This window comes from Osmerus mordax, chromosome 4 (genome assembly GCF_038355195.1).
Source record: "Osmerus mordax isolate fOsmMor3 chromosome 4, fOsmMor3.pri, whole genome shotgun sequence".
Taxonomy (NCBI): domain Eukaryota; kingdom Metazoa; phylum Chordata; class Actinopteri; order Osmeriformes; family Osmeridae; genus Osmerus; species Osmerus mordax.
The window spans coordinates 11157454-11289663 of record NC_090053.1 but is presented as its reverse complement, the minus strand read 5'-3'; the positions used below and the strand labels follow the sequence as shown (position 1 = coordinate 11289663).

At 46.1% G+C, this 132210-nt stretch overlaps 5 protein-coding genes and 1 pseudogene across 5 annotated transcripts; 2 read left to right on the top strand and 4 right to left on the bottom strand.

Annotated features, from left to right (window-relative positions):
• The first annotated feature begins 20104 nt into the window (after positions 1-20104).
• Positions 20105-28848, top strand: ttc23 (tetratricopeptide repeat domain 23). Its single transcript, XM_067234481.1, has 10 exons — positions 20105-20329; positions 20780-20903; positions 21003-21159; positions 21507-21632; positions 24870-25041; positions 25146-25248; positions 25624-25751; positions 25975-26124; positions 28180-28262; positions 28378-28848. The coding sequence occupies exons 1-10, from the start codon at positions 20162-20164 to the stop codon at positions 28463-28465; spliced, it is 1299 nt and encodes a 432-aa protein (XP_067090582.1). The 5' UTR covers positions 20105-20161; the 3' UTR covers positions 28466-28848.
• On the bottom strand, positions 28836-37894 carry synm (synemin, intermediate filament protein). Its single transcript, XM_067234480.1, has 4 exons — positions 37013-37894; positions 35050-35174; positions 33281-33360; positions 28836-33082 (listed from the first exon to the last, which is right to left on the bottom strand). The coding sequence occupies exons 1-4, from the start codon at positions 37802-37804 to the stop codon at positions 30987-30989; spliced, it is 3093 nt and encodes a 1030-aa protein (XP_067090581.1). The 5' UTR covers positions 37805-37894; the 3' UTR covers positions 28836-30986.
• A 207-nt stretch (positions 37895-38101) lies between these two features.
• Positions 38102-40048, top strand: pgpep1l (pyroglutamyl-peptidase I like). Its single transcript, XM_067235030.1, has 5 exons — positions 38102-38842; positions 38970-39022; positions 39121-39237; positions 39393-39619; positions 39726-40048. Exons 1-5 carry the CDS (start codon positions 38809-38811, stop codon positions 40006-40008), a joined length of 714 nt encoding a protein of 237 aa, XP_067091131.1. The 5' UTR covers positions 38102-38808; the 3' UTR covers positions 40009-40048.
• Positions 40049-42531: 2483 nt separating this feature from the next.
• On the bottom strand, positions 42532-111574 carry igf1ra (insulin-like growth factor 1a receptor). The gene is made up of 21 exons (XM_067233883.1): positions 110645-111574; positions 102730-103293; positions 62883-63186; positions 61864-62000; positions 61385-61529; positions 58425-58633; positions 58154-58280; positions 57828-58063; positions 57516-57683; positions 57093-57300; positions 52586-52863; positions 52310-52452; positions 52044-52206; positions 51845-51947; positions 51634-51704; positions 51286-51515; positions 50663-50767; positions 49531-49690; positions 49172-49301; positions 47846-47980; positions 42532-45790 (listed from the first exon to the last, which is right to left on the bottom strand). Exons 1-21 carry the CDS (start codon positions 110736-110738, stop codon positions 45262-45264), a joined length of 4239 nt encoding a protein of 1412 aa, XP_067089984.1. The 5' UTR covers positions 110739-111574; the 3' UTR covers positions 42532-45261.
• A 3644-nt stretch (positions 111575-115218) lies between these two features.
• On the bottom strand, positions 115219-118331 carry cfap161 (cilia and flagella associated protein 161). The gene is made up of 8 exons (XM_067235394.1): positions 118148-118331; positions 117756-117845; positions 117446-117663; positions 117236-117317; positions 117074-117109; positions 116009-116131; positions 115636-115709; positions 115219-115532 (listed from the first exon to the last, which is right to left on the bottom strand). The coding sequence occupies exons 1-8, from the start codon at positions 118217-118219 to the stop codon at positions 115343-115345; spliced, it is 885 nt and encodes a 294-aa protein (XP_067091495.1). The 5' UTR covers positions 118220-118331; the 3' UTR covers positions 115219-115342.
• A 4640-nt stretch (positions 118332-122971) lies between these two features.
• Positions 122972-131265, bottom strand: LOC136941701 (piggyBac transposable element-derived protein 4-like; annotated as a pseudogene).
• Positions 131266-132210: the final 945 nt, after the last annotated feature.

Below are 132210 nucleotides of genomic sequence, written 5' to 3'. Positions count from 1 at the left end.
GGAGAGGGTAGTATATAGTGGAGTATAGGACAGGAGAGGGTAGTATATAGTGGAGTATAGGACAGGAGAGAGTAGTATACAGTGGATTATAGGACAGGACTGGGTCGTATATAGTGGATTATAGGACACGAGAGGGTAGTATATAGTGGATTATAAGACAGGAGAGGGTAGTATATAGTGGATTATAGCACAGGAGAGGGTAGTATATAGTGGAGTATAGGACAGGAGAGGGTAGTATATAGTGGAGTCTAGCACAGGAGAAGGTTGTATAGGACAGGAGAGGGTAGTATATAGTGAAGCATAGCACAGGAGAAGGTAGTATAGGACAGGAGAGGGTAGTATATAGTGGAGTCTAGCACAGGAGAAGGTTGTATAGGACAGGAGAGGGTAGTATATAGTGAAGCATAGCACAGGAGAAGGTAGTATAGGACAGGAGAGGGTAGTATATAGTGGAGTCTAGCACAGGAGAAGGTTGTATAGGACAGGAGAGGGTAGTATATAGTGAAGCATAGCACAGGAGAAGGTAGTATAGGACAGGAGAGGGTAGTATATAGTGGAGTATAGGACAGGAGATTGCGTCCTCTCTTCACAGATGAGCAGCACGGGGCCCTTTTGGTGAGCACCAGCAGTTGTCAGCGGAGACAAACTGCAGCTCTTGGGAGTGCCCTAGTTCTGACAAAATCCTCCCCCTCCATCAGTCACTTCATCTGACTCAGTGAAGGAGTCTGTGCCCTGCTCGAGGTCACACTAACCAGGAGACACAATCTGTTCTTCTCCAGGTGTTCATTAATGCACTTGTCCTTGATGCCTCCACAGCAACACAACACAAAGACAACACATCCCTGCCTGCCGTGTTCTAATTACACATCGGAGGATATGCATCATGCTTTTCGCTAACAGACTTGTAAATGTCAAACAATGGCAGGCGCGCCCGTTAGATAGTTTGTTGTTGCTGCTGCCGCTCGGGCGCCTCGTCCTACTAGGACAAACACGAGCGTTGTCGTGGAGCAGACTGGGACGGTGGCAGGATGGTCGGAGTCTTTGATGTGGGAACGTTGGGGACAGCTGATGGGGAAAGCCAGGGCTGGGCTTCTGAACACAGCGCTGGAGGAATTCATCAAACCTCCTCCTGCATTAGCATATGGGACTCATTATCATATGAAACCGATCCTCCATAAAACGGCTTCCCAGCCTTCTCCCCATCCTTCTGCCCTATCTCCTCCCCAACTCAGGCGGCAGGGGCAGAGGGACGACCCTGGACCAGCTCACAGACTCCTGGAGGCCCACTCGGGTTTCCATTAGCCGGCAAAGCTACACGGCTAATTATCCAGGGGCGTCCAGCGTCTTTACAGCCTTTGATAATGACATGCATTACCGGGGCAGAGAATGGAGAGAGCATGCCCAGGGCGGGGAAGGGGGAGGGGTGGGGGGGGGGGGGCAAAGGCAATTTTTCAAAAATATGGGAATGCAATTAGATGCACCATACCTACCAAGGATGACTATTGTCACTGAGGATGTAGCTGCTCTCCTGCGTGCAGGAGCAGAGTCCTAACACTGTGGAAGGTCCTATCAAAAGGTCCTTTCACCTGAACTCTTAAAGTATGCCTCATGTCCAGATCCATTCGATCTAGGGACAAGATTGAGGTGGCCACGGTGCTTTAGATGAAAGAATCCTGCCATGTCGATCCAGACAAGGGAAATAAACCTTCTAGTGACCAACTGAACTGACAATGTGTGGTAATGTCTAGTCATCCCATTTCCCAGCCCAAACAGCCAGTGTGATCCTCCACATCTGTCCCAGGGGGAGGACAGGCTGCTATTACTTAATGGCTGAGGGAAGCTGTCCATCTGTGAGGTAGCACAGCCCCACAAAGACTCTTTTCATGTGGCCACTGTCAAGAACCTGGCACACGTCTGAATTGTTTCTATTTTCCCTTATTGCCTCACAACCCAACCCCCCCTCCCAACCCCCACCACCCCTTCACCACCTTCTAGATCAAAGCCATAGCTTGGGGGGGGGGGGATGACCAAGAGCTACCGGTCCACACAAATAAGCATTCCACACGGCTCCTTTACATCATGATGTTAGCATATGCCATCCACATGGCTGGCATGGAACAAAACGTACAGTGTCCACTGGCTATTGTTTGAAGAAGGTTCAAAGCGAGACCGTGTGGAGACGGACTGCAGCGTGGAAGCAACCCATTAACGTCTCTCATACCTCTCTAAAAACTTGACTGTGTCAGCCAATATCTTCAGGCTGTCTACCCCCCATACTGTACACACACACACACACACACACACACAGAGACATGCACAGAATCACACATCTCTGGATGATGATTTAACAGAACATTGTGGCCCTTCACTAAATGAAGAATACACAAACTATACTATACCAAAGAGGGTTGAGAAGAAACTGGGTGAAATGCTACTGGACGTTTTCCTCTCCAGTCAGAAGTAGACTTTGTAAGACTGTAGCGTGGCTTCTTTTTATCTAAAACACAAACTGGTTCTCAGTAGAGCCATTCTTTTGTACTGTTTAGCCCAAAAGAATGGAGAGGAATAGACATTTTAGCAGTGAGAAACCATGCAGTGAAATGTTGTACAATAGAATGCAATTTTCATTCAAGACAAATGGAAAATTATCCCATGATAGCACAGAAACACATTCAATTTGGAATTATATACATAATACCATATAGGCTTTATGTGTGACGTGTATCACAATTTGGGGTTAAGGCTGTGATTATACCCTCTTACACAACATTTTATGCGTATGGTGCAGGACATGTAGCTAAAGATACTTGGGTTAGCACCTATGGCACTTACTAGCAAAAGTTGTGTTTGTTATTTGTGTGTTGCGTTTGTCTGCTAAACGAACATCATCCGGCCTAGAACTTTCCTTCCTGAAGGGAAAGAGGACTTCTGTGATGACAGCGTTCGGATTCCACTACCTTTTGTTAAAATCCCATAATCTCAACGTTTTAGGATTTTTCTCATCCCCCTTCCCTCTTTCTGACTACGCTGCTGAGGGGCGATCGCTCACCTGATGACTCCAAAACGTGCACTCTTTTATTATCTTTCTCTCCCTTTCCTTAAGCCTCTCGACAAGGCTATCCAACAGCAGCATAGGCAAATGTGCACGGGGGCCCCTCAAAAACCCTAGCAAATCAATCAGGGCGGGTTTGCCCTTCTGGAGCAACAAGCTCCCATCCCAAACAGTCATCCGTCATGTCTTGCTTCTGGTTGTCCTCTCGCCTGTTTTCACACCATTTCTCTCACTCCCCAGCTAACGTGGTGACTTATTATGTTTTCCACCAACTTGATTCCCCTTGTTGTTTGCACTCTCACTCGCATGCCTGTGAGTTACGATTCTCCTTCCCCGATTTTCCATCTCGATAGCTGGAGAATTAGCTCCAAATGTCTGGCAGAGAGTCAGTTGCAAGCTTGGAAAACGTAGACAGAGAGAGAGAGAGAGAGAGAGAGAGAGAGAGAGAGAGAGAGAGAGAGAGAGAGAGAGAGAGAGAGAGAGAGAGAGAGAGAGAGAGAGAGAGAGAGAGAGAGAGAGAGAGAGAGAGAGAGAGAGAGAGAGAGAGAGAGAGAGAGAGAGAGAGAGAGAGAGAGAGAGAGAGAGAGAGAGAGAGAGAGAGAGAGAGAGAGAGAGAGAGAGAGAGAGAGAGAGAGAGAGAAAAAGATAGAGAGGACTAGAACTACTTTTGGTCTTTTGATCCCTGTATTCTTTCAGTAGGTGTCTGCCAGTTATTTTCGTTGTGACTCAGGAACATCTGTCCTATTGAAACGGAGGGGGTGCTGGCTGCACGCAGAGCGCCTGTTCTCATATTAACATGGAAGAACATTGTGCAGTTCTCACACCAGCTCTGTAGAAGACGTGCAGTACAGGGTGAAATTAAAACAGCTTCTTAGTCTGTGTGGGGCTAGATGGTCCCCAGACTTGTCATCATCCTATGTATCTGCAAATGACCCAGTCTAACCCTGCTCCTGCATTCATGTCTGGACAAACTAAACACAACAACCCATAAGTCACTACAGCAGAAAGACAATCCAGGATCATGTCCTTGCATCAGATCTTGTGTCATACACCAGACACACACCAGTTTAGCATGGACTAAACCAAACCAAACACTAAAATTTGTCAATGTATCGATCAGAAAACCGAAAGCAGCTGTAAATACAATCTCAATCATGAACAAAACATGTGACAGAGTCTGATGAAAGGTGAATATGCTATACAAGGACAACCACAAAAAGACCCTGTAAAACAGTAAGTGACGAGTACCCTCTTGTGCAAATCATATTGATGGTGTCTCTATTGGAGGGAAATCTTTGTCCCAGGAAATGAAATATCTCATATTCTATTATAAAAATGAAACTAAAGTCAAAGCTTTTCCCAAAAGGGTGATATAGTACATACAGTATGGCTGTGCAACCCCTGCTGTTCACCTTACAGGCTTTCACAAGGTCACCTTAGAGGATGTGGCGCCTTCAGTAACACTATCAGGACTGGCAATACAACGTGCTTGAAAGTGTCTGTTCCTATCTGCTCACTTCTTAGAAGCTTTAGTATGAAGTACTGAAAGCATAGTTCAAGCAGAGTGCTTTGACGTCCTCCATCACAAATGGGTTTTCGGACGACTTCAGATGATTTATTTGATATTTTCAAGGATTCCAACTTGAGTTTCACTGAATAGACCAAGCTCAACTGAACGAGTGGAGACAACAGAGCACAAGGTGCCAATATTTGAGCCTTTTATTTCCAGTAGGGTAGATATGCTGATATTCCCTCACCTGCAGGCTGGGACAGTGGACAAACATGGCCTACTGTGTGAACATAAACTCCAACAGAAGTGATGGATGACCTGTGTGTCAGGGTGTTGCTATGTGATGCTACCTAGGAGACATCCCACTGTGTCCGACACACATCCAGACCCTCTGTCTCCCCTGTCATCACACACACACAGCTCTCCATGGTCAAACTACCACATGCACACCACAGATGGTCGTGGTTGGCTGGAATGTGGTGCAGTTTGGTGTCGCTACATGCAGACTGAACAGAGGGATCCTCCAGCACAAGGAGTCCAGTGTGATCCTCAGCAAGTAGCCCCAAACAATGTCACACCACTCCTGCCTCCCGTCTCCATGGTAAACAGGTTGGAGGGGAACTAACGGGGAGTGAGAGAAGGAGAGAGCGATCAAGCATCTTTCCAGGAAGGGCCTAACAGGGCCGGGGGCCCTGAAAAACAAGGCTAATTTGAAGGTCGTTTAAAGAGCGCCAGGCGATGCAGCTCAGGGGGGGGGGGCTGTGAGTGGGGCGCAGGGGGAGCGGTAGGGGGAGCGCAGCGCTGAGGCAGGCGCTCCGGTGCTCTCCCCGGTGCTCTTCATCAATCTCCCCGGTCCGCCGAGAGCCTCCTCTGACCCACATAGCAGCCTGCGGTGAAGGGGGGGCTTTCTTCCATTATTGATACCCCTGCATCACACACCCCCCACTTACCTCCACCAGCACAGCAGAGGAGCCCCAAAGGTCAAAGAACCACAGGCAGACATTTAGCCTCTCACTCACCATCACAAAGTAGGTGACAAAAGTCCCCCTTTGAGATCGCTATTGTATACAAAGCATAGTTCCCAGTAACTCAAACAGTGGCAGCCTACTAACAGCAAGGGAAATATGTGCATTTATGATGTGAGCAAACTTCACAAATACTGCAGCATCTCAGCAGTTCATTCAAGGTCAGAGCAACAGGCAAGAGGGAATATGAACAACAGCTGTTTTTCTTCCATGTCTTCAAAGTGCATCGATTATGCTACGTGAAAACACACTTGTGAGTTTTCTCAAAAGAGTCTCTGTCTAGGCGATGGGCAAATTCTTATTTCCTTGGTAACATCCCCTGCAGCCCTGCAGCTTGTGAGACATCAGAGGTCCAGTGTACCGCTCATGTTGTTATGTAAACAGGTTGAGAAACTGTCAGGGAAGAACAAAACGAGAGAAACTGATATAATATTTGCCAAAGAGGATTCTTTTTTCCCCCACTTGGTCAGGCTCCACACATTTGCACAACTGTGTTTATACAAACAGGTAAAATGTGTGTATGGTGTTGATGCTGGATGCCTCAGTGGTATTAACACAATAAACTGTGAATTCCAGCTCTCTGAGTGAGCGAAAGAGCATTTCACACATTTCCTGGTGGTTAACACCGAGTTGAGAGGCTGGGCTAAAGCAGAGGGCTCCAGACCCGAATGAGAACTAGATCTAGCTTAACTTGGATACTGTGAGTGTGTGTATGTGTGTGAATGCAGTTTTATAAATGGGGGGGGGGTGCTGTGGGGTCCTTGAGTCTCCAGAAATCTATTGGGTCATCCCACATTTTGTTTTTTCTTGGGGGGGATCCTACTTTTTTACATGTGACATGTTAGTACGGCTTGACATTTTCAGGAGTGAATGTCAGGTAGGCAAATCATACGTTATTATAACTTACGTTCAAATTCCAAAGATACGATTTCAAAACATTAAAAAGTGGAAAAGATATGCTTAAGAAATAGTCTTTCTAAACCGCTTTCTAGACCCTCCAAGAGTCATAGGTCACTAAGAATGCTGTGTATGTGTGTACTGTGTGTGTGTGTGTGTGTGTGTGTGTGTGTGTGTGTGTGTGTGTGTGTGTGTGTGTGTGTGTGTGTGTGTGTGTGTGTGTGTGTGTGTGTGTGTGTCAGACTGACACACTATCACACATCGTGCTATGGCTGTTGCTACTGAACAGCCTCTGACAGAGCTAAGCTTAGAAACACTGCCATTGCTTGCTCTCAAACACATATCTCTCTGTCACAACGCAGATACAACTGAATTTACAAAGCATTTACACACTGTCTGCGAATAAAACATGGTTATTGGTTTACTGTACCATTGTCTGAACAAAAACAGACAATATCACCTCCGAAGCTTTCCATAATCTTAGATTTTAACACTGAATAGGAGTATGAAGGAAGGCTTCAGCTCCGAAACAATGGGCTGTTTGTTCTTTGCATACGCTTCAAATTTAGGCCAAGGTTTGAAGAGGATAAAGACTAGTTTAAGCCACTCTAAGACTTGGCCATTGCAGAGAACAATTCACATTTGAATGAAGCAAAAAATGCAGGAATTATATGATGTTCTGAGGGCTGGAAAGGGAGCTTATCTCAACTATCATGTCATTACATATCCTACCCTTGGACAGCATGGCTTCATTCAAGATAGTGGCGCCTGGTGTTGGGCTTTGTCTCTTGTTCTGTTCTACTGGGTTACTTGCATAAACACTTTGATTAAAGTGCTGGGACAATTGACTTACTTCAGTATAGCAGCCTTTATCTGAACAGAGGCAGCAGTGAAGTATTAGCATACTTGCTGCGAGTCACTAGAAACACCTTTGTTGATGTGGTAAACCACTTATACAATCCTAAACCCAAAAACCCAATTCTCCAAGGTGTGGTTTCAGTACATTACAAAAAATATATATATGGACTTGTGCTCAGACATACGGTATGGTAAAAGCCATGGGACAATACATATGAATGCTGGAAATCTTTCCTCAAGCCGTGCCTCAATCAGTGACATTTTGTTCCACCTGAACATCATTTTAATTTTAGATTAAGATTAATTTAGCTATCATTTGAAAGGCGATCTTGATCGCAGAGCTGCGTGGCCATACAGTCCTGCTATCAATTCAATGTTTCTGCAATACAGAGGCAAAGTTAGACATGGACAACACTTGAACATGAATTCATATCGAATATCAGTCAAGTAGTGCATGTGCCTGTTTGACTAAAGCTCATGTATGGAATGACTACCCTGAACCCATGTGTTGTGGTTTAGAATAGGGCCCAGTGTGAAGGTCTGAAGGCTCACGTTTGTGGGTAAACTAACACAGGAAGTGGGGACAGCTGCAAAACTGAAAGTGAGGTGACATGTTTGTGGTTCATAGTGTGTCAACTGTGACCTGCATGGAAAAATGACAGAAATTTCATGATACTCACTCAATGTTATACATCAGGCCAAATAACAAGAAGCATACGCAAAGTTGGGCCCTAGTTTAATTAGTAGTCTGGCGAACAATAAACTCCATGTCTAAATTACAGATGAAATTGCTCCCGTTGGAGCTTGTTTCTATGATGGGTTGTTTATTACAAAATTCTAGATGATATATTAGAGCAGTGAGATAATTATGTGAAGAAACCTGGAGGAAATCAAAAACAAATAATCATCAGTGATGATATTAAAGGTGATCTAATCTATACAGGATGCATTGCAATTAATTTCATGAGAAAATAAAACATGATGATTTGTTTAGAAGCGCTTTTCATTTCAGAGTCAGACCAATAAAAATACATTGGTTGTCAAGCTGTTTGTGACTGTGACTCATACTGGAAGGGAGTTTTTTGAGTCTGTGTTAAGTCTGGTGGCCTGTAACCCTGATGTATGTGTGGCTGCAGAGTTCAGAGCACGACCACCACACCACGTGAGAGGTGTGAGTAGTTGATGAGAAGCAGATAAGAGGGTTTTTTTCAAGAACACATAGGCACACACACAAACACACACCCAAGCTTATAGAAATGTTTTTTAATTGTATTAGTTGTCAAGATGGATAGGGTGAGTTTTATTTTGTTTTGAATGTTTTTTTCCGGAGGTCCTTCGATTTCATTTTTATCTTACTCACAGTAGTTAAAGTTTATTGGCTTTGTAAACATATTTTGTACAAATTTAACAAATGTATTAAATGGACTGAGACATTTGATTACTTTTGAAGGCCAAAACACACGTCTGTGTTATTTTTTGCAGCTGGGTGATGGGCAATGAAGTTGGCAGTTCTGTCATGTACTATAAGCAGAAAGGATAAGTGCTTGAAGGGAGTTTGTCATTGCAGGGTGTCTCAAAGGACCTAGTTTATACACTAAGCATATTGGAGCTTTAATTTCACTGTATTACAAACTACACTACAATCAGCAATAAGTTAAAATTAACATTTGCATTTCTATTCATTTATTCTGTTATCTAAGGCAATGCACAGATAGTTCACATCAAAAGTACAGTAGAAGATCGAAGATAAAAAGTGCTAAACAATAAAAAGGAATTTACAGAGCTTGTGATCCATGAGATGATGCCTCTGCGGCCCAGAGTGCAGCCCTTGCAACACCTACCATATGAGGAGACACGTCAAGGCTCTGGGGGTTACACAGCTCTGCAGATCATTCTCGCACACTACACCAAGATCTAACTCTGGCCTGGAGAACAAATTCACTGCAGACTCCCTTCTCCCTGCACACATTGTAATGTACATGGAGCTCAGCTGCCATTAGGTTTGCACCTCGTCAGTGGTAAACTAACAAAGTGACACACACACACGCGCACACACACACACGCGCACACACACACACGAGAGGACTGTTTCATTGCTACACTCCTCTGTCACTGCCTGCTGTGAAAACAACCACTTCTCTCCCCTCCTCCCCCCATTCCCTTCTCCCATTCCCTCTCCCTCTCTCTCCCTTGGACGCCAGCCTGACATACCAGACCTTGTTCGTTAGCGCATATTTTTACCCGCCGTTACTAAATTAGGAAGCCAGAAAGAGCAAACGGAGGGTGGCTGCCAAGGCAGCAGAAGAAGGGTCTGCTTAGGCCTGGCTTTGCTGAGGGCCTATGCCAGCCCTGCCAGCTTCATTAAGAGCCACTTGGGTTTCAGAAATAGAAGGCCATCGGGGACCGGGCCAAACAGGACCCTGAAAGCCAGGCCAAAAACTCATGTGGGACAAACAAACAAACAAGCTTGCTGTCTCATGCACTGCCAGAATCAACCGGCAGTGGCCACCCTGAGGAGCTATCTTAAGTTTCCTGGGGCAGTCCTGTAAACAAGGTGTGCGCTGCCACAAGTTTCAAATGGGTGACAGGGCCAAAACTATCAACCTGGTAGGAATTAATTAACCTACAGACTCTCCAGAGACCAATTTCTTAATGTGACCACAGGGACTTAACTTTTTGCTATTTGGCATTAATTGTAGGCTACGCACCAGGGTCGGACTGGCCGTCGGAAGAGTCAGGAGATTTCCCGAACGGGAAAACGGCCGCGGCATAATGCAAAGAATGATGTGTCCCGGGCCGTTTTAGAGTCCAAGACCTGCTACGCACTGATGTGAAATAGGATATTTATACAATATTAGTTACATTTCCTCTTCCCTCATTTCAAAACATAAGCAAACTGGCAAGGATATTTTTTCGCATGCCACGGTACAGGGATCAGTGGCCCATGCTGGAGCAGTTGATCAGTCATTCTCTGTACTGTCTCACCTGGACATGATAAGACAAGACAATTTGTCCTCAAACTTGGGATATGCTGAATTGTAGGTTACCAAAACCTCCATGATATCTGGAAAAGAGTGAGAGCCTAAAGAATTTAATGGCGTGTGAGATGTCACCAATATTTTGGCGTTTGTTTGTCCTGATTGTGACCAGCTGCGAAGCCACAACGTTTTTAAGGCAGCCTTAGTGAAAGTGATGTCTTGGATTATACTGACATCTGCTGGACAAAGGGATGCACGGCTCGAGCTCCGGTCCTGCAGTATTGGCCGGAGCATAAAAAACAAGATTTGGCATACCAAAATACCAGAATTACTATCCCTCCATATCCTGTTGTAAAAAGTGCTTAGTGCTAAATCATAAATCTTAGAGTGGAAGTTGATGCTCAAGTTTTCCAGTTGAAAACATGGCAATGGTGCAGAACCAAACTGCATGTCACTAGAGGCACTTTAAAACTGATACAAATGAAATCTTGTTCAAGGGATGTAGATTAGCATTGCACCCGAAACATACCGACACACATAGGATACACACACACACACACACCAAAATACACACTGGAGCGAACAATGATGAATAGGGAATAAAGGACGTACACTATATGGACAAATGTATTGGTACACCTCACCTACACATTACACCTACAGGACCTTTTATGATATTGTATTCTAAATCCATAGGCAATAATATGGAGTCCCCATGAACCCCGCCATCTGACCCCCCATTCATGGGGGGTCAGATGAGCGGGCGGTTAGGGAATTGCGGTTAGGGAATTGGGCTATTAATAAGAAGGTTGCCGGTTCGATTTCCTGCCATGCAATTGACGTTGTGTCCTTGGGCAAGGCACTTCACCCTACTTGACTCGGGGGAATGTCCCTGTACTTACTGTAAGTCGTTCTGGATAAAAGCGTCTGCTAAATGACTAAAATGTAAATGTAATGTAACTAATAACAGCTGCCTCTCTACTGGAAAGGCTGTCAATGATATTTTGGAGTGTGTCTGTGGGACTTAGTGCCCATTCAGCAACAAGAGCAGGGAGTTTGGGCACTGTTATTGGGTGATTACACCTGGCTTGCAGATGGCTTTAGAAATGGTCCCAAATGTGTTTGATGGTGTTTAGGTCAGGGATCTGTGCAGGCCAATCAAGTTTTTTTAACACCAAACTCAACAAAACATTTCTGTACAGACCTCACTTTGTTCATTGAGTTCAAATCAAGCCACATGGAGGCAGTTTTTGTGGTTTTGGGAGACTTAGTTCTACTGATGAATTTATTCATGTTGACGCATAAAATGTTACTTGAGACAATTTTGTGCTTCAAACGTTGTGGCCACATTTTCGGGAAGGCCCTTTCCTGTTTTGGCTTGATTATGCTCATATACACAAAGCGAGGTCCATAAAGAAACGTTTTGTTGAGATTGGTGTGAAAAAACTTGACTCTTGTATTCCTCTAACTGGATTTTCACTGGGCTGGAGCAAGCTTCGATTGAATGGAAAATGATTGTCCTTCCCGTGTGGGACCACAGCAAGGTGATCTTATATCCTCACAGTCCAAGATAATAGTCCATAAAACAATAAACCATTTATAAATCAGTCACATTAGAAGCCAGCAAACCAATATACCCCTTTCCCAAGTGCTCTTGAATGATCCTATCCAAATGAGGGATTATATGAGCTGTTGACTCATACGATGAAACCAGAAGATATACAGTTTATCTCAATGCTAGGAACTTCTCTGTGTGTGTGTGTGTGTGGGGGGGGGGGGGGGGGTATTAGTATTTGTCTGTATTTAATTGAATGGGCTTTTAGGGCAGCAAGTTTCCCATGATTGGGATGGTGCTTGGGACCCACTGTCCCGCATGTTTTAGATGTTCCCTGATCCAACACACCTGATTGAAATGAATGTTTGTTATCAGGCTTCTCCTGAGCTTCATAACGACCCAGGAATCAGATGTGTTGGAGCAGGGAAACAGGCAGGAGAGTGGGTCCCGAGAACCAGGGTTGAGAAATACTGACTTAGAGTCTGTTCTTGTTACAGCAGGGAAGTAAAATAGTAATTTCTAGTGTTTTCTGTATAATTTGTTTATTTTTGTATTCAGCTTTTTTATTTAAATGATTACGGGTGGGGCTCTCCAAGTTCACAAGGGGTTTTGTACAGACACACATCAGCTATTTTGACGCCACAACCATCAATGTTTAACATTTATAGTGACTCCTATCAGCTGTTATCATTCCGGTTGACAGGTTCACTGTGTTTACTGCTGAGAGATTTAGGCAAAACAGCTTGAAATTAGTAGTAGTAGTATTGGTCATTATTATATCGTACAATTGGACCATTGATTGACAGTTTCAGTGAGAAGGATTTCTGTTTCTTCCTCCTGCCCAGAGCTATGGCTCTGCTCTTGCCTATGTTTGATGATGTCACAATGGGGGTCCATGATGACATCATCATAGCAGATAGCTTGGGTTACAGTTGAATGTTTGTGCATGACTTTTATAGATTTCTACCGCGATCTGTACTGACACATTTACAAGCAGAAGACTGCTATCCTGAATCTGTAAGTACCTTTTTCATGTGCTCTTGTTATTTATGCCACAGATATTTAGGAGTTGTGCTCAAAAATCGATTAATTGTTGATTCGATATTTAAAATAAGTTCCACAAGTGGAAATCATCCTTCGGTAAGTGTCTTAGTTTTTGTAATTTGCGTTACTCTACTGATTCGAAGGAGCGATAGGCCTTCTTGTCAGACAACTTTTCTGATAATAATTCAGCAACGTTTCAACTTTTCCGTTATCTGCTTTAAAGGGTTGCTTTGGTTTTAGATTATTGCTAATTAGGCCGAGCCTTTTTTTATCAAGCTTTAGGTGACAATTAACGAGAAAATTATGCATGTCGGCAATAAATTGTAGAAAATTACTATTTACACAGTTATTTTGCTTTAGAGAATATTGTGCTGTTTATTACTATCAACTCACACCCTGAAAAGCCCAAGTAAAAATGAAAGACCTTTTCAGAAGTCCAGTGTAAAAAAGTTTCAGTCAATTTTTGGGGCACTTCAGGACATGCCGTAAACCAGATACATGCGCCGTGTTTTTGCCATGAAATATTTTATGTTAGAAAAACATAGGAGAATGAAATGTCCAGCGGGCGAGTCAGAATTTTGTCACAATGTAGCTATGATGTCACAAAGCAATGGTCATTTCTAATGTGTCATATCTGTTGGTCATAATGAGTAAAATAACTATAAAAGTCTATGTCAACACTGCAGTCACTTTCTTTTCCAACAGAACAGAGAACATGAGCGGATTTCCAGAAAAGAAGCGGATGGAGAAGAAAAAGAAAGAACGGACACCAGCGGTAAAAAGTGGGCCACAGATACTGGCAGAACAGAGATGGGCCCGGAAGATGCAGGCAGCACAGAAGGATGCTGAAACGAGGCTTATAATTAAAAGGTGGGTCGACCTAAAAAATACCTTACAGAAGCCACGTGAAAAGAGGCTGGCAGAGCTTAGGGAGGCAGAGAAAAGGCTGGCAGAAGACAGTCGGGACATGCAGAGGCAGGAGAGGTGGAGAGAGTGGAGGCAGAAGGAGCGAGAGCTGTGGGAGGCAGAGCAGAGACAGAAAGAGCAGGAGCTCAACTCTAAGACAAAACGTGAAATTCTACAGGAGACCAAGACACCTCACACACAGGTGCTTAAGTCTCCTACCATCTTGGAGGAGTTGAAGATACTGGATGAACTGCTTGAGGAGGTAAGACTATATGCCAACATGTCATTTGTTTTTTCTTCAGAAAAGTGTCCTTTGTGTTGGGTTTTCCATTACAGTGCTAACAATTTTCTTGTCTCCAACACAGACAGCAGATATCAAACTGCCATCAATGTCCCCCGTCCATCAGCCAGTCTCCCCAACCCCCACACCCCTCCCACTGGGTAAAGATGGAGCATACTTGGGCCTCACCACCACCAAACCCCTGGAAGCTCAGGTCAGGCAGCCCCACGGGGTCAAGCATTCCACCTGCACACCTCTTCCTGAGAACACTCAAATCTACACCCACCCCTTGGCCAACCAGGAGGAAGGATTAGAGAGTGGACTGGCAAAGATGCAAGTACACGAGGCATCTGTTGCGGAGAGTTCCAACAGTGACATGATGAAAATTGAGAATGAGATAAAGACTGAGGAGGGTAAAGCAGCAAAGAAAGAGAGGGAGTTCATAGAAAAGCAGAAGAAAGCAGAAAAGCTGGCGCAGGAGAAGATGGAGAAGAAACAGAGGAAGCAGCTGGAGCAGGCAGAAAAAAGAAACATGGAGATTGAAACAAAGCTGGAGAATGAGAGATGCAAAATGAAAGCTCTAGAAAGGAAAGAGATGCAAAGGTTAGCAGAACAGCAAAGAAAGGAAATGAAGAAGAAAGAAAAGGAAGAGAAAAAGGCAGATAAAGGACAATTGGAAATGGGGTCTTTGCCAAAACGTGGCTTCTTTGAGAAGATAAAGAGGGCCTTTCATTTCCACTGATAAGAGAGGCTTTCCATGTACTGTAACACCAACCTTGACAAACATCAGGGACTGCCCTCTTTTCTGTCATCACCATGTAAGCAAGTGTTTTTGTGCTGCTGACCCTTCCAAACAAGAAAAGTTAAATACCTTTGCTCAGTCATTTGGATCACTGGCACACTCACCAACTTTAAAACAACAAGATCCTTGAGGAACATTTGGAGGTTCTTCAATTTGAAACTGTGGAGGAACCTCTTATGGTGCTTTGAGGAACCTTCAAGAAAAGGTTCTTCATAAGGTCACTTGAAGAACCTTTTGAAGCTCTGTGAAGAACCTTTATAGAAGTTTTGTAGTATAGTAGTAGTAATAGTAGTAATAGTAGTAATAGTATTAGTAGTGGTATTATTAGTAGTAGTAGTAATAGTAGTAGTAGTAGTAGTAGTAGTAGTAGTATTAGTTGTAGTAGTAGTAGTAGTAATAGTATTAGTAGTAGTAGTAACAATAAAAACAATAAAAATGGTGAAACAGCAGTTTTCAAGCATGTTTTTATTTACATATCAGACTTTTGAAAAGTATACAACAATAATGATTCTGGGTTGATCATTTCTAATTTGCAAAAATAAATAAATAGAAATCTCAATTAATACAAAATATTACATTATACATTTAGAGCAAGACATTTGCCATTTTAATTACCCCTATTGGTACTTCATTTGACTTGATACCAACCATGCACTGCATAAAAATTAGTCTTCTTTACATTCTCTGCATATTTAACTTCAAAGATGAAACAGATCCCCAGTAGGGCACCAACTCCCATTGAGATGTCCTCTACCTTCGCAATGTCCTTTCCATCCATGTGAAGACAAATTTCACATTCAGCACTGAAAGGGTTCCCACTCACGAGCAGCACAGGAAGAGCCTTTGCCATCTATGAAAAGCCAACAACAAATACAATATCTTACATTAATACATTACATTTACAATGTGGTTTTCAAGCACTCTGATTGGAAAATTATCTGAAAATAAATTATATTATTCACCCAATTATTTGCAATAAAAAATACATCTCTTATACTATGTGAAATAATGTATTTGCAAGACTTTTAAGCAAAAGAAAATCCCACAAAATCCACCAGGCATGATGGGAGTGGGATGTATTTCTGTACTCAGCCTATCAATATGAACCACACCAAAGGAGTAATACACTCCAGATTTCTATTAAAACAAACAAAACACGACAGGCATACAAGAGCCCTATACCTATTAATGACTGAATGACTGGTGATGCTCTTACCTTGTCAATTACATAGAGCCTGTCTGGATTTTCATGGAACAGGTAGGGGAGCAGGAGTATTGCAGCATAGACGATGTGTCCTAAAAGGAAAAAACACAACGTAATCAGTTTTATAGCAATTATGGCATAATATATTTGAAGAACATCAAATAACGTTCTAAATACCTTTGTGTGTCTCCTCAAACTCCTGACTGAGTGCTCTCTGATACTGGAGAAGAATCTCCTTGCCAAGGCTCCTCCATTTGGACTCTGCAACAATTTTGTCTGCTACTTTCCCAAAGCCTTCCAGCAACCTCTTATCCACATCCATTTTATAGATGTGCTCAATTTCATCGAAAATCTAAAAGAGTATTTATATACATAAAAAAATGTGTTTGGAAGAGAAATCTTATTACAAATTGTACATTAACTCCATGCAGGGTTTGAACTCACAATGCTTATATGCTGTAAAGCTGGGAACTCCTGAAGAATGTCACTTGTGGAGTGGCTTTGAATGAAGCGGACTCTCTCAGCAAAGGTCCTCTTCATTTTCTCCTTCAGGATGTCCAGGTTTGGATGGGCTTTTTTGCAGTCCTCTTTCATTCTCGAGACATGCTTCTCAACACTATAGCTGTCTTCAGTTCCCTGTAAAATATATTAGACATACCGGTATTTAATATAGAGGAAAAGGTAGGATTTGTTTCAAACCAAAATGTGATTATACATAATTTGAAACTTTACATTGGAGTTGAAAGAAATAACATCATGGCCAAGAGCATCTCCATCCTTGCCAGCAGGTGTCGAGACAGAAAACATTTGATCATTAAATTAGCTAAACAAGGGATGTCAATAATGACCTGATTCACCATCAATAAGAATTTTGACCGATTAATACTACTATTAGCTGTTTTTATACATTTCTAACACACACTAACCACTGCGAATTAGCTACTTTTTATCTGAGCTGGTCGACCAGCTCGGCTTCACTAACCGATACAACATAACGTTAGCTTCTCTCAGAGGCTGACTCAACTGCCCGAATTGATAGCCTACAAAATAGATAAAACATTCACAAAAGTATTCACCGCCCAGCTCTCACGTTAGCATACTTATGTATTGATTAAATAGGCCTAGTAATGTTTTCAGACGGAATTAAAACCAAACTCAACTTCAACAATATGAAGTTGTACGTCTTTAGCTAATATATTGTTATGCACTCACCTTTGTTTCCAACTGATGAGGGAGCGCTGCTCTTCTCAGAGATTCATGCGCGCGGAGAGTAGGGCCTATACGAGGAACTTCATGTAAAAAAACAGCTTTCCTTGCTTATTTTTCTTTTCTTAGCATTCGTTCTAGTGCTCCAGTGTTTAATAGCTATTTATCAGTTTCTATACTCATCGGAGAATGGCCATTTGTAGGCCACAAGCATCTGTTTCTTGAAAAGAGAATTTTTTATGGAGGCCTATACGGAATCTCACTTGTTCCACTTATGATTAATTGAAACATAAAGAAGCACACAATCCACAAAAATAACAAATGATAGTACAAAAATCAATCAGCCTTTATTATATTTTATAGACATGGGAGAAAGCCTTTAGCCTGGTCCTAACCAGAATCTCGTACATTGCCTTTGTACATAGAGTCTGGGCTCGATCCATTGACAAGCGTTAAAGATCCTGTAAAGTGGAATTGAAAACGAGTTTTAAGTTCACCACACCACAGAAGAATGTGTTATACCCATCCAAATTCAAATTAAAAAAAACAGACAAGTATGTTAAATTAGGCTTTGAAATTGTGAGAAAATCATCAGTCTTCTCTTCTCACACGCCCCCCCCTTGAGACTGGGGGGGGGGGGGGGGGGGCGTGTCGCCTGAAGGAGTTGAAGCTCTGCCCCCTCGCTGGAAGGCGCCGCCTCTCTCAAGTAGACCTACCTACGACCCAGATAATGGACGCTACGTCAAGCCGAACAAAACAGTATAGAATTAGAATGTATTTGTTCAATGAGTGAAACAGATACATATAAATGAAGCTTGTTCCCCTGAGCTGTGACACAGGAGTAAAAATGGACACCAGAAACAGCAGACAGTGAGCTCTCCAACTACTTCTAGCACATTAGATAGGCTTACCATTTCACCAAAATACCATCATTCTACACCGAGTATCCTAATATTAAGTTGCAGTTTGCACTAACTCATAACAGAGATACCTCTGGAAAAGTTATTGAGTATAATTATAACAAGCACACAGAACTGAGTGATGAACTGCTGGCGGCGGTGGATGGTACGGCGGAGGAGGAACAGCCGGGAGGGCGATGCTCGGTACGGCTCCGCGTTGCAAGAGAAGCCGTGTGTCCGTGAATCCCGTCTGTCTCTGGTCTATGTTAAAACTATCCGCCGTGAAATGGTCACTGCAGAGGCGGCTGTTGGAGTTTATCCGAAGCTTTCAATCAGCGTGGCTCTTCACAAAATCAATCCACCTATTTTTCCTTTCCTCATCAATATGGAAATTAAATAGCGTTGCAGTGCAGCTGAAGTTCTTGCATCCAGGGAAGATGCAGTTGCGGGTGGAGGGAGACATCCTGAATCTATCTAGCCAGCTGATGTAGGCTACAATACCAGTACAGCAGGAGGAGCCATTCAGTGATCTGACGTAGATCGGTCAAAGTGAAGTAGATCGGTCATTTTTTGTCTCTGCCTGATCTGAAAATGGAAGAGAAACTGGTCTACGGTCTAACTCCACATTTCAGTGCGACAAAGTTTTCGCGCTTTGCACATGCTTTCAGGAACTCATTTCACACGTATATAATGTACTGAGAAGCAAATCATAGAATTTGCTTTACAGGATCTTTAACTTCCTTGAAGGCGGGTACTCTGTTGAAGTTTAAAACTATTTGACCTGCCCAGAGCCACTCTGGATCTGGCATAACCAATTGCTAGCGTTCGCCTTAGCCAACTCCTTCACCACTAACGGAGCTAGCTGGAAAAAAAATACGAAATCCGTCGGGATCAAACATTGTTCTTGATCCGGCTTTAACTTCTGGATATTCGGCAGCGTTGCCACAACGGACCGAATGGCTTCGCTCGCATCTTTCTCCGCCGCCATTACGGAACTACAACACAAACTAGCGCACAACATCATCATCATTGTTCTCAGCCACTCCCTCTGTTAGCTGATTGGACAGGTAGAAAATTAACCGGAGACATCTGACTTACTTACCTCATGCCCAGACCTAGTACAGAAGCTAAATCAAAATTGAGCGGAAGTACGTAGGAGGGCAGAGCCAGGCTAGACCTACATGTCAATCAACTATTATGAGTAACATTGAACAACACCACAATAAGCAGGCTTCTGTAGAGCTGGATAACGACCCATTCATTTGAATGAATTTTAAATAAGTATATACTTTTTTTTTTTATATACAGAAAGATCAGTTGTAAAATGTCTGTAATAAAACGGACACATCTGCCAGCGACGCAAGTAGCCTACACCTCACAATTTACCCTGAAATTGTACCCTCTCTAGTTGATAGTTCTATTGACCGATGTGATGTTTGAAGCATTTCAAGCATGTATTGTATTCTTTTAAGAGTTTGTTTTGTAAGACATTTTACAATCGCGTGATAACCACAACTCTCTTCGCATAAGATGATTGCTTGAAACGTTGGATATTGCTGATCTTGAACGCTCCCCCTACGGAGGTTTGCATGCTACAACCACGTGACATGCAGCTAGAACGCTAAAAAACAATACGCTACAAAATAACTAGTTGCTTGCCTTTCTCAATGACAAGTTTAAGTAAACTAACAAAATAAACGACCCCAGACACGATAGGGATAAAAGCTTATGTTATGGCATGGCTGTTACAGTCAACCTGTGTGCAGTTAAGTGGTGTATCCACGGCGACAAGCGAGGAAAATGACAACAAACGTAAAACGGGTGATTCATGAAAGCTTCTGCGGGGACAGAATCAGAAGCGCTGAAGGATGATGATGGTGCTAATGATTTTCTAAGAAAGCCCTGCTCTGTTTTATATGTTATTTGTTAATGACGTATAAGGTTCATGAGAATGGAGAGCACCTACGGTAGTCTTGGTGACTTCTCATTTGATAAAGAAGTGACAGTATCTCGAGCAGGAACGAGCAGCACGGTGGACTCTGTCATGATCACTCCTCAGGAAAAACTATATCGCTTTGAAAGTCGAGCCCAATCCCTTGCTGATGCACAACAGGTAAGTACCCTGCATTCAGTCTGGTGGCATGCACAATGGCTGAAGATTACACATGGATATAATAATAAATAATAATAAGACTTGATACACATTTCATACAAGAATTGCAGCTCAAGGTGCTTTACATAAAATCAATAAAAACAATAATATACAAGCAATAAAAGTAATAAAACCCTTCTGAACACAGGCCGCAGTCTTTGCGGTATCTCGAGCCACAGTCTTTGCGGTATCTCGAGCCACAGTCTTTGAGGTATCTCGAGCCACAATCTTTGTGGTTTCCCAATATAAATAAAAATGCAACTCAACAAAATACAAGCTGCAGTCTTTGCGGGAATTCAAAAAAAACAAGCCGCAGTCTTTGCGGTATCTCAAGTATATACAGTATCTTACTGAGCAGGTGGGATCTATGTAGAAGAAACATGGAACATTTGTAATGCCTCTTTTCCACAGTATGATGCTTGCATCCAGGACCTAGTTCGCTGTGTGGCCCTGACAAGACTTGTTTATGGAGATGGGCATCTGAAACTAGTCCAGGCCCATGCCAGACTGGCAAAGGCATACCTTCAGTTTAAAGGTAATGAGACAAACATGGCACACACAGAGCATTATAAAATCTTAGCAAAGGTGTTGGCAATTTAGGGCATACTTTGAAAAATAAATGTCTCTGATCCAGGTTGGGGAGCACAGGCCCAGGAGCATGCAGCCAGAGCCAGTGATTTACTGCCTCTCTCCAGCCCCAGCTCCACCAGCCCAGAGGAGAGGCTCCAAGTGCACTCCTGTCTACTCAGCATCTACCAAACACAAGGGGGCGCTGCTCTGATACTGGACAGATATCCATTACTGTCCCTAGTGGGTGCTGACTCTGGGAGTTAAGGCAGTGCTCTGCATCTCTGGTCCTCAGGGCCCACTGTCCTGTAGGTTTTAGATGTTTCCCTGCTCCAACACACCTGATTAAAATCAATGGGTTATTATAATCGAGCTCTGCAGAAGCCTGATTGATTGGAATCAGGTGTGTTGGAGCAGGGAAACATCTAAAGCATACAGTACATGAGCCCTAAGAACCAGAGATGAAGACCACTGATCTAAGCGAGCATCAGCATAACAATAGTGCATGTTTTCTTAGCAATATGTGCAATATGTGTCATATGGACCAATGTAGCTCCTTAACCATTCCAACTGTTAAGGAGGCAGAGTCCAGCTATAAAAAGGCCAAAAGAATTGTGGAGGAGCTCAGTCAGTTAAGTGGCATGAGCAAGGAGGAGATAATGGAGGCTGACCTGGAGATATCCACTTCTCTGTCCAGGTAATGGTATTATATTTCAACCAAATAGGTTAATAGTAACCTCTGGGTTACTTGCTTGTTACAAATTGTCTGACAGTCATTTGTTAAAACCTTTTAATTTGTGTGACTGGGTTATGTTTTGACCACAGGGTAGAGACAATGTCTCACAAATCTATTTTACAAAAACAATATAAATAATTTTCAGTCTCAATTTTATATTTAGCCTTTAGTCTACATTAAGCCAGTGATGTGAGTAAAAGTTTCAAAACCCTACCATCACATCCAAGGTGCTTAATGCAGCTTACTTTTTTAATATGCTGTCTGATCTCAAGTCGTCAGAAAGAAACTGTGGGTGTGATGGGTGTGTGTGCTTTCATGTGTGTGCACACTGTATGTGAGGAACAGGGCCATGGAGAAAAAGCATTCAGCCCTTTCATAAATGATTGATGATTATTTTCCCCATCTTCAGCCTCAGTGTTATAATCTGAACCGTTTTCTGAGTTCTGAGGTATCTTTTTAGATACAGCCAAATTGATTACCGACCACACATTTTGTAGAAGATCTGGAGGAGAGTATAGACCTATTTTAAGATGAAAGAAAACAATGATTGTTAGAGGGACACATACAATAGCAACCACAAACTGCCAGATCATTTGAGATGTCATTCTACTGTATTGACCTCATATAGATAGGTTATAATGGGTATTTGTCCAACATCAAATATGTTTGTGTAAAGGTATACAGTAAACTCTACAGTGTGTGTTGTAACAGTGTCTTAAGCCCAGGTCAATAGTATGTAATGCATTATGTATATGATATTCCACAGCCATAAACGTTGACTGGTTGGAGTATTTGCAGCATTGCAAATAGATTAACTTGCAAAAGTGAAAAGATACAAAGAATTCCTGGATTATGTCAGTCTTTGAGGCTTGTTTGAGTGAGGAGTTTGTTTACTTGATTTGTGTAATTGGAAAAATGTGCCGACTCTGCCTGGAGGGTAAGCTTGCTAAAGCTCTTTTGTTAGAGGATGACTCTGAACTTGGCTCGGCCTTTGTAGAGCCCTCAGTCCAGAGACTGTTTTGGACCAGTGTTCCATGTGTTCATCAAACAACCTGGCTCAGCACAGGTTTTGGTTGTTTTGGCCAATTCAGTTATACCAGAGGCTGCAATGAGCCCATTGGGAAATGGTGCACATTGTATCTCACCAAGGGAGCGGACTGCAAAACGATTGAGACCGTCTGATCATCATGCTTCTGTTGCACTGGGTTTCAAATCTCAAGATCAATCCAGTTTACGGTGCTTGTTAGCCTCGCTCACTGACAGTTTACATTCCATCGGTCTGTACGTCATGCACACACATCCAGGTGATGTCATTGTCTATTTACCTGAAGCACACTTACAGCGAAAGGACAAAGAACAGTGCTGTATTTGTTCTACTATAACACCAGCTGCCCAATACAGCGCTATAGTCAAGCTGACAGGAAACCTCCTTTACTACTCCCTTTTCAGTATTTCCTTTCTTGGCTTTACTTGACTGTACAATATTTTCCTGTAAAAGACCCAACACTGAGTGCCCAACTTGCGTCAACACTGGTCTGGTAGTGATTTCTAAACAGAGGGCTATGTGGGCTGCCTTGGCAGTACTGTAAACAACTCTCAATATATAACTCCTCTTCTCAGGGGGAAGCTGAATTAGATTTCAGCTGCAGAGGACATATGTCCCCTCTGTCAGGAAGTCTGTGAGCATGTGAGCTTATCATAGATGTCATCTATGTGTAATCTTTGTTCTTAGTACTTATATGTTATGTTATGCTAGGTTGCTTGCGTTGTCTTGTCCCAAGAATTTCAGTGCCCAGTCTGACCTTGTGTTGTTCTGTGCACCTGACAATAAAACTTGAAACTGAATTGAAACAGCAAGGCTGTTGGATAAGAGGGTGCTGCGGAATCGCTTGCAGGTCTTTTTATCCAGGCAAGAAGGGAGGGTGCACTAGGTACAGCCTCAGTGCCAGCTCTGTCAGCTCTTGTCCAGCTTCCGTAAAAGGCTCTGTCTGTCCCTGGAACCTGGGAGCACACGAGCAGTCCTGAAGCCAATGGGAGGAGCTGTCTCCACAGCCAACTCCAATCACGGCATGTTTTCATAATCTGGAATCCATGGGAAAACTCAGAGAGAAAAGTGCTTGCTGCTGCTCCTTCAGCCCTGGCATTTCCCTGTCCACATATGTCAATGGGGTCTTGGTCTCAGTTCTGTATTGGAGTACGATATGACTCCAACATTGTTAACTTTGGTTAAACCACACCAGCCAGTACAGTGGCTGAGGATGTGGAGAGATTGATATTCTGGAGATGTTCTTTTATTTATTTTTGCTGCTTCCCAGGATAGTACTGCACAGCGTAGTGATGTGAATATTGACGTGCCCTCTGAGAAACACCACTCCCTGAAGGCGAAATCGAATTGAGAGTCCATTAGAGCGTTTCAGTCCTGGAGGGAGCCAAGGCTGTTAGCAGAATGGATGGATGGAGTCTGTCTTTTGGCTGAGGAGTTATGCCCATGTGTCGTCACTGCAGGCCCCTGCTCCTGTAGCACTCCCCACCACCCTGGTGAAGCTGTGGAGAAGCCATCCTGATAAAGTGGATTAAAAGCCGTAGTTGAATGGCGAAAAAATATGCCTGCACAACAAACATGCGGACTTGTTAGTGTGGCTGTTTTCTGACCAACGTTGTGGCACAGTGGTGTTGCCTTTCTTTGTGACGGGTGTTGCTCTGGCATCGTTCTTGGGTGGTGCTGCTGGGTGGACATTGTATCTGTACTACAAGGATGGACAGACCTCATTTAGTCATCGTGGATGGGGGGGAGCAGAGACCTTTTGTAGCTGAATGACTTCAGGGATAGTACTACACACTTTGCTGTTCTAAGAGCACACCATTAGACACCAGTGAAAGAGCACAGCCAGAGATGGTAAATAGTGCTTTGTATATATTTCCCTATTATAGTCTGGGCCTGTACAGCTACTGTAGAGCCAACCTTCCAGCGTCTTCCAACCATCCCTACTCCCCACCTACTCCCCCCCCCCCCCCCCCCCCCAAACAATACAGCCATACAGTCCCCTTCCTTCTATAGCTATAGCTGGCCATACAGTCTCCTCTGTCTAGCTACAGCCCCATAGTGCATGTTTGGCCCAACAAGTTCTAACATACCGTGCCTACAGTGCTGTAGCCTTTAGCAACACAGTCTAATTATTGGACCTGCTGGGCCTCCAGGGTGTTCCAGCGCCAGGGGAGACCTGACGAGGCTCTGCAGCAGTGTGAGAGCTCCCTGGAGCAGCTGGAGGGCTGGGAGCGGCCAGGCCAAGTCTGCTCCATCTACAAGGACATGGCTGCCATCGAACAGGCCCAGGGACGCCTGGACAGAGCCATAGAGCACCTCTCCAAGGTGACCAAAACCACACCTTTTAGAACGCACAGATTTTGCGGTGCTATGCCGTCGTTAATGAGAGTTTGCAGCTGTGATCTGTCTTGATGTGTTTTTCCTCGTAGGCTCATGCCATAGCTGTGAGTCAGAGTCCGGGGGACCTGGAGGGGGCTCACGTCGCTCACAGCCTGGCGCTGGCTCTCTCCACTGCACAGCCCCACCACAATGGTCAGTCTATTCACGGCCTGGCCCAGCCTGGGCTAGAAGGAGATCTGTTGGAAGGAGCAGGAGACATGAATCTTGCACTGTTTCTGTGTGTGACTTTTACTTCATATTTCAGAAGGCAGGCTTATAATAGTCTTCTGGAACCTTCTGGGAAAGTAGGTTACATAAGTGTAAAGGGTTATGATTGTGTTATCCCCCCAGCTCCTGTGATAAGGGGTCCTTATCATAGCCAGGAATGGTCCCAGGAATTTACAGTTGAATGAAGAAGAAGTTGTAATCAGTGGGACAGTTGCACCAGTGCTCCTGAGTGCAGGGCAAAAACAACAGACAAGCAAGTAGGATATGCTTCAGCTGTTTTTTGTCTCATTTGTGTTGTAGACTCAGCCACCAAGTACTTTTTGGAAAGTCTGACTGCCTACAGGAGCTTGTTGGGTCCTCAAGATGCTGTGACCCTATCTGTGCAAGATGACTACTGTCGCTTCCTCCTCCTCACAGGCCAGCAACAGGTTAGGCACTCACACACTTACACACACATTAACACACCTCACCCCAGGCCAGTGTTGGCTGATTTAGATTTCATGGAAATATTTGCACCTGCTGCTGAAGCTCTGGGTTGGTTCATAGTAGACCGTAATAAAACCACATTGAATCTCACATGCAATAAGCACATGACAATGGTTAAGTGATGGTTTGGCTGATCAGTGTTGATGCTGTTCTGCACCGCTGCAGTCGTGTGGGGAGCTCCAGAGGGCGTCCCTGCCCCTGAAGAGGGCAGCGTTCGGTGACCTGAGTCCTGAGGTGGCCGGCACCCTGCAGCTGATAGGAGGCGTGGAGATGACCCAGGGTCAGGTCCGACAGGCCCACAGGAGCATGAGGAAGGTAAAACATGGCGGTGGACACACTTGCTGCACAGTGGACCACGCTTTTTCACATCTAAACATGATCCCACCACCAGATAATAGATTGAACTGACATGGAACAGATCAGAAAGGAAGTATTTTATATATTCCTTAGTTTTACAATACTTTGTTTCTGGAAATTTAGGACTGGGTTACTTTGTGGCTAGCTTTGTTAATGTGATACTGTTTCTTCCCAACCACGTATGTGCTGTATTGACCTTTCTTCCTGCCAAGATATGTGGTCGGGCTCCACTAAAAGGCCAGGAGTCAGGGGATGTGGCTATCATTATATCAATACCCCAATGAGAATGTGAGCAAAGCTCACTGAAATATATATATTTATACACACAATGCTTCTGAGTTATAGAGGGATGAGCTATTTCCACCATGGTCTCCGAGGCACAGGGACTTCAGAGTAATAAGCTAATCTTGGCAGTGAGCACAGCCACTCTCCTCAGTGTAAAATGTCACAGAATGACATTGTGCTTTCTGTTTTTGGAAGTAGACAAGACCGAAGGATTGCGATAGTTGGAAGGGTGGAACCTTACTGATTGCTGTCAACTAAAGAAACACTGACCCCTGGTTATTCTGACGCACCGTGATGTCCTTCTAAGGCAAAAGGGGAAAGTCTTCAGTCTGTCTCAGGATTGTCAGAAGCATTCCTTCAGCTAGAAAACCAGTCAGTAGGCTATCCAACACCCTCGTCTCAACAGTTCTCCTTTCATCCATTCACACTCTATGGTCAAAATACCTTTTCTGGTCTTTCCATTCCTCCTTGGTATATTACATAACAAGTGTGAGTCACACACTCCCAGACATGGTTTCTACCCTCTGGTCCTCCCACCTCAAGAATAGGCCAGAATGGTGGGTAATGGGGGGGTTTTCTCAGCAGAGCTTGTATCAACATGACTGTAAGCAAAGGAGGTGGTTGCTATGTTGCTTTGTTATTGTATCTCAAGTGCAGAGGGTAGGGGGGGGAGAGTCCAAGTATCCTGGTGTGAATCAGAGCTCCCTCCCCCCCCATATCAACCTTCTAACCTTTCTGAAATACCCCTGACAAGACAACGCCCACGCAAGATCATATTCTTTCTGCCGTAGCCATGCAAACAGCTGCACTCTGGTGTAACCCTGTTCAGTATATCTGGTCCATAAAGATGTCCCAGAGGGAGATGGGGGGGGGGGGGGGGGGGGGGGAAGGCATACTTAAATGTAGGTGATGAGAGATGTGCTCTGATCGGATAGGTTGTGTTTTCCCTGGGAGGCTGTGAAGGAAGCCTGTTCGGGGGATGCGTCACCCACAGTCAAAGAGAGACAGAAACAATGGCTCACACACGTTTCCCTCTGCCTTCCTATTGCTGTAGTCCTTCCATTACATCAACCTTAGCAGCAGCAGCAGGGAAAACATCCATCAGGCCAGATGGCTCCGCTCCAAACCTTTCCTCATGTCTTTCACCATCCTGCCTGTAGGAAAACATAGCTCTTTCTCCTGTTCGACCAACTTCTGTTGACATTTTGTAGTTTGTGGTGGTTGTGGAACCATGACATCGTCTTTGTCGTTACTGCTGCATCTTGGCTGCGTGCGTGCAGTAGTGATTTAATTTGTTTCTATGGTTACATTACGTTTAGTCAACAAGCTGAGATGGCTGCTGTCCATTAATTTTCTCATTGATCAGAGTCAGCTCATTTTGATTCAAAAAGGTCTTTATACCAGTGCAGATGAAAGGGGTGTGGGTGTGTGGTCCTAGAAATCCACCCAGAGAACCCCCACCTTGGTGAGACTGTTCTCAGTGGTTATCGGAACCCGGGAGCAGAGCAGGACATGGGCTATTTATGGAGCTTATTTCAGAGGTGGCCATTAAGTGTTCAGATTCCCCTCAACCAGTGGGGCTTAGGTTTTCCTGTCTGTTTACCAGAACAATCTACCGGTTTCGTCTGCATGTATGAATAAAACGTATATTGCTTTTTTTTCTCATCAACAGCCTCTGTCTTAACCCCACCCTCTCACCAGTTTGAACTGTACCTGTCTTTGTTGAAGTGTCTAGAGATCCAGAATGTTCTGTATGGCTCTCATCATAAGACGACAAGAGCTACCCAGAAAACGGTGGACATGCTGGCCCAGTAAGTCTGACGGTTTATCTCAGTGAGCCCACCATCACTCAGTCTGTAAAGTTGTGTGGAGTGTGTAGCGTTAACATTTTACTGTAGGTCCCATTATCATGTGTGTGTTTTGCAGGGCTCCAGAGGTTGCTGGGAGACAGAGAACTGATGGCGAAGGGAAAACAAGGCCTCCATTCTGTGCAGTTCTTCCCCCATCAAGCTGAGGAAGCTCCAGCATGTCACTCTTAACAAACTGCAAAACCTGAGCTCCCACGACGAGCCTTGGCTCGCTTTGAAAATAGAGACTTCTTTTGTCGTCTCTAGAAGTTACATTATTTCCAAGTGGCCCAAGAGGGATCCCAGACAGGTCTGCATCATGATTTCTTTTATTTGAGAAACGAATGTTGGGCTGTTTGTTGGCAAGACTACGCAGACTGCAGTGTTCAGTATGAAGAGGATATGGGGTTCTACTGGAGGAGCTGAAGAACAGGACACACTGTCCCTACAAACACCCTGGATTATAACACCTGATTATGTCAAACATTTACAGCTCATTTAGCTAAATATGAGTAATTAATAAAGATTCAGACTCAGTTAACACACTCTAGTAATTCTTTTATTGTTTTTGTAATAGGAACAGTTGTCAAAACACTGATTGGTAAACTAAATCATGAAAGGAACTGACATTACTTACTTTAGTTTTGACAGGACACAAAAATGGCAAACAGCAACTATTGGATCACAGGGGTCAGTCACCCTTTGAATAATCATCTCTGAGGCAATTCTGATCTTATGTACCTCATCAGTTGTGTGGTAAAACACGGCACATTTGATTATAAAAATAATATTTTGCCTTTTTTGCACCCCATAGAAACCTTTAGTGCGAAGTGCTTCAATACAGTGAGTGTTAAAAATTAAGCTAAAAGTAATGTTGAGGAAACATGAAGGCAAAAACCTGCTAACTATGTATATGGGCACTTCAGTCCAACAAACCATTTCAACAACTGAAAAACATGCATGACACAAGTGCGATACGGTTTACAGTAAAGTGTTTGCATTCATCTTTGTTACAATTAAAGGTTTTCTACTTTGTAAATATAGTATATTAGCAAATGAACCAGGTTGCAGTAAATCTACAGGGATTGTGAAACTAGTTTGTGTCAAAGTATGTCCTTCCCTTGTGTGATGAGGGTTAATATTGCACAGACCAGCCACTGTTTCAAATGAGCACTAAAATGTTCATTTCACAAACCAGATAAAACCAAGCTTTATATAGATGACAGAATAAGATATCATATATTGTCCCTTTGAATAACAGTCCATGACATTTCCACCCTTTTTTAACATAGAATTTAAATCTATGTCTATTTTGAATGGCATGTGTTAACTGTATGCAGTGTAGAAAGACTAAAGCAGCTTATGGGATACATGGGCCTGTGTGGTGAGGCCATATTGGAGCACTTCTACTCAGAGTACACAGGCGCGCGCACACACACACACACACACACACAGGCAGTGCAACTAAGCTGGTGCTCTGAAACTAAAATAGCCATGGAGGTTATGGACACAGTCGTCTCAGAGCCAGGGGGAATCTTATCTGTCCAACATTGTGATCAAAGACACAAACGACTTGCACAAAGGAAATTCTGGTGGAGTTCTGACACTAGATGTATGAATGCCACACTAGACATTTAAGTCGACTCACATTTTTCTTCACTCCTCAAAGTCCCTCCATCTTCTCAATCAGTCTCCGTCTGTCGTCATACTTCCAAAGCAGAAAAACATTCTCCAAGGAATTCTAAATGCCTGGATTACAGCCCCCTCTGAAGCCATTTACAGATTAAAAGATCATGGTAAGGACTCTAGAAGGTCAAAAGAGACAGTACAGTACAGAGTCCCATTTGCTCTTGTACCAAATGTGAATACATCTAAATCAACTCCTGTCTCCCTCTAGACAAAGATGATATTGTGATCCAAAGGCATCTGGACTTATGTGTCTGGGCCTAGTCTAACCCCAACCCTCCATCACTGAGTCCTGATGTCAAACCACATACAAATTGAACATACCATTTCTATTTCAATATTGGGGTTCATTGAAACTATTTTGATTCCATGGCATGTAAAAGATCAATGTCCTCTTTGAAGCAAATTAGAACACAGCTCAGTAAATAAGATAATGTACAAGACTGACATTTAATATGAACAGTTCATGATATTTAATGTTCCACAATGATAACTACAGTCAGATATTCATCAATATCACTGCATCTTTCCTTCCAGAATCCTTATGCAAAAACAACTTCCTTTCAACCTTCCACAACATGCGAAAAGGTTTTCCTCTCCATGTAGCTACATACCTATACATGAACACTTAAGACTGTAACATTACCATAAGATCAGAGCATAGATATTAGTATTCTTTTTGGTAGTAGTATCTCAGGCAGAATGCAAGATAAAAACTGTAGTCAGTACAAAAATATATAGATCTTGGGAATAGATCAGAGGTATTAGTTACTCGTAAAGGGATAAACCCAAGTGGGAAAATAAAGAAGCACTTCTATTAAACCATCAAGTTATTATGACAAATATATATGTAGAAGATCCTCTTACCATGATTGAAGGTATATAAAGTGAAGATATCAATCACAACCAGTAGTGTTACTTCATACTTGGTATACTTTAATAGATTGGTATGTGGATTAACAACGGGAGTAATGTAATTGAAAATTTGCATTAGCGAGTGAACTACTCATCATTTGAGCTTTCAAGGTAGACCGTTGCTATCCTTTTCTCATGAATGACTTTCAGTGGAGGATCCATCATTTGAGGTTGCAGCACTTGGCCATACTCTGCAGTCTCTGTGCTGAAAGGTTGACCATCAGCTCTGCTGTTGCCCTGAGCCTGGGTGTTGTTGACATCCATCTGGAAAGTAAAGGATTTTTCAGATGGCCCCAGCTTAATATGCTTCTCTGTGACTTCAGTCATCAACTCTCCAGTATTATCTGGATCTCTGGAGACTCTAAAGGAATATCCTCCCTCTGCTCCTCTTTGGAATTCCTTCTGGAGCCCGGGATTGGAGGATCGCAGAGCCTCCATGATTTCCTCCTCCGACAGGTCATCTCCCTGCTCACCCAACAGCCCAGAATCCTCCAGAGTCTGAGAAACATTCATCTCTGCCACAATGGTCGTGGTTCCGTTATCTGATGACTGCTGCACTTTTTTGACAGACAGGTTCTGAGGACTGTCGCTTCCGGCTCTGGTGAGGAGGGCCAACTCCTCTTTCAGGGAGCCTGACACAGAGCCGTGCAGCTGCTCCAGGGCTCCCCTCAGCTGCTCTGTGGGAGTCAGAGACTCCTCTCGCAGGAACCCGAGCATTGAGTCCTGCACTGTGGGCGAGACGTGAACCTCTTCTTCGATGATACATTCAGGGAAGCCCTCTTTGACAAACGAGTGATCGCACGTCATAAACTTGTAAAGGTCACTTTCGTCATCTTCCTCCAACATTTTGCTGGGCGCCAGAGCTCCCTCCTGGTAGTACCTCTCATCTGATAGGTCATCCACAACTCCATAATGTCCATATGAAGCAAAACCACCACTGTCTTCAGGCTCCGACATGTTATCATCAGGTGTGGAGACAAAATACTCTTGAGACTCTTGGTCATGGCTGAAATAAGGAGAATCGGGATCTCTGAACTCTTCTTGGACACGTACAGACCCATTTTTACCGTCTTCTTTCTTAGGGGTCTTCGCATGAACTTCACTCTCAAGGTGTTTGCTGGCATGTGGGACATTCTCGAGCTCCTCAATCTGAAAGAACATCGAGGAGGGCTGCTTGAACTTCGGTATGAATTGCTCGTCTGTCTCATCTTCCTCCCCTTCGCTTAGAGACTCCACAGGTTCCTCGATGATCTCCACATTGACAGATTTGTTTGTCATATCTCCTCCCATCAAGCCCAGACTCAGGAGGTTTTGAATCATGCTTTCAGTCGGGGTTCCTTTGATGTCCTCCATGGAAATGTTCTTCACTCCCTTTTTGAAGAGATCCTCCAGGGCAGAGTCTTGGGACATATCCACCTCTTCCTCTACTTTGGACTCAAAGATGATCTGTGTCTTGGTTGATCCATCCTCCTGCTCTTTTTTCTCCACGTGATAAGTGATCTTTGAATCGCCAGAGGAGCTCACCTTCGCATCCAGACCTGCTGGCCTCATGACCTTCTCAATGATCTCCTCCACAGACACAGAGTCCAACACTTTCTTCTCACTACTATTAGACGCGTATGCGTTTCCTCTGTCCTTTTGATCCACTTCCTCTTTGCTTATCTTGTACGTACCTCTTTCATCTCTCTTTTTAGCATCCGCATCTCTCCCTTCTTTCATACTGTCCTCTGTGTTCTCGTTCAGACTCATCATCGTTGGCGACACCACTTTCACTGATTTGGCTCCATCCGCGTGGGAAGCGATCGGCCTGAATTGATCTTTCTCTGAGTGTCGGCTAACCTCTTTGATTCTCACACTCCTCTCTTCGACCACATTGCGGCTTTGTTTGCCTGCACTCTGGACCACAGGTTTACTGGTGCTGGCGGAGGCTGTAGCTGCAGCCTGTGAAGCTTTACTAAATGCCACCATGTCCCTTCTGGCGGCTGGGCTCTGGTGGGCAGCTCTGCCTGTGACAGAGATAGGGATGACTCTGGAAGGACTGGTGGAACCATAATGAGCAGACACAGGAGATCTTCTCAAGCTGGAAGTTGACTCCATATTTCTGACATCCAAATGTGTCCTTAGATCTTGTCTGGTTGAGGTGGATGCTCTTGGAGTGTAGGGTTGGGAGGGCATCTTGATATCTGGTGAAGACAGAGACAGATAATAAGACATCACATTCTATAAACAGACATGTCTTGGCACTGTCATTATATGTTTAATTAATGTTCATGTAAGTCAATCTAATACAAAATAAGCATGTATTGCCAATCACACTAGTAGTATAAGAAATTAAAACATGTAAATGTAAAATCTAGTACTATGGAAATACTGTACAGTACCTATTATTCTTTCTCTTTGGTGATGGTTTGCTCTCATGTTTGCCTCATTTGAATCCATCCTCCCTCCTTCCAGAAGTGCCCTGTAGAGAAACATATAGAAATCACAATGTTGAATAACATTCAATTATTTATCAAAGATTGTGTTTAATGATAAATCATTTATGTTTTTATTCTAATTTCATTGTTGTGTCACGTTCAAGATCGCTGTTCTATACCAAGCATAATCACCTCACAATAGAATGCAGATCAGAATGCAGAATGCAGATAGGGAGTCAGGTGGCAGAGCGGTTAGGGAAGCGGGCTTGCAATCAGAAGGTTGCCAGTTCGATTCCCGGCTGTGCCAGATAATGTTGTGTCCTTGGGCAAGGCACTTCACCCTACTTGCCTCGGGGGAATGTCCCTGTACTTACTGTAAGTCGCTCTGGATAAGAGCGTCTGCTAAATGACTAAATGTAAATGTAGATCACCCTGTTCTGCCATCTGAGACCTCTAGTTAACATACAAATCAGTCTACCAGATTACTACATACAGTAGTCCATGGACCTGGCCATTAACAGAAAAGAGCAGAGGTTAAAAATAGTACCTCACCACAATAAACTGAGGTAAATTTAAGCAAAATCACCAGAGGGTAACCCAGCTTACCTATCGCTCAACAAAAGAAGGCTACGGGACAACCAACGAGAGCTTGTGTCGGAGTGCTCTCCAAAGCTACAGTACACAACCTCCATGAAAGTCCCAGAATGCTTCCCGACAGACCAGCCTAAAAATAACCCCTACAATGCAGTTCAGCCTGTAGTCTACTCTGCTAGGTATCCCCGTTTGGATGGAAGCATGTGGCATGGAAAAAGAGAAACAAGCCAGCTCTCCCACCATCTCTAAGGCAGACGTCCCATTAATTCTAGATTTTCTAAACAAAGCGCTAGTGGAGCGCTCCATACACAGACAAGCCTGTAAAAATAGCCCCAAAATAGGCCACAACGCGGAAGGGGAAACAGGGGACCTGGGAACTCAATCCACAGGGTGTTTGCATGGCTGGACATATTGCAAAGATATTGCGAGTGTTGTGAAAGGATTTAGATTACCAAGTTTCTCTTTGGATGCTCCATGTGAAATATATACTGTACATCTCACCTAGCTGCTTGATACAAATAACCATACAATGGGTATGTGTCTTATAATACCTTATATCATATGTAGCTTCTGTTGTTGTTGTAGTAGTAAGGTCCTTATGATTGCCATGACGAGATTGGCACAGTAAATATTCAAGAATACAAAACATTACTTCAAATAAATACTTCAAAAAGGTCAATACTAAAACAATATCAAGTTATATTGCATAGCAGTAAAACAGCATGTATAAACTGTGCATGACCATGTAGAAAGTGAACCAGAGTGTTCCACAGAGGAGAGTTCAGAGGAATTCTGAACGGCCCTGCCAACTGGACCTGTTGACAGCAGCTCTGCTTCTACAAATATGGATGAAATCGCTAGAAATACACTCTAAGGTCCACAATGCACCACAGACTACAGCCAATATAGTGACACTGTACCCAGGAGGCATGCTGTCCTTCTCCCGTTTCGTGTTTCACACCAGCTTGCTCCATCAATCCCAACATTAGCAACTCTTCACAAAGCTCCATAATCCACGAGAACTAGTTTGACGACGGTGAAGTGGTTACGGATCGTTACAATGGCGTCTGTTGAATGTGCAGATGAGAAAATGACCTCATAGATGCCTGGGTCCTGAGTCAGTGTGAGGGACATCTCACCTGTAAGCGGCCACCTCCATGCCCAGGTCCATCTTGACCTGCAGGAGCTCCTGGTGTTCTCTGACCCTCTCTGCCATGCTGCTGGCCAGCATCCTCCTCTCCTGCTCCAGCTGTTCCATGATCATCTGCAAGTAAACCCACACGGCCATGTTCCTGTGTTAGCTTGTGTCTCTCCTCGTGGGTCTCCTGCACTTCGCACTTCCCCCCTCGCTACAGTCCCATTTAAAATGTCGGGAATTATGATCACTGATTGTTGCTAATGTCACATACAAAATACAATCAGAGCTTTTTAGCCCCTATATCTATATATAGGTATTATAGCAGTGTTTATTAGCAATAACCTCTAACTGTGTGCACGTTTTTGTGTATGTGTGCACATGTGAGTACATTTTGCACACTTCTATTTCCGTGCACAGAATTGTCCCCACCCCTGAATTTCTTATTCAGTCGTAAAACAACATCTCTAGGAGTCAAGAAGGTGCTCTGGGGTAACAAGCCCTTCCCTTTTTGTCTGTAACCAGTCCATCAAGCCCCCTGCGGTGATTAGCCAGCTCCTGAGGTGCTGTTGAACGCTCTGTCACCTCTCGTTTACAAGATGGAGGCTGGCCTGTCTGTGCCTCTCCTCACGGAATCAGGAGCGATCCCTTAAACAGGTCCCATTAATCCAGATAAATAACTGTCTGTCCCTTTAAGTCTAGTCTCTTACTCAGAGTACTTGGCTATGACGTCTAGCTGTCCATTTCAGACAGACTGCGATTGTCTTGGTCAACCTCAAACAGTTGACCTGATAACTGTACCATTACTCTGTAAAGTGAGAAATCACTGCACTGCATTAGAGTCTGCAGCCCTTTGTGGACGTAATAGGATTTCCTATATGCTTATGTTAATCATGATCAGTAGAACTAGTCATTGCATTTGTATTTATGCTTGAATTTTACCCTTATACCCACTCACTATGTTTAGAGGCAGCATTCCCTCAAATTCGTTAAAGCCACTTGTATGTGACACAGAGGTAAAATGACTGACCTGCTTGGAGCTCCATCTTTAGTAGCTAAGGTAGGAAGGATTTGTCACAGTGACAGCTAATTGGTTTAAGTGGCTATGCAACTAACAGCCATAATATGTCCTGGCAGACATATCCATTTAGACATTCAACCCCTTCTAGTCTGAGGTGAAACATTGCTCTGGGGTAGTCTGCAATTTCCTTTATAGTTAAGAGATGTGTTGCTTGTCTGCCTCAGACACAGTGACTATTTTAATGCTGCATACAGATTGAAAGTGGATAATGTCAACAAGCATAGACTTGAAAATCATTAGCCCTGTGCTAATAATCATTGCCGTTTGTCTGAAGGCTGTGTGGGGTGAGGTGGGGTATCTACTACAGTATAACGCCCCTCCTCGGAAAAGTCCCAGAAGGCCTGTCAGAGAACAGGTGCTGGATGATCATTTAAATGCACTCGTTCACATTTAGAATCACAAAGTGATACAAGGGCCCTCCATGTTGGACAGTGATACGGTTAAACCACATGGAGGTGCGTTTCATGTAGCCATTCCCCAGTCTCTGCAGTAGCCTTTCAACTCTTTAGAGTATGAGGGAAAGTAATGGTGTCTTAATGGTGGTTGAAAATATTTTGAAAGCATCCGAATAATCATTGTAATATGTATTTTTTTCTTATTTGATTAGTTGGAAAAATAATTACATGATTATGACAAATTAAAATTAGGTAACTTGATATTGTAACCATTGTGGTTCTTCTGCTTGACTATTGCAGCAGCTGTGGGGTTAAGAGGCCTGTTTCCCTAGACGGTGGGTGTGGCACCTCAAGGAGCATGCTGGTGAGACTGGTGTTCTCATGTCAGAAAATACATCCTCACGCATCCCATATACAGTACAGTATAATCACAACAGTTTTGGAGGGAGTAGGGGGGGGGGGGTGGTCGGGTTTATTGCTAATGTTCTTACCTGATACTCGTTGACATCTTCGCGGTAGTTTTCCTGCATGTGTATGAGTTGTTCTTCTATCTGTATCTGAATCTGACTTTGATTTTCTGCTTCAGCGCGTAATTTTTTTAACTCGGAGATATAATGCATCTTTTCCCTTTGAAGATCGTCCAGTCTTGCCTGATCTGCCCTAACTGACTCCTCCATTTCGTCCACTCTCTTCTGATACATCTCAAAGGTGTCGATCCAACTCTCGGATACGCTACGGGCATACTCCTGAACTTCTTCCGTGGACACAGCAGGAGGTCCGAGGTACTTCTGAGTAACAACAACCCGCGAGTGCACCTGATTTCGAAGGTGGTCGATTTCTTGTCGGTGCGCATCTTCCATACATTGGCACTCATTCTCGAGTTGTAATAATCGTTCTTCAAGGGCCCCGTTTTTGTTGTGGGCAAGCTGAAGCTGTTTTTCGCACCCCTTGATGTCACCTCCAATATCTTTACATACCACTGTTTCCTCGCTACACATAGCTTGCACCATCTGAAACTCTCTCCATAGCCTCTCCCGCTCCATCTCCGCTTGAGACTTCTCGAAGGCCAACTGCCCAACCATTCTTCTCAATTCCCGCATCTCGGCCTTGTATTGGTGTTCCCATTCCAACGTTTTTTCCTGCTTTAACTTGTTAATTTCAGTGATGAGGCAGGCATTTTCTTGCTCCAGAATCTTCGTTCTTGAGAGATAATGACCAAGTCTGTTATTGAGTTCCTGTAATTGATGTTTTTCCGTTTCAAAGGTTCTCCTGAATTGTAACATTTTGTCAGATTTCAAATAGCGACGTTAATTAATATGAAATGAATATATTTTGGGGGGTTTTGGAGTAAATTCAAAGAAACTGTTCTGATCTCATCTGCGTGCGCGTCTATAAGCAGAGCTGTGAAGCGACTGTTTGCTCGGATATGAGGCTTGCTTCACTGGCTTGATTTAACAAGTGCTGAAGGTGGGCGGGGTCCAGATTATCTGTTCAAGCGGGACACTTTTTAATGTTGGAGACGGGAAGACATATGATATAGCTCCCCCTCCTGGGGAGCGATTAGTGATGCATGTTTGATAGCCTGGCTGCCAGCCCAACTTCGTCCCGCCCACAAAAAAATGTGGTCGGGAAGTTGGGTCTGGAGGGTCTCGTATTGGGAACAACTACAGAAAACCAGAATCTGGGCGGACCAATGAAATTGCCAGGGCGGGCTTTATACGATGATGGACAGATGATCAACAGTAACGTAATCACCCACTTCTCAAAAGAGCGCTTAAGTTGAATTCGTTTTGAACAAACATGGCTACCGCTGGAGATCTGGGATGTTATGATTCTGCCATCGAGTCTGTTTTAGAAGACATCGACAGCGCATTAATTTTGAAAGAGGAACAGAGAAACGCAATCAAGGCATTTGTCGATGGAAAATATGTTCTTGCCGTCCTTCCTACGGGATTCGGTCAAAGTTAACATACTACGTTGCTCTGATTGGTTGTAGATCTATCCAATTGAGCGAAGAGGCATTTGTTTTCCAGGTTCGTTTGAAACACGCCCCATAGTCACAGCCCAACGGAGAGTTCTCAGACTCATATTCTGACTAGAATTATGAGTATGACAACGTCAGGCTACATGTTTGATGGTGCCGGACACAAATAAGGCACCATACGGAGCTTGCAGATAGAGTTACGACATAAATAAGTAGGCAAATTGTTCATTTAACTTTCGGGGATTGAACGAATTGCCAAGACAAGACTGGGTTTACGTTTTGCCAACGTGCTTAGATGGAGTTATGGATACAGACGAAGCTGTGGTCGTTGTAACAGGTCGGTTCGCCAAAATAAGAAAACGGTTTGTCGTCAGTCAGGGTGTTTTTCAATCATTTCTAAATTCGGGACTGTTTTGGTATTATCTTCTACCATTAATTGCACATTAAATTAATGCATTGAACAGGGTTCGGACCTTTCAGACAGTACTTAGACAATCCAAGTTGGAAAGCTGCACAGGTAGGCCTACAGCCTCACTAGATCGATTATTCTCAAGGTCAGCCCTCAATGAAATTGAACAGCAATTACATGTGATTTTCGTTTTGAGTTTCTTCTAGGGCTTAAAGCTGGTTGGATTGGGAGAGGGTGTAAAGGTCGTCATCAGAGAGTTACCAGTGGCCTACAACAGAGCACATCAGGTCATAGTTGACTTATGGAAAACCCTAAATCCAAAGGTAGCTATACTATATGCTTAATTACTATTAGTAAACTATAGTATCCTAACAAAACATATTATATCACTCAACTATCCAAGTCTATGCTCTGCAGGCCTACATTATATTTTGGCAGCTGCTGTTATATTATCATAGCATCCTCTGTATGACTCTAGTTTGCCATACATCTTGGGATTGCCACTGGATGTAGAGGCATTTTACTGGAGCAGACTGGGAAGAACCATGGTTACAGTGATAGAGATGTGTGTGGCTCCTGTCCTGTGAATCAGAATTGCATTGATGGAGGACCAGCTAAACTGGACTCCATTGTTGACATGAGGGCCCTCTCAAAACAACTGAAAAAAGCAGGGAAGGATATAACTTACTCAAGAGATGCTGGGAGGTAGGTCTCCACCTCTTGTAATTGTGACAGTCAAACAGCTTTATATGATTTTGTCAAAGACCACATTCAAAGCTTTAGTTTGGGGCATTCTCCCTCTCTCTCTCAGGTACCTGTGTGATTACGTGTACTACTGCTCTTTGTTCCATGGTCGGGGAAGGGCAGTCTTCATCCATGTGCCTGCCTCTGGCAGCCTGAGCTCTCCTGACAGACTGGTGCCTCTGCTGCAGATCATTATCCAGACCCTGCTGCTCCAAAAGGTGGACAGATGCTCTCCTTCATACTCATTTCTCTCAACCTCCTCCAGCCCTTCTTCCGCCATTACTTTCTCATCCAGCTCCTCTTCCTTCTCCTCTCAGATCAATGAAAACACTGGTACTGTGCTGCAGTAACTCGCAGTGGATTAAAGAATCCCTAAGGCGTTGGCATGTATTTTTGTGTTTGTATTTCCTTTTAAAAAGATCAAAAGAAGATAGAAGAGTTACGTTGACAAGAAGGTGTAGCTCAATGGTAGAGCATTCGAATGCAGATTAAAAGGTCCCCTCTACATTGCTCTGAATACAAGTTTCTTGTAAATTACCGTAATACACTACATTACTCACTACATTACTTATAAAGCATTGGTCTACTTGAGAACCACAGAAGAGGAAACAGGCCAGTGGTAATGTGTTCAGTGCCATCTAGTCTGACATGATAAAAAGTCATATTTCTAATTTACTTTTTTCTTCCAAATTTAAGACAAAATGAAAATACAAGAGGTTTTCAGATACACATTAAGAGAATGGCATTTCAAAATTTCACCATTTCTATTGTACGTGTGAAAAACCAAGAGGCATCAGACATGGTCCTTGCATGAAGATAATAGTGTATCTAATAATATTAGATAATAATGATACCGATCAACCTCAAGCTCATTATTGCAATTTCAATGCTTCAATGCAGCCTCTAAAAACCTGAGGATGGTATATAGAACATTCTAAGAAAGTAACATTAACCATCAAAATTCAAATGAATCATCAGTTAACCTATATTGCAATCAAGCAAAAAAACTACCAGTTCTATTCATCTATGAATTCTAGGCATGTCATTCACTGCTTGCCATGACTTCCCATAATCTACTGGTCATTCCTATCATATTTTCCAGGTGTTGGAGTTGTGTTAGTCGGACTGGTGAAGAAGAAACCATGGTAGTGTTTCATGAAAACTAATATGGACTTCTCAACAGGCCAACACACTCTGTTCTGATGAGTGGCAGAATCAATATTTTATAATTACTGACAACAAAATAATACATACACATGTACAGTACATATTATTAGTATAAGTGTCTGCACTGCCTGTTTAATATCTGATTTTATCTGTTTATTTAGTTGTTTTGTGCCCAACCAGCCTTATAAAAGTTGTAATGTTTCAACATGTTTCCTGATAAAACTAGACAAACTTATTTGTCTCTTCTAATCAGATGGATAATACCATTATGAAAATCTGCAAGCTCTAAATGCTACTGTGTCACAATTGAGTTGACCACTGCCTAAACCTAGAGGTGTACACACTCGTTAAAACTGAATTACTGTCAGTAGCAGTATTGAGGGACAGAGAGAGAAAGATCAAATGATGGTGAGGATGGTGAAAATGTACAGAGTGTAGAAAAATATCCTTACTGAGGTGCAAATTGTACTGGTACCAAGAAGTGAATTGGTAATTCACTTATAGTGTGTGTGTGGACGCTGGATATATCATATGTTGTGGTGGTTCATAACAAGGGTGGTCACTAGGAGCAGAAAAATCCAGGATGGACACATTCACCGTAGAGAACAGAAATGGACACTCTTGGGCTGTAAGGAGGAGAGGTTGCAGGTGATGGCTGGCTACAGATTCAGTCTGCTGTTTGTTTGCACTGGGACATACACTGATTGTGTGTGTTGTCATGACCATTCATCTTTTTCCACACACTGCCTAAGAGGAGCCCCATTAAAACCACCCTCGTGTAGTTCTTCGAGTCCATATAGACCTGGCAACTGTCAAGCCCACATGAAACTCAAACCTTCATTTCCCATAGTTCCATAAAAAACAAGCTATTACTTGCTTGAGGCGTCTCATTTCCACTGAAAACTGTCTGTGCTGTGCTGTCGGTGTAGTGTGATGTTCTCTGGTGAAGCAAAGAGCAAACTGAGGTGATGTTTCCCATTACTATAGTATATGAGAGAGGGTTGCACTGAGACACATGCAGTTACTATATCCTCTGGGGCTGCTGCACCTTTGATGCAGGAAATCAAGATACCTTCCAGCTACAACAGTGCATCTCCTCCTTGTCAGCTGCACGATCTGAGGAATCTAGTGTTGTAGAGAGAGCGAGAGAGAGAGCAAACTTCAGTTTGCAGGGGTGTGGAGATGACGGAGTGACGATGCTGTGCCATGATGTCATGGGATGCATTGTAACCCCACCAAACAGCCTTGAGTTATTGTACTGCCAAACCTCCAATCAGTTGGTCTGTTGGCTTGTTGTACAGGAGGGTGTGTTGTTTCTGTAATCAGTGGCAGTACATCCCGATTATCTTCTTAGTAGTAAACATCTATTGCACCAAACCTGTCATGCGATGCCACATTATCCTTTAGCATCTGTTTTACTTTCTTACTACTTCCTTCATCTTGTCTGGATAACATCATTAAACAAGGGGCATACTGTAAGTCAATATGGATCTTAGAGCAGGATGTAATCTAAATACATCCCATATTCTCTCACTCCCAGGTTTGTGTGGTGACATACTGTACTTTAGTTGTGAGGTCTATCCAGCTCCATAGATTTGTGAGGTTAACTTATATAGATTGATCTTTTTTCTTTCTCAGATATAAAAATAGAGAGATAGATATTTGAAGAATAACAGAAAAGTACCCCAGTCAGACACCAAAGAAAATAGATAGAAAAAAACATCTTTATACCGAATCATGGGGCATTTATACAGTGATTTAAACTGATATCACCAAAGGAAAATAAAAAATAAATAACACTCCTACAGAAATAGCCTTCGAAGAAGGAAAAAGAAATAACCAAGCAACATTTTCAAAAGATGAGGAAAAAAATCCTTCAAGAACACTTCCTCTAATGAGCCCCCATGTAAGACCTTCTCCATTTACATTAAAAGATGACCACCTTCTGGATTTGAACCCATCATATTTGGTTTGCAGATGCAATGTTCTATGAGAAAACTACAGGACCAGGTTGCACTCAAAAAATGCATACCTCTACAGAAATGCAGAAGTTGCATCATATTGCGCATGAAAGCTTCAACACAAAATCGAACTATGATTTCAGATAAGTTTCATGTGCGAGGATGGAGAGTGGTGGGAATAATTAAGGCAAAAGAGAAAACCCAATTAGCCCTATAGATTGAGAGGCAGGAAAATGGATGGGTTAGAAAATCCAGATTCAGTAGAACTACGACAGCCTGGGTCACTAGCCCTAGCCCTACAGAATGAGGCACTGGGCCTCATATACTGAGCCAGGTATACTGTACATGTCTATATGGGTCTAGGGGGAAAGGGGGGGGGGTGATGATGGACTAGACAGAATAGAGAGGTAACAGGTGAAACAGAAGACAGTCATGAAGAAAACATATGGAGAAAGTCAAATCTTTACTTTAACCTGAGATTGAGTGGCACCTAGGGGCCAACACTAGGTGCAGTGCTAGACAACTACAGAAGGGTGCCAGAAAACACACTCACACTTAGAACTAAGGTGTCCATTCCAAATAATAATAATAACAATAAAAATATTAATATAGAAATCTACAAAAAACTGAATCAAGATGAAAACATTTGGTAAAAAAGTAAAAGGCAATGGACAATTTAGTTGTACAAACAACATTCTGGGGTAAAGAAAACATTATAATTTCAGATCTAATTGATCATTTTTGTTGCTAATAGTCTGAATCATTAGAAGTGGACTGTAGTGGAGATATTGTATACATACAGTATATACTGAATATATATATAATCCAAAACAGAAACAGAATGAAATAGCAGCTTTGTTCTGTACAGACATAGAGGCAAACATCTGAACCATAAAAAAGTTAGAAAAGTGTCAAACCAATGATGTGTGAAAATTTGTCTACGGTCTAACATACAACTGTAAGACCTTTATAATATATGAATCATAGAGAGAGTACACAATGCATCACCTGTCTTCAGCAGACATTATGTTCACGAGGAGTTCTGCCTCTGAATCAGGGCTGATCCAGTACCTTGGATCTGCATTGATGCGCCATGTCCTTTTCTTTTGTTTTGCTTTGAAAAGCAATGTCTCTGTTGGTAGTGTTTAGGTAGTGTTTATCTCTCAGATATAACACACGTTAAAAGACGACAAATAAGGGCTTTGATTTTAACATTAAACATAGAGGAAATAAATGCAAAATAGTTTACAATTTCATGGTGATTTTGAGGAGAAATACATTTTAAATTATTAGCAATAAGAAAATTATAATGTTTGACATACCCTCCATTTCCAATTGAGAGGACAAACTAAGCGCAAGAGAGAGATAGAGTAAAAGGTTTGATTTGGCAAAAGTTTGGCAAATACACAATATCCCCTTTTTTATTTCTAACCAATCCTAAGAGGATCTACCCCAAACCATAGGATATTGTCAGACAAATCAGCATTGAGGAGAGTCCAGAATTATTCAATGAGGAGTCTTTACATCTAGTCTGATGTGTGGAGGGGAATGAGACTGATGGAACATTTTGGAAAATAAGTTATCCCATAGGGTGAGAGAACCATGTGCATATATGGAAATACAGCCACACTTAAAGCTGCAATAGGTAAATTTATGAAATAAATTAAAAAATCAAAAACAGTGCCTCCAATTTTTGTCTGAAATTCCATGCTTTCCTTTGATTGACAGTGGTTTCACAAAATAAGCCAAGGTGGAAGGCCCGCTTCACTGCAGGCGATTGGCTGGAAAAGGTTTGCTGAAACATAATTGGCTGGAAAGTTGCGTGCCAATCCCCAAAAAATTAAATTGACACTGGCACTGAGCTGTCTGTGTTGCTAAATAACTCTCAGAGGGCCTCATTAGCTTTCACAACATGTTTTTAGGAGACAAAACATACCTTTTTTTTACAGAAAAAAACTTACCTATTGTACCTTTAAATATATAGTATATATTCTCTTAAAATTATTAAAAGTGCTCTTCTGTTGGATTTGCTGGCAGATATGCAAAAAGATATTTATTTAAGTCCTTGTCTTTAAGGAAATCTAGTGAGGCTGTATTGTTTTCCATCTAGAAGGATGTCTTAGAAAAGAAACCAACCATGCTAAATGCAGGTTTTGGACAAGGAGGTATCCTCAGATCTCCTCAGCATGGGGGCAAGCCACCAGACTGCGACTGTAATTAACCATCATCAACCAGCAATCTTCAGTCATCTCTTTGATAATACGATCATTAGGAAATGAGGACCATCTACTGCGGTGCAGTAGGAGAATGTCTGTAACTTAATCACTCATCCACCCATTCCCCACCCCCCCCACACACTAAAGCTCCAGGGGGAGGTGGGGGTTATACTACCCTGTTTGAGAAGTGGAGGGGAGGAGGGATTGGTGATCAGCCCCCCCCCCCACCCCATAATGAGGGGGAGGGGGGGGGTCAAGATCAGCAGGCCGATGACTGGGGCAGGGGCAGAGCCCGTTCATTCCTTCGCCCACCGTTCATGTGTGCGTAGGGCTGTGTCTCGTCAAAGTTGGGCCTCAGCATCACCACTGGTCCATTGGCCGACACCTGTCCTGAGGGCTTGTCCAAGGCTAGACCTGGGGGGGTCGAGGCTGATGCTGGAGAGGCTGGAGTGGGGGAGGAGGGGTGAGCGGCTGGTCCTAGCAGCGGGGTACTGGGGCCTTGCATGGGGGACAACTGCTGGGTGGAAGGGGGTGTTGTGGTTCCCTGGGCCGCCGGGGAGGCCACAGCAGAGGGTTGTCTGGTGGTGGCAGGATCCAGGGGAACGTTCTCCATGTTCTCCACCTCCATGTCCAGCTCTTCTGTGTCCGGGGGCTTGTTCTCCTCGCTGAAGAAGAAGCTCATCTCCCTGAACGGAGGATCCAGCTCATCCTTTAGGCTGTTGATGATCTCCAGGAAAGATGGACGCATCTTGGGGTTGTACTGCCAGCACATCCGCATCAACTCAAACCTATGAGGGACACACAGTTGTTAGACAGATATCACGACTTCCCCAATCCTCCAGATTTACAGAATTACGTTGAAATGGTCATCTCTTCACATATGCCAGGATTCTGGCATCTTCAGCCATCCCTGTGTGTCATGCATCCTGGTACCAGCAGGTGGCGGTGTGCGACAGTGTAATACTTGTTTACTGTCTCCATTTCCTTCAACGCCAATGGAGTTGGTGTGTATGGTGACACAGCAGCTTCAGACTGAGCATAACAACAACCTCATAATGAATCAGCTCCTTCAGCCTAGTGTAGATCCGTATGGTAAGAGGACAGTAAATCATAGATGAGAGCACGCTGTGCCAGGCCAACAGAGAGAGGGAAAAAGTCAGAAAAACATCGTAAAAGAGAAGAATTATTACAGCTTGGTGAAGCGCTACACCACACACCAAAGCTTCAATTATACACAAACAAGCTATGAATACCTCTAGGGCCTGGTGACATAAACACCTCCGCCATGTCTTTCTCACAGTCACTGTGGGCCTCCTCCCTCCCTGCCTGACTCCAGACAGGCCTCAACAGCAAACCAGCGTGGGTTTATAAACCAAGCATCTTGCTCTGCAATTCTTCCCAGCAGAAGGGATGTTGGTGGTTTGTTTTTCAGCCTGGCTGTGCGTGTGTGTGTGTGTGTGTGTGCGTCAAAGTAGGTTCTCCTTTCAGACTAGAGACTATAGGGATTATTCTGTGAAGGGACCTGATGTTATCGGTGTATCCGTCTATGTGAAGTGTAAGTCTCCCCACCCCTATCAACCTTCAGGGGCTGTTTCCTTCTTTCTTTATGAAACTCTAGTCAGAACATCAAGAAACGCGCTCCCTCAGTCAGTGCGACCTGACCGTGAGAAACGACAGAGACAGGAGGGCTGTTTCAGAGCTTTCCAAATGTGACTCATCCTTTTCCTCCAAGTATTCTCTCCTCGTCCTCTCCCCCTGTCCCTCCTCTCTCCAGCTACGGTAACTACAGCAGCGCTGACCTCTGTAGAAGTCTCCGGAACTCTCCGCTGACGCCATACAGGAGAGCAACCATCAGCGGGCGGCAGCCTAGCCTCCTTCCTCACATGCAGCTCAAAGCCCCTCAGAGCTCACTGTAACACAATCCAAACACTCCCGCAATCAGGGAACCACTGCTCAGCTGCCATAGAAACCAGGGGTTTGTGTCTGCATAACACTCTCCCTCTCTCTCCCTCCGTCCTTCTCTCTCCAGCTCTAAGGTGAGCTCAGCCATGGAGAGAAGAGAGAGAGACAGAATGCTTTCTCATTGAGGTCACAGAAAGAGAGAGAGAGAGAGAAAGAGTGAGAGGGAATAAAGAGGAGAGGAGAAAATCATGTACGCTTGCAGCACAGCAGGCCTCCTAACATGAGAGAGAGAGGCCGTTCTGTTGTACGTTCTCAGACAGGCTGACTGACTTCATTATTGGTAGAACCCCCCTCTGTCTCTCTCTTTCTCAATCTCTTGCACGCTCTTTCACCATACCTGTCTCTCTCTCTCGCTCTCTCTCTCTCTTTCTGTGGGAGAGGAGACAGTTCATTAAGAGGCTTGTGAACAGACAGACAGTGATATGCCCCCTTCGTGCCCTCTGTTCCAGGCCGGAATGAGGAGCATCTTTCACACACGGGACCACGGAATCCCTTCTATGGTCCTCAGTTTACTGCTGAAGAGGGAGCCCCGTGCCAGGCCAGCAGAGCGGGGGGGGGGGCTCATGATGTCACCGCACTCCATTTAATCCTTGACGTAAATGTCACCAGTCAAGCCCTGGCTCGGCTCACCACGAGCACACCGATCACATGACAGAATACGTACATTCAGCCTGGACTGGAAACAGAAGCCGAGGCAATGCTGGGGCTCTGCTCGTCACCATGACACCACGGCGATAGAGTAACGAACGCAAAAAAAAACAAAAACAACTTGAGCAAGCCTGAGGGAGGGAGTCGTGGAGGTGAAAGATACCCTCAAGTGTAGCCGGAGTAGTTTGGGTGAATGTGAAGGGTGAAGGATTCGGGCAGACAGCAGAACTTACAGCATGTCAGGGCAGTTGTCAGACTTGTCCAGGAGCCCTCCCTCCATGACGAAGCGCAGCACCTGCTCGTTGGACATGCCCTGATACGGCTGCTCTGCTAGGGTGGCGATCTCCCACAGAACCACCCCGAACGACCTGCAGGGAGAGACAGAGAGGCCCTGTTAAACACATGTATTTTGCGCGCCCAAACACACAGGTATGCACGCGCAAAGGCGTGCACACTCACTCGCATTTGAACTGTTGTCTCAGGACTGTGAAACTACACTCTGTACTGCTCGTAAATCCATGTTAAATCATACAGACCCTGAAGGGTGTAAAAGGAGACTCATGGCTTTGAACAAGTGTGCTGCCTTATGAGGGATTGCGTAATATCTGCCCCCCGAAGTAAATGATGCATGATGCCAAAGAACATAATGTTCATTTGATGGACTTTGCTGTCGCACTGCTTTGAGCGTGTGGCATTATTATACATGCCCTTTTGTAGTACAACATTGAGACCACCATGCAACCACACAAAAAAAAAAAAAAAACCTTGACGGCAAAAAAACTATGAGTGCAATGTTTAGAGTATTTGCAAGCTCTCTCTCGTAATATTTCTGCTGGCACAGCATCAAAGACAGCATTCAACCTGAAGAAATAACACCTCCCGAAAAAAGACAAATACAAGAATGACTAGTATCTCATAGTCCAGAAACGGGAATGTGTTGATGGACAAGGCCATATTGGAGTCAGGCAGCTTCTCTATTTAAACAAATACGAACACCTACTGCTCAGGATCACAGGAGCCCAGGATGGGTTCCCACAATGCTCGTGTTCATCTGGGGAACTTCAAAGAGGGAGATATGGAGTGTGGCGTGGAGGTGGGTTTCTGCTGGCAATCTAACCCCTCATTTGAAAACATCTGGAGCAGTTTAAGTGTGCTTGTAGGGACCGACCCGTGGGACACTTTCGATTGGGAAACAAAACTAGAGACCAAGTAAACGACTATGGTTCTCCGCTCCAGAACATTCCTGACACTTGGGGTGGAGCCTCGACATCCGGACACAATCTGTGTTCCTGTGAAGACGTTTTGCAAGAATAGGGCTTCTCTCGATCGCCCTACTGTATCTACAACATTATTATTGATTTCACTGATGCACATTTCCATTACATGCATACACACGCCGTCAAACTAATTGTACGTTTGTGTGCATGTGCCTACACACATTGTCAAACTGCGTGCGTGTTTGTGTCTACACGCGTTGTCAAACTGTGTGTGTGTCTGCCTTCACGCGTTGTCAAACTGTGTGCGGTGTGTGTTTGTGTGTGTATCAGATATCCTCTCACCAGACGTCAGAGTTTGTGGTGAACACGCCGTCTTTAAGCGACTCTGGGGACATCCAGCGGACTGGGAGGAGGCCCTTCCCTCCTTTCCTGTAGTAGTCTGTCTCGTAGATGTCTCTGGTCATGCCAAAGTCTGAAGACAAGACAAGAGGAGCAGGGCTTTAGGGGCAGACAACAGATCTCCTCTATACGAGGGAGACGGTCCCTGGAGGACTCTTCCATTCACTTCTCATCCATATCTGGACTCATCCATACCACCCTCCCAAAGCATCCAGCAATCTCCGAAGACTTGCTCTGGAGTTCCGCCGAGACAGCTTAGCATTAAACAGACAGGCTAAGAGGGTGTTTTTTAGATCTCTCACCTCCGATCTTGACGGTAAAGTCCTCCGCCACCATGCAGTTCCTGGCAGCCAGGTCTCTGTGGACAAACTTGTTGGCGTTGAGGTATGCCATGCCGTCCGCAATCTCCCCTGCCATCTGAATCATCTTCTTCAGCGGAGGCAAGACCTGACTCACAGAGTCCTGGTGTAAAGAGTGAGCACAGGCAGCCTATTCAGTCTGTGATTGCGTGTGTGTGTACGTACTGTAGGAGACCAGCAGCTCCATCTTGCTCTCTTTACTCCCACAGCTGTCAAAGAGTGAATGGTCCTGTCTTTTGATTCTTGCAGACCACCTCAGGCATTTGAGTAGGTGACAGGTTATTTTGAAGAGGGGTTGGGAAAAGTGTCATAAGCGTAGTAGCTAGCAAGCATTGTCTACACTGAATATTGTACCTTTTATATGTTTTTTCTTACTGGTAAATGTTTCAAATAACTTAGATTAGCATTGGACCTTTGCCAGATCAATCGGCTATCAGATCTGATTAGCCCTATGAAACAAACCAAATCAACACTACTCCAAAATAAGGTACTGCAATAAATTAGTGAGGCAGTGTTCGAAGTTGTATAATATTATAGACCACAAAGCTATGCCTTTAATATTAATACATTTTGTGGAGGAGAAATGATTCAATTAAATTATTTTTACTACAGTCTTAATGGGCATAAGCAAGGACAAAAAACATCTATATTTCATCATGTGCATGGATTATGATAAACATGCAGTAGGTCAACAAAAAAACTCACACTTGGCTTGTTTGATTTAGCAAAATAATGATTAGGCAGGTGGTTAGCACATCTTACCCAAATCATTAAGTTATTCCACCAATTGAATTTATTTTCGGCTTCCGGAACAATAGCAAATTTCTGTCCATTTAGCCAGTATCATTGATCACATGACAATAGCGTTCAGACAGCTCCATTTCTTCTGTGTTTCCAAAACACCAACTCAGGGTTCTCAAAGTGAGAGATGGACTGGGTGAGGAATGTGTGGTGGGTCAGTTCAGTGGGTGACCATGCTCTACAGTGTGTGTGAGGTAGAAAGAGAGTGATGGAGGGGACAGAGGGAGACTGAGAAAGAGAGCAGGAGGTGGCTGAACTGGGATGTGGCTCCTACCTCTTTCCGTAGTGAGCGCAGGTGGCTCTTGAGGTCTCCCCGGGTCATCAGCTCCATGATCACCAAGGTGGGTTGTCCCTGAGAGACCACGCCCAGCAACCTCACCTAGGACCAATCACAACACAGCGGAGACATAGTGTCAGGTGAGACTAGGATTTAATCATTTGATTTTCTAAAGTATTGCATTGCATCATTATGATCAGTCAAGACGTATGAGAGATAATATTCTCCTACTCACAAATCTAGTAGCATGACTAAAAACCTTTGAAGAAAGTAAGGAAAAAGTGAAACCTTCACCGATCCAACTGATTTCAAATTGAGCTCAATCGTTAAGTGTGGGCTTGTAAACATCCAGACAGGCTAATAGGTTGTAACAGCTTGTTTCTAAGGGTGTGTTTCCTTAACACTTGCATCTAGCAGTGTTAATGAGAGCTTGGCTATAAGTAAGATGAGGGCCCTCAGGATTATAAAGGGCACAGTATTTCACCTCTAACCTTTGAAATCCCCCTCTCGTCTCCGATCAAAACCTTCTGTTTCGCTACTTTCCTTTCTGCTCAGTGAGACCACAATCCTATGGTTTGACTGACACGGAGCCTAAGCCTTTAGGCATCTGTCTTTCTCACCACATGGTGACAGTTGAATTCCTTCATGACGGACGCCTCGTTGAGGAACTCGATGCGCTCCCTCACGCTGGCAGACTCGTTGACAGTCTTGATGGCCACGCGTGTTTCTGCCTCGTCCTTCACCACGCCCTTGGCCATGCCGTCATAGACCATGCCGAAAGAGCCCTGGCCCAGCTCCTTGTTCATGGTGATTTTCTCCCTGGCCACCTCCCACTCATCCGGCACATACACTGGAGGGGGGAGGAGGAGTCAGAGATACGGTGAGCCACATTGAAAAACTGGCTGGCTGGAGAGTCCATGACAGGATATAAAGGTGGAACAGTGGACAGGTGTGAAGCTCCTCCTTACTCTCAGCTGCGCTGAAGTACTCTGGGTTGACCGAAGCATAGAGAACACCGTTTCCTAGCCTGTCGCTGTTCCTGTTTACACAAAAACAACAAAAAACACAGGTCTGAGCCAACAAGTGTCAAGCAATGTCAATGACTACGATAGCTGTCTGGACAACAAAGGCACGACTGTCGAACGGTCACTGAGGAACAGATGTGTGACCAACACTAACCTCTTCTTGTTGACAAAGTACACGATGGTGATGAGGCTGGCGACCATGACTACCACTAGGATGGGAATGATTATGACCAGGTAGAACACACTGTCGTAGTCCACTGGAAGAGAACGAGAGGACAACCGATTAACCGAGGAGAAAAACATCACTCAGACGGTCATGTTCTTTGTACCAAATTCTTCTTTGCTCTCCTTACTCTTCGGTGGGGGTACATAAAAGAACACCGGCTCTGTCCAGGATCCGTTCCCTGCTAGCGAGGTGGCGCGCATACGGACAGAGTAATTCCCAGAAGCCAGATTGGTGAGGCGAGCTCCTTTAGTGCGGTAGTGCTGGCGCGACACGCATTCGTGTTTCTCAGGCTGGAAAAGACAGGCACCTCATGTCAGTCTGTTTGCCCAGGAGGGGTGAGGGGTAAAGGGGTTAGGCTCTACACGACTGCGGGGAGTTCTGTCCCACACTCACCTCGTTGCCCAACCGGTACTTTATCTCATACATCAGGATGAGGCCGTTGGGTCTGATTGGTTCTGGCCAGCGCAGCACCATCGATCCCGCCACCTTCTCATCCCTCTCCAGGAGCACGAGCCCGGGAATGTCATCCGCTTTTTCTACAGGGGAACACACACAGTCAAAGTGGGTTCTATGTGGGTTGCTTTTCTAAAGGTAGGGCTACATGGTTTCGTGTTAATTGAACCTAAAGGGGCTGTAACGTTTGAAGAAAACATGGACGTCAGGCCCCACCTGCAGGTTTGGTCCTGGAGAAGACAAAGGAAGCAGCGCTGCAGCTGCGCACTTCCTGGTTGCAGGCGTGGACGTCGATGCGGTAGACTGTGAAGGGCTGCAGGTTGGTGATCTCCATGGACTCCGTCCTGGTGCGGTCCTCCATGAAGGGGTACTCTTTCTCGGGGGGCTCCCTGTCCGTCGCGTTGCCTTCCAGGCCTGTGGTGTTGCCCGTCGCGCCGCGAGCCAGTGTTCCGTTGGCCACACCAAACAGCTCCCTGCGCCGGCGCTCTGGAGGTCTGAGAGGGAAGGAGGACAATGTCAGAGTGGTCCATCAGAAGATAGAACTGCTAGGCCAAAGACAGAAGCAAGACAATCCTAGGCCGATAGAAGGGGGATAGAGAGAGAAAGAGAGATACAGAGAGAGAGACACAGAGACAGAGAGAGAAAGACAGAGAAAGAAGGAAAGCTGATAAAGTTCTTGTTGAAGATACGACCGCAGAAGGAAGCAGCTACACAGTTACAATGCCAGCCACCCAAACGCAATGTGCCCTGCAAAATGTGTTACAACACGAAATACTGTATAAACATACCGCACAGCTATAGCCATCAAAACATCATCAACACCAACTGATGCTTATGCCTCCTTCAGAACCTGATTACTGTGTCAATAATACGTACATGTATACATTAATATACACAGTATATAGATAATACATGTACATGGTAGCAATTTTCAATGAGGCAAATATATTTCTTGTTGTAATTTTCCCCATGTACACAACAGTTGGGGAGAGGCAATGCAACGTATATTGAAATTACAGTATGTTGAACTGGGTTGTGTGTGTGTGTCCAGCTGCACTGTTCTTCTCTCTGTGGAGCTGTGTGGTGTGATGAGGTCAGAAGGGTGGGAAAGAGAGGTGGGAGGAGGACAGAGCGCAGAAACACCGTTAACACCCTGACTGGACACACACACAGTCCTACTGACACAGTTGTCCTACATATCCCAGTAGAAAAACGACCACTTGTTCGTCCAGTCAAAGGGCACGACACTTCAGGCAAAAAAAATCAAAAGCCAATTGATACGTGCGCTTTCCAGACATCAACATGACATCAAATGAAATGACATAGTGAAAAGTAATGAGGGCGAACACATAAAACGGAATCATGAGCGCCGGTGATGACTGCCAGTCATGATGTGCTGGGATGGGGAGGACCGGAGGTGAGAGCGATGATGGCGGTAGAGAGCTGGTGCCACGAGGGCCGACAGTAACTGGACCTGTACAGGAGGCAGCAGCAGCAACAGCAGCAGGTCACTGGACGCTACCAGACCAGTGAGACTCCACAACAACACGCCAGGCCACCAGAGCAGCCTGGACCAGCCAGTCCTGGCATACGAACCACCCCTTACCTAGAGTCCCTGCTAGCAGACGAGTAGCGACTGGCTCTCACATGGTCTCTGAAAGGATTCGACAGTGAACCCACAGTGCAGATTGGGAGTCTGACCGAGGCTGGGCTGTGTTGTCTGATGACTGAGTTAGGGGGAGAAGTGTTGACCCAAGGGATACTGCGATGATGTTTGTGGGCCCTGTGTGCTGGTTCAAGGCAATGTGTAAACACTCAGATACACTTTGATAACTAGAATAGAGAAACAGTCTAAATAAACCTGTAATATCATTCATTGTCTTGTGCCACATGTTTGTATAATTTTTTGAAACAAACTGAAATGATGAAAACATGTTTTAGTAGATCACCGTAATTATTCCACAACATAAGAGTATTTTGAGTGTCACAGGCATGGTTGTAGACAGGATAAATGTTGTTTTATAAACCCTTACAAAACAGTAACTGTTTTGACTGGACAGTTGTGACAAAACAGTAGCTGTTTTGTACAGCAACTACACCTAAAAACAACTTTAATTCCAGCGGTCTGTTGCTGTCTGCACGTTCAGAATCCTTCAGATATGAACTGGTGACAAAGAATCGACAGGAAAAAAAAAAATCACACAGGGAGTGGAAAAACACAGCCGACACACTCAGACCAGTGGGAAAGCCAGCAGCCATCGCACAGTCCTGTCAACATTCCATTCGCACCCTTTTAACCAGCCCAGTAGAACCCAAGAGCCAGCAATCCAAAACTATCAGTTAAAATGAACAATTTACAAAACAGACAGGAGGACCGGCCTCAAATGAAGGCACATTTTCAGGGACTGGACTGAGAGATGAACGAGCTTTACTCGTTGCAGACTGACATGAAAATGGGGTGATGGCGGGTGTCTAACAGGTACGCTGGGGTGCCCAGGGGGCAGTCTTACCCCGTGTGTGCCCCAAGGGCTCACACCCACGTCCTCAGCTGAACCACAGGCAACTGGAGCGTGACCTTCTAAGCAGGCACGGTCTACAGCTGGTGTCCTTCCCAAACCCCCTATAAAAAGACCTCCTGGTTTCTCACCTTTACGCTGCAGCAGTGGAGGGAGGAACCTGACTGCTGCCTCTGTCTGTGGTCGTAACACCATGATTTAACAGCTCTCTCAAACCACAGAGGTGGAACACTGCAGCCTCACATCCAGTACCAGGGAGAGAGGGCCATCCGAGACCGGTGTAGCCTGTGGTTCGGGCGAGGCGCTGCCACAGTTCAGTCAAGTGTCAAATATTCACAGAGTGACACAAGGTGGAGTGCGGAGAAATGAACGACGCATCCAGATCATGTTGCATTGTGTCGCTCGTCTTGTGTGTCGAGCACATACTGTACGTTGTCTGTCGGTCGGCCTGTCTGCATGCACGCCTGTCTGACTTCCTGTTGATCGGTCTGTCTGTCTGTATATCTGTCTGTCTGTCTTCCTGTCTACCTGTTTACCTGTCTGTCTGCATGCCTGTCTGTCTGCCTGTCGGCTTGCCTGACTGCCTGTCTATCTGTTAGTCTGCCTGTCTATCTGCCTATTTGTCGGGTCTAGTCTGCTCCTGCTTGTGCACACTGGCCAGCTCAATAGGGTTCTTCCCTTCCCCCCCCATTCATTTAGATTCCAGATGGCTTTGCTGTACATTTCCTGGCATCTACTCAATCCAAACCGCGACATAGACAAAGAGAGCATGTGAGAGAAGGAGGAGGAGAAAGAGCGGAGAGGAAAGGGGGGGGGGGGCGTCAGAATGGAAAACATTTCCTCATCTTTCTGTTCCTGTTTTCTCCTTCTCTCTTCCCCTCGACCCTACCCACTAAACCCCTGACCTTTGGAGAAAACCGCCTTGATTCAGAGTCCAGTCCCTGCAGTGGTGTGTGATAATGCTGGTTCTGTGACGGTGGAGAGGCTGTGCATACAACGGCCCCCAGCCAGAATACTGCCATGAGCCTGTTTCCTAGACAGCCCCGAGATAACAAATCAACAAAGTAAGAAAGGCGGGCGGGGTGGATGAACGACCAAAAGGAAGAACAAAAGGCTGCCTGTTTTATTGCTCCTTCATCTGAAGACATGTTGTTTCAATTCGACCAGAGCATCACACAGGGAAGGAGAAGGAGGAGAGTGAGTGTTGTGATGATTGACCTTGGTCCAGATAAGACAGGGAAGACAGTCCAACATGGAAACACTGCGCATGATCTAGTAAGCAAGTGCCTGAAGTGGAATCTCTGAGAAAAATAAACATTATATTCTATGGGGTTGAATTGGTTTGAAAGTGTATCTGTAAACGTTTATTTTGTTATTCTTGGGTTATACAGTGTAGAGTAAGTAGTGGATATTCTGCTCTAGAGTTTCACACAGTCCTATGCAATCCCAAGAAGACACTTATGGCCATCTGGTATGTGGAGACAAATGATCTGAGCTCCCTCTGAAAGGATCTCCCTTTCAAACTGCAATCAGGCTCTCGGTATGAGCAAATGCGTCTGTGTTTCAGTGCCCTACGTGTGTGTTATAATCCCGTAGCAAAGTGCATCCGCATGTGTCCACGGTATGGAATCAAAGTCTTGAAACTGCAAAAAACATCCGCAGCCACAAGCAAGGTAGAGAGCTCAACACAACCCAGATGTCAGTCCCCGTGGTGGGGAACAAAAGCCGTAAGTGGCTGGAAGTGTGCAGCGGGCCCCGTCCCTTCAGAAGCCCTAATCACATCTCTCTCCTGGGTTTGTTTGTGCTGTCTAAATGACTGCCCGCTAGGCCCTAATATCCCGCCACTGCTGTCGTCATGGCGATGGAAAAAGCCACGAGGGTTGTGAGTAGGGAGGGTTTGGATCCTGCTCAGCATGTCTCCCTTTAGAGCTCCCAACCAAGGCCTAGCCTCCCAGCAAGCACCCCCCCCCCCCTCCTCCTCTTCCCCCATCCCCGTGTTTAGATCCTGCCGGGCCTTGAGAGGAACAATTACGCCACTCTGAGCTATTAAAGTCAACAAGGGGCCAGACTGTGTGCCCAGCTCTGTGATAGTCATCTCTATCCACTGAGAGAAGTTCTGGGATCGTCCGGGGGCCAAACACTGGAGACAGATGTCTGCTGCCCCATCTGGGACTGGGCATGGAGGCTCCTCGCTGACTGGTACCTACCTGGGCGTGAAGATGGAGTTGTGCAAGACGTTCTCGAAGACTTTGCGGTAGGCCCGGTCGTCCTTCTCCTGCTGCTTCTCCTCCTTGGTCTTGGGGCAGCGGCAGCAGGAGCCCTTGTCTGGCCCGGATGAGTCCGGCTTGGTGGGCTTGGTGTCCTCCTCGGTGTCGGACAGGCCTGTGGCGGAGATCCGGATTGGGATCTTCAGCTCTGCAGGAGGGGGAACCACAATGTTTAACCCTGAAGGAACAGCTATGGACATTGAAAGCTGAAGAGCAGGGGTGCAGGTGCTACGTCTTTCCTTGAGGCAAAAAACTAAAACCAGTGAGGGAATGGACTTCGAAAAAAATTATCAGGGTCAGAGGAAGAAGTTGAGTATGATGATGGTGGTGGAGATAATGGTGTTGATGGTGATGAAGGCTGACCTTTGGAGCAGTAGTTGTGCTGGTAGAGCTCCTTGTCCTCGGGCTGCTGTTGCCAGCGGAGCAGGTAGAAGGTCAGGTTACCGTTGGGCGAGAGGGGAGGGGACCAGCGGACCACCAGCTTGGACGAGGAGTTAGCGTATGAGCGTGTGTCCTTCGGCATGGACGGCTCTGTAATGACAAGGCACAAAAAAACGTTTCTGTGTGTTACCTTTCAAAAACCTCTCACACCGCGACACTCGCTTACGACGCAAAACAATATGAGTCCTAAGAAAGTGTGTGTGTACGTGTGTGTGTGTGTGTGTGTTAGCTTACGCGACGGGCTGGTGCGGATGTACACCACGTCACTCTTGGCTCCTAGGATGTGTTTATCATCAACCTGCAGGGTGATGGCCTTGACGAAGATGGCATACTGGGTCCAGGGTTTGAGAGGCGACAGCAGGACACCAGGGTCAGAGTTCTTGTCCTCGGGAAGGTCGACATCCACCATGTTCCAACTGTCTGAGCCACAACCGTCCTGACCGTCGAACTCCGTAATGTTCTGGAACGGTCTGGAACGCGGGGAAAAGCATACTAGGGTTAGCGGACACAGAGACCCAAATGGGGATGTGACGCCGTGCCACGTCAACACAGGTACTCACGCCTCCTTGAAGTAGACAATGAAGCTGATGAGGTCCCTGTAGTCTGGAGGCCGGTAGCGCTCCCAGGTCAACTTAATCCTGTTGCTCATGGTGCTGTTGGACTTGAACTTCAGGATGTGGCTCTCACCTACACACATGCGGGCGAGCAAACACATCACGCATGATAACAGCAAGAAACTAAATCCCTTTTTGGTTTGATTTTAACAGCAAAACAGTAACGAGCGCCTCTTAATGCGTGCTGGCCGTGCCGCAGCATCGGCGCAAAACTCACAGCTCGCCCTGTCCCCGTTGTTGCGGACGTCGTCCGCCTCAAGCTTCTTGGTGACGCCTGTGTTCTCCCACATCTTGTGGATCTCCGACATGCAGAGTTTGGGGTTGAAGCGGAAAAAGAGACTTCCGGCTTTGACGGTGAGGTTGTGCTGACTCCAGTCCCACAGGTACTGCAGGTGCTGGTTGTCGATGGCAGAGAAGGCATACATCCTGGGAAAAGAGAGAGAGAAAGAGAACAGCTCATGAACGACGCAGATGTTCAGGTAGCCATGGCAACTCAAGAAAAGCTGGTGGCGGCCGGTAGGGGAGCTACTCCCGAAGCCCTCGATTTTCGATCTGAGCTTTGGCACTCCCAGCTCCACGCTGCACCTCAGAACGAGGAGAATGCCAGGCCTCCACAGAGGCATTCCGTGAGCTGAAACCCTAACCCTGGGAGAGATGACAACAAGAGGACTGAAAGGCTTTCCCACGACCTTTCTGGACATCTCCAGAAAAGCACTCTCTCTCTCTCTCTCTCTCTCTCTCTCTCTCTCTCTCTCTCTCTCCCTCCCTCCCTCCCTCCCTCCCTCCCTCCCTCCCTCCCTCTCCCTCTCTCTCTCTCTCTCTCTCTCTCTCTCTCTCTCTCTCTCTCTCTCTCTCTCTCTCTCTCTCTCTCTCTCCCTATCTGTCTCTCTCCCTATCTGTCTCTCAGAGTGGATAAGCTGGAGGTGACATCATGATATCGCCGGTATAGGCCCGGAATAGGCCGGGGGACCTGAGTTTGCATTTAGACAACTCATACAGGGACTGAGGGAGAGGCAAAGTGTTTTTGCATGTGTGAATTCTTCCGTGCTCTCAATCATCTGAGCAATCAAACCCGTTTAGGTGGTACAAGTAGCTAAGTATACAGTACATTTTTTCAGACATATCAGACATTCTTGTGTCGAGTGTATGGTATATGTGATGACCCCTTATTGGGTGTGCTCAAGCCTTCGGCGAGAGCACAACCTTTGTTCTCTCACATATATATTATTATTATTTTTTTTAAATTATTTTTTTGCCCCCCTAAAACTCAGTCAATATTTGGCCTACATAGACAACGTAGGTGTCAAAAGTTTCGTCTTGGTAGCGATTGAGTTGCTTCTATTGGAATTTACGTTCTGTTACATGGTTTAGGCTTAAGTTAAGTTTTTGTGGTGAAAAGTGAAGCTAACGGTGGCTAATTTGCTAGCCACAGTCACTGACGTTACTAACGTCACTGCGTCACTAACGTCACGAAAACACGCGTGACTACCTTTGGCAGAACATTCGTTTCGCATCTGTTAACTTGGGGGATAGCTAGGCTAACTATAGCTTTACTGCAAGGCAGCTGCAGAAACGCCACAAGAAAAGAGGCCAGGGTGATAACTATTTACTCATTTTACTTTGTGATATGACACACAATTGTGATGTGTAATGTACAATATAAGCTGATATTATTAAGGAAGTACATCTACTTTCGGAAACAGTAGTCTACTATTTCACTGAAGTATTAGCATCATGACATTAGCCTGTGTTGCCCGGGCAACACATACTACAGTGGTCTATAATGTAGCGTTATCTGTTTTCAATCGTTAAAATAAACATTCCTCACATATACATTTTCGTTGTAGGATTTATTCTGACATTAGTAAACGATTTGTTGGTGAAATTACCATTACCTGTGGTTTCAAACCAGTGTAGCTCACTGCAAGGCTGTAGCTTACGCGAGACACACTACAAAAACATCTACACTACACAGCTGTTTAGGAAGTCAAACGGCGACAGAACATGTTCGGCACTCCCCTTACTTACTATCTACTAACCTGAACTTCATTGCCACAGCCTAAACGTTGTCAATCTGTTCATGAAAATAATTAATTTCAGTTTAAACCGTACAACGGAACGTTAAATCCAATTCAACCAACGCAATCGCTACCAAGACGAACACAGCAGTAGTCTAGTACAGTACTGTACCGTAGTAGTACAATTTACCGGGGCAACTTCTCCACACAGGGCTATATCGCATTTTGCGTTGTTACTGACAATGATCGCTACCAGTGACCTTTTTATGAATTAACGATTTTCCACTAAATAAATGTCAAGCTTATTTACGTTTTTGGGGGCATATTTTCAGTTAGCAGATGGTACTGTTTGAATCGCGATTCCATCTTCTACTGCCGGGTAACGTCATAGAATAATCTTCAAAGGGGGTTCTTTATTATGAATGGATGCAATGAGTAGGCTAAATGCCTGAAAATATCACGAGAAGGGAAAAACTTTAAAGGACGTTTAAATCATAGAGATTAGGTCAATTTTTACACCGGTCTGCCAAATTTATTCGTTTTGATTCAACGATGAGGCTGCCTCTTGCAGGGGAAATGAGAAGATATCTATTTCATTCTACACTTCACTCGTATTTTCAGTTGTAAATGAGCAGCAAAAAAATGCTTTTAAATCTATGTAATCTTTATGAATAATAAGTATGCATTTTTATATAAAATATAGAGAAATATCAGTTGTAAAAATGTCATCCAAAAACGGACCCCTGTGCAACCGACGCAAGCAAGCACACCCTACAATTTCCCCAGAAATTGTACCCTCTCTAGTTGTATTTGTGAGGGAGACTAGGTGACTAGGTGCTAGGTACGGGCTCCCTACTTTAGACTCTGGTTCAAAGAGGACACGTCCCCTAATCCAAACACACAGCTCAACCCGGGGAGAGAAAGAAAGAGAGAGACAGAGAGAGAGAGAGAGAGAGAGAGAGAGAGAGAGAGAGAGAGAGAGCAAGAGAGAGAGAGAGAGAGAGAGAGAGAGGAGAACATAACAGAGGAGAGGCCGATAAATAAAAGAAAGAGAGAGCGAGAGAGAGAGAGAGAGAGAGAGAGAGGAGAGAAAGAAAGAAACAGAAAAATAAAAAGAGAGGTGGGGGAACAGAGAGTACGCCAGAGAGAGCAGCCCTACCCATCGAAGAGCTCCTCCCCATGAATGTAGCGCAGGCTCTTGAGGAAGGACAGAGAGCCCAGCGTGTGGGAGTGTCTTATCCTCACATAGCCCGTCACTGTCTGGATCAGGCCCATGAAGCTCTCCAGCTCTGACACAATGTTATCTAGAGAGAGGGAAAACACACGCACGAACACACACATAGACAGCATGTGAGAGCCATGTCACTGAACACATTAAACACACACTAACGTCACGCTCAATGCTCTGGAGGCCGTGTGCACGGAGTTGTAGGAATGTTATCGGACGCGAGAGATAACCCTCAAGTCTCTCTGTCAACACAGTCAATAAATAGCATAATGGCATGATGGCGATAACTGAGTTGTGGCTCAGGCAGCTGATGTCATGTTGACAGTGTTGGACCACAACACAGTAGTTCTGCCAGCACCCACTCTGTCCAGAGGGAGGGAGGTGTGTGTGTGTGTGTGGGGGGTACTTACTGCCACGGCGGATGTTGATTTGCAGGTTGCCTTTGATGACAGTGCAGCCCATGAGAGACTGAGCGGCGTCCACAGAATCGATGACCTTCGAGTCACAGATCTTATCGCACAGTCCGTCACAGGCGGTGCAAAACATGCTGTACCGGGGGGGAGAGGGGGACACGGGAAGGGAAGGGGGGAAGGAGAAAAAGAGAAAAAAAGAGAAGAGATGAGAGAGTTAAAGAACTACTGAGGGGACAACTTGGCCATAACAACCACAAACAAAAACACCATCTTGTAAACTCCCTAAAATTGCTAAAACACCCAGCAGTGAATTATGTTGGAGGTGAAAGGTAATCTCCTACGCCTTGTGATCTGTCCTGTGTTCTCATTGTGAACGCTAACTTTCCCAAGAGAGTGGCTTACTCTGTTGGCCTTTGAGACAAAACATGGCTAAAGTGTCCCAAAAATGGCTGGCAACAAAGACTCAACACAGAGCGTTTGCAACACGCCGAATCAAAACATTGAGTTAAGTTATGCCGAGTCACAACCAAGCAGGCATTCTCTTATCCTAAGTTAATGTCAAACAGCAGTAACGTGAATCTGTGATGAATCTCTTTTAAATGCCTGTTGGCTGTGTTCTTTCCTGGGAATCTACAAGTGTTTGATCTTGTGTATGGGATGCTGAATTCAGCAAATCCCCCCCCTCCTCCTCCCCCACCAACCAACCCACCCTAACCCCCCAAAGTGTTTCTGGAAAGTCAAGGGAAGTCCACCCCCGTCAATCATTTATGGCCTAATGTTGTTTTGCGCCTCAGGCCCTCCCATCTCCGAGCATGTCCTTACAGAGGGGTGAGCGAGTGTTCCACACACTGAGGGGGTGAGCTGCAGGGGAAGGTTCATTCGCAGGTGAAAGAATTGCGACAGAAATTCGCACACATGGCCACAAAGTTACACGGCAAAGGCCGCAGTGGTGGGAGACAGCGCGTCGCCAGCGAGAGTCGCGACTTCTCCGTCCGAAACACCTCCTGTCGTCTCACCTGTTGGTCTCGTTGCGGGTGAAACCCGACGGGCACTCGGGCATGCACTCCCCCGCGTGGATGACGAAGTCAAAGTCGCTGGGCAGGTGCACGCGGGCGCACAGGTCCATGGTGATACAGCGCCAGCCCTCAAACTTGTATGTGTCCGGGGGGCAGCTGGCCACACAGCGGTCCTCGTGGAAGTAGTTCTGGCAGGCCGCACACGCCATGTCGTTGTCTGGTTCCGTGCAGCTGCCCAGGCACTGGCTGTGGCAACACTCGCCCGAGTCGGTGCACACTCGCCGGTCGCATTTTGCTGGGCACTCTGGAATGGACAGAGAGAGAGAGAGAGAGAGAGAGAGAGAGGAGAGAGAGAGAGAGACAGAGACAGAGACAGAGACAGAGACAGAGAGACAGACAGACAGACAGACAGACAGACAGACAGACAGACAGGGGGTTAATAATCCACCTGATTCAGTGTATCTTTCGCTGCTTCTGCAGAATATTACTGTGAGTCTGTACCCCTGGTCACACTAATGCAGCTAACAGATAAAGTAAGGATCACTTAACGTTGCGACATGTTAATATAGTCTCAAAATCCAATGAATTATATTGCTTTTAGGTCTGCTATGTGGCTTTTAGACTGGAATACAATCATAAGTGTTTTTCTCTGGAGAGGAAAACCTGTTAAATGGGTGTACTATTATTAAACCTGTATCAAGTGGTACTGACTGAGGATAGCAAAGAGGGTTTGTAGGTAGGACGAGAGCCCTGCATTTAACCGTGTGTGTGTGTTTGTGTATGTGCACGATATGTGTGTGTATGCATCACTGCTCTGTAGGCATGTTTGAGGATGTGTTTGCAGTGAAACGGTCATGTCTGAGCAGAGCTGGGGAGGAGGATTGGGAAGCAGAGCAAGGGACCAAGTGCAGTTCCATCGGGTTCCTGAATGTCAACACAGGAGCCCTCTCCACCCTATACCAGCCTTGTGAGTGATCGACAGAGCTGGCCTCACTGCAGGCACATTTTCCGCCTCGGACCGTTAGGAGACAGGGTAAAAAAAACGGGAGGGTATAATGGAGTCTCTCTAGCAGATGGGCAGTTGTTGATTCCAGTAGCGGGGGAGGGAGAGAGGGGGGGGGAGAGAGGGGGGGGGGGGCTCAGAACCACAGGCTGCTGGGTCTAAACCACCACGGCAAGGGAGAAAAACCCAGTGCAGACTCTTGTGGCCTACTGGTAAACTCCTGGTCCAATGAATCGTTGCTCGTTATGCACCGTGGATTGCGATCCACACAGGACCTCCTTCTGCATGGCCTATTCAAGAAAGACAACAGCAGCTTCCCAGGGAGATGCTCCCCGTCTGTGGGGGCCGTGAGAAAATCGACCGTAAAACCGTTCTGTGGAGAAAACGCTGGCATGTTTCAAATTAAGCTTTTAGCAAACATGAATAACAGAATCCTCCCTGTGTTTGGTGAGGGCCACACGGCAATGTGGTATCAATAACAAACACATTCCACATGGCCGGCGCAGACAAAGACTTTTGCAGCACAGCAAAACAGAGTCCAACTGAACTCTATTGAAGATACTGCCATTCCTATAACTATTTGCATTTCCTTCAGCAGGCTCGTTTTGGGACCTAGTGTGACCTAAACATGACACGACTTGACTGTTACTGTTACGTAGCTTCCTGTAATAAGATCTAAAGATGTTAAGACCTAAGAGGTATTAATCCCAGTAATGACCACTTACAGACGGATAATCCTATATGTATTATGGTACATGGGATGGAGTCACTGGCAAGGAACACCAGAGATGATGGTGCTGTTCCATAGTTGTACCCCAAACGATCAGCATGCCCCGGAGCCGGGATGGAGTATGCAGTGAATGGATGTGGGGCAGGTTTGGGTGACCCAGAGTGTGTTTGCTTACTGCTGATTATCCCCCTGTCGAAATAGGAGGCCATCAGTAAAACACCCGCTCCAGGCGAGAGGGGCACACGGCCCTCCTGGTTCCTAAGCAACTGTCTCCTGGTGCAGATGTGGCAGGGAGAGGGGAGGATTCCACCACGAGCAGAGCTGCTCAGCACGGCTAGATGTGTCTAACCAGGCCTGGGGATCTGGGCTGGGGGGTGGGGGTGAGCCTAAATCCCGACATGTCGAATGATGCATATGCACTGTAGAAGACGGGTTCTGGATGTAGTAGTGGGTGGTTAGGCGGTAGAGAGGGATGATTGGAAGACAGGGCGGAATAGAAAGAGAGAAATAGAGAGAGACAGAGAGAGAGAGAAATAGAGAGAGAGAGAGAGAGAGAGAGAGAGAGAGGGAGACAGAGAGGGAGACAGAGAGGGAGGGAGACAGGGAGGGAGGGAGGGAGGGAGGGAGGGAGGGAGGGAGGGAGGGAGGGAGGGAGGGAGGGAGGGAGGGAGGGAGGGAGGGAGGGAGGGAGGGAGGGAGGGAGGGAGGGAGGACGGACATTGTGTGTTTTGGAATATGAATGGGGCCGCTGTCACGTGTCTGGTGCAGCGCTTTGTGAATCAGCATTGGAGAAAGAGCAGGTCTGCTGAGCTAATCTCTAGATTAATATTTTACGCTGCTTTCCTTCGTATCTCTGTACGTTAAGAATGTGTCGGCACAGTACAGCAATACCGCAGAACTAACCAGACCGAATCAGATTCCTTTCGCAGGGGAGCCGATTAATCCCACTCTTAACCATTTCTCAGATTCCTGAGATTCTTTCTCACATTCAATCAAATCAAACACTGTTCACGAGGTGAACTGACTCGACTGGAACATTCCTGCCAAGTTCCTACAAAATGGAGAGAAATGCTAACATTCTCAGCTATTTGCTCCAAAGAACACATGGGTTTGATCTAACTCAATTCTCAAGATGCCTTTAGCAGAGGGGGGGTTAACTATTACAGTATAGGGTTATGAGTATGGATGCTATTGCGGACTGGACTTCCTAAAATAGCCCTGTGGCTTGTTTATGAGCTACATCACTACCACCTGGTCCTCCTGCCATCTCGGTGCAGTCTCCATGTTTCATAAACACCAAAGCAACAAAGTCAAGCCAAAATGAAATACAATCATTCCTATGAAAATAATCCATGGTGCCCTTACAGTGCCTATTCATGCTAGACTAGGGGTGGTGGATCTAGGAATAGATCTCCTTACTGGTATGGTGCAGGAAGAGGGCCAACAGCTGCAGATTTTCAAAAGGGGAATGGAAAACCAAACAGGAAGCCATTCATTCTTTTTTTTCTTCTTCTGGAATTCCACCAAAAGGGGGCAGCCCAGGCAAACTAAAACAGGCCCCTTCTCAGATGGCGCTTTGCATCATTGTAACAGATTCCTCAATGGGGGAGACATTCCAAACATGCATACCTTCCTCTGGGAGGAAGGGTTGGGGAGTGGGGAGGGGGTTTGCGAGCTGCTATCTGACAATCCATATAAGTCGACCTGGTTTCCCTTTGTGGCCAAACACCCAGTGGTATCAAGGATACCATCTATATATATCAAGGCTCAGAGAGCAGGGCTATTTCCATAATGGCCTGCTCAGAGCACAGCTATGTCTCTGCATCATAGCTTTCCACTACTTCAAAGGAGAAGTGGACTACCTTAGTAGGACACCTTAGTAGGACCTTAGTAGGCCCCGGGGTCCCTTTAGGCATGTACAGCCTTCCTCTGCTGGTTCATGTACATGAATGACATTGCACTTTCAAGGAAAACCTTTTTGGTTTATCTTCGACCATTGTAGCTGTGCAAATCCGTTAAAGTAAAAGTGACTCCTACATTCATTCAATACGTTACTTATCTACCAATTTCTCACTTAAGTCTAAACGGTTCCGTCGGCCTTGCAGTGCTGACAGACAAATCAGACACAGGAGACAACAGTCCTGCTGCTCTCTAAAGCACTGCGACGTGATGAGTGGTACGGCCCAGCTCATCTGTAGAAAACTAACACACTGGGCTCCCCTCAGGCCGCTCAGTGGTACATTCCTACACACCCTTTACTAAATAAATAGGGGGTTACAATAGGCTGCAATACAAATAGAATGGAAAAGCGACCATGTGTAAAAGCCCACTGACTAAGTAGTTCTGCTAGGGAACTAAATCAGTGGGGTATGTAAGGAATCCACAGTATGTTCCAGAAATCAGATGAATCAATAGGTAGAATTGTAATCCGATTTCGTTCTGTGCCAACACAACAGCAACTCTGCATTGCAGGCTGTTGTGACCTAACTGACAGAGACGTACACAGTGAACCCTGGCCATGCAGGGAGCAGACACGCGAGACAGAGCTCCTCTGACTGCACGCCAGCGATGTCAACAGAGAAAAAGAGGGAGAGAGAAAAAGAGAGAGAGAGAGTGAATGGGAAAGAAGCAACGCAATAGGGGTTTAGCATCATGTGACCCCCCCCAAGCTCATCCAGACGCACCCCCCCCCCCACCCCTTCCCCCTCGTCTCCACCTTTCTGTTTCACCCCCCCCCCACACACACACACACACACACACACACACACACACAAAAAGGCAACACAGCTCCAAGCTGAAAAGGAGACTGCAGGGCAGTCAACTCCGCCGTTTGTTTTTGACATCGGAAACGAAGCCGCGCCACCGCCGTCAGTGTTCCCCTTCTGAAACCATCTCCAGAGATGAGGCCGTCGTGCAGCAAGCCCCCCTATTGAAATGCACGACGTGTTGGCTAGCCAGACTGCTTACGTAGACTACTACACTGTTTACATATGGGGCAGTAGTGACGCATTTACAGGCAGAACACAGCTGCTAGGCGCTATCCCAGTACTGCATACCGTTAGTCATGATGTGGATTACACTGGATCACGGATTAATCACAATCTGAGATGTTATATCATAATTCATACTGGTACAAACCACAACAACGGTGTATGCTTTTATAGTGATTTCTATCTTAATAATAACTAGAGAGGGTACAATTTCTGGGGAAATTGTAGGGTGTGCTTGCTTGCGTCGGTTGCACAGGGGTCCGTTTTTGAATGACATTTATTTTTAATTTTTTCAGGCATTTAGCCTACTCATTGCATTCATTCATTAATAAAGAACCCCCTTTGAAGATTATTCTACGACGTTACCCGGCAGTAGAAGATGGAATCGCGATTCAAACAGTACCATCTGCTAACTGAAAATATGCCCCCCAAAACGTAAATAAGCTTGACATTTATTTAGTGGAAAATCGCTCATTCATAAAAAGCTCACTGGTAGCGATCATTGTCAGTAACAACGCAAAATGCGACATAGCCCTGTGTGGAGAAGGTGCCCCGGTAAATTGTAGTACTACGGTACAGTACTAGACTACTGCTGTGTTCGTCTTGATAGCGATTGCGTTGGTTGAATTGGATTTAACGTTCCGTTGTACGGTTTAGGCTGAAATTAATTATTTTCATGAACACAGATTGACAACGTTTAGGCTGTGGCAATGAAGTTCAGGTTAGTAGTTAGATAGACTTTTGATTTAAGTAAGGGGAGTGCCGAACATGTTCTGTCGCCGTTTGACTTCCTAAACAGCTGTGTAGATGTTTGTGTAGTGTCTCGCGTAGGCTACAGCGTTGCAGTGAGCTACAGTACACTGGTTTGAAACCACAGGTAATGGTAATTTCACCAACAAATCGTTTACTAATGTCAGAATAAATCCTACAACGAAAATGTATATGTGAGGAATGTTTATTTTAACGATTGAAAACAGATAACGCTACATCATAGACCACTGTAGTATGTGTTGCCCGGGCAACACAGGCTAATGTCATGATGCTAATACTTCAGTGAAATAGTAGACTACTGTTTCCGAAAGTAGATGTACTTCCTTAATAATATCATCTTATATTGTACATTACACATCACAATTGTGTATCATATCTCAAAGTAAAATGAGTAAATAGTTATCACCCTGGCCTCTTTGCTTGTGGCGTTTCTGCAGCTGCCTTGCAGTAAAGCTATAGTTAGCCTAGCTATCCCCCAAGTTAACAGATGCGAAACGAATGTTCTGCCAAAGGTAGTCACGCATGTTTTCGTGACGTTAGTGACGTAGTGACGTTAGTAACATCAGTGACTGGCTAGCAAATTAGCCACCGTTAGCTTCACTTTTCGCCACAAAAACTTAACTTGAGCCTAAACCATGCAACGGAACGTAAATCCCAATAGAAGCAACTCAATCGCTACCAAGACGAAACTTTTGACACCTAGATTGTCTATGTAGGCCAAATATTGACTGAGTTTTAGGGGGGCGAAAATAAACAATAATAAATATATGTGAGAGAACAAAGGTTATGCTCTCGCCGAAGGCTTGAGCACACCCAATGATGACGAATCACATATTATTGCCATTTTGAAATGTCATAACCAAAATGATTTATGTGTTTGAACATGTAACAGTATGGTTTAGAAAAAATTGGAAATACAAACAATATGTCTAACATTGTAGTGTTCTTGCTCGTCCCATCTACTTGCACTGTGTCATGGAGGAGGAGAGAGATGGGAGACAGACTCTTATAGTAAGTCATTCATTATTCATGTCAGGGGGAAGGCTGGGGGAGGGACTTACAGGACGCTATTTCTCCTGGGCCAATAGCAAGCAAGAAGGGGGGTTCAAATCCAGATGACTGACATGTTATTGAGTCTGGAGCCGAGATGGTAAACAAGTCCTCCATGGCGTAGGGGTGGGGGGATGGGAGGGGGGAGCTGTAACCATAGCGATTAAACATGCCCTTCCAGTGGGGCTACCTACAGGGAAAACCTTGATGGATGTAGTCGATAAAAATAGGAGATAACATCACCCCTTGTAACAGTGGCTCCTCATCCACACTTTACCCCCAGAGCACCGCTGTGTTATGTTAGCGTGTCTGGGTGACATACAGTACTGCATCTGTTATTGTCATCCTAAGAGTTCTGGTGTAATCAGAATCACTCTGCTAGTCATCTTTAGAAAAACATTCCCGCATGAGTCGCTATGATCACGTCATTCAGGGATGTGTCGGCTTGTGAATCACCTGACCTGGAATAAATCTCTATTCAAATGTACCATATGTTTGATCAGTCTGGTTGCTGTGACCTACTAAAGTACGTCCTGTTATAGTGGGCCTGGCTGTGTCAGACACACACACGCACACACACAGCCACAGTAGCCACCTATTATCCCAGAGCGCAGAGTAGCCCCTAAGTGTGTGTATTCTGTTTCAGAACCTGGTGCTGGGACACCCAGGAGAGCTGCGATCAGGCAGCCTGCAGTAGCTAGGTAGCAGAGCAGCAGGAGCAGCAGGAATGTCTGCATCCCCCGGTCCTGTGCGAGAGCTCCAGTAGCCAGCCACAGTCTGACCCCCAGCTTCCAGGGCTCTATCAGGCCACATCCTCATCCGGCAACCCGATCGGCCCCTGGAGGCCCCCAGTGGAGAGCTCCAGACACTTGTTTAAACCACATCGTCACGTGGAGGGAGACAGGAGGCTACCTCCTCTGCGCTCGGCTCCACAAAGCCAGGGGCAGACCACAGCATCCTAGTCTACTGTTACAGAGGAACAGTAATGGACTGATTATATGTTTTTTTTTTTTTTTATGCATTTAGAAACACCCCTCTCTTGTGACTGGGTCATTCTAGTGGTGTGACTTTGTGCTGTTTTGCTTGAGCAGGTTTTCTCAATAAAGACAGCTGGCACAGGAGAGCCTGACATATCTCTTTTTTCTTCTTCTTTGTGTTGCATGAAGGTGCGTGTGAACTCGTTCCTCCCGGCCTAGTGTTTTTGGGTCTCTTCTCCCATGCCCACTATAGGCCAGCACTGTGTTTTTCACAGAGCTATGCGCTGGTCTGTATGTTCAGGCATGCATGGCATTTCCCCTCACCCCCGTTCACTCACAACAACACACGCCCCTTCCTTCCAGCCTCGGGCCACGGCCCACTGCACAGCTGCTGCTGCTGTTGTTGTTGTTCTGTTGTTAGGCATATGTCTAAACATAGGAAGGTACAGTACAGCATTTGGCTATGCTGTAGATAAACTGTTCTTTTTCGTTCTTTGTTTTTTTTTTCTTCGTCTGTATTTGAATCTGTATGTGAATCTACTACAATGTCTTCATAACTTGGAAGAAATTATGCAAGCCATCACGTGACGTCCGGTTGGTGCAGTGTTGGTGGTTAGGACTGGACAGACAGTTGTGGTGAATGAGACTGGGTTATAGTGGTTCTGTGAGGGTCAGAGGTGAGTTGAACAAAATTAAGCTCTGCTCCACCCCAGAGATCCAAGATGGCACCTCAAATGACTGCCTCGGTCGGTCGGTGCGCTGTGTTTGTTTTGATTCGTATATGTTCATCGTATGCACCTTCCCGCCACAGTAAATTCCTTGTTTGTGTGAACTTACATGGCGAATAAAGCTAATTCTGATTCAGATTCTGACAGAAATCACCCTCGGGACATCTGTACTCATCTCTTGAATTCGCGAAGCTCCTTCTATGACATCTTACGGAGAATGACTTTAGCTTCAGTAAGTGTTTCGTGCGCTCCTGAAAAACAGGCTGTGTTTACTGGTACGGAACATCTGAACGTGTCTTTTTCGACCTCTCTCTTCCTCCCGTCTCTTACTCTCTCGCTCGCTTTCCCTATCTCGCTATCTCTCTCGCGATCTCTCTCCCTCTCACCTGTCTCCGTCTCACCTGTTATCACTGATGGTGTGGGGACTCTAAACTGCCTACTCAGTCAACCCTCTGAATCATGACTCATGACGGTGTGTCATGTGATCCTCACTCGCGTTTCTAAGTCTAGCAGGATCCCTCAGCTGCCTGTTCTGTGACCTTCAGACCGCCAGCAAAACAAACTGGATCATGAAATGGCACAGGGCGAGAATATTATGAACGTTCATTTTTGCGGCTAACCTATTCACATGTCAAAAAAAGCTAAGCTGTGTTTCACTCTGTCAGCAGGGGGAAATCAAGGTTCCTGGCAGTTTTGTTCTGGCCACGAAAAAGATAATGACATTCATAGAGAACATCAACACAGGAAGCTCATGGGGTTAGAGCTGGCTAGGCTCGAGCATCCATGCTTAAATACACATCAGTATGGGAAAAGGCAAACTGCGAGAGACCTGAGAGGATTTTCTTAACAGATCCAAAAGTGTTTCCTCTCACTGTTAGCCCGAACTAAAAATATCTGAGTTCCCACATATGCTTCATTAAATACTGTGTATTTCCTGGCAGCCTCGTGTCGGTGAGCTGGCAGGCTGGCGAGAGGGGAGGCAGGCAGGCTAGCTGACTGGAGATGGAACTACCAGCCACATCCTTTCTACAGGTAAACCAGCAACAATCACCCCCAACCCCCAGCCATCTCACAACCAGGAGGAAAAACAATGTAGCCGAGAAAGCACCAACTGCAATGCCATTAGACATCTACAGACTGTATGTGGCCTGTCACAGAGTCACCACAACGCAAAACTCAAAGTTACATCTTAAAACAAGATGCCAGAGGAAGGACATCTCAGCTGACCACGCCTACTCTCCGTTCATTGGATGTCTGCCCACTCTGCATGAGAAGGACGGCAGTGTGCGCAAACCGAATTATATTGATTTTACAGTCCACCGTCAATGAGCCAATCAGAGCCTCTGGTTTCGGGGGGGGGGGGGGGGGGTGATGGCAAACCCTATTTTTGTGGACAGTCATGTGCAGCTTTGTGGCAGGCTGCAGCATGGCTGGCACGCAGCACTCACACTTCATCCTGGCCGGCACACACACACACTCTCGGCTGGCACAACATCTGGATTTCAAACAACACATCTGCATTCTGCATTTACTTCAAGGAGGACCTGATCCTGATTAAACAGGCAAACATTAGCATGAGTTCAAAAGTGGATGAATGTGTCGTTCATACTCACACTGAGCCTCCTAGCTGGGGTGTAATGGAAGTGCTTTACCAAAAGTGAGAGATCATTTGTGTATTGCTAATCTTTGGTGGAAGAAAAACCCTAAATTACTCTTAATATGCTTGGTATATTTAGTCATTTTAGCAGACACTCTTATCCAGAGCGATATATATGTAAGTGTGGATGTTTAGTTTGGATGTGTGTGTGTGTGTGTGTGTGTAAAACAAGCAGAGTAGAGCCTGCATTGCCAATGTCTTGAGCCACTATTTAACAGGTTGTCAGGGGCGATACATCTGGTTGCACTGTCTCAGTCATCTACAGTCTCTATGACTCTTCTCTCTCTATTTCTCACACTCCATCTCTCTTCTTTCTTCTGTCTCCCTCCCTCCCTTCCTCTCTCTCTCTCTCTCTCTCTCTCTCTCTCTCTCTCTCTCTCTCTCTCTCTCTCTCTCTCTCTCTCTCTCTCTCTCTCTCTCTCTCTCTCTCTCTCTCTCTCTCTCCTCTCTCTCTCTCTCTCTCTCTCTCTCTCTCTCTCTCTCTCTCTCTCTCTCATACCACGGTGGGCAGGAAGTTGGCACACCCAGACAAGCTTGTGGCGGGACAGAAATCGTTTTTGGGCTTGGCTTGTCCTCTTGTCTCTCTGGGATGCTAGCATGTGTGTGCCACCTCATCTGCTTGGTTTCAAGAGGACAACGGGTGTCCGCTTCAAATATGACATCTGGCCTCCAAATGTGTTTGGTACAGTATGACCACATTAGTTCTTTATAACGGACAAGCGGTGGGATGAAGCAGGGCAGCTGTGTCTGCTTAGGACTGGAGTTTTTGGCCTGTAAAATCCAACGGTCAGACACTGTGACAGTGTAGCACCAGGTAGAAAACAACCCCAGTAGATTGCCTCAACCTGAAAGCGCACGACACGCCTCGTGACAGCATTGTCACACACCAAAAAAAACCCTTCCATCCACCTTCTCTCGACCGAGCGGGTCTCAAGTGGATTCGTTCATGGGCACTCGAGCAGTGGCATAATAAAGAATAAAGCCACTTGCTGCTGAATGACTGCTGTGTTTACACACTGATAAGGTTAAAGAGGGCTTGTAGCAGGAGGGCTAACGGCCACTTGTGATGTTTACATCTGAGGAGCATTGGCTTCATTCTGTCCTCAAATGTTATTCATTTCATCCTGCTTTATCAGAGGGGTGTGCCGGAATCCAAACAACAGTGTAAAAGAGGAGCTACTTCTGTTCCTCTAGTCTCTTTCGACTGCCCTTATTGTCCAACAGGACAATACAACGCCCGGTGTCGGTTAACCCCGTGGAATAAAAGGCTTTGATTTAACTAAGATGCTATTCTACTGCCTCGAACAAAGAATTCATAATAGCAGGTCCTCATTAGGGATGGAAATAACAACACCAAATATGGCCGCGCAGTTACACATACGCACTGGAGTGTAAAAATCGTCACTGTTTTACAGTCTCCTGAACAAATTGTGTGTGTGTGTGTGTGTGTGTGGGGGGGGGGGGGGGGGTTACGTCATTTGAAGATTCACTCAAAGGCCCAATAGAGTGAGAGCCAAGGGCTTCGGCAAGAGATCTAACACCACCCTCCCACACACTCCTCCTGGTACCATACACTCTGATGCATGCACGCATACATATGTGTGTGTCACTTTTGGAGAAAGTGCAGACTGCTCTCAGCCTCATCTGCCCCCTAATCCTCATAGTTTTCTGACAGGGGTTAAGGGAAAGTGCTCTGATGAACTGAAAGCAAAGGGGTGGGGGGTTGGAGGGGGGGAGAGAGAGGATGAGAGTAGAGGCTGAGGGGCTAATGGGCCAGGGGACAGCCTTGGATGACAGCCTGGAGAGAGAGTCTGTCCTGTTCTGGCCTGGCCTGGCCCTGGCCCTGCCTGCTGTGTCCAGGTCAGCCCTCCAACAGCAGAAGTACAGCAGGCAACTGATGTTGATGGAGCGGGACAGCTGTCAGCCCTTAAACAGTCCCAAGCCCACACAGACGATTGGCTACCAATGACATCATAATTCCCCCTGTTTCACCTCCTTCTTTCCAGTGGGAGTTTTTGTATCCTCCTCCTCTCTTTCTCTCTCTCTCTCTCTCTGTTCTCTCTCTTTCTCCACCTTTTCCCCCTTTCAGGGACCTCAGCGTCTCACAGCCTTGTGTACGAGGAGGAAAAGAAAGAATCAGTGCAGAAGAAGTGGAAGAGAAGTCATACTGGTAAAGCCATTATTAGCATTACAGCTATAAAAGCCTGAATGCAGCAAGGCATAACTAAGCACCTCTCTTTGAACTTCCTGTTATTGTGATACCAGTGCATTTCAATGTTGCTGTTTGAGCAGAGCAGAGCAAGAGCTTGATGGTTAATGTTTGGGCAGACTGTGTGTGGTGTGTGTGTGGTGTGTGTGTGTGTGTGTGTGGTGTGTGTATGTGTGTGTGTGTGTGTGTGTGTGTGTGTGTGTGTGTGAGTGTGTGTGTGACACTCACAGGACATGGCATGCGTGCAGGGCTGTAGAGCCCACCCCCAGAGAACCCCCCCCACCCTCTCTGCCCACATCACACTCATTCACTGTTAATGTCCACCGTGTGGGCCTGGATGGGCCTGTGTGTGGTCCGCTGGGACACTGGGAACACACACACACAAGAGCCCCTCTCCTCTTCAGTTCTGGAACACAAACACGCTCGCCTCTCTGGACAAATTAAGCAAGGGCCCGGCCACAGGTCTTGCGTAAACCTGCACCCTTTAGGATGTGTTTAGTGAAGCTCAGGGCGTATGTCTAAACCTGCACATCTACTGTTTTCATCACCAGCTGGACAACACAAACAGGCTGGGAAGTCATGAGAGAGGAAGAGGGGACGAGTGTCTGTGTGTGTGTGGCGGGGGGGGGGGGGGATTATTGTTGTGTGTGTGTGGGGGGGGGACAACGCAAAAATAAAGACTGAATAAATAAAGTGAAAGAGCGAGATTGCGAGACATGGGACTGATCTCTGTGCGTCAGACTGTTTGGAAAGAGGAGGAGGGCAGGAGTTGACGGGAAGACCTAGAGGGAGGGAGGGAGGGAGGGAGGGAGGGAGGGAGGGAGGGAGGGAGGGAGGGAGGGAGGGAGGGAGGGAGGGAGGAGGGAGGGAGGGAGGGAGGGAGGGAGGGAGGGAGGGAGGGAGGGAGGGAGGGAGGAAGGGAGGGAGGGAGGGAGGGGGAGGGAGTTTTCCAGTCTGCCAGCCCCACTGATCTGAACCCCACAAACACACCCACGTACACACACACACACACCCTCCCCTGTGGACAGATTAGCCCTTAGTCGGATTAAGGAGGAGTCAGCTTTCCACGCAGGACAGGTGAAATGTCGTCAGAGCACCTCGGAGGAATCAAGGGGTCTGCGTCCGAGAGCCGGAGAGCAAGCAGGGGCTGGGCCTGGGCCAGATGGGTGGTGGCAACCACCAACACGACAACATGTCCTCGGCACGACACGCAGCTTGCCCCACGCAATGCCCTGAGCCCAGCCCCCTCCCCCCGCCCCCCAGACCGGCCACTCCCCCTCCCTCTGGTGCTCGGAGGATAATCTTACATGATGCTGATCCTGTGAGCTACACATCACAACACAGCCACTCACAGTCTGTTTACACTGCGTGTGCTGCTGATGGAGTGACTACGCAGCCTGGAGGAGGACAGGAGCCGAGGCTGAAGCCAGAGGGGAAGGCAAAGAAGAGGGGGAGGAGGAGGAGGGCAGAGCAGGGCAGGGAGGGAGGGAGGCAGAAAGGAGGAGCAGGGAGGGAGGAGAAAGAGGAGCCATTCAACAAGTCACAGAAAGCACAGAGCCTCCACCATGTCGACCCCAAGACTTCCACAGGAAACGGAATTCCCCCACGCTCTCTCCTGCCAAACAAACAATGGCCTCCATTGTTGGGAGTGTTGTGTCAACTCACAGCCAGGGGACACATATAAAGACACACTTTGAAAAAGCTGAGCTTTCAACACCCTCCCCCCCACCCCACCCCACCCCCACCCCCACCTTTCCCCTCAGCTCACTCCCCCGGCCCTCTTTTGCCCCAGATTTCCTCTCTCCTCTCTGGGACACTGACAGGATCAGGCAACACCACAGCCCACTCCAGGAACAAGCCCCTGCACTGAAAAATATGTCCTTTGTCTCACTGACGCCAGAGACCTCACACAGTCTAGTGGACACAAGCTGCAACACAGCCGTTCACCAGCAGGGGGCCCCAGCCAAGCCTAGAGGAGGAGAAATGCTGTTTACCTCATTTGGAGATGTTTTCTTTTTTGCGGAGATCTAACAAAAAACAATGTTTTTTTGGTGATACGTATCACCACTAACAAGTGTTGTACACACACAAAAACACTGCCTTGACCTAAGCTATGAGCAACATTGCTGAAGGCCCTTACACTCACAACTCGTGTGGGTCCACTGACATTTGTAACATCACTTTAGAACGTCGTCTTCATTGAAGCCACTTGTCAGCATTTTTAAGTCTGAATGCTTTCCACTTGAGACTTCTCATTCATCCTTCTCACTCCGCCTGCAGGCCTTTCCATATGGATCACTCCATGTTGCCTTCATTCAAAAGGACAGTATCCAGTTCCACAGGCTTGACTTCTGAAGAGTGAAGCTGCTGTTCCTACTGTAGGTACCGTAGCTAAACCTCCTTTGTGGAACACCCTCCCCTGTACGATTCATACTGGTAAATTCCCCAAATTGTCAAATATATCATTAATACACAATTAGTTAATTTATGTCAAGTGGGTGGCAAATTCACAACATATGTTCTTATACTAGCTCTGCTGCAGACTGTAAACTAGCTAGAGTCCAACACTTTAGCCTTTAGCCACTCAGCCTCCCAATGAGCGACAAATAATGTAGTTAGAATAACACCAACTTGTTAGACCAGGCCTCTGTAAACTCAAACTTCTTAAAAGTCGCTTATTTTATTTACTCTCCACATTTAAATGTACATTTAGTCATTTAGCAGACACTCTTATCCAGAGCGACTTACAGTAAGTACAGGGACATTCCCCCGAGGCACGTAGGACAAAGTGCCTTGCCCAACGACACAATGTCATGTTGGCACAGCCGGGAATCGAACTGGCAACCTTCAGATTACTAGCCCGATTCCCTAACCGCTCCGCCACCTGACTCTCGACAGTTGGTCACATATCAACACTAGCCGTTAGCGTAGCCTTCCATAGGTTCGTCTAGCACAGCGGAGAAGGGATACAGTACCTGCTCGATCAATACGTTCAGCTAAATCCCACTCACTGATATACACGACCCTACGATATTTATAAACACATCCTTACAACCACTCATGTCCTCCCCAAAATAGTGTACACACACACTCACTCCCCTAAATAGGTGGTGGTGGCCATGTAGAGAAGACATGCAATCAATCTGTCTGTCTGTCTGTCTGTCTGCCCGCCTGCCTATCTGTCTTTCTGACTGGTTGCCTGCCTGCCTGTTTGGCTGTCTGGCTGGCTGCACAGGGGACAGATAGTTGGCTCAGTAAGCGAAAGGGAGTTTAATCAATGAGCCATCAATCACACGCGCACACACATAGAGAGGGATAAAACCCAGGAAACCAGGGAACATATCCTTCAACTACCACTCAAAAAGGAAGCCATCAAAGAGCTGGCTGGGAGATCAGGCAGTTCCAGGGTTACGGATTGCTGTGGTGAATAGAGCCACTAGTGTTCTGACCTCTCCTATGGCTGAGATGGCTGTGCCCTCTGGCAGAGTATCTTAGCTACCTGTCATAGGTTGCCTACCTGCTTGGCCCTATCCTACTGTTATATAACACACCAGTGCTGCCACACAGCTCTGACTGGGCTTTCAGGATAGCGGGTCTTTGAGGGCAGGCTGGTAAAGGCGGACAACCCCAGAGGAGTGGAGTCTTCCAGGGGGAAAGCACACCGAACATGTCCCCCTGTGTATGTCCTGGAACATGGAACATGGATCCACCAGGATGTTCTCTGCTTTTCTGTTTCGCTCAGACTGCAACAACAGAGGACACCGGGCTCCACCTGGGAGGGAGGGAGGGAGGGAGGGAGGGAGGGAGGGAGGGAGGGGAGGGAGGGAGGGAGGGAGGGAGGGAGGGAGGAGGGAGGGAGGGAGGGAGGGAGGAGGGAGGAGGAGAGGGAGGGAGGGAGGGAGGGAGGGAGGGAGGGAGGAGGGAGGGGGCTTTACGGGACAACACAAAGGTCCTTGGTATTGGTTAGCTCGCTCATCTATGGCTTACCAGCTCTAGCAGTTGTCGGGGGACAAGAACCCATAAACCAATTCAAGTTTCCAGGAAATCTCTTAAGGTGGATAACAATCTGATCTGACTAACCAATGTATGTATACAACACCCCGGTATCCTTGGCTTTGGTTCATGAACTCAAAGCATTCCATGTGTCTTGCCTCTTCTTCTTTCTCATTAAGCTAGTTGGGGTTTTTTTAACTATCAAACAAGCTGCCAAAAAAAACTAAACAAACAAAACAAAAAAAATAGATAGGAAACAAAGAGGACATAAAACCAAATTAGCTCCAAGATTGGACAAGCTAAATAATGTCTCCCCAGAGTGGCTTGTTGTCGCCTGAGCAGAATGGCCTTCTGCCTTCATAAAAGTCCCGGTCTGGTTATTCAATAGCAAGCCTGAGTTATTTAGGAATGCTCCACGCAGCTCTGGGGCATAAACAGGGAGCGTGGAGGGTGCCCCTGGGCCCATCTTGCATCAAACTGTGGCTCACGCCACGTCGCCCTCCTCTGGGACGAGAGGGCGTCCACGCCAGCATTGTTGGAAGCATCAGGATGGATGCAGCCTGACTAGCAACGAGAACACAGATCAATAATTCTTGGCAGTTCAACACCTTCTGTCAGGGACATCCATGTAATAAACTGCCTTGAAAAGGAGAGCAAGGCTTAAACTTGCTGCGAACTCACAGTCGTGACGGTAAAATAAAAACACAAAAAGACGTGACAAACTTTGTTCCCTTGTGTGTGAACAACGAGTGTTCCAGAACCTTCTCAGACCTGTAAGGATTACTACCCCCCCCACACACACATACCACCACCACACACAAACACACACACACTTATTGATGGCCTCCTTCTGTGCAGTTTCTGCTGGTTGGAAGTGGACAGTAATCAATCAACACTAATGAACTCCACCTTTTACTCTGCAAAAACGAGAAAAACTCGACAAAGCAAATCTAAGCAGCTCGTATTTCTTCACTTTGCTAGAAACACACATAATCCATGAGGCAGAAAACCGTGATTCCCTGGTGGATGGGGAAAACGGCATGGAAGGAATACAGAGGAGAGCACAGGGAACACGCGGACACAGGCAAACATCGTCTGATCACAGGAAACTATCCCTGTCTCTTTATATTCATGTTTACAAATCTGACTTCAAGTTAATAAAAAGAGCACTTGGACTTTCCTCATTCAGCTCTGCCACTCTATTCAACTCTCCTCTGTGACCCTCCTCTGCTGTTTTCTATACTAAGTAAGAGGCAGGCAGGCAGAAGAACAGCCCAAAATAGTTTTGTTCGAGGAACTAAATAAAAACACACAAAGCATGCAGAGACATACAGTGTGTGGGCCCCTCAGGCTCCTGCTCAGCCAACACACACACACACACACATAGACAAGCAACTCCATCCAGGAGCACCTCGCTATGCCGAGTCACAAACCCCACCTGGCCAACTCCCCTTTCTAGTGACTCCCTCCCTCCTTCTCAACCCCATTCATAAAATGGCCGCTTCACAACTTCACAGCTGCTGGCGTGGGGTGTATGGAAGAGGGGCCAGAGGCAGTGGCAAGACATGAGGAGGATGGTTGGGCATCCTCTAGTCTCTTTGCCCCCTCTTTGTCTTCCTTTTCTTCAGTTACAACACATTTCTTGATTTGTTTGTTTAGTTTTTTTTGGCAGCTTGTTTGATAGTTAAAAAAACCCCAACTAGCTTAATGAGAAAGAAGAAGAGGCAAGACACATGGAATGCTTTGAGTTCATGAACCGAAGCCAAGGATACCGGGGTGTTGTATACATACATTGGTTAGTCAGATCAGATTGTTATCCACCTTAAGAGATTTCCTGGAAACTTGAATTGGTTTATGGGTTCTTGTCCCCCGACAACCTGCGAGAGCTGGTAAGCCATAGATGAACGAGCTAACCAATACCAAGGACCTTTGTGTTGTCCCGTAAAGCCCCCTCCCCCCCCCCCCCCCCCCCCCCCCCCCCCACACACACACACACACACACAATCCCCCCCTCCCCATCAATCCAAAACAAACTTGATACCCCCGTGGCCTGGCAGGGAAACTAAAGCCCTGTCTCAGTGGGAGGGAGGGGGAGTAGAGGCGGGAATGGAGGCAGGATCAGGAGGAGACGAGGAGTATGGGTAGGGGTGGAAGGGTTAAGAGCAGGGCTGGTGGAGGGGTGGAGGGGTTAAGATAATGGGCTGGTGTAGGAGTGGAGGGGGGTAAGAGAAGGGGCTGGGGTAGGGGTGGAGGGGGTAAGAGAAGGGGCTGGGGTAGGGGTGGAGGGGTTAAGAGAAGGGGCTGGGGTATGGGTGAAGGGGTTAAGAGCAGGGGTTTGGGTAGGGGTGGAGGGGGTAAGAGCAGGGGTTGGGGTAGGGGTGGAGGGGTAAGAGCAGGGGTTGGGGTAGGGGTGGAGGGGTAAGAGCAGGGGTTGGGGTAGGGGTGGAGGGGGTAAGAGCAGGGACTGGGGTAGGTGACTCCTCCTCAGAGGCCAGATAGAGGGAACAGAGATGTTCTCCGGTTCCACGCATGGAAACACAAGGTCAGTCCACACGCAAGACTACTCTGACTATCTGGCCAGTCATCCGATAACGTCTCTATTTGCCTGTTTGTTTGGAAATATCCCATGGTCAAGGGCTGACGTTGCGCAAAAGAGACTGAACAGTGTCCCTGAGACTTACAGTGAAATCCTCAAATCTGACACAAAGTTCTCTAAACAGGTCAGTCTCAAAGGTTGTTTCACTGGACAGCCATTCCAGAGCAGAGCAGTGCCAAAATTCCCCAGACAAAGCCACAGGGAGCAGGCAGCTTACATCAATGAGTGTGCGCGCGTGTGTGTGTGTGCACTGTACGTGTGCGCGCAGGTGTGTGTGAGTGTGTGTCCCGGGGGAATGAGTGCATGAGCGTTGCATGCACGTAACGCTGCTCTCCACCACACTACAGAGTGTCTTCTGCTGCGAGCGGACAAATTAAAACTCGCTCAAGCAAGAGGCTTGGCCGCTCCCGCCACACCTAACCCCCCCAACCCTCCCCCCCCCGACTCCAGCCCCCCAGCCCGCCCCGCCACTCCCTCCCTCTGTGGCAGGCCCCGGCTAGCAGACCAGGGCACCGGGGAGCAGGGAGGAGGGGGGGAGGTTGGGGGGGGGAGGGGGGCAACAGCCAAGCCAAGCGGACCCACCTCCTGCTTGAGCGGGTTTTAATTTGGGAGGGGTGGGACAGGGCCCCTGGGATAGGACATGCACGTGTGCCACACAAAAGGCCATGTGTATACAGAACATGACACACGCACGCACACATACACGCACGCACACACACATATACACAGAGTGACAGGGGCCAGTCTGAAGACGGTGGAGAAAAACAATCACTTCTCTCCACCCTTTTAACCCTTCCGCGCGCGCACGCACACACACTCAACACTCGTGCTTGAACAAAGAGGACCCAATACAGCGCCTCATTCCTGGGTCTTCATCCGGGTCTATGTCCTCAAATTGCAAACCATGCAGGACGAGTGAGCTCACCCCTACAGCACTCTGAACCGTTTCTTAGAGAAGCAGCGCGTTTAGTTGTTCAGCTATAACCAGGATATTACATTTCCCCTTCTCAGCCCACAGCCCACGCAGGCTACCTCCAGCCCACCCACTCACCACCCACCAGCCTGCCTTCCTTCCTTCCTTGCCTGTCGGCCTCCAAAACCTGGCCAGGCTCCACTCAAACTTTCCACAGATGGTCCAGAGGACTGCGTGAGGCAGCGCCGAGCGTGCATCCTGCCTCCGCCACACCGGTCGGGGCGGGGCCCTGGGGGGGGGGGGGGGGGGGGGTCGTCACGGCGACGTAAGCGACCATATCTGAAGGGGCCGACGGCAGAGGGCGGGGTCGTTTGCGCAGTGTGGTTACAGCAGCTCTGCTATTTATATGTGTCCCTCTACAGAGGAAACTGGGCCTATTGGATCCAGATGTGCCAGAAGCGAAGCTCTGTAGTGGCGGTAGCACTGTGCCCTCGCCAGTCCCAGCTCCTGCCTCTCACACACTGGAGGGAAGGAGGGAATTATTCAGTGACACCACACATACCCATGTGGGGGAATGTACTGCAGTTTGTCTGTCAAGCTAGACTACCATACACATTTAGACAGGACGACCAATACGGTGCACATTGATTTAGCATTTCAGCCTTTCCTTGCTATTCCATCTACACAAACATTTGAACTCATGCTCATACATTCACTGGGGCAGTGATGAATGATGGTGCTGTGTTGATGGATATGGTATGGCCTGAAAGCACACAGCCCTGTCATGTTTGTCCAAAACCCACCCCTTAGTGTAACATACAGGCAGAAGCATGCACTCACGCCCACACACAGACCTTGGCAAAGTCCCCGAAAAGTAGGTCAACTAAAGGGCAGGGATTTCCATGAACTTAAATATTTCATTGTCCTGGTCGAGTTCTGCTCTGAAGGCCTTTGGAACACTATATAGATCATACAGCCCATCACAGCCCATCCCAGTCCATCCCACCCCAGCCCCAGCCCCGCCCAGCCCAGTCCTCTTCCAATGCATAGCCATGGCACTTGAATGACAATGAGTGCTTGTGGGACAGGGCTAATGTGTTGTGACCACTGATGATGAATGATCAGTGGCCAGTCATCCTCTAGGTCACAAGCCCATTGATCCGCTGAAGACTCCAATGACACATCATCAATCCCTGGCCTCAGTTCCGGGAGGAGGCGGAGGAGGAGGCGGAGGAGGAGGAGGAGGAGGAGGAGGAGGAGGAGGAGGAGGGTGGGGGGCGTCTTCTTCTGAGAGAGGAACCTGTTTGTGTGCTCCAGCTCTGTCTGTCTCAGCCAGGCTGGTTGTCTCTGTGGACAGCTCTGTCTGTCTCAGCCAGGCTGGTTGTCTCTGTGGACAGCTCTGTCTGTCTCAGCCAGGCTGGTTGTCTCTGTGGACAGCTCTGTCTGTCTCAGCCAGGCTGGTTGTCTCTGTGGACAGCTCTGTCTGTCTCAGCCAGGCTGGTTGTCTCTGTGGACCGCTCTGTCTGTCTCAGCCAGGCTGGTTGTCTCTGTGGACAGCTCTGTCTGTCTCAGCCAGGCTGGTTGTCTCTGTGGACAGCTCTGTCTGTCTCAGCCAGGCTGGTTGTCTCTGTGGACCGCTCTGTCTGTCTCAGCCAGGCTGGTTGTCTCTGTGGACAGCTCTGTCTGTCTCAGCCAGGCTGGTTGTCTCTGTGGACCGCTCTGTCTGTCTCAGCCAGGCTGGTTGTCTCTGTGGACCGCTCTGTCTGTCTCAGCCAGGCTGGTTGTCTCTGTGGACAGCTCTGTCTGTCTCAGCCAGGCTGGTTGTCTCTGTGGACCTCTCTGTCTGTCTCAGCCAGGCTGGTTGTCTCTGTGGATCGCTCTGTCTGTCTCAGCCAGGCTGGTTGTCTCTGTAGACAGCTCTGTCTGTCTCAGCCAGGCTGGTTGTCTCTGTGGACCGCTCTGTCTGTCTCAGCCAGGCTGGTTGTCTCTGTGGACAGCTCTGTCTGTCTCAGCCAGGCTGGTTGTCTCTGTGGACCGCTCTGTCTGTCTCAGCCAGGCTGGTTGTCTCTGTGGACCGCTCTGTCTGTCTCAGCCAGGCTGGTTGTCTCTGTGGACAGCTCTGTCTGTCTCAGCCAGGCTGGTTGTCTCTGTGGACAGCTCTGTCTGTCTCAACCAGGCTGGTTGTCTCTGTGGACTGCTCTGTCTGTCTCAGCCAGGCTGGTTGTCTCTGTGGACAGCTCTGTGTCTGGCTCAGTGACGTTACTGGACTGGACTGGTTCTCGGGTAACCCCGTCTCTCTCCCCTCCATCTCCACACTGTGTGTACCAGTGTGTCCCCTGCACAGCGGGTGGCAGTGGCTGGTGTACTCAGACATGATGACATCCCCAACTCCCGTCAGTTGCAGCACGTTTGCACCAGTCTGTCAGGGAAGACAGCAGAGCACACACGCAGGCACAACAGGCGATGACTGCTCTGTCTCTCTCTCTCTCTCCCTCCCTCACACACACACACACACACACACACACACACAGGGCCTGTATGCGGTTGTGGGTCATGAGGTCTGAACCAGAATGATTGCGGACGGAGCTCCGAGCCACACTGAGGCCCCCTCCCTCCTCACAGAGGGCCGGAGGGGGGAACGCAGATGTCAGGCCGCAAGCAGCCGGTGTGACGTCAGCAGATGTGTGCTCTGACCAGCGGCCTGGTTTCAGACGGAGTGAGGGAGGAGGAGAGAGAGGGAGAGAGAGAGAGAGAGAGAGAGAGAGGGGGGGGGGGGGGGGGAGGAAGGAGGGAGAGAGGGAGGGAGGGAGAGAGAGAGAAGAAGGGAGAAAGGGAGGGAGAGAGGGAGAAAGGGAGAGAGGAGGACAGGGGGGACAGTCCAAACGTCACCCTGGCTCACTAAAACAGAAGAGTGAGATCAGGGTTGATTAGAGCTTCACAGTGAAAACCCAGTATTTCAACGAGCCTGTCAGTGTCAGTGTAATGGTATAATTATGTGTCGGCTCTTCTCTCAAATAACTCTGGGGGCATTCCTGGAGCCCACAGCAAGGTCTGCCGTCTGCCTTCAAATAAATAATACGGTCGGCATGACCTGGCCTCTGTTAACAGAGATGTGATATGGATGGCAACGTGTAGAGTAATAAAAGTACATTTTTGAACCAGAGAGAGATACATCAATGTCAACTCGTCTCGGATAAACAAGTCTTTTAATGTGAAATCCTGTTACTGTTGATATTCCGCACCAGCAGTGAAGTGTTCCAGCTCTGCCCAGGCAGGACTAACACAGGGTGACATGGCTAGTATTGTGTTACATTAGCTAATAAATGACATCCTGTTCCTTCTGAACTAACTGAGTTGTCTGTTTGACTGGGTTTGTAGCGCCATGACGTGCATCGCTGGGTCACACGTACACACACACTCACACTTTAGAGAGAATTCCATCCCACCCCCTGTCCCCCTGCACCCTCCTGGTACCCCTCTCAGTGGTCCCGCCCCCTGGGCCACCCGCCATGAGCAGGGCAGGCAGGGGGGTGACATTCCTGAAGGCTACGTGCACCACCACACACCAGCTTTGGGGCTGGGGGACTGGGTTTAGGGTTGCATGGGATTTAGGCTGGCCTGGGAATGGGACTGGGCCTAGGGCTGAGGCTTGAATGTGGTGCTGGGCCTGGCGACAGAGGATGAGGAACTGAGGACTAAGGCTGGGGGCAGTTACACTCACAAAACACCCCATGGCAGTAAAAGACAAAAGATCCAGAAAGAATGTGGCGACAAAATGTAAGACATACTGTAAGGTACGTTTTAAACTCTTACCAGAGTTTGCATTTTGCAATGCGAGTTCCTCATATCCACTGCCAATACTAAGAGGGTGAGGCTCCATATGGTCAAGGGCACAGACCTCTGCCCACAATCTAGACCAGGTTACCATCAAAACACTAGAGCCTGTTTGAACTGGCTCTTCTGACCAATAAGGAGCGTAGCATCGCTGGCTAATGGGCTTAGTTTGTGTCCAGACTGGCCAGTGCTCTCCTAAGCCTATTTGACCAGCTGTCTGTCTACCTTGCTCACGAAGGCTGACTTAGGGGAGAGCTAAACAGCCCAGGGTAGTCCTCAGCCCCTCCCATCTGCTCCACCAACCGCCGGCCTCTCCTCCACCACAACAAAAGACTGTGTTTACTCCTCTCATTAAGACCTCAAAGGATCAGCGGCCATCTTTGACCCTCCTGGAGGGAACAGGGAGGATAACGTGTAGCCGATGTGACTGAGGCCACACACACACACAGTCGCACAGACACCACACGCAGTCCGTCCCCGAGTGGGTTACACCAACATCCTGCAAGATTCATGCCTCTGCTGTTCAAACTGTCATTTAGAGCGGTACACCGCAGTATTATAGACAGAAGTCCTCAGTGTGTGTGCTTCCACACTCAGCAGTTGTGTCCTTCCACACTCATCTCATTAGAGCTCCGGGAGGTTCCGTCAGGGAGGAGAACAAGGCCAGAGTGATGGAGTCTGTCAGCGCTCTCTCATCAGCCAGATTCTGCCCTCCCCGGCCAACCGATCCTCCGCTGTTAACCTGCTAGCGCAGGGAGATGAACGACCACTTTAATTGTATGTGATAGCTCAGGGAGACCCGGGTGTGTGTGCGCGCGCGTGTGTGTGTCCCAGCCTCCCCTGGTTGGCCACAAGCATCACCCCTAATAGTCACCCACACTTCCCCTGTCCACTCCTCTGGATGCGACTCATAATGGAACATGGCAGCGGGGCGCTTAAGCCCACTTTGCGAGGAGGACACTTGGCGTGCATCCCTCGCCCCTCCAAGGTGCACCCTGTGCCCTCTTCTCCCTTTTCTCAGACAGCTGCAGGTGTCAGGGAGGCCCAGGCGCAAAGAGTCCTATTTACCCAGCACACCGAGGAGCCCCAGGGATTCCCTCTCTGTCTCACTCACTCTCTCACACACACACACACACACACAGCAGTCTCTCCCTCCACGGGACGCAAGCTATAGCTACGCAGGTATGAGAGACGACTGAGCTTATCGGGTGTCGCTTTTCTTGGCAGAGCACCCCAGTTCCCAACCGTGTACCTTGTGTCCCCCTACCAACAGGCTACATATCTGGGGCTTGTGTCAGCCCATAAGTCTCCGAAGAACCAATAACATGTGGCTTATAAGAGCAGAGCTTGAACGTGGGAGAGCTGAGAGGCATGGCTACTGAAGAATGCCTCGGTGCTCCGGGGCAGAGAGCGGCGCTGTATCATTATGGCACCTTTGTCTGGGGGAGCACCTCTAATCCAGTTACAGAATCAAACAAGGGAAATGAGTCCACGGCATCTTTCCCACTTATCCTCAGATCACACCGAGAACAAAATGAGCTTATCGTTGACCCCGCAGGGACTTCAAAGGTTTCCAACGTCTTAACATTTGTAGAAATGTGAGGACTCCTTAATTGCAGTGTCCCATGTGTGCATTCCAGCCCATTAGTCAAAGCCCCTGAAGAAAGAGACATGTCTGCTGTTTGAGCCAGGGTCTGTTTGCCAGTTAGAGATGTCTATATTGACTAATATTTACATTGGAGGGTCAACTGGGGGAGGAGGGGGGGGATGTGGGAGATCTGGGAGAGGGCGTGTGGGCTGAGGGGTGTTGCTGGTGGTCGCGGTCGTGTGAACCAGTTCATCCATCTCCGGGAAGTTGAAACACAACTATAAACCAACTTGCTCTAAAACCAAAGTAGCTTGTAGACAAGCCAACCACACAGACTGATAATTGTTCAATACTTATTGCTTTATCACACCGCAGAGCAACTGGACTGTGAAGGCACTTACTGGCTCAGAGGCAGAGGTTTTTTTTTACGAAAGAGAAAAACATTGTAATTCCTAGCTGGCAGTCATCATCCTCTTATGACGAAAATGGTTTCAAATGCCATAAGAAGGGTGGAATTTGCTATAAATACACAGATTTGTTAAGGTGTATGAGGCTAGGTGCCGCATGCTGGAGAAGCTGAGCTGAAAGGAAGGGAAGTTTCTGAGTCGCATTCCCGTGACTGTTTTAAACTGCTTTAATTCAGCCCACAGTAGTACTGGAGAGGCAGGCCTCCTGTACTACACAACAGAACTGCTGCCAAACCAGTGAAGAACAGCAGGTCTGAAGACAGTATCTTTCACTTACAGCCAGTGTTCTGGTGACTGTGATCAAAATTCAAGATGATCCCCTTGAAGAATCCTCCCATATTTTCCACTAGCTCACTCTGGACCGAATAAAACCGGGGCAAGTCTGGAGTTAACGTTGAACTATGGTTGTGCACGGTGTTTACTGTAATACTGATCCCACTAGCATTAAGGTTACAGACATGCTAGGCTTAGGAGTATTAGCTACCATAGGGCTGCACTGTGTCTGACTGACTGACTTGCTGACTGGCTGGCTGGCTGCCTGGCTGACTGGGTGGCTGGCTGGGTGGCTGGGTGGACTGAAGAGCAGGGTCCCAAGAGGACAAGGGTTGTGCCCTGTCTCTGCCTGTGTAATTACATAAAGCGCAACACTAGGCCCCTCCGTAACATTATGAATGCTCTGGAATAACAGCAGCCAGAGAGACAGAGAGAGTGGCATTTACGTAATCCTGTCTAGATCCTGGGCAGGCAGGCTACTAGTGCCCACAGGGTGGAGGAGGCCTCACAGCTCACCAGCTGTTCTCCCGCTGGACAGAAGAGAGGGAGGGAAAGAGGAAAACCAGGGGAAAGATGAGGAAGGGAGAAGGAGGACATGAAAAGGAGCGGAGAGGTGAGGGTAGAGGTGAACAACGCAGCTTTTTAGACCCGAGAAAGTCGACCCTGGAGTTCGTCAGACAACACAGGGCATAAGAAAACAACAGACATTCCTCAGTGGAGGGGCCAGCCGGTAAACAACCCCCCCCACCGCCACACCCCCCCCCCCCCCCCCCCAGCTGTGCCCTATAAAAGTAATAACAGTAAGAAACTGTCTCTTTACTCCAACGGTGAAACGGTGAAAAAAAGCATCCAAGCTCATTAGACAGACATGACATCATCTACTGAATAAAACCTAAGACCGAGTCACCTCTTTAGACACAAAGACCTTTAGTTTCTATCGAAGCTCACCCCCTCCTCTAAGAAACTCCCCATTGTCTGATAGGAAGACTGTTGCGCCTCCCTAATCACCAGCTCTCACTACCCCTCCATTCGCCCTTTCCCATCTCTCTCATTCAGTCCATCTCTCTCTCTCTATCTCTATTGTCTGTGGGCCCTTCTTATCTCCCTCTGAGACAAAGACATCCTCAGTGTTCAACAGGAATTCCCAGCAGGGGGTGTGGGCTGGCCAGGGCCAGGGGGGGAGGGCAGCCCTGGGGGAGCACCTCTAACCCAGGCATCAGGACTCCTCTGAGGGGGGTGGATAGGTACAGCCCAGGAGGTTGCCAGACATCAAACATTCCATCCCTCTTTTGGTGCAGATGACAGGGCATAACGAGCCAGTGTCCATACAAGGCCCTGCATACCTCCATAGTGCCAGAGAAGAAAATACCAGGAGAAAGAGAGGAGGGGAAACCAATGAAAACATGGGAGGGACTTTCTTTTTCAATAACAACTCTGCCTTCTTGTTTACTCCTGGACCAGGCTTTAGCTTTCATGGGTTTAACAGAGCGGCACATTCTTGAAAACTCAATTAGCAGATTTATGGTCTTCCGCCTCTAGTCACACTCAGGCAGGCAGGGAGACAGAGAGGAGGTGAGGAGGTCGGGGAGCAGGAGGGAGGAGAGGAGAGGAGGAAGGAGAAGAGGAGGGAGACTTTAGCAGGGAAATGGAGGTGAGTGTGTGTGTGTATGTATGAACTAGGGGGTCATGTACCTGGTCAAGTCAAGCAAATAATAAAAGCCTTGCAATACTGACTGAATACAAAAAGTAATGGGGAATTCATTACCTAAGCAACAACCTTATACAGTAGCTACAGAGTTACTATTTATAAGGAATCTCCAATGTGTATTAAGAAAACACAAGGAAGCTAGAACAGGCGCTAGAAAAAGGTCCTTTGCTGGACGAATGGGGTCCATATGTTGAGAACCCAATGTTAACACACAGCACTCTCCAGAAAAAAAGAATGACTGCATTCTTTCTGCAACACTGTTCATGATTTAACAGACTTAGATACAGACTCCAAACTAAACAATCAGACCATTAATTCTCAGTCGTAAGAGGCTGTTGGCACCCGGAGCCTGGTTCATTTCTGCTGAGTAACCACCTGGTTCACAACACAGGCCAGGGCGTTCGACAGGGCAGGATCCGTTCTTACTCCTGCTAGGACGAGTTTCGCAAAGCAGCAAGGACGGGCGAGAGAGAGATGAACAAAGAGAAAACAAGAGAGAGAGAGAGAGAGAGAGAGAGAAGAGAGGTTGTGTCTTCTCTGCGTGGGAGTCTTTCCCTCCATCCTGCTGGTAGCAGAAAGGTGACAGCACCACTTCTCCGGGGATTAACCCCAGGGAGAAGCTTCTCAGCTACAGGACGATGCCCACCGCAGCCCAACATGGAGACGGATGCCAGGCAATTAAATGGAAACTCACTGGTTCAACAGTCACGGTCTGGAACCGTTTTCATAAGCTGGAAACTATTTCCAAAATGGTTGACGGTTTTGATGCCGGCGAAAGACAAAGGCGTTCATTGTAAAAAGTGGATTTTTTATTTTTATTTTTTTCCATCGCTGATCAAGTTTACTGCCAAGACGCAGAGAAGCAGGCGACAGACCCCGAGAGCTGTCGTCTGTTGTTTCTTGTTGTTTCCCTCCCCTCCCCCCGTCGCCCCCCTCTCCCAGCACCACAAAAGGAGAGAGACAAGGCCTCCTCCATTGAACGAGAGAGTGGCTTATTGCCAATGTTTGAATCAATGATGATGGACCGATTCTGCCCCCCACCCTCTCCTCCACCACCCCCGAACCCAGTCTGAGAGGATGTAATTATGGGGAAACTTGAAGTCAGTCAACAACAACAAAAAACGGCGAGGGAGTCCCAGAATGGGTGTATCGGTAACGTCACAGGCAGATGCATGTCTGCTGTTCCGGTGCAGCAGGCTGGCAGGGACGAGAGAGAGAGAGAGCTGCTTTCATCTGCAGACCTCCACAGAGCTCTCTTGCTGCTCCTACGTGAGTCTGACGGGCTGAAGTGCCCCCCCCCCCCCCCCACTACATAGGAAAGCAAGGTAAGGTCGTTACCACACTTTCAGTGGCGTCCCCTGCGAGATCACTGGCCTCAGGTGGTGATTAGAGAAAGGAAGGATTTGGCCCGGCCTTGGATCACCTAAGAGAGGGGACCACCGGGACCTGGGACTGACAGGCTTGTTTGATCTAGACCTGAGCTTCCGGCTATGCCAGTGTGTGAGTGTGTGTGCATGTGCTTGTATATGTGTATGTGTGTGTGTGTGGTGTGTGGGCGTCCAAACTCGAAGCCCTTGGAGATGTGTATGGATACGCGAAATAGATCTCTCTCAAAATCTCTCTCTCTCTCATTCCCTCGTTCTCTCTCATCCCCTCCCTCCCCCCCTCCCACCCTCCCACCCTCCCCCTCTCCGTCCCTCCCTCCCTCCCTCTCTCCGCCCGTCCCTTCCTCCTGTTTCCCATCCGCCTCCAGTAGTCAGCCTCTCCAGCAAGACGCCACCCGCCCAGCTCACACTCACTCCATAAATCACCGCCATCTCCGCCGCACACTTGAAAGGCAGCTTGCAAGCGTTGCCTTTCTTCGCTCTTGCCCTGAGAGCACGCCTCCACCCCTACCCTACCCCCCTCCCCCCGGAGCTCTGGGCCGCTGGGAGCCAGGAGTTTAAACACATGCTTGTGTGCAGCGCTGCACCCGCAGGCACAACCTGACGCGTCAAGAGATGAGGTGTCTGTCTCCATGGCAGCACTGGGAGTACGTTGGCCAGAGCACGCACTTACATGCTGAGAAAAAGGGACTCCTTTCATATTGACATACACGTCGATCCAAAATCACAACGAGCTATTGCGTGCTGCCAAGTGGCTTAGGAAGAGAGGGGAGACTGGACTGGGAGAGAGGTGGTGCTCTCTCTGAGCCTAATGAGGGCTAACCTTCACACCACCATGGGCTAGTTTGTTCTTTTTTTATCTCAATATCTTTTGAGGTCACACTAGATTGCTTTAATCTACCTCAAGAAGTGACAAAACCACTCAAAATTAAGTGAGAATGTCCGTAAGTCCCTATTTGAAACGAAACTGATTAGGAAGAATTGAATTCCAAGAGCTCACATATTTAATCCTTGACGTGAGTGGTCAAGGGAGCAGTGACTGGTAAAAGGTCACGGTGTAACTCGAAAGCATCCCTGGTGGTCTGAAACGAATTCCTCCACGTAGGTCAGGGCTCTTCAACAGAGAAACTAGCACCTCACACTTTCAGTTCATTAAAACATGAGGTCGGGGTATCACATGGTGTGGAAACTTCGAGAGTCCCATGTCCCTCAAACATAGTAACCAGTTGCTGGGGAGGGCAATGGGGAAAAGGGAAGTCTTTTCACGATCAGGAAAGCTCTGGAGGCATGGCAGGCTGAAGTAACACACAGTAATGACGGAGACAGCGAGTGGGCACATGGTCTAGCCTGTGTGACGAAAAAGTCCCCTTTGCCAGTTATGCAAACTTTGTGGCTCTGACACATACAAAATATCTGTCATACCATGATTGCTACTACTGGGTACCAATAAAAATACACTGGAATACAGCTTCTGGTACAGTACGTCCTTGTCTGTTATAGTCCATGTTGCAACGAGCTCCCCTTGAATCCAGAGCCTTCAACGTCGCTCTTCAGCATGAGGATTCTCCAGAGTTCATGATGCTGTTAGACAATCCTCTCCACACCTGCATGATGAAATGAAGTCAGTCTGTGTCTCTGGCTGTTGCTCTCTCACCCAGACCAGATATTGGGCCTTCTCCTCACATGCTGTACAGTGAGTCAGAGATGCAGGGCCTGCCAAATGAGCGTCAATGGGACAGTGAACCCTCGTGTCACTGTAGTAGGTTCCTGGTGCTGGGAACATACAGGGACATGACCCCAACACCGGCCCCGCCCTGTCAGCCTGTTAGGGGGGAGGAGGGGATGGGGGGGTATTCAGCACAATCAACCCTCATCTGGGTAAACCACAGGAAGGACCAACAGTGATTTAACCTCAGCTATGCCTAGAGTGCTCATAGTCTCTTCTCGTCCCTTCGTGTGCCTGTGTGTAAATGCGCGTGGATGAGTATGTGTGCGCGTTTCTGTGTGCGTGTGTGTGTGGGGCCGTTTGAGATCTGCTCAGCCTCCACCACAGCCCCGGCAATGTTCACAGATCCTCTGGGGCTGCCAGCACATATTGGATTCCAATTTCTGGCCCATTATAAAACACACACAGAGGTGGCGGCACACAGTAAATAAATCTGCAGTTAACAGGCCCAGATGAAACACATGGGAGAAGAAGGTCAACGAAGTGCTTCATTTCCTCATCAACATTGACTACAATCGGCCATTTGTGTGGCATAATGCAACCGGTCTTCAGTGCTGGAGCCGCTCACTCGCTGGCGAGCTAATCGTGCTTTCTTAATGACTGTGATGTAAACAAAATTAGCCAGTCGCTTGAAAAACGTGTGGAGCAACAACAACAAAATAGGGGTGGGGCGGGCGGCAACCTCCACACGCATACATATGACCTGGAGGAAACAGAGATCCATGGTGCGGATGAATGACTTGCGTATGCAGAGTGAAAAACATGCAATGCTACAATCCCCTTGAACAAAGGACACTTTGTGTTCGAGCATGCTATGGGCATGCACACACACAATCACACACCCAGGCTCACGCACACGCGCATGCGCGCCAGCTCGCCAGGCTCAGTTCCACGTCTAAGAGACAGACATCTGGAGTTGGGCTTGGAGGTTTCAGGGCATATGTAAACTCACACATCCAAGTTCATCACAGACCCTCGCTAGCTGGTAACGAGCTAACCCCGCCTCTGAATGAGATCAATGCAATATGACTCTGTAATGAATCCTTAGCAGACAACGAGGTTAGCTAACCTCATCAGACCTGGCTGAAATTCTTGGGACTTTCCTCGGAACCAGCAGCTACATTACAACAACGGTAAGATAAACCATATAATATGCAGCCAACAGGTTGGAATGTAAAACAACCTCTTGGACAAGTGGGAACAGGTCTGACCTAGGTTGCTAAGTGCTGACGGCACTACAAAGAGAGGCCAAGAAGACATGGACCAGAGAGTAGGAGACAACAGCAGGCTTTGTAGTGTAAGAGAGAGGAGAGGGCCATTGTACTGTTGAATAACAATATCATTATGGTGCCCTTTTGATACAGTATATTAACTACATTCAACCAGTCCTGTCAAAACAAACCAAAATATCACTCTGAAAGGAGGAGAGAAAAAGAGAGGGACACAGACAGACGGAAAGAGAGAGAGGTAGAGAAAGGGAGAGCGAAGATCCTATAGCACACAAGTGCAAAACAAGCCTGCCTGCCTGTTTCCTGATTCTCCCTAATTGATGTTGTGTTGGGAGTGGCTGGCTGGCTGGAGAACGGGGCTGGCCCAGGAAGACTTCAAAGGTCTACTGGATGCTTATCACCAAGTGTGCTCTCATCAGTGCCTGGACAACAGGAGGATGAAAGGACCTCTAATGCGCCCACCCCTCCCTACCCCTCCCTCACTCCTTCACTGCCGTCTGTCTCCTCACAGCCACCCCCATGGTCCTCTCCCTGCAACCACTTCCCCAGTCGATGCGGTCAGGCCTGCGCCACAGAGAGGCTGGGCATCTCTGAGCACCAGAGGAGAGATGGAGGAGGAGCAGACACGGGGTACACCGGCCCGACAGTTCCAAGTTCAGTCGCGCTGCCACTGGGATCCACTTCTCCAACGCTATCCGCGTTCGAATGAATCATGGATACCATAGACAGGACATGATGCAGCATGCTAACTGTGTAGCACAGGCTTTTTATAATCCCTCATGCCCATTTGAGCCCATGATCCAAGAGGTAAATATCTCCAAAAAGGACACTCCTGATTAATCCTGTGAGGTCGGAGCCTAATCAGAAGCAGAGATGAGCGATGGTGCCAAGGTTTCAAGGTGACATGACCCTGCACACCCCTACCCCCCCCCCCCCCCCACCCCCACCCCCGCCCGACCGACCGAGAGCCTCCTGTCATTACGTCCACTAGGCCTCTATATTTATCTGACACGGTAACGCGGCGCTGTCTGCCGATGGAGAAGGAGGACAGCTGTTCCCTGACCCCAGCAAACACCCTGACTTCCCACCAGGAGCCACTGGAGCACTTGCCTGGGACGAGGCTGGCGATGACCTCATCCTCCTCCGGTCAGGAGCGTGGGCCGACCACAGTAAAACAGGACCGCTTAAGACCGGTGGTGACGTCCAGGGAAGTGACCTCTATTTTCAGTTGTCTCGCTTTCAGTTTTTGCAGGATCTCTCTCTCTCTCTATGTGGAAGCAACACGCCTCGCTGGGATCAGGGCAGGATGCCATAACTCATCCTTGGCCACCCCAGTGCTAACAATGCGCCAACTGGTGCTAACTGGAGTGCAGGAGTGGCCCATCGGGGCGCTGGGCCAAGGAGCGTGGGGCCTGCCATGAGAGGAAGGCTGGTCCAGGGCAGGGAAGCCTCAGACACCTGTGGTCATTAGGCAGAGTGCTGACAACGGGCCCCGGGCTCAGGGGATTCCATCCAAATAGGAAGAGGGACCACACTGAGGTACGGATGTACCACACTGCTCCAACACCGGGCCTAGGCCATCCTTCCATCAGTCACTGAGAGACAGACATCTGGTTTCCAGGTCCTCATATCGCTCTTGTGGAAGCTGGGGAGCCTCCGAAAGGGTTAAAGGGGAAGTGTGGTTGTCAGGGACATTTCAATTAGCTGAGTAACTCCATAAGGTTTCCTTTGTAATTTTATGGTGCCCTTTCATCTCCCCAGCACGTACAAACTAGCACATAGACAGACCTTAGTGCTGCTGGCAAGCTGCAGCCTGTTTACACACACACAGACACTAACGTGTGTGCATTTGGCTCCCAGGATGTGTCACAGAGTGAAGTGTTGTTTTAACATCTAAAAGTATATTTAAGTTAATAAAAAGCTCAAGAAAACATCCAACCCACTCATGCCTCATTGAGAAGAAAAAAGAAACAAGGGTTTAAGTCAAAACTTTGCCTGCCTGCCTGCCTGCATGGTTCAGATCTGCCTGTGCAAAGCCTCCTTACAGCCAGGATCTATGGCTCCTTCCATATGACACACACATCCCTAGACTAGACATTCCTATTCTAGCATTGCAGGATAATATCTCTTCTCTGTGGTATGTCTACTATATCCACCAATACCGCACACCACCTCACTTCTGCAGGACACATCTGGGAGCAGGAGGAATTCTATTCCCGCTGTGGAATTAACTTGTGCTCTCAGAGCTTACTTGCGGGCATGGCACATTATCTCCCTGGCAATGCCTAGCCTGCCCAGCAGTGAGTGGCTGGCCCATCGTGGAGAGAGAGACAGGCAGACAGACAGAAAGAGAGAGCAAAAGACAGAAAGCCAGAAAAAGAGAGCGAACACCAATGAAGATGTAGACAGAAGCATGGCGGGGGTATGTGCAGTTATCTCACCTCTGAGAGGAGTGACACAAACAAGCAGAGACAGCCTTCCTTCCTTCCTTCCTCCTCCTTCCGGAACCTACCGCTGAGCCCACACCTTCCCAATCCACCCCCCTCCCTCTGAGCTCTGAGAGGAAGTCATAGTATTCACACAGATTTATGAATGAGCGTTGAGAGCAAAGGATGAGTCACAGCTTCAGTAAAGCTCGGCCAAAAGGCAGCAGGCAGCCTATCACCAGAGGCACTGAGTGGCTCACATAGGCACCAGGCTGGCTTTGCACCACACACACACACTGGCCACTTACACACTGGGCACACGCAGAGGAAAAATTGTCAAGGTGGAGGGGGGGGGATGTCACGTGAGGCATGTGAGAGAAGGGATGGAATGTGTATGCTTGTGTGTGAATGTGCGAGTGACACCAGACACACAGGACCTATTTTGGTCAATCACGTCGGAGAGGAACCTTCCATGGCGAGAGACCCAAGTGTCAGGGTTCTCAGATGAGCTCTGCGTTACAAAGTCAGACAAATATCCCTCCTCGGGAACCTATCACCAGACACTGCAGATGGCGTTCGCAAAATGAGAATACCATATCGTCACATAACGAACATTGCATAAATGGAAACGGCAGCAATGGTTAAACTAGGCTTCCGTCGACACCACAAGCCGTAACCACCGTGTCAGGTTCGATTCCGGCTCGACTAGACCTCCACTGCAAACCACTAACGCAGTGAACCAGAAACATGCTAAAAATTTGCTTTTGGGGAGGTCTCAAAAAAGCATAATAACACTGAGGTCAAAGAATTCCTCTTAGACAAATCACCCAGGCCACTCAGACTCTTGGGCACGCTCAGTTCGAAAGAAACCTATAAAACCAATTGAGCAGAAGAAATATTTGTAACCAAACAGATTTTTCCCCTGCCGGTAGGAGCTCCAGGTTCCTTTGAGGATCGCGTACAGCGGCTCTACATATTAGGATCTCCTGCTCAGGTTTCTCAAGAATGACATTTATGCATGTGACCTAGATGGGGGGAGGAGATGTAGCAGGAGGCCAAGGCAGGGGGCGTAAAATGGGCCGGAATGCACGAACACGGAGCGCGCAGACAAATAGCGCCCACACGTCCTGCGTATGCAAACACGCCACGACCGCCTGTGAAGTGTCCCTGTTTTTCAGCGCTGATAAATCAAAAGATAAAAGCAGTCATTCTCCAGAGGTGCCAGTGGTGAAGCCTCCTTCTGACATGATAAGTATACAGTGGGCAGAAGAATCTCTCTCCCTCTCTCCTCGCGCGCACAACCCCCCCCCCCCCTTTTTTTTTACTGCCTGTTGTCAGTCAGTTTGCTTCCCCCCCACCCCACTTGCGACCACTTTATAAAGATGTAATCTTTGAAGAAAGCAAAGACGGGGGGCGGTGAGGGGGAGGGGGGGTTCTGAATGCAAGGCGACCGTGAAGGGGGCTTTGTCTACCCCCTCTTAATTTATTTATTTACAATGGCACCGTGGAGCAGCAACACAGGGGAAATCAATAGTCCCGCGTCCTCTGGGGGAAACGATGGAGACATGGACACGCTAGTAACACATACACACATACACACGGAGTTAACCCAACCAGACGCCTGTGTCCTCTGTGTTTGATTACATTGCTACTCTCACCCCCGTGAGCAGGGTGTGTGTGTGTGTACGTGTGTGTGTGTGTGTGTGTTAGTGTGTAAAAGACAGTGGGGAATGGGGTGGGCAGCACAACAAGGATCTTAGGGAAAGGTTCGGCATGCTGACAGAACACACAGACATATAGACAGACAGAGGGAGAAGTGGTGTGTGGGAGAAGGGGGGGGGGGAGGGGGGGTCACATCTGCTGATCTCCTGCTGATCCCCCGTACCACCACAATGAATCACCCAGGCACACCCAGGCTTGGGTATACCAAGTTCAGTATCAGTTACCAACTGAGTCACCAAAACACCTGTACCTCCCACCCCCTCTATCCCTCCCAGGCAGGTACTGGAGCCAGGCCCTTTGACAGGCCTCAGAGAAGACATTAAATATGGAACAGCTTCCCTGCATGTCCAGGCACCAGGCTGGGATTACCTTAGTTAAACAAACACAAGACAACCTATCATATGACATAGCCCACCTAGGCGCCCATCCGCCTACACCTAGACAGTGACACACCACACACTCACAAACACACACACGGAGAGAAAAGAGAGAAACAACACACTCAAAGATAAGACTCTAACTATCACTCTTATCATCATCATGTGTGTTCCCCAGTCTTTCAGCATACTAACATATTGCCTCAATGCAAACAGGCTGTGTTTTGTATTGTTTTCTTTTTACTCTCTCAGAGTTACAATGACTAAGCCAGCAAGAATGTGTACCTTATGTGTTCCCTTAAAGGCATACACACACAAGCCCTTTCCCCCCCTCTGTTCTAAACAGTCCATGCTGTTTGCCTTGGTAAAGTCCTCAAGCCAAACCCAGCATGAGCACAAGTTGATTTTCTATACAGTAGTACATGGTCCTCTCACCCAAACAAACCCAGGTAGGAAACCCTTTGAGTGAGCCCAGTCCTCTTAAACTACTTTCCCTGTTGGACTGGCCTTGCCGCTACAAAGATTCTAACGTTTAGAAATTTCTCCCAGGCAGGCAGGAGAGGAGGGGGTCGGGGGAGGGTTCAGTATAACACAGTACAGTACAGACAGACAGACCCCCCCCACACACACACAAACAAACAAACAGACAAACAAACAGAAACACCCACACACCCCCACAAAAACAAACAGACACACCCACACACACAAACAAACATACACACACACACACACACACACACAAACAGACAGACACACACAGACACACAGACAGACCGACTCGGGGCTAGCCACAACCGCTTATCAGTATATCCATGTGTTGTGTTGGACGTTTCACACGTCTGTCTGAAGCACGGCGAGCTGTCGCCTGAGGCTCCTCTTCTGAGCTTCCCGCGGAGCAGACACAAGATCTGCAAACACCAAACCCATCAACACACGGTATCACTAAGGCCATACTGCAGCCAACCAAGCAGGAGTAATCGGTCAGCCAGCGCTGTTAACAGCCTCTGATAAGGTCCAGAGAGGAGAGGGGGAGGCCAGAGAAGGGCGGATCCTATTCAGGGAAGGTTCATAAAAGCCCAGACTGGAAGGAAGGGTGGAATAGAGAGACAGAGAGGGATAAGCTGTGTGAGGGGAGCTATGCGTCCCAGCCTCCCAGAGCTCCCCTCCAGGGTCTTAGGGAGAGCTTGCTGTTGTGCTTGTACACTTGACATTTCTGTGACATTCCCCATCTCCCCGCCCCATCCCTCCGCTCCACACAGCGATGGATATCCCTCTGACAGGGCCTCGCCAGGCACCCCTGCCCCATCTCCACACAGACAAAAATACTGGCAGCCCCTGTACACACATCCAGGATGCAGGTAGGGTTTTACCGTTAACCGGTAACCTGGCTTACCCAGACCAGACTACTAAAAGCATCTGTAACTATCTACTCTGCCCAGATTCCATTCCACTGGTGGGTTGTGTGAGTCATAACCCATTCAGATACTCAGCCCACATGTACCAGCCTGATGTGGAAGCTTCTAGAAGGCATAGAGTACTGTGTTCGAGCACACAGTCTTTCCCCTTTCATTAATTGTAATTAAAGAAAAGGTTGGTCTGTATTACCATGCCGTGGTCGGCCCTGAAAGGAACATCTTGGCAAAAACAAGGCAATTATGTACACAGGAGGAAAGTGCAGGAGGGGAATAAGCCTCTTCTTTCGAGAAAGCAAGGAAGTCTCCCTTGTTTGTCAAAGTGAGCACCCGGAGCAATGTCAGGCTATCCTAGCTACTCATTGAGAGCCACTGAGCCACTACCACTAAGCCTGTATAAGTCACTATGCCGCCTCACATTAGCTCACTTCTTTTTACACGGTCTATCTCTCCGCCTTACCTTTATCTTCACCCTTAATACCGTAAGGCTCTCCCAGAGAACGCACGTACCTTGACCTCGACTCGGACCTCTGCAAGAGCCTGAGCTGCATATGAACTAGTCCTAAATGACCTCTCTCTGCATTTTCTTTAGTCCAATATTATGAAAACCAAAGATGTGGAGCTCTACAACGGGCTGGAAGTGTACACCAAAATCTGATAAAACACCAACCAATCTTGAGGCGAAGCTTTACGTTCCAACCGTCAACTCTGCATGGCCTTGCTTATGCAACACGTAGAGTAGGAAGCCACGCACAAAAGACGTTGCATTCGACGGAGCAGAGCAGGCATCTATGTACCTTTGATTGGTACCACTGAGACTATGCAGCAAAAGTCTTCAACATTTAGATAGAGAGAGAGAGGGAGAGATAGCGAGAGAGAGCAAGAGAGGGAGAGAGAGAAAGAGAGAGAGAAAGAGAGAGAAAGAGAGAGACTTCAGACTCCTAACATACACCCAGCCTCCCTCAAGCTCCACAGAGTGTAATCGTCTAGACAAAACAAACAAACAGGGGCGATAGGAGCCTATTTGGCGCTTGCTGTGCCACTGATGTCACCCTTTTAGCCAGTCATCAAGATGAAGAACATCCACAATGCTTTATATAACCAGAAACCCTGGACAAACAACAAACCAACAACAGTCTTGTTATTCACTGTCTGCACCAATAACCAACTCTGTTTATGTACCATCAGATGAATGAGATTACCTCAAACACAAGCCTCTGTCTCACTGGAACCAACTTTAAATTATACCGGTTACAACACAGGTATAACATGACACAAAATATGATAAATGTTATATTAGGGAGTCGGGTGGCTGAGTGGTGAGGGAAGCGGGCTAGTAATCAGAAGGTTGCCAGTTCGATTCCCGTCCGTGCCAAATGACCTTGTGTCCTTGGGCAAGGCACTTCACGGGGAGAATGTCCCTGTACTTACTGTAAGTCGCTCTGGATAAGAGCGTCTGCTAAATGACTAAATGTAAATATTAAACCCATTTAATCCCATGGACCATTTAATCTACCCATTGCGGTTAATTAAACTGTATTTGGCGGAGTAACTTGAACCTTACCTTAAGACCACATGGAACAGCATTATGCAAGTATCTTCAATCCCCCAAAACAGATTAGATCTAAAGGAAAGCTCGCTATGATAAACAGAAAGGAAATGTTTTCACTGGACTGTTGACAATCCTCAAGCATAATGGAAATGAAGGAAAAACACAGAAGGGATTCATGGGATTGATCCCTGGGACAAAAAAAAAGCATTATTGCAGTGTTTGAGGGTCTGCAACCCACCTCGCTGGGTCAAGAAACACAACTGACCATAAACTCACAGTAAAAATCCCCTTACACAAACACTTTCAAATACCCCAGTTATTAGATAATGAATCTACCCTGAAACCAAAGAAAAAACGACCACAAACCAATTTAATTTTCGAGCAGCCGATCAATGCGAACTGTGTAAAAACCCAGCAAACCTAAAGAGGGTAGTAGTATGCACTGCCCAAGTCTGTGTGAGGCTGATTCGTCTCTCATGACCTCCCCAACCGAGGTAGGGGGGAGCTAAGACACCCCCAGGCAGCTCTTACCTTTCTGACAGTGGTTGGAGGTCCAGCAGCGGTAGCTGTAGTTGTCGTTAAAGCTGGTCTGGGTGCACTGAGGGGAGTCCTCCATGATGCCTGGACACAGATCCCCACACTCCTTGGACTGCTTGTTCCCCGCAATGAAGTTGTTGAACTCGGCGTCCATGATGAGCGACCAGTCCACTGAGTCCAGGTAGCAGAGCTCGGGGTTCTTCTCGATCCTGATGGCTCCCCGGGTGATGTTCCTCAGGTTGTACAGGCCGATGTCCTTCAGGCTGGTCATCTCGAAGATCACCAGGGCGTAGTTGTAGAAGAGGGTGCGACCCCGGATGACGTTGAGGTTGGGGAAGAGGGTGCTGAGGCTGTCCAGGCCGGACACCCTGAACAGGAGCAGGTAGCCAGTGATGACCCGCAGCTTGGGGAAACTGAGCGTGCGGAAGTGCTCCTGGTTGAGGTTGTTGGTCTTGTCGGAGATGAGGAGGATCTGCAGGTAGCCCTCCACCACCGTGCAGTTATCCAGGCGCTTCAACTCGTTGATGTCATTCCGGATGTCAATACTCGGACCACAGACTGGAGGACAGGGAGAGATGCATTATTAACAGTGTTATCCCCTGCACATTTAACATGATCCCTATTGTCATATGTTATGGTGCCAAGGTATTCCATTTATCTGTTTGTATTGAATTTACATTTACATTTAGTCATTTAGCAGACGCTCTTATCCAGAGCGACTTACAGTAAGTACAGGGACATTCCCCCGAGGCAAGTAGGGTGAAGTGCCTTGCCCAAGGACACAACGTCAGTTGGCATGACCAGGAATCGAACTGGCAACCTTCGGATTACTAGCCCGATTCCCTCACCGCTCTGCCACCTGACTCCCTTCTACCATATCAATCGACTATTTTATGAAGGGATCAAGCTGTTCCAGACACAGTGTGGGAAACAATATAAGGAACACGAGGAACCAAGTCCAGCCCCATAAACAGGGCTGAATCTAATTTTGTTGAAGATCCTATCTAGACTCATTGCTTATAAAGGACTTCTTGTGTTATGCTCTACTATTGGGAAGATTGTTTGTTCTCTCCATATACAAAAGCTTATTGTTGCTTTTGTTCGTGGTTGTGACTATCACTCCCCACCAGCTTCCTTCTCTTCATGTCTTCTGGAATGATGGGTCAAAGTGACATGACAGAATGTGGCAGACATTCTTACTGTGTCAACAGAGAGACACAGACAGGCAGGGCCATCTAGGGTGAGTCAGCCTGTTCCACTGAACAGGCTGACTCAAAGGCATGGGCCCATTTTTTGAGACATTCTTAGGCCATACTGTTGGTGAGATCTTGTGGTCACAGGACCTGTCCATAAGTGTTACTTCACCATCTCAGATAACCCCTGTGTTTAAAAAGTACGTCCAAGACACTGAAATCAGCACCAGAGTATGGAACATCTTCACACACGAACACACACATACACATTTTGGATTTTACTGCGGGAGTATCATCTCTGCTCTTCATTGCAAAAGCACCACTGGAAATAAAAAGAAGCTGCAATGCAAGTCTATTCTGACTCATCTAATCAATGGCAAAGATGCCTCTATAAGTCTTTATGCAGTCATAGACTCTCAAATCGAGTTTACAATTCCATAATGAAAACTTTACTTTAGTAAATAAAGCAAATGGACATCCCACCAACATGCATTATATTAGTTTATAAAATCATACTAAAGAAATTCCGGCAGTGACACACTGCCACCAACCACCAAGAGGTTTGAAATGTACCTAGTAAAGATGGAGCAATGGAAAAATTGCTTGAGATATTGCTTGAGATATGAGGTCCTTTGGCTAAACCTGTTATGTTCTTACAGAAGCTTAGGTCACACTTGCAGTGAGATGCACTGTTATGGGGCTCGTCCAACCACAAAAACTACTGTAGCAGTTTGAGGTCCTCCACCTATGTCTGTAATCTGTCTCAAACAAAAGCTCAAGACAAACTGCTTAAAAAGATAATACACTGCTTTCAAACTGAGCATTTAGCTAAATTGGGCAACAACAAAAGCTTAAAATGACTTTGATTGGATCCAAATATTTTTTCGGTTGTGGAGGTAACGGTATCATTCTAAAAATACAATCCCTATTTTCCTAAGACTGTCATTCATGTGTCACATACACAAGCGCCCACTAGTTATCATCAAGGTGCTTCTGAGAGAAAGACTAAATGTCACCCCACTTTAAAAGCAAAGACCCTGCTTGAAGTTCTTTGTTAAAAATGGGAGCCCCAAAAAAGGAGCTTGTGGTTTCTGCATTTCATGAGCTCCTGTCAGACTGATGCACTCCTCTAAATTTAGAACGGAAATGATTACTCTTCTAGAAAATACTATTTGCTTTCCCCTATCGACATTAACGCCCCGGGGCTCCACTTGGGAGCCACGGAGCTGCATGTCCTCTTTGTTTCATTGAGAATTTTCTCCCAGCTCCTCCAGCAGCCAGTGAGAGGGAGGAGGGGTGAAGCAACTCACACACAAAGACTAATTTGTTTGTTAGTAAAGAGAAACTCTAGGCTTCACTTCCCGTTGGAAGCATTAATAAAATGAAGGGAGTCTGGCATGAGACGGGACACGAAAGGGGGGGGGGGGGGGGGTTGGGGGGTAAGGGTCAGTGTGGTAGTGGTGGGTGGGTAGGGGGGATGAGATAAGGTTTCTACCAACAGTGACTATGTGAAGCCTCACTATCGCTGTAAAACCTCTGGTGATAAAATTAAACAAAGCAACACATTGTGAGGTACTTCTCTTTGCTATTGATAAAATAAAAAACGAAAGTCAAAATAGCACACAAGGGAACTGAAATAAACAAAGGACAAAAAAACCCACTTCTATTGTTATTGTCTTCCTTCCTTCTAGTCAGTTGCCATATTAAATACTACTAATTTACTACATTTAATTTGAACTCGGCTAAGCCACCAGGTGTTCGATGGAGATGAAGACGGTTTGACTCTCCCTATTTTACAGTCTACCAATGATTTATCATCACATTTTGAAATTAGTTTGTAAAAAGAGAACACAACAAATCCTTTGTCACTCTAGATCAATGGGTGTATCTAAGCAGCTGTGTGAAGGCCCTGTCCACACAATGAGGCGGGCACACACTGAGGGCTCCAGGCCTGTCCCTCGGTGCTCTTCACACTGCTGCGTAAACACACATATCAGCAGGGCGTAATGGGATCCTGCATCTCATGTTTATGATTGATAAACCTTGCCCTGGCCCTCCACAGGAATGTCATCCCCATAAGCACATACACACACACACACAAAGAGACAAAAACACACACAAAGACAAATACACACACAGAGACAAATAGACACAAAAACACACACAAGGTACGAACCAGTGATCTTAATGACCCTGGCCAGGTGAAATCAAGCCATGAGGATTGCACAGCAAAACACTTCCCCACTACAAAGTAAGTGAAAGTGGTAAACAGTATTCATGAAATGCTAAATGCCCCTTGATCCCTTGGTAAAATATAAAAGCCAGATCGGTATCTCGAGTTGATTATTAGAGGTTACTGTTACAATTTAACAGTCAAGTTTGAGAGAGCATTCTGGGAAAGGGCATAATTGTATCATTTTCCGGACTTCCTGCTAACTCCAGGAAGGCTGTTATGGAAAGGAAGTCCCATCCTGCATCTCAAGTGTAATGTGATGGAGTGAAGCACTAACGCTGGTCCTGATTGGATTAAACAGCCCACTAGTTCCTGCGTATCAGAAAGCATTACAGCCGTCTCCTGTGTGCATAACGGAAATATACTATTAACACATAATCAAAAACCTATGTTTACTTTTCACATGGTTTATTGTTGCTGCGTACCATTTACAAGTTCTAGACAAGGGGGCAGGTGTCCCTTACAGCCTCTCACACCTGCCACCTCGACTGGACCTAATCCGTCACATGTTGGAAGTCATCTGACTAGTATTCTGGAGAACCACACTTCAGAGACATAGGCTCAGATATCATAGCCCAGTTACACCACACTCTCACCTTCCTTACCTTATATACTCACTCCCTCCTTCTCTCCCCCCCCCCCCCTCTCGCTCGCATGTGAACCTGTGCACAGTCAAATAGCTTGCGTACATCAAACCTCCTACACACTCTCTACCAATGATAAACACAAACAACCTGCTCACTATGACAGTTCATAGTCCAACTGGATGATTATAAACACAAGCGTAAACAAATGCAAGGACACATGGACTGGACCTCCAACAGACTAATAACATGTTCTAACAAGAGGGTTTCTCTCATGAAATCAATGAGTTTTCCTGTTCAATTTGGATTTGTCCGCTGGATAATGCACATCCTGTCATTGACACAGTGCATGTCATTTATTAGAAGAGCTAACATTTGCAGTTATCTTGCAAATTGTACAGCGTTCCATGGGTCATTAAAGCTTCAGCCTGTAATGATGTATGTGGGGCCGGCCAGAGCCTGCATATGAGCAAATGATCTGACAACCCACTTTAAATACGTGTTTAATTAAGCATTGTAAACCTCAGCTGGCAGCCCGGAGGAGCCCTAGGTTAACATTTGACTGCACTCTTGCAAACTAGCACAGTGACACACTTTCCTCTCAGAACATGGACCACGCCGGTGACTCAGGCAGCCACGTTGTGCCCCTGCTGCACTGCTAGCAAGGCAAAGGACACACACACACAGAACCTTACACACTCCCTTGCTTGGGGTTGACAGACGAGAAGACGCTGCACCCCCCACCCCCTCTTTTCTCCTCCTCGTGGATGGCTGGGGGATGGGCAGAGCGTGGCAAGACCACACACTCCTAGTCACGAGTCAGAGAGGGGGCCTTGCTGAGCCTCAGAGAGTCTGTGTGTGAGTCACTCGCCCCAGTCACAAGTAAGGCATGTGGGCCACAGAGCTCCCGTCTGGTGGATCCCAACCTGACCGTCTGTTTTACCCCCTCTTCTGTGTTAACCTGGCGACAGATCCTGCCGTAACGATTTGTAGGAGCAATGGATCTCATCATAAGGAAAACAGTCACATCAGTATGCCTGCTTTGAAAAAGGGTGGGGGCTAAACGAGCCAGTGATTCAGAGGTGGCTAGACAGGCCGTTCTAACCAGAGAAGCTAAATGGTAAACGATGATGAATAGAGATAGGAGAATAATAACTCATTTCAAGGCCAATATGCCTTTCAGACATGGATATGACATTAAAAACAATGTTTTCCTTTCTGAATCCCACACAAAGCTTTTTCTCTGCTCTGAGTTAGGTGAGTAGAAGTGTGAGTCATGCTTGCTAAAAGAGGTACTTCAGAGGCTGCTCTGGTGAGTGTATGTGTGTGTAAAGCCTCTGCTAGGCCTGGGATTTGATATGAGAATACATTTGCTGCCAGGCTGTCCAGAAACAGATCATGTGAACAGCACAGACCAATAAAAAAACGTTCCCAAACTCTCCACTATTCCAATCAACAAAACCATGTCTGTTTCTCTCATGAGTCTATAGAACATTATATTCCCAAACACACTCTCTTTCTCTCACTCTCTCTCTCTCTCTCACTGTGCATATGTAAGGGAGAGAGAATCATGGAGTCTTGTTTTCTCCTTGGGAGCAATGGAAACTTTACGGTGGTGAGAGTTAAAAGTGAACTTAATTATGTTTTATTACCAAGGACACATTTACAATTGCACTTGATGCAAAGTATACAAGAGCAACAGTCATAGAGCTAAGCTTGTTTTAAGAGAAATAACTGTTTGTACTCTATTAAGACTCACATTTGAAACCATTTATGTTATTTTCAATAAGTCATTGGGTCATGGTATCAACCTCTATTCCATAAAAAGGTTATTTTCAAGCTCTGAGGTTAATTGGGTTTTATTTACGTTTACATTTAGCAGACGCTCTTATCCAGAGCGACTTACAGTAAGTACATTCCCCCAAGGCAAGTAGGGTTAAGTGCCTTGCCCAAGGACACAACGTCATTTTGGCACAGCCGGGAATCAAACCAGCGGCCTTCTGATTACTAGCCCGATTCTTTAACCGCTCAGCCACCTGACTCACCTTATTGCTGAGTGATATGGTAAATACATTGCAAATAGATGTATATTTCACTAATAACATCTATCCTGCCTCTTTATTACTTCATCAGGGCTTCATGTCCAGTGAAGAGGTTGGTGGTGGTGAGATGAAAACCGCCACCTCAGACTGGAAAGTGTGGGTCAAAACCAGAACCCACACCCACGCCCCCTGCAGGGTCCCTCAAGCTCAGTGGGGGGGCTGAGAACGTCTCACCATGATTCATAGAGGGGGCTATACTGGTCTGACTACTAGTCAAAAGACATTAATTTAGTTTCACATGATAAAAGAGGTTGCCCTACCTCTTTCATTGGAAGACTACAAAAATATAAAAAGAACACAACAGCCATCCAAAAGAGAGATATTTCAACAGTAAAGTATGTAAAGTAAGCCTATACAATAGATCTCCCGCATGCTTAAATAGGCTGCATCTTTGCTTAGCCCAGTGGTTCTCTTTCACGTGTTGGAGCAGGGAAACGTCTAAAACATGCAGGTCAGGGAGGCCCGAGGACCTAAAATATTTTACTTTTTTTGGACAATAGACAGACTCCCCCTTAACATGCAATTCGGGTATCTATAGTTGATTCTTCAGGAGACATGATTCATTAACTGTTAGAGCTGTTCACCCCACCACAGGCGTTTAGCCTTGGAGATTCCACTAAGCAGATTAACAACAGTCAAATCAAACACGATCAAAATGAGCTGCTGAGTACATATTTCTAATGCCTGCAACTGGGTAGTCTACGCACTTCGAAAAGTGCCACGACAAGCTGCCAAACGTACAACACAATCAATACAGGAGAATTGGTTACTCGCATGCTCCTACAAAACTGGAACGACTCTACTGTTATGATAAACGCGTGGGCCTAAATGTTGCTGGATACCAATGACAATTTTAATACATTAATTGTAGGCCTATTGCAACACTGAGGAAAAAAAATACGACTAACACGAAAGAAATTCGTTACCACTGCATGTAGCCTACATTAGTCTATTTAACAATAATAATAATAGCCTGCTGTTTAAATGCAATCTAGGTAAGATACTAGGCTATAGGTGACGGTCCCCATACATTGTATTTCAGAGAAGGCTACTAAACATTAAGACTATCTTGCGACAGTAGCCAATACTTTCTGTTTGCCAATAGCTTACATTCGGAGCGTGAAATTGTTGCGACTGATCGTGCATCACTACCACTACGAAATGCAAAATGGCCACATGGTCGTAGTAACCTTCAACTATAGGCTACGGAATATCCCTGGTTCCGTTGCATGAAAGCACTATAATTGTTTCAATGCTACGGCAGTTAGGCTACTATTCCCAAGTATACGGCATACGGGCGCTTCCTGTTATCTAGGCTAGATTATTGAGGGTAAGAGGCACATCATATCAGAAACCTGATCAGATCACAATATAGCATAGGCTACCATTCGACACTTTATGTTAATAGGCTATATATTAACAATAGCCTATTATAAAAGCTATGTTTAACTACGTTATGACAAGTCTAAACATATTTTAAGATAGCATATCCTATAGTGCAGGCCTTTGTAAACCTACAAGAAAAAAAAACTTTTAAAGACTTTAATAGCCTGTCAGCATTTTATTGTGTGGTTCAAGTGCCTAATTGTTTTGGGACAATTAAAATAGGCCTATACCGTAGTTACTCTAAACTACATAGCTGTAACAAAAGTTGTAATCTAACTTCATATAAAATGTTATGTCTGTTCAGAGGTTGGAGAACGGTTCAATACATTGTAAACAAAATACAGATGAAAGTGAATGGAAAATTAAGAATAATCGAATAGCCTATTATTACTACATTACGATGTAACTTACTCTCTCCATTTCCAGACCATATGAAGAGCGTGGAGACAGACAGCATCAGACCCCAAAACAAGGTCGAACTATCCCTCTCTGTCCTAGATCTCATTCCTGTAAATTGTTCACTCCTCTAAAAATCAAAGAATTTGATTCCAGAATTCAAATGAGTGCGGAACAGAGAACTTGCCACCTGGCTCACAAAATGTTGGTAAGAACAAAAACATGAGGTCCGGTCAAATAGATTCGTTTAAAGGTCGACACATCGGTGTTTGGATGATTCCTCTTGTTTAAATCTTACAAATCAAGCAGTGTGTTATGTGCATTAAAACCTCACAGTCAATAAATTAAAACAGTTCGTTATTCTTGCCAAACACACAATGACTTTAGGATGGCTGGCAAGGCATTGGAGCCACAGATTTTACTCGAGAGATGATAGTAATCCGCATCCTCAGTCTCCATCTCTTGAAACATCAGTAATGATGCGTCCTTTTATGTCTGGCAAATAATGAAGCGATTATCCAAAATGTGGACCAAGATTATTTCCAGTCTAAATATTTTTTCTTTTGTGGTTGGTGTCCTTTTGAATAATATGAATCAAAAGGAGAAAATACGTCCACGGGGTGGTGGCTGGGATGAGAAATGAATGGGAATGTTACTCCATTCGCTCTCTCCAGGACGAAACCGGTAGGAAGAAACAGTTTCACCGATTTCACCCTATTTTCACCCGTAAATGCTGCCTATCTTAGCCGTTTGCGCAGCAGACGGGTCCGCAGCTAAAAAAGACTTGTGCCACGCAAGAGAAACGGATCTCGAGCTTGATGGGGCTTCGGTTGGGTGGAGTAGCCTACGGTTTACTCGTAACAAAATCCACCGGTGTGACATGTAAGACGTTTATCGGTTGTAAAGATGTATTTCTATCCTTTAGCCACGATGGCCCCAAAAGCGTTGCCTAAGCAGCAATCTTATCTTGCCCTCGTTCTCGGTCAACACTCCGTAGAATCACTGCTGTAAACAAGCCTTGGCTTCAGTCTCGCACTGAAACACACAGCGCTGTAACACGGTGGCGTAAGCCTGCTAGAAAAACTGGGATGGAGTAAACTCGTCCAGCCCATGCCGTGGGCAACACCGGGGTCGATTAGATGTTCTAAAAGTTGTAATCACCTCGGATAACAATGTAGGCCTATTGTAAAATTACCGTCGGGCTATTATTTGTTATTTTGCTTAATTTTATTTATTTATTGAAAATCAAATTTAAGCTTATCCCTGTAGCCAACCTATTCATTGATTAAGAATAGGTCTGCCTCCGAATACTTAACCCATGCCTGCAAAGTTTTCTATCGAAGCCTGCCCTAAAGTCAATAGCCTACTTCTATAGTCTGTCAGTTAGGCAGGTGTTCATAGGTTAATTGTTAAAAGCAATTTTAGATTGTGTTTCCTGTTTAGATGGATTATTATTTTAGACAATGCACATGATTTGGTAAGACAATGACTTGAATATCAATTTTTCCAATGTACAGTTGGCTCATGCCTAAGCAATCATATAGGCTACTGTAGGTTCAGCGTTTAACAGTATTTAGATGTTTGTTTTTTGTTTGTTTCGTTTTTTTAAGATTCTGTATTGTTCAAGTTGGTTTGGAATACTGGTAAAAGGAATTATTCCCGGGGATAGGCTGTAAGACTGTAACAAAAATAGTTTGATCAGCAGTAAGCAATTTTGAAACATTTCTCTGATCCCAAGGAGTTCACTCTGAACTGTTGGCTACATTGTAGACATTTTGACCGACACATGATCTCCATAAGAAAAACGTAAAATACGTCACAGAGTTTCATTCAAATGTACGGATTGGACTTGATTTGAACGTTAACTCCGCCATAGGCTTACTCAGAATGCTTCACAATTCACAATTAGCCTGTGCATGAATGATATTTACGTTATGAATTCGCCAACTAAAATGTAAGTAGCCTATTTTATGCAATGAGGTAAATAACTCTCTGTGTTTCAATCAGCTTTACCTTTTACATCAACCAAACGTTTTGCATCGAGGCCGACCAATTTTGTAGTTTAAATAAAATAAAATTAAGGAGTTTAAGTAAAATGTTTATAATCAGAGTCATAGTGTTGATTAGAGGTATATCATAGCCTATAATAATTCTGGCCATTCATTCCTACGTAAAATGTAATCCCACCAGAGGATGGATGTGGTCCCGCCAACGCAACTGCAATGCAGGTTTAAGCCACGTGGAGTACTGCTGCTGTCTTGTGGTAGCCTACAAAAATACAACTGATAACATCAACGAAAATCGTTATTAATAAAAAGTTCCACTTTTCAGAGGTGTCGTTTTAAAGTTTGGACTGGACATTTTTTTCATTGTTAAAACAGAACGTGTTTGTGTGTGCAAGCTTGCGTGTGCGTGCGTGTACCAGTGGAGACTGCAACTGCTCACTGAAGACAGAAAGGATTTCCAAGTGTGGCACGGTGACACGTGCTTTGTACTGCCACATCATAGCAAGACAGTTCTGATTCTCGCATGGGGCACTGCGGGCATGTTCGCCCCAGGCTTGTCGCTGCTCAGGTGGGCTTTCTCCTTGGGCCTTTCTGTGTGGGATTCCTCCAAAAAGAACCCCTATACAAAAGATAAATAAAATGCTGAACAGAAAAGATCGCTCCGCTACCCTGTTGCTGAACCAGACATGGGCACGAGCACTTGGAATTTGTCCCCCAGTGCTGCTGATATGGCTGCCCTGCGTTGGCTAACATGGATGGGAAAATGAAGGGAATTAAATGATTGCACGCTTGTGTCATACTGTGAAATAAATGTTTCTTTAAAAAAAGAGGACACTGCTCCAGCTGTAATAAAGCAGGTTACCTGAGAGGACAAGGCTGCAGAGAGGATATGCTGGTGTGTATAGTCTGGTGAGACAAGCCTCCGAATACCTGCAACGCACACAAACATATTCACTCCCTCTCACCCACACCATCCACACACACATACAGTACACCTACAAATATATACACAAGCACAATAATTTGTCATGAATTACCATGCATGTTAGTTGTCATTCTGTTGACAACAGCTACATTCATCATTAATACTCTGAGTATAGCGTTACAAGGTAAAATACCTCATTATGAAATCATGAGAGGGGGAAACCTGAAGCATAAACTCTCTCTCACACACACACACACACACAAACACACACACACACACACACACGGCAAGCAAATGTTTGCCTTTGTCTCTCTTCCTCTGATCTTTATTCATTTCAGACTTATATCAGAAATAAGTACAAGTGCATTAAGTGTTTGGTGAGAAAGTGTCTTGTGAAAACGATATAATGGACCCCAAATACCAAAATATTATAATTGAGTGGCTTTGTGCTAATCAGAAAGCCTAACACCCTGCTTTAGACACTCCACCCCCTACAAGCCTCACTGTGAACACTCATCTCGCTAAGTTCACAAACTTTATACAAAATATTTCAACATGACAGATTGACAGAAGTTGACCATGGGGTTTGATGGTTTACACAGCCTGTGGCTAGGAAGGATTGAGAAGCAGGAAGGGAACACAGAGAATAACAAGCAAAGTTCAGTGGTTGTCAGGTTTCGACTTTACACCTTTGTAGCTCTACAGTTTCTGAAAACGTAGGCGTCAGAAACTTCCATTAATTTACTTTCACCTTTCTCACTTTTATGGCTTCTTTACTATGTCTGTTTTTCTTTCTATTTAGAATATATATTTCTAATTTCTCTTGAATCTCTCTCCCTCCCTATGCCCCACCCCTTCTCTTACTGTGTCTCACCAGACTGCAGAAGACAAAGGACTGTTAGATGATGTCAGTGTCCCCCCCCAATGAGGGTGTAGAATACTAGATGATGGGCACAGCTGCAGAGAGGATGAAGCCGTTGTCATACTCATAATTCTAGTCAAAATATGAGTCTGATACTGCTCCATTGGGCTGTGATTATGGGGCGTGTTTCAACCGAACCCGGAAAAAAATGCCTCTTCGCTCAATTGGATAGACCTACAACCAATCAGGGCTGCGTTTCTAGATAACGATGGATCGTAGCAACGATCGAGCAAAAAACGAAACCATCAATTTCTTACATGCGTTTCCCAAACATGCTCGTAAGGAGTAGGCTAATCTATGCGCTTTCAAGAGCTACAAATTTTCAATAGACACTTTAGCTACAATGTCTTTGGGAATGGCCGTAAAACTAAGATTCGTTGTACGATCGATTCTACGATCAACTTAGGCATACAACGCTTTCGGGAAACGCAGCCCTGAGCAACGTGCAACCCTAGCAAGCGCTCTTTGGTGACGTGGTTGATTACGTTACTGTTGATCATCTGTCCATCATCGTATAAAGCCCGCCCTGACAATTTTATTGGTACGAACAGCTCTGGTGCAGGCATAGTTCCGCCCCAACGGAGCAATGCCAGACCGAACTTCCCGACCTCAAATGTTGTGGGCAGGGCTAAGTTCGGCTGGCACCCAGGCTAGAAGTAGGTAGAACACAGGTCTAAAATCACACCCATTGTCCATCCTGACACACACAGCACATGAACACCTACTCGTAGAATTTAAATACATTACTTTTAATGCACTTTCAACGCAGGTGGCTTTGAACAAAGACACACACAAAGCACATACAATATGCAAGAGAGGCATACTGAATTTAACACCTGTATGAGGTACTACACTTAGACCTAGTTTTGGGAGTGCTTATGAAACTTTGTCGGCTTGTTGCAGGTCTGTGTTTGTGGCCGCTCCAGAAGTGTTAGCCCCTCCCCTGCAGGGTCGGAGGTCACCAACAGCCAGTGGTTCACATCTCGCTCGGCCTTGTGGGAATCCAGGAATGTCTGGGCAGCCACCTCGTACTCCCGGCCATATGGAGTCCTAACAGAGATAGGAAGTCTATCACCTTGTGTACATCCAAACAACATCACACACCATCGGTTCTTGTTGTGACGTGAAACATAGAAAGGGCGCGCAGATGTACCACAGAATGTGATCCCCCAGGACTGCGAGGGCATGGTTGGTCTTACAGTGACTGATCATAACTTTAGCGTTTGCCTGTAGGACACAGAATGATATGATTAGAATGAGAGGGAGTAGAAAGCAACATGTGTGGGAAGAAGGGGGGGGGGGGGGGTGTACGTGCATGATTGTGAGATCAACAAACGTATCGTCTTCATATTAAGTTAAGAGGTATATAGTGGGGATTGGCGCTGCTCATGCGGCGACTCGCGGAAAGTGTTTGCAGTCGAGTGTGATTGCGTGAGGGTTTTTCTTGACTTAGTTTTTGTGGTTCTTACTGAACTTGCCATGACAGATGATTGAATAGGTGTGGAGAAAACCTGAAGTGGACTCACAGGTACAGGTAGGCCCTCATGCTCCAGCCTCTCCTGGGGGTCAAAGTGCACAATTTTCCACCAAGCCAGGAAGGAAGCCTGCTGATCTAGATTCACTTCCTGGAGGCGGGACATCTTTGCACACTTCCAATCAAACCAAACTTGTGTTAAGGTGTTAAAACATACTCAGTTAAGTACAGGCTTAATGAAATGCACAACAGCCTACATGTGACTATTCTAAATGGTTTGTGGCTGCAGGCAGAGGCGTTGTTAAACATAAAGCTCTAAGGGGGCACGGGCCCCTATTCACAGTAAACAGTTCAGGGACGCAAGTTTGATATCAGCTTTGGCCGGGACTTCAATAGTTAATGCGAGAGTGCAAATTTTTTTCGCATTCATTTAAGGGCAAATACTGTGCTGACTGTACTGAGCTTCATGTAATATTGTTTTTATGTTTTTGTCAAAATATGATGATCGGTAGGCCTATCATTTTGAAACTTTCTTTAGTTTTGTAATGTTTTCTTAGCCTACCTCAATTCTGACTTGTGTGCCAAGTCCGACACCTGGACTTCTGTGTGCGTGCTGCAGTGGCTATTTGGCAAGCTCAGAAGAGCGCACTGACATGGAATTCTGCAGGCATCGATTTTTGTTTTCGGTTAAACTGCTTAGACTTTTTTTTTTTAAGTATTGATTGGGATACTGCGTTTATTTTTTCTGGGATTATCAATCTAAATTAATGTACTGACTAATAAATTAAGTTGTTAAAACTCAAACTTTAGATTTTACTGGGGCACAGCAGATTTATACTGGGGCACGTGCCCCAGTAAAAAGGGTCTAACGACGCCCCTAGCTGCAGGTAAATGCCATTAGCTACATAAAAATAATAATTTACAATTATTCATATCTGATTAGCGTTCAATACAATCAACAGGCCTAATTCAGACATGCAGTCATCAGGTAGGTTATAAAAGAATAAGCATGTGGCTCACTGTGCTTAACATAGTCTTGGAATGCTGATAATTGAAAAATCATAACATTGGTTAAATGAAACCAGGTATGGCAAAAAAAATCTGAAATTATTGCTACCTTCTGGAATGTTTTGTGGTCACTGGTCAGATACAGCTGTAAAGAAGCAGACACAAATAGGACATTTTCTCATGTAATACTATCAGAAACAGATGCACACAATAACAATGAACTCCCAGTAACTGTTCCACAGTTAGGGACTGATCTCTGGGGCTCACTTACCCCTCCAGCAAAGCCGGTAGTTGTGCTCAAGGTGAAGCTCTGTTCATAATGCAGAGGCTCTCCCTCGGCACTGCCATCAACACTAAACACATAGAACAGCGTCAAACACCACTTGTGTGTGAGTTTATCTCTATTTTTATCTCTTTTTATCTCTCGAATTTATCTCTCTGTTTCTCGTTCTCTCTCTCTGTGTGTGTGTGCATACTGTACCTGTTTATAACGAAGGCAATGCGTGTACAGGGCTGCAGACTTTTCCCTCCACTGACTCCGCACGGTGAATGAATGGATGCGCTAGGCCCCTTCCCTAAACTCGTGATGTCTGCGTTGATGCTGATTGCACAGTGGTCTCTGTTAGACCCTCCAACATTCACCAGCATCACAACATCTCCAAAACTTACACTGCCGCCACGGCTTACAGACAGATTCACCTGCACAAACATAAACACACGTGTGGGTGTGTGCACACTACACACACTGTTATCAAAGGCTCGCTAGGATTTTTCTTGACATACAGTCGTACCTCTCTGAGTATGTTCTGTTTTAGGTAGCCTGTTTTCTGGACAGTGAGCTCACCCTTTTCCTTTCTCTCAAGGAAGTCTTTTAGGGTATCCTGGGGGCAGACACACGGCTGAGAACACTCGCACACATTCAGTATGCGTGTCTAAAAAGTCAGTAGGCTAAGCTAGCTAAAATACACAAAACACATCCAGCTGACATTCACAAAACTAAATGATTCGTCTGATTAGTTTTCAAGTCGGCAGGTTAACTGACTTTGCTTCTAGATGCTAGACTACAGTACTGTATTTTACTTTCTAGCAACACTAGCTGAAGCTTAGCTCTAACTAGCTCTACTGTAATGGTCTGTGTGCAATTAGATTGTGCGCTACTGTAATGGCACATTTTTTGACGAACCTCCTCTAAGGTGACATCTTCTCTCCAGTTTCCAACACGCACGCTTGTACCGTATGTCCTGACATTTGCCATGTCGCTTTTTAAAGGAGCAGTCTAAACTTTCGATGTTTCTATCAAAAAGCAAGACTCCAGTTATCAGCCGTAATAGGCATGATTTGTGTACTGTAATCGTTACCATAGTAACACTAAATCTGCACTCGGACTACCAACAGCTTCGGTAATGTAACGGTAGAGGGCGCTGTGACACTGAAAAATGAATATTCGGCTAGGTGCATCCCATCATAATTTTAACAACTTGCGGAAAGACAAGATGTAGGCTACATAGGCAGTGGATAATATCATACTGGTTTGATCTACTGTGGCTTTATGTATATGGCGTGAAATTAGTGCCAGGAGAGCGAGCTCTGTAAAAACGATTTGTAACTTGCAAAAAAGATTTGTGTCTCTGTAGAAAATGATTCGTGTACTTGCAAAAAAAAGTTGTGTGTCCGTAGAAGAAGGCAAGATTTGTGTACTTGCTAAAAAGATTTGTAACTTGCAAAAAAGATTCGTGTACTTGTAAAAAAAAGTTTTGTGTCTCCGTAGAAGAAAAAGATTCGTGTACTTGTAAAAAAAAGTTTTGTGTCTCCGTAGAAGAAGGCGGGAACACTGCTCCCAAAACCATCTAAGCCAATCAAATATAGCCATTTATGTGTCTAGTATCATTGGACATTTTCGTCTGTCTATCACACAAAGAACGTCAGCGAATAAGAACAAAACTAGAATGCTGATGATTTCAATGGCGAGTCATTTGGTAAGTAGTTCAAAATATCCATGGGCATGTACCTTTAATGCAACATTTAAGGTTTATTCGGTTAGCACACTCTTAACAGTATAAATTAATGGATAAGAGTCGTAGTAAGTTGAATTTTTAATGGATGACTGGTGATCGGAAGACAGTTCCGGTGTCTTAAAGGCAGCGGGGAAGACGGACGGGATCGGGATTGGGCGGAATCCGGATCGAGCGCGGCGATCCTAGCCAATCGCGGACAGCCAACTGCGGACAACGATAGGGAGGAGAAAAGAAAGAGAGGGGCAAACACAACAGGGCAGACCAACACTAACTGCAAGGCCCTACAGGCCGTAACACATGTTGGCATATACAGTACCAGTCAAAAGTCCAAACATTTGACTGGTACTGTAGTCTTACCTCCTCAAGCAGTTCATCCGACATCTTCAACTCCTCCAAGATGTTAGGAGACTTAAGCACCTGTGTGTGAGGTGTCTTGGTCTCCTGCAGATCTTTTTTCTTGGAGTTGAGCTCCTGCTCTTTCTGTCTCTGCTCTGCCTCCCACTGCTCTCCACCTCTCCTGCCTCTGCATGTCCTGACTGTCTTCTGCCAGCCTTTTCTCTGCCTCCCTTAGCTCTGCCAGCCTCTTTTCAGGTGGCTTCTGTAAGGTATTTTTCAGGTCTACCCATCTTTTAAATATAAGCCTAGTTTCAAATTACCTGTCTAAATTAAGGAGTCTGATACTGTTTCGACATTTAAAATTAGGTTAAAAACGTTATTGTTTAGTCAATTCTACGACTGTTAAAGGTAAGTATGTTACTAGTTGGAGGCAACGGGGAACGGGTTGTTTCCATCCTTATTCTATAAGTATAACTTATTTTAGAGTTCTCTTCCCCTGGAACAGATTTCATGTTCCAACCGAGGGGGGCTGTCGCTGTCTTTGTGTGTGGGGCTGCATCAAATACCCCTTTTTTGCTCTGTTAAATTGCTGCACCAGTCCACACTTGACCGGTGGGGATCTCATTCTATTATGACTGTAACTGTTAGCTGCTCCTGGCATTCTCTAATCCCTGCTCTCCTCTCTCTGTCCCCCCCCACACACATCCCTTGTGGTGTGGGGGGTTTGAGTTGTCAGCACCTGCCTGGTCGTCGGTCGGCCAACGCTGGACCTGGTCGCGAGTCTCCCGGTCCTGTCCTACATCTATAAAGTTGAACAATGGATTTTGGTGTTTCAAAACCCATCGACACTGTATGACTATGTTTAGCCTGTGTTCTGCTCCTCTCTCTCACCAACCGTCTCTGGAGGAGGGGATCCCTCTCTGAATTGCTCCTCCCAAGGTTTCTTCCATTTTTTCTCCTGTTGAGAGTTTTCCTGGGAGTTTTTCCTTGTCTTCCTTGAGGGTTTAGGTTGGTTGAGGGGCAGTTCTATGGGCATATGTGAAGCCCTCTGTGACATGCTTGCATGTAAAAAGGGCTATACAAATAAATTTGATTTGATTTTCAGCATCCTTCTGTACTGCCTGCATCTTCCGGGCCCATCTCTGTTCTGCCAGTATCTGTGGCCCGCTTTTTACCGCCGGTGTCCGTTCTTTCTTTTTCTTATCCACCCGCTTCTTTTCTGGAAACCCATTGAAACCCATGTTCTCTGTTCTGTTGGAAAATAAAGTGACTACGTCATCATCGAGACTCTGATTTTACGGCGATTCACGATATCAAGCTTCCAAATGTATACTTTTTAATACTTTTTTGTGTGGGATTTTTCACCTCAAACACCTTCAAATAACAAACAGCAATTATTATTTGCCACCAACACCAAGCAGCATTCATGTAAATAAAAATAAGAAAAAAGATACAGGCAATATAGGCTGTAAACAGGCCCGGTTCTTGCCAGCGATGGAAGGGCGGGCTGGCAGATATCCTGAGTGGGCAATTATGGGGATCAATTATGGAGATTGCCATAAAAAAATATATATATTATTTAACTCTGTATAACTCGAGACAACTATGCCAAAACCCAAACGGGAAATGCTATTAACTGTTTAATCCGCCACCATTTAATAACTTCTGTTAAACTTGAGGGTGTCACTCAGGAAATGCATGTCACCCTCTGTATATGGTTAATATTGCACGCTCACAGATTATTTACAACATATGAAATATATACTTGCTGTGCAACTACAAGATTGGCATGGGAAAATGCAATTGTCTCTGTGAGCCTGACTCTGGCTCATCCATGCACACAGGTCTTAATTTCGAGTTTTACATCGGACCATTCTCTTTTGTCTTAAGGCTGTGTGGTGTGGGTAAATGTAAATTAACAGTTGAATGAATTGTTAGGCAGATTAACTAATTAATTGAAAAACGGCAACAATACACAGGTTACAAGATTATTGATCTTAACTGAACAGATAGTTCAGGATGTTAGCACTACAACATCCCTGTGGCGTGGCACCACTGTAACATTTCTCATTACCAAGTTGGATATTTTGCTAGTAGCCTATTCCGTTTTATCCAGGAGTAAAAGAGAAGGAAACCAACCGGAGGAGAATCAACAATGGCTTCAGGTAAAGTCTTAATTTCAGTGTTTCAGTCCAAAAAACGTTACCACGAACAGGAAGTGTACCATGTTAGCATTTGAAACGCTATGAAAAAGATTAATTAAACTACCTACCTTTCTCTCTGTTTTCTCTTTTCTCTTTCTCCCTCTTTGTCTCTCTCTCTCGCCAATTCTCTGTGACAGGTGAATCACCTGTCATCTCTCAGAGCTAAGGATTGTGCTGCTGGGGGGGGGGGGGGGGGGAGAAAAGACAGACAGAGTTCATCAGGAAACACCATCCTGGGCAGAGAGGAGTTTGACCTGAGGACAACTGCTCAGTGTATGTAGAGACAGAGAGAAGTAGCAGGGAGGCAGGTCACTGTGGTCGACACTCCAGGATGGTGGAGACATGACCCTGTAGCGGACACTACTGAGCTGGTTAAACAGGAGATAGTATGCAGTGTGTCTCTGTGTCCTCCAGGACACAGAGACACACTATCCTCCTGGTTATGGACTTGGATGATGTGTTAACAGAGGAAGAGAGTCAGATCAGTAGAGGGACACCTCAATAATAAGAACAGGGGTGATGACACGGAGGAGGTCACTATGAGATGGACAGAGATATCCTCAAGAAGATAGAAGTACCCGCCACCTTTTCTTCTGACAAATGTCTGTTGGTCCACCTCTCAAGAGCACCCGCTCCCAGTCCAAGCTCTTCTTCTGTCTGGCCCCCCAATGGTGGAATCATCTCCCCACCTCCATCAGAGACACTGACTGTCTCTCCACCTTCAAGAAAAGGCTAAAGACGCAGTTGTTCCGGGAGTACAACGGTACTTAGGAAAGATTTGTTGGATCAGATGTTAGTTTATTTCCCCGGGAACACAATTACACTTATTGAGGGACTTGTTGCACTTTTTGGTTAGTTGTAACTGATTTAACTACTTGTGCTCGCTGTGAATTATATTATTGTTGCTTGCTTTCCTCCAGGTACACAGCACTTTCGAGGTTCATGTTGTTTAACTGTAATTTGTTTAACTACATAGTCTTCTGGTTCTTCCCATTGGCACCTATTTGCATGCTTCATGTTTTGGTTACCCGCAATGGTTTGGGGGCTATCTAGTTGTTTATGATCATTGACCTCTGCACTTTTTGTAAAGCTCTCTCTTGGAAGGCACTTTGGATAAAAGCTAAATGAATTAAATTAATAAATGTGGAATACTCGCAGTCCAAAGATGCAGCTTATCGTTTCCCCTGTTGACATTTCTCTCTACCTGATGCCCCAAAGACTGTTTTGACCCCAATTAATGGGTATCGTAATTGGAAAAAGGCCACAATGAAAGACAGTGGTTTCTGTTCTCATGCCAGATCTGAAAGCCATGTAAATGCAATGTTTGCATGGGCAGAAAACAAGCAAATGAGTGAAAAAAATATCTAAATGTTAGGAATAATGGGTGAGAAAAATAAGAAACAGGTGATTGAAAATCAAAACTACATTAAAACACTAGCTGAGATTCTAGTTCTAACTGCCACAGAAAACACATCCTAACGGGGTCACAGGGAGTCATCTGACTCAGAAAAAAGGGTGTTTTCTGAATCTGAATCAGAATGGGTTTTATTCGCCATGAAAGTTTGCACAGACAAGGAATTTTCTTTGGCAGGAAGGTGCAAACATTAAACATATAGGAATCTAAAATTTTAATATGAGGACTAACTATACTAAGGGTACATAACTAGCAAACTAGGGGTACATAACTAGCAATGGAATTAGATTAAAATAAACCATACTATAGTGACTGAAACAGGGAGTGACCAGGGTGGGAGGAGTCGGCCACAATCTTCCTTGCTCGCCTCAGGGTCCTCGAGGTGTGCAGGTCCTCGAGGGTAGGCAGATTGCAGCCAATCACCTTCTCAGCAGTGCGGATGATACGCTGCAGCCTGCTCTTGTCCTTGGCAGTGGCAGCAGCGTACCAGATGGTGATGGAGGAGGTGAGGATGGACTCAATGATGGCTATGTAGAAGTGCACCATCATTGACTTTGGCAGGTTGAATTTCTTCAGCTGCCGTAGGAAGTACATCCTCTGTTGTGCTTTCTTGGTGAGGGAGCTGATGTTCAGTTCCCACTTGAGGTCCTGGGAGAGTATAGTGCCCAGGAAGCGGAAGGACTCCACAGTGTTGACTGGGGATTCACACGGGGTAATGGGGGTGAGTGGGGCTGTATTGTTCCTGAAATCCACAACCATCTCCACTGCCTTAAGAGCATTGAGCTCTATGTTGTTCTGGCTGCACCAGGTCACCAGGTTGGCCGCTTCCCATCTATAATCAGACTCGTCTCCACCAGAGATGAGCCCAATGAGGGTGGTGTGGAGCCCAATGAGGGTGATGTGGAGAACAAAATAAAGGCTGTGCAGCATGAATGCATACATCTTCAACAGTTTAACATCATTTTGACCCTTCTAGTTCATGTTGTTGAAAAGCCCCTGACTTTTGAAATTTGTAATTTGTTGATGGTCCCTAAACATACGCGTTGTTTAGGCAGCCAAAATCATTGGCTAAGCGGACGGTCTTAAGGCCGAAATATACTTCTGCGTCTCCGTTTACGGATGGGCTGGCGCACGGATACGCACGGATACGGACGGATAGACTTTGTTTATGGTTCTCCGTAGGCTGTGGGTGCTGAAAACAATTCACCGCCAGAAGAGTAGGTGGCGCAACGGTTTTTTGTAAGTCGTCGTGGAGTGTTTATTTACCTAGGTTATCAAGAAGTCGGAGCAAATTTACAAATTAGCCGTTTCATCAATAAAATACGCACATTTTCAGCAACTACACTGCCCATTTCTCGTCACATTTTAATTCAGATGCTGAATATGAATATGAATTGTAAAAACTTACATCAATGGCGGTCAAAGGACTCTGTTCCTCCTGTTTATCACGGCAACCCCGCCCCCGCCTCTGACGCAAGCGGTTCTTAACACTGACCAATCACAGCCAAGTTCCGTCGCACTACAAAATTACGACGGATAGTTAGAAAATTCAGGAGGTGCACGTCGAGCTCTCTGGGGCTCTCTGAGGGCTGACGGAGAGCTCGTAGAGGGCGTTCCAAGGAGACGAGGGCGTTCCCATGTGTCCGTTTTTCGAAAAACGCGGAAGTATATATCGGCCTTTAGCGGTGCTAAACACCGGTTAAAACAACACAAAACTGGGCGTCCAAATATCTGTTGAATATCGAACTTCAAACTAACTTTACCACGGTCATCTTTGTTGTTGCTTTCCCAAAGCATTTACGAGTACCCCTGTACACCAACAGCTGCACCTCCAGTCATCCGTCTGTCAAACTTCTGAAGTTTGCGGACGACACCACCCTCATTGGGCTCATCTCTGACGGGGACGAGTCTGATTACAGGTGGGAAGCTGACAACCTGGTGACCAGGGGTCTCATTTATAAAACTGTGCGTAGGATTCTTACTAAAAGTGTACGTATGCCCAAAAGCCTAAAATGGCATAGGCCAAAAAAATAATCACAGACTACCTAAGTGTGCATACGTGAATCTGCATTTTACCCTGCCCTAAACACGCCCATTTTTGACCATAAATAGTCAACGCAAAGCACCTCATAAATGACCATGCGATTGTTCTTTACGGTGAATCATGGCGCATGACAACTTCTCAGACACTGTTAGCCTATTGGCGGAGGCCCGAAAACCACATAATTTGGTGGCCGGTGGATCACCAATAAAAAAAACAGTGCGAGTGGCGTCAACTGTGCCAGTGATACCGCGAGTCGAGATACAATTTGAAAACAAAAGCGTTTTGTTATTGAACAGTAGTCTATTGAAGTCTGGACTGATAACGAGGACGTAGAGTGTAGCGATTGCGCGGGAGCTTAGCGACTGTATTTCCAGTTTTTGACATATGATGATATATGCACAGTATTAAAGAAATATATTTAGTTATACAATGTGTTCTGCAGTTATCTAAAGGTAGGATATGTGATGTTATCCTGTATTCCATGCAGTCGGGCTCGCGTATCTCAATCTGATGGTGAGACATACAGCGCTGAATTTTATTTAAAATTTGAGTTGGATTGTACAGGGTGTTTATGTAACAATTATCACTCAGTACAAGCGCAAATAACACTGCTGGATTTAATCTTCATGATAATGATGAAATCGAGTGAAAAAAACGTGTGTGAGGAAAACAAAATATATAAATATTACGAGTAATTTTCTTCCCACATTCACTTTCTGCAGTCTGACTACAGTACGGTCATCTGCGTCGCCAATTCCAACTGTTTCCAAAATGTGCGTAGGCCTACGGGAGGGTCAGAGTTTGCGTGGAGGACCGCACATTCCCCCGTCAAGTTTGTTTTTTATAAATCACAACCTTTGCGTGGAAAGTGGCATACGCACATTGTCAGCCCCGTTTTGTGCGTACGCAAGCTTTATAAATGAGACCCCTGGTGTAGCCAGAACAACTTAGAGCTCAATGGGCCTCATTCACCAATTGTTCTTAAGAACAAATGTGTTCTTATACCCCACTTACGCAGTTTTAACGAAGATTCTGGCATTCACCAATGTTTTCTTATGTTGGATTTGTTCTTAGGTAAGAACAGAATTTACGCACACCCAAGAGCACTCTTACACACAATTGAGAGCTGACATGTTTGCGCAAAATAAGTAGTTATACCGCTTTTGCCCGTTCTAATTTAAAATGGAATATTTCTCTCCTTTAAAATTTTGCAACTAATAATTTTCAATATTTTACACATAATTATGTTTCTTTGTTTTAATAAATAAACACAAAGTAGGCCTATTCCGCACACTATAGGACTACATCACACAAGTGTATTTATTGCTGCTGCAGAATTTTACAGATCGTGCCCTGAGGAGGGAACGCATCTTCCTTGACTATCTTCTATCTTTTGAAATATGTTTGTTTGCCTGAGATTTCAGATCAAACCATTTCTTTTTCACTTTATCAGTTCTGCACACTTCTCCAGATACAGCGTTCACTGCATGAGTAATTGCATTCCATGCATTGTTTATTTACTGCTGTGTATCCACCGCTGACGCTAAATATGATGTGTCGTTTGTCGCTAACTTGAGCCTTATACGGGGGGTCTGACCCCCCCGTATAAAGCTCGGACCCCCCCAAGAGGTAAAAACCACAGGTAGGGGGGTCGATACATATATATATATATCGTTCTTACCTGTAATCGTAAATATCACAATATAGTTACCATATTCATTCAATAACAGGTTGGCGATACACAGAAATGTTGACTTTATGGCAGGGAATATCACACACTATTACACTGACTGTCACAGTAAAAATTCACTCAATAAACACAGCGCAAGTGACCAGTGTACAATAAAACTCAAGAAACACCGCACGCGAGTGACCAGGCAGTGTGCAATACAGAAACTTGTTGAATCACCTCAGTGTAGCGGTGGGTTCTACGTCGTGAGAAAGTGCAAGAAAGGCAAGTTTGCTATCTAATACCCCAAAAATCTGTCACAAATGTATTTGTAATGGCAATTGGCTGTAGAATATTCACAAGAATGTTAATGATAGAACATGGTTAACCACCAACTTAAAAGATAGCTATCGCTAGCTCTATATCAAGCAAGATAGCTTCATTTGTCAGTCTCGTTGCTTGTCAGAATCTTGAGAGATTTCCAACAACCTTATTTTGTGATGAACAGTCAGATGTTCCTCTGGTAATTTTGTAAAGATCAACTTTTTTATTTCAGAAAGAAATGACAACAAACAATAGTGTTTGTAGTTTTAGTAGTGCGTTCGTGTGGGCCATTGTTGTGCCGTTTACTTGGTTGGGGCGGCGGCGGGGATCAACTTCGTCCCTGGGGGGGGCACTGAGTTGACCCCCCCCGATTGTCATTGTATAATTCGCACACTGCATTTCTCTGAGAGTGGACATGGCCCTGCCATCTCATGCCCTTTTATGGGAATTAACGGGGCGTTTACCTATGCTAAATAGGAGCGGGGCACGAGCTTTCAACTTACGACATATTGGGATTCATAATTCGAAGACCACACCTGCGAACAATTCTGCTGTTTAGGAACACGTCATGAATCACACGTATACTTTTCTTCTGAACTTTCTTAAGAACAAATGTAAGAAATAACTAAGGATGATATTGGTGAATGAGTCCCAATGCTCTTTAGACAGTGGAGATGGTTGTGGACTTCAGGAAGAATACAGCCCCACTCACCCCCATCATGTGCGACTCCCCAGTCAACACTGTGGAGTCCTTCCGCTTCCTGGGCACCATCCTCTCCCAGGACCTCAAGTGAGATTTGAACATCAGCTCCCTCACCAAAAAAGCACAACAGAGGATATACTTCCTACGGCAGCTGAAGAAATTCAACCTGCCAAAGACAATGATGGTGCACTTCTACACAGCCATCTTTGAGTCCATCCTCACCTCTTTCATCATCATCTGGTACGCTGCTGCCACTGCCAAGGACAAGAGCAGACTGCAGTGTATCATCCGCACTGCTGAGAAGGTGATTGGCTGCAATCTGCCTAACCCAACCTGGACTCTCCCCGAGAGTCTCCCCGAGAGTCATCAGAGCTCATTATCAACCCGGACCTACCATGGCTAGGAGCATCGCCAGATGGTGTGGTGACCTGTGATTGCCATGGAACTGGTGTGCTTGAAATGGGGGAGTCAGGTGGCTGAGCGGTTAAAGAATAGGGCTAGTAATCAGAAGGTCACTGGTTTGATTCCTGGCCGTGCCAAATGACGTTGTGTCCTTGGGCAAGGCACTTCACCCTACTTGCCTCGGCGGAATGTCCCTGTACTTACTGTAAGTCGCTCTGGATAAGAGCATCTGCTAAATGTAAATAAAGTGACCTTTTAATGCTAATGGCCCTGCTCTCAGGGAATGTGTCAGCGACCCACTTTTCTGCCTTACTGTGACTGCGGAAGGTATGACCCTCAAGCAAGATCATAGTTACATGTACCAACTGCAGGCCCAAATGCATATAGCTGAGGTAATATATGGATTTTTTTTTTGTAGACACCACAATAACGTTTTATGCAACAAGTCAAATTTGATATATACTTTTTTGATGAGTCCTACACTAGGGTGGAAGAATTCATTAGAACAGGGGTACTGCCTGAGTTGTTGGGGGAATGGTGTACTGTGCCACACCTCTCCTCAAGTGCTAACTTTGAGAAGGTACCTGGGGGATGTTACTGTGGAAACCCTGTTGATGACACAGACATCCTCTCTTGCACATCCAAGCAACGCAAACAAAAGCGTCATGTATGAAGCTGAGCAGGGTGCCAAAAGTTGGAAGTGTGTATAATGCAAGAAGCAAACAAACAAGAAATGAAGTTGGTATCCAGATACTTATAAATGAATTAATTGATGTATTGAATTGATATTACAGTTGTAAATGTGTATAATGCATAAAGCAAACAAACAAGAAATGAAGTTGGTATCCAGATAAACTTTTATAAATTAATTCATTAATGTATTGAGTTATTACATTCTTTTTTTGTGTTTAACTCTTCCCTCAGTTCATAGAGTCGTGCCAAAACCTTGCTGCGTGACAGCCATCGAACGGCCGTATGTAGCAACAAACTCTGATGTTCCGATCCCATTTCCTTGCACAAAATCAAAAACAGACGGCTCTTCAGTGGGCGTGCCTTTATGAAATTAACTACATCTACTGCTCTGTCCAGTAAATCAGAGAGTTTCTTCGGGAGCGTCTTCGCTACCAGTGCCTCCCTATGTAGAAAGCAGTGAGTGGCTTTCAAATGAGGGTTTTGCACTCTCACTCTGTTAACCCTCGTGTTGTCTTAACATTGTGTACACTCCCATTGTCCTTAGGGTCAAAAATGACCCACCTTCACCAAACCCCTAAAATACAGCAGCTCAATTGAATTTTAATCCCCAAATCTATTTTTCATGAAGAAACAACCTGTCAGTCATCACAAACTTTGTGAATGGGTTTTGCTTCTTCAGATTGCAGAAAGACTTCATTTAATCAGTGAACACATTTGTCATAATAGTTTTCTTTACTAAAGTAGAGGTTTATTATTATTGGTGAAAGTACTGCATAGGTGTAAACATTAATTGTTTAGCAAGAGATAGCACTTGTATAGCCTAAGAAAGTGTCAGAAATGTACATAAAGTAGTTTTGAATGCATTTTATAGAAAGGAAACAACAACAGTTTTGAACCTTTTTGGCAACATGGTGCCAAAGCATACTGTACAATGAGGAATTCTGCAAAACTGCAAAATACTAGTCTTCTTCAATTTTTCTAACCATTGCCACCACCCACAAGGTGTATGAACATAAACAATAAATACAAATAAAATAATAGATTCAAAGCAATAACATGAAGAACATAAATCACTCAACTCTATTCAGCACATGTAGGACAGTATGCAAATGTGTGCGCATGGACTTTGCAGATGAATTTCTCACATGTGCAGCACATAGTATTAGTTTTACAGTCTTTCTTTGAGGGGCAGAATTGGCATCTCCTCCTCTTGCCTGGCCCAGCTGCAGCCGCAGGTGGATCAGGACAAGATTCAGCCCCCTGAACAGCTTTCACAAGCGCTGCCGATGCTGCTGTGTGGGGGAGGCGTCCCTTCTTTGAATGTGTGGGGTTACAAGAGCCTTTCCAAGCTGCTCCAGGAACACCCTCCTCTTGTTCCGCTTATCAGGCATCCAGGTAGGGTTGATCTTGTTCCATATCACAAAGGAATTGTATGAGGACACATCGATGATGTTATGGAAGATGACCAGGGGCCAGCGGGCAGTCATCCTCCTGCAGCTGTAAGTTCCAATCACCTTGTCCAGGTTGTCCAGGCCTACTTTGTTGTGGTTGTAGTCCAGGATGATGGCTGGCTTCCTGTCCTCATGATCACTGATCTCAGGCGTTTTGTGCAGTGTGCTCAGGAGGACCACATACTTGTTCCTCTTTGGAAGGTAAGAAACTAGAGTGGTGGTGGGGGTGAAGGCAAACTTGGATGAAAAGACCTCTCTCCCCCTTGTTGCGAGGAGTGCAGGGGGGAGCTCGGGCTTGTTTTTTCTTACTGTGCCAACCATGGTAATGTTTTTCTTCAGGAGCTGCTGGCCGAGTTCATAGGAAGTGAAGAAATTGTCACATGTTACATTATGCCCCTTCAGTCCATCTGTCACATCCAGCACAACTTGCATCCCCTGCTTCTTCTCCGGGCCTCCACTGGTTGGCTTCCCCGTATAAACTTGCCTCTTCCAAGCGTAGCTGGATTGTGCATCACAGGCCACCCATATCTTGATGCCATACCTCGCTGGCTTGCTGGGCATATACTGCCGGAAAGGACAGCGACCTCTAAATGGAACCAGTTGCTCATCCACTGTTACTTCAGGCCCAGGGTTTAGAGGTACGGCAGACGCTCCACCCACTTCTCCCAGACATCTCTTATGGCCGCCAATTTGTCTCTTACACGTCTTGCAGGTCTTGACTCACGAAAACCTTGCATTCTTGAGAATGTGTGAAAGACTTTCAGTGGCATTGTGGCACGGAAAATTGCCCTTCCACTCTCTGCATCCCAGAGACTATGTGTAGCCTCACCTCGGAACCTGTACACACCTGCTAAGATTAGCAGCCCTATATAGGCATGCAGATCAATCTCATCCATCCTTTTCCAGCCGTCTCCATATTTACGCAAACCCTCCAAATTTGTAATTTCTAGGACTATTTTTTCGATGGCTGGTGTGATAAACAAGTTGAATGTTGAGACGATGTCCTGGGCATGGGCAACTGCATGTCTTGTGGGCCCTGGGGTCATCCTTATGATATTTTGTGCTGCCATCCTTCCCTGGTCGTCATATGGTGACGAGCACCATGTAATTTGGCTGTGCTTTGCCAAAAATGTCTCTCGTTCAGCTTGGGGGATTTCTTCTTCATCTGAAGATGATTCATCATGGTCTGGATTGTATTCTTCCCCATCTTCTTCTTCTGATATCTCCTCTAAATCATTTTCTTGTTCCTCCTGGACATCTGAATGAATCAGATCTATGACCTGTTGGGCACTGAAATGTGCACTCATGATTTCAGCAAAGAGAGAACTGGGTATACTGTCACTTGCAGCACCTTTATAGACTGTATTCCCCATTTGTAAACAATGCTTTGAAGAAGTGTTTGTTTTGTCTGAAATTTAGTTTGCTTTGTCTGAAATAGTTTTTTTGTGTCTATGAACTTGAGTCCTGTGTGGGGTCGTGGATGGGAGATGCTGCACCTACACACTTAAGTTTTAGTCTAGTCTGAGTTCAATCAGAGGCACAAATGATCTACATTTAAATTTATTCATTTAGCAGACGCTTTTATCCAAAGCGACTTCCAAGAGAAAGCTTTACAAAGTGCATAGGTCACTGATCATAACAACAAGATAGCCACAAAACATTGCGAGTAGCCAAAACATGAAGCACACATTGTGACCAACCAAAATAAGTGCCAAAGGGAAGAACCATAAGAGCATGTAGTTAAACAAGTTACAATTAAACAGCATGAACCGCTATAAGTGCAAGTGTACCTGTGGAAAAAGCAAGCAACAATAATAAAAACAATATATCACAGCGAGTACAAAGATTTAAGTCAGTTACCACTAACCACAAGAGCAACAAGTCTCTAAGCAAGAGTCATTGTGATCCTTGAGGAAACTAACATCGGGTCAAGCGAACCGTTCCTAAGTACCGTTGTACTCCCGGAACAAGTGCGTCTTGAGCCTTTTCTT

Bases quoted from the DNA above. Each gene is read 5' to 3' on its own strand.
- ttc23 (XM_067234481.1), top strand. From the start codon at position 20,162: ATGAGAATGGAGAGCACCTACGGTAGTCTTGGTGACTTCTCATTTGAT. The intron at 20,330-20,779 runs GTAAGTACCCTG...TCTTTTCCACAG, and splicing joins CCCTTGCTGATGCACAACAG to TATGATGCTTGCATCCAGGA. The intron at 25,752-25,974 runs GTTAGGCACTCA...GCACCGCTGCAG, and splicing joins TCCTCACAGGCCAGCAACAG to TCGTGTGGGGAGCTCCAGAG.
- pgpep1l (XM_067235030.1), top strand. From the start codon at position 38,809: ATGGATACAGACGAAGCTGTGGTCGTTGTAACAG. The intron at 39,023-39,120 runs GTAGGCCTACAG...AGTTTCTTCTAG, and splicing joins CAAGTTGGAAAGCTGCACAG to GGCTTAAAGCTGGTTGGATT. The intron at 39,238-39,392 runs GTAGCTATACTA...GTATGACTCTAG, and splicing joins GGAAAACCCTAAATCCAAAG to TTTGCCATACATCTTGGGAT.
- synm (XM_067234480.1), bottom strand. From the start codon at position 37,804: ATGTTACAATTCAGGAGAACCTTTGAAACGGAAAAACATCAATTACAG. The intron at 35,175-37,012 runs GTAAGAACATTA...GTTTACTTGCAG, and splicing joins AAGATGTCAACGAGTATCAG to ATGATCATGGAACAGCTGGA. The intron at 33,361-35,049 runs GTGAGATGTCCC...GTTTCTCTACAG, and splicing joins ATGGAGGTGGCCGCTTACAG to GGCACTTCTGGAAGGAGGGA.
- cfap161 (XM_067235394.1), bottom strand. From the start codon at position 118,219: ATGGCAAATGTCAGGACATACGGTACAAGCGTGCGTGTTGGAAACTGG. The intron at 117,846-118,147 runs GTTCGTCAAAAA...GTCTGCCCCCAG, and splicing joins AAGATGTCACCTTAGAGGAG to GATACCCTAAAAGACTTCCT. The intron at 117,318-117,445 runs GTACAGTATGCA...CTATGTGTTTAG, and splicing joins ATTGCCTTCGTTATAAACAG to TGTTGATGGCAGTGCCGAGG.
- igf1ra (XM_067233883.1), bottom strand. From the start codon at position 110,738: ATGAGATCTAGGACAGAGAGGGATAGTTCGACCTTGTTTTGGGGTCTG. The intron at 52,864-57,092 runs GTAGGTACCAGT...CTTCCCTCTCAG, and splicing joins AACTCCATCTTCACGCCCAG to ACCTCCAGAGCGCCGGCGCA. The intron at 49,302-49,530 runs GTGAGAGATCTA...TCTTGTCTTCAG, and splicing joins CTTTACCGTCAAGATCGGAG to ACTTTGGCATGACCAGAGAC.